The sequence below is a fragment of the Sphaerodactylus townsendi genome, linkage group LG01 (genome assembly GCF_021028975.2).
Source record: "Sphaerodactylus townsendi isolate TG3544 linkage group LG01, MPM_Stown_v2.3, whole genome shotgun sequence".
NCBI lineage: Eukaryota > Metazoa > Chordata > Lepidosauria > Squamata > Sphaerodactylidae > Sphaerodactylus > Sphaerodactylus townsendi.
Genome location: NC_059425.1, coordinates 142164952 through 142309130, shown reverse-complemented (window position 1 = coordinate 142309130; position 144179 = coordinate 142164952). Strand labels below are relative to the sequence as shown.

At 41.5% G+C, this 144179-nt stretch overlaps 1 protein-coding gene and 1 long non-coding RNA gene across 3 annotated transcripts; one reads left to right on the top strand and one right to left on the bottom strand.

Annotated features, from left to right (window-relative positions):
• Window positions 1-28054: 28054 nt before the first annotated feature.
• On the bottom strand, window positions 28055-140916 carry LOC125432554. The gene is made up of 3 exons (XR_007244492.1): window positions 140654-140916; window positions 139682-139763; window positions 28055-28693 (listed from the first exon to the last, which is right to left on the bottom strand). It is a non-coding gene; the product is annotated as an uncharacterized LOC125432554 (long non-coding RNA).
• OGFRL1 (opioid growth factor receptor like 1) lies at window positions 49705-64519 on the top strand. Of its 2 annotated transcripts, none has more exons than XM_048496193.1 (7): window positions 49705-50301; window positions 57931-58017; window positions 59357-59435; window positions 60449-60527; window positions 60627-60693; window positions 60794-60939; window positions 62236-64519. In XM_048496193.1, the coding sequence occupies exons 1-7, from the start codon at window positions 49927-49929 to the stop codon at window positions 62972-62974; spliced, it is 1572 nt and encodes a 523-aa protein (XP_048352150.1). In that variant the 5' UTR covers window positions 49705-49926; the 3' UTR covers window positions 62975-64519. The 2 variants fall into 2 exon arrangements, with proteins under 2 accessions (XP_048352150.1, XP_048352141.1); XM_048496184.1 differs by having other exon boundaries at window positions 49706-50301; window positions 59354-59435.
• Window positions 140917-144179: the final 3263 nt, after the last annotated feature.

Here is a 144179-nt window from a genome sequence, read left to right as displayed (position 1 = left end):
TACATGAAGTGTCTGTATGTACCTGCTCGAGCACTGAAAGCACAGGGGAAAGCACTCCTGGTGGTATCCCTGCTGAGGTGCAGGGGGTAGGGACATACTTTTTCTGTGATTGCCCCCAGGTTATGGAATAGTCTCCCCTCGGAGATTTGCCATGCACCTTCTTGAGTTTAGGTGCATGGTGGAGAGCTTTCTCTTCACCCAGGCATTTGGTTACTCTCCCTGGAAACCCCCTCTACGGCTGCTGGTCGGGGTGGTGTGGGTGGTAAGAGTTGTTGTTAGGGTTAGTTTAATTTGATTTTTATTTCTGTTTAATTGTTATATTTTATTCATGATGTTTTATTGTGGTTTTTATTGTTTTTTAACTTTTGTAAACCATGATGCTGGTATGAGGTAGGATATAAATATCATTTAAATAACAGGTTAGCAATTGAAGCACTGGTAGCTAGAGGCGTAAATGAAGGTTGCCAGTTGGCTGACTCTGGGTTTGGACAATAAGACTCTGACACAGCACTCTACATACCTATCTTGAAGGCTATACAGGGAGAGGAAATTTTAGAAGTAAGCAGTTCCCTGTTAACATTGTTTTATTATGAAGCTTGTTTTGAAGATTTACCAGTGTAATCACACTGGTCCATAAGGGCAGCATATAATGATGAAATATAATTGACAAAATGCATTTGGTTGAACCTGTCATTTACTGAGAAATGTCTGATATTTTCTAGTAGTTTCCTAAAACGTTAACATACCAGTAAATATGAACATTTGTTAACATGGAACATTTTCTCACAAACAGCAGATGAGGACGTAAACCTGTATTTGAATTGTGCCACCTCAAACTGCAGGTAGGACTTCATTTTGTAAAACATTCATCATGTAGAAAAATTCCCAGCACATACAATAATAGACATCAAAGACAACCGTTTTCACCTGGGTTTCTCTCTGACATTTTTTGCAGGTACATGGAACTTACCTCTGCAAGGAGAAACATTAAGTCATATGAATGGTGCAAGTCATGACACAGGTTTACCATCTTATCCACTATTCAAAAGAACTACGGTCGGTTAAAAAAATAAAATTATACAATAGCAAAGTTATAAATAAGATGGATCCTGAATAATCCCTGCTACATGTAGGTGAATAATGTCTTTAATTGGTCTTTCTGTTTGGATCTAACTTTTTAGAATGTATTCGTTTATAATTTTTCTTGCTTCCTGTAGTAAGAGCTAAATACCATCTTTCCCTGCGATTTTCACACTGAGAAATAGAAGGATTAGAAGGATGGAAGACTGGGAGGTTGAATGTGCCAACTTTCTGTCAGTCTTTCATGCTGAGTACAAGTCACACCATGCAGAGACCCCTCAGAGTATTTTACAAAAGCCCTGAAATCCATTTTAAAGTAAATGGAACTCATTCAGAGGGGGAAATGGAAAGAATTTTCTGACAGGCTTTGTTCTAATAAAATCAGGAATTACTGCTATATCATTTGCATTCATCCAACACATGAGAGCTTGCTGACATCTTAGAGGGACAAATTCAATGGCCGCTCAGAGTTGATATAGTCTTCCTGAAGCCAGTTCAACCTACTCAAGTGAAACTGGTCAATGAACATACCCCCTGGCTGATTTTGTACAGTGTTACACTATTATAGCTGCATGGATTTATTCAAATCGTTTCCTGCTCTTAGAAAGCCTGATTTCTAAAAGTGGCATAAAAACATAGTAAATACCATTGTCAGATTGTTTCGCCTTTATCTACAGAAAGTGTTATGTATTCCATGCTTTTATTAAAGTAACCATAGGAATTTAAACTTCTCAACAGAAGCAATTTTCCTTTCACAATTGTTTAACATAGCACCAGGAAGAGGTGGGAATATTGGTATAAATACTGCCTATGTAACCAGAATCAGGGAAACATGTTGATGAAAAATATATTACTTAAGAGAGCTAGGGATAGTGTGTCTCCATCCTTATGTCCTCTGAGCACATTAGGCTCAGGGGTCCTCTGGGGATGCTCTGTTTGGATCACAAATTGTTCATAAATTGTGAAAACCCAGTGGAACAATTGAAAAACTGTTTGTTTAATTTTGAATGTTTTGAAAATGTACCATGAATGCTCAGAGTATGTGTTTTACACAGTTTCTCTTTGAATTTTAAAAAAACGAGGACTTTTTTTAAAAAAATGTTTAAAATCCTGTTTCAAGTATCATGGGACACTTGCATGACTCAGTGGTTATCAGGTCTGAATTACATGAGGACAATTCAGTTCCTTTAAGATGATGCTTAAAACAGGAAAAAAACATTAAGAGAAATGACATTGTATAAAATATAATACAATGGGACTTAATCCCAGTGGGGCTAAGGTGACCAAGGGAAATACCTCTTTCATAAATTGGTTTTTTTCCTGTTGGATGCATTGGGGGCACTAATATTAGTTTATGAAAGAGGTATTTCCCTTGGTCATCTTAGTCCTATGGGGTAGGTGAGGTTGGGGTGTTGAAAGCATGTTCATGTGCACTGATCATACATCTAACTACACATGTCCTTAAACACACTGTTCAGGCTCTTTGCGCGCGCACACACACACACACACACACAGAATATCACCTAATATTGTGTATAGTTTTGTTTCTCTTAGTGGTTTATTTTTCTCTCTGCTATTAACAAATGGCATGATCTGAAAAGATTTGGGCTCTCAATTTTCTTTTTCTTTCACATTCTCTTGCTTTTTAGTTGGCATTTTAATAGTACTTTATGTTAATTAGCTGAAAAGCAATGGTTCCTGTACCTGATTAAACTCTCATATTGATTCTCTGAGTCATGTGGCTGTTGGTGCATCCTGATGAAGTGCCTCCCCCTTCCACACCCCCACGAGTATAAGTGTTATCATATCACTGCTTCCTATTAGAAAATGGGCAATCTCCCTTCTTAGGAAACCCAAAAGAAGCCATGCATAAAGGAATCAACAGAATTAGAGTGTGACCTTTCCCAAGGGCAACATTGAAACATTATTAGCAGAACAACAGAGATGGAGGAAGAAAAATATACTATAACGAGCTGAAGGCAATACTTTGATCATTTGGAAATGTTCTACAACCAGCTTACATGTAATGTTGTCTAACTATTTTCTCTTTTGTTTCTGAATCCTGTGACACAGATCTGGAGACATGCAGTGGCTACATCTACCAATCCATTTTGATTGATTGAGAAGAGCACTTCCCGTTTCAATAAGTTGCCAACCTCATAGAATTAGAACTGATCTCCAGGTGACAGAGATCAGTTCTCCTGGAAGAAATGGCTGCCTTGAAAGGTGGACTTTTTGATATTATACCCCACTGAAGTCCTGCCCCTCCCCAAACCTCCTCAGGCTTCTTCCCCAAATTCTGCAGATATTTCCAAACCCAGAGCTGGCAACTCTACATTCAGTGCTATATGCAGATTCTCTCGCACACAGACAGACAGACAGACAGACAGACAGACAGACAGACAGACAGACAGACAGACAGACAGACAGACAGACAGACAGACTTCTCTCTTTCTGGAAAAGATCTATCATTGTTAGGGTTACCAACCTAAAGATAGAGACTGGAGATCTTCTGAAATTACAACTGCTCTCCAGTCAAATAAATCACTTGTTTATTTACTATCTACCTGCTTAAAACATTTATTCTACTTCCCCTGGAGAAAGTGCTATTAGTAGTGTCACCATAAACTATTCTAAGTGAAACTGTAAAGGGAGGGCTATGCTTAAACTGAACTAGGACTTTGTATTGTTGAAGCTTTCACGGCCGGATTCAACTGGTTGTGGGGGGTTTTCTGGGTTCTGTGGCTGTGGTCTGGTAAATCTTGTTCCTAATGTTTTGCCTGCTTCTGTGGCTGGCATCTTCAGAGGTGTATCACAGGGAAAAGTCTGTTACACACTGTGTCTAGTGAAACTGTAAACTGAACTAAGACTTGCTTAAGATTTGGTCATGGGACATATCATTACAGCTGGGACTAGCCCCAGATACAGAAAATAAATGTTGCTGAGCACATACTCATTGGGTTCATTGCTGTGAGATAGGTTTTGTGGAGAGAAAAAGAACACAGAGATCACTGAGGCAGTTGTTGTATGTAAATAACAAAGAAGGTTGTTTTTAAGGAACTGATTAGCAGCACAGATGTCCATACTGTCAAAGGAGAACCCTGGCTGCTGCACTTAAATTAGAGCTACTTACAGCTTCAGAATGTGGTTTGAATTCTTTGTAGTGCTTGCTGGTGCAAACAACCTAAAGAATTAGCCATTAGATTAGATCCTTTCACACACAAGATTCCACCAACATTATCCTGCCCTTTCCCAAGAGAATCAATGGTACAAAGTCTGCTCATCAGCAGAGACAGAACTCACAAGTGGGTGAGTTCTCTCCCAGAAGTCCTCTCCCAGAAGTAGAGTTAAACCACTCCGCCTGGATAACAGATAGAGCTACCCTTCAAACTGCTTTCTTGCTAAGGCAGACCCAAAATATCTCTGCATTTTCCCTGCTGCCGATCTGAACCATATCCTTTCCTTCCCAGATTTCATCTTACCTCTGAAAGGTGATTGAATGCTGGAGTAGCACTCCTATAGTCTCAGCGATGAAACAAAAGTGCAGCTCTTTTTCCATTCAGGAGCAAGACAGCTTCCCATCCATGACACCATCCCACAACATTGGGCCAGCACCAGAAAAGTTCCAAGGCCAAGCCACAACGGGATGTATTGTCAAGAATGAGAGTGCTGCTATGAGATGTTGTCAGGGGTGCAATTGCCACAGGGATTCATATTGGAAGATCTGGGCCCAGGTGGGCTTTGAAAGTAAGCACCACCAGTGTAAATTGGTTCAAGAAACAATTATGTCAGTGAAGAGACTGAAGGACTGGTATACTATGCTATCAAAAACTAGGCTACCACATTTTGCACCAGCTGAATTCTCTTCAAAGGCAGCCCCCTGGAGAATGTGTTACAGTTATCTTGCCTCAACATTATGACAGCATGGATCATTGTAGCCAGGCTTATTGCACAATATGTAACGGGTGCTACTATTAACAACCCTAAAACAGTCACTGATTTGTTTCACTGCATTACTCTAATGAATAAGTAAGTGGGTCACTGTACCACCATCACCTCATGCTCTTAGCTTTCATTTAAAAATTTTATGACTGCTAGCCATAAATGTTGGGTTGCCTGCTCCTAGACCAGGGGTAGGGAACCTTTAACACTCAAAGAGCCATTTGGACCCGTTTTCCATGGGAAAAGAAAACACTTGGAGCCGCAAATAATTTTTGACATTTAAAATAAAGATAACACTGTATAGATAGGGGTTGTTTTTTTTACCTTTTACTCCGCTCCTTCTGAGAAGCGCATGGATGGGTCCGCCTTGCTGCCTGCCCAACGGGACAGGCGAGAAGGCTTCCAACGGCTTGCAGTAGTGAACTACAAGTTAGTGCTGGGAATAGGAGCTGGTGGACAGTGCAAGGGCAGAAGAGCCGTAAATTCAGACCATTCTCTTGTTTTTTCAATCTTACAGTGCCATACTAAGCAGAGCTACACCCTTCTAATGGGCTTAGAAGGTGTAACTTTGGTTAGGATGGCACTGTTAAGCAAGCAACAGAACCATGAAGTCAATCAAGCTCATGGTGTGCTGCCATATGTGTTATGGGCTCTTTCAGCTCGGTGGATCACAAGCTACAGAGGCCTTATTTATTTGAATTTTGTTGTACTTTGAACTTAACTAAAGTCATGGACTTAAAGTTTGTCTTGGGGGAAGACTGAACAGCCTTATCATATAAGGATGATATATTAAAATGGAAATACCTTGAAATGGGTAGCTGGAAGAAACAGGACTTGCTGTTTATGAAATGATATACTCCACAAACTCATTCAAAACATCTTCAGTATAAAAGATGACCTAATTTTACAGTGGAAAAATTGCTAATGTGTTTAATTGGAAACTGAAACAAAGGGAGAGCTTTGGGGCATAATAACAGTGTCTGATCTGAGAAGAATCTCTAAAGGCACTTTCATTCCACAAAAACACTCCTATGGCAATATAGATCCAGAGATTTAATTTCTCTGGACATCTCCAGACATGAAAACAGCATTACTATGATTGATGATAGAGAACTTCATATTACAGGAATTCTATTTTCCTTTAAGTTCAGTGTTGCATATAATGAGCCTGATCTAGCAAAAACGAGAGATTGAAATGAGCTTAAGGTAAATATGTTTTGATGCTAATGTCTGCTTAGTCATTATGCAGGAGAGATAACCTATGAACACATGTCAGATCCATAAAACTGCTGCTACTGTTTGTGGGTTCCAGCCTGGAAGGGTTAAAATGACAATTAGAGTTTGTCAACTCTGAGTTTGGACATTTTGGGACATTTGGAGCCTGGGGAAGGCAGAGTTTGTGGAGGCATGGGATGCCAATATAGAGTCCATTCTCTGAAATCCCCATTTTCTCCAGGGGAACTGATTTCTGTCATCTGTAGATCAGCTGTAATTCTGGCACATCTTCAGAACCTACCTGGAGGTTGGTAACTTCAGTCATGAGATAGAAGAACAGAAGGTTCTATTAGGTTACACATACATGTATTGCCTTTGATGATAAAAATCTTCACACTCTAGGGCTGTGTCAGACAAAAGATCTTAGTGATGGGTGTTAACTATGTGTGGAAGATACGGTTCATTAACTTTTTATCTTTTGAAGTAGGTTAGCAAATAGAAAGGCTCTGGTTCCCCTTTGTTCTCATGGTGTTGGTCATTAGATACTAGGAGGCAGTCTGTCATAACTTATCTCTTTATCCTTCTTATCCAGAGAGCATCTCATTATTTTAGTCAATTAGCTGTAATACCCAGTAAAAGCTGTGAAGTCTCTGAAAAAGGAAGATTTTTTTTCATGATATGGCCATGTTTTCATTTTTCTTCAAAGTAAAGAAATCAGAGTTTGGATTCAGCACTCTGCGTGCAGATTAACAGTTTGGCTAACAATATGGACCACTGAAGGAGTCAAACTTATGCCAGCCTTTCAGGTGACGTAATTCTGTTTAAGGCTATGAGGGATTCTCTGGCAACTGTTTTTTTCCCTCTTTCTGCCACCATCCCGCCCCACCTGAATGTCTCATTGAACTCCACTTGGAGCTGTGGAGAGGGCTGTTAGTAAAGTTTTCAGAAGTTGCAAATGAGCTGCAAAGCCATCCCTAAAAATAAACCATCTCTGCTTTGGTGCACCGGCTCACCGCATATAGATTTTCTGTCTGAAGAGCATTTAAATTAGTATCTCCCTTATTCTATTTCTCAGTAATACTGTTCATTAAATGAACTTTTCACACTCCAGATTTTATTTTAAACAAATATATTTTACACCAGAAATTAACACTTGCAGATTCCTTGCAAATGTATTAATCTTGCTAATAAGTTTGTGTTAAAACCATTTCTTCCCCAAGGATGGAATCTGTTGGCACTGAGCCAATTAATATTTGGTTTGTATCTAAAAAGAGATCAAGAAGGAAACACTGGTTTTAATTGTTATTATTAGACGTGATCTGGTGAATCACCTTGTGTTCGCAATGTTAAGTTAGGCCAAGAAACAGCAAATTCACTTGAACAAAAAGTTGAGCACTTTAATATATTTTTAAAGTTTCCTTTATAAATCCAGCAGTGATCAATAAGCTTTTTCTTTAGAAATAAATGAAAGGGACAGAAAAACAGATGATATAGTTTGGGGGAAGTAAAGACTTGCAAACAGGGCAGGAATCAAGGTTAAAAATATATAAAGAACTAGAAGTAGGTTTTTAGACTCCAGGTTTGGAAGTTCCTGGAGGTCTGGAGATGGAACCTGGGAGGGCAATGTTTGGAGAGGGAGCAAAGTTCAGCAAGGATGTGTCCACCCACAGAGTTCACTATATGTCTGGGCACGAGCCCCAGCACGGCGCCCAGACTTATCACAGAGCCAAAAGAGGCTGCGTCAACACCCGCTTCCGGAGCAGAGGCGGTGCTGCACCAGCTGGCCGCAGCGAGTGGCCTCGTCGATCTGCTGCCTCCCTGTCCCAGTGAGACGCCGCCTCCCTGCCACGGCGACTCACCACCTCGAGATCTGGACGGGCTGCCGATTCACCGGCCCGTTGATCCTCCGACCAATCAGCCAGCCGATCTGTCGGCACAGAAATGCAACGCCGAGGGAGTGAAGGGGCGGGGCTCTGAGCCTGGCCGGGCTCACCCAGCCCCAGCTGAAGACGATGGAAGGGATCAAGAAGGACGACAGCTGGGACGTGGCAGGGCAATGGGAGGGGAAAAGGATATAAGGGGGGTGGGAAAGGAAGGACTGGGGCGTTGGCTCAGGGAAGAGGGTGTAAGGGAGACCTGTAAGGAGGCAGGGAAAGGAGAGTGCTTAGGCAAAGAGGGCAGAGAGAGGAAGGGTCCTGCAGACCACCTGTGCTGTAAAACAAGCTGGGGAACTTGTGTAGAGCCCCATCCCTGTGAGGGTACAACAGTAGAGGGGGAGTGGTGGGACACCTAGCAGGCGGACCAACCCCTGCTCAGTGAAGTAACAGAGCGAGGGGAAGGGTGCGGGAAAGGTGTCAGGGCATGCCCGAACCTGAGGCACCCTGTGGGCGAGGCTGTTTAGAACATTGGCTGGGGAGGACAACCCCCAGGTCAGGGAAGGTGGGACAGCACACTCACCCCAGGGAGACGGGCGGCCAGGGGAGACGCCACACTATATGAAGCTGCCATTTTCTCTAGAGGAATTGGTTTCTCTTGTAGTACATTAGCTGTAATTCTGGAAGAACTGAAGGCTTCACATGGTGGTTGAAAACCCTAATTGCAAGTGACACCATAGAGGAATAGCAGAAATTTAGTTCAATTATGCTTTAGAAGCAGAGTATCATGCTATTTTAAATCACGATTACATATCTGAGGTCTATCATCCAAAAGTGGCTCACTGGTCATGCACTGAGGCCTGTCAAGGTGCTTTACAACTCCTAATTTCTGTTCCAGGGAACAGGGAAAACCAGAGAGGGTTTTTTTAATCCTTTGATTTAAATCCTTTGCTTATGCATGACTAGTAAGTACATTTGGTTTAGTGTATCATAAAGTGTACAGCCTTACCTTTGAGACACTAGTAGAGATGTACATTTGGATATTTACAGTCCAAATATATATCCAACAATTATCTTACTGGTATTTTTGTATATGTTCAGATATGCAGATGGTATTTAGGATTTTCAGGACACTAGGAAGTAGGTCATAAAAATTCTGGAAATATTTGGGAATATACAGGAATATTCAAGGGCAGCTTTTCAAGGTTCCCAGAACTGTTTTTCTTCAATTTTACAGTGTGCTTCTGTTGGGATCTTTATTTTTTGCCCCTAGGAAAAATGGAGACAAGTAAGATGGTTGGGGCACCTTGTTCAAACATCTTGAAACATGGTGAGGTGGGGGATCTTTAGTGGACAGGTAGGACTAGATTCCCTGCAATTTTGTTGTCAAGGAGGAGGAGGAGGAGGAGGAGGAGGAGGAGGAGGAGGAGGAGGAGAGGAAGAAGAAGGAAGAAGGAAGAGAGTAGTAGTAGTAGTAGTAGTAGTAGTAGTAGTAGTAGTAGTAGTAGTTTGGATTTATATCCTCCCTTTCTCTCCTATAGGAGACTCAAAGGAGCTTACACTCTCCTTGCCCTTCCCCCCTCACAACAAACACCCTGTGAGATGGGTGGGGCTGAGAGAGCTCCGAAAAGCTGTGACTAGCCCAAGGTCACCCAGCTGGCATGTGTGGGAGTGCACAGGCTAATCTGAATTCCCCAGATAAGCCTCCACAACTCAAGCGGCAGAGCGGGGAATCAAACCCGGTTCCTCCAGATCAGAGTGTACCTGCTCTTAACCACCTATGCCACTGCTGCTCGAAAAACAGCCAATCCAGTCCCATTGAAAGATTCCTCATAGGGGATAATGGACCCCTAAAAATGAAGAATTCCAAAAACAACAAGAATGGAATATGAATACCACAACAGTATTATGGAAGCTGAATAAACTGAAATGCTAGTATTTACGCCCTTTCCAAAATCTACCTCTGAAAAAAATTATTCTTTTCCCTGTACACAAACCTAAACTTCAGTCTTTGCTATCTGAAGGAACTTCTACATTTCTTCCTGTGCTGAACCAGAATCACAAAATTTGAGGCGGAACAAAAAGATCCACCTGACAAAAGTTTAAGCCCCTCAATGAATTTTTAAGGTGCAATGACACGGTCTGTTCTTCTGTTTTCGCTCTGAAACTGCTGCCTCACTGAAAACTGAGGAAGGCTACTGTCATGATCAATCTCTGATCCTGCCATGTTTCAACTCCTGGGCAGAATATAGGAACCAGTCTATGCTCATTTCCACCCCCACCCCCCCGCCGCCTAGTTTCATCTACTCCGCTTTGATTTTTCTCAGACCTGTTATCAGCTCATTAACCACCTGTTATTGTAGTGCTGTCAGTAGTGTGGAATGTAGCTCTTCTTCCAACAGACTGTGGGATTAGAGGGGTGCTATCCCCCCTTGGGAACTGGTCAGCTGGGGTGGGGTGACATGACGTAGGGAATGACTTGTGGTATAATGGTGACTTCAATATTAGCTATGCTTAGTTCTGGCAATAGAAGTCCAAATGCTTATTCGTGACGCTGTTTCACAATAAAGAAATCAACTGAAAACAGAGTATTGTGATTGAACAGTCTGGGGGTGTGACAGCTACCCCTAACACTTTAAAATATTATTGCGTTGAAGTAAGTAGACCCATATGTAGATGTTCCTGTTTAAGAGTGCAATCCTAAACAGAGTTATATCATCCTAACCGATTGATTTCTTATCCTATTGAGTTATATCCTTCTAAACCCATTGACTTCAATGGAATGAGAAGATGTAACTGCTTTGGATTGCACTATACAGGATCTGTTATTTTAGGATAACCCCTAAATTCACTTCAACACATTTCAAAAGTGAAAAGTGATCGGAAAGAGCATCAACAACTTCTGAGAAGATTGAAGCTTCTGATTAGTTTTTCTTTCATCAGAGTAAATTATTTTGTAAATATTGACAAGGTTTTTATCTCATGTAGACAAAGTTCAAAGTTCCATAGAAAAACACATATCTGGATGACATAAGTAGTGATGTAAAATTGCTGAAAATTCTGAATCCATGGAAAATAAACTTTTTTCTTGGTTTTTTTTTAAGAGACTGAAATTTTGTGGAAAATTGAAATATGTGTAATACTTATTGTCCTACCAAGTCCAAACTAATTTTATTCATTTATTTATTGGATTTATATACCGCCCTCCCCCAAGGGGCTCAGGGCAGTTAACAACAAGTCATTAAAACACAATAAATGATTAAAACAATCAACCCTTCCAACAGATTAAGAACCATTCACTTTCGATGGTGTCAGATGTCTTCTCTCCCCCTTGTCTTGTGCCCACAGGAGGCTAGATGTTATTATAGCGATATAGCTCTCCATTAGATGTTACCCTGGCTGGCCAAAAGCCTGGCGGAACAGGTCCGTTTTGCAGGCCCTGTGGAAACTCTGCATATCCCGCAGGGCCCTGATCTCACCTGGGAGCCTGTTCCACCAGGTAGGGGCCAGGGCTGTAAAAGCCCTGGCCCTTGTAGAGGCCAGCTGGATCGCTTTGGGACCAGGGATCATTACAGGTTCGCCTCTGAGGAGTGAAGGGGCCTGGCGGGGCGATATAAGGAGAGACAACATAAATGACAGTTGCCCTGTCAAACGCTGCAGCCACACTAATGCAATAATATTGCTTTAACAACATAAATACATCATTTAAAACTTATATAAAATTGCAAAATTTTACATATTCATGGTATTTGAAAGTTATAAATGCCTTGGTTTTGTACAAGCAAATTTCGAATATTTCCAGTACTTGAGAGAAAACTGCAAGTTGATGCACATTACTGTGTCTCAGCACATCTACCTTAATCTGATTAGTGCAATTAGTGACATAACTTTCCCACTACTGCAAGATAGGACATTAAGCTACCTAGTCTGTGGGTAAATGTGTCACAATGGTTTGAGGGAAGGTCAAAAGGTCAACCACATCAGGTCAAAAGGAGGCATACAGCTATTGGAAAGCAGCAAAAGCATGTTCCTCTCATGAAGATCTAGTATTCTTGTAAGTGCAGAAATACATTATAAGTAGTATTGCATTATAGTATACCATTACAATTTTTTTAATGTGTATTATATGTTAGAGGTCATTTGTATCTTTAAAAAATCTTAATAAAAATTAATATAAAAAAAGAAATACATCTTGGATTTAAGAGCTGTATATGTCTACAGCATGCCCACTGTGTCTTTAAAAGCATTTAACTCATTCTAGAAGAGAAAATATATCTCAGGTTGTTTTTTCAGTACTCCCCATTATTTAAAAAAACACCTCAGGAAAAAAATTCCCCAATGTTTCCATTTCTTCCCCAGCTTTTCATATCTGTACACAAGAGTAGTAAAGACAACAGCAAAATATCCTGAACCAGTACATGCTGGGGGGGGGAGGGGAGGAAGCCAACACCCCACGTACCACATGCGAGCATTATGTAGGGGCACATTCAGCCATCCTCCCCCCCCCACGAGAGCTGATTTGCACGGTCTACTGCCACTGCCTTCTCTTCTACCTGAGACCCCACCCACTAGCTGCCCACCTGCCAGATGGGTAGGAAACAGGGCACCCTTTCCCTCTGCCTCTCCCCAGGGTGCAATTTTGGGGGAAGGGCACAATGTGGGGGGCAATTTCAGTACTTGCCCTGAGTCCCATTGCCTCCAAGGTATATCACTGTCCTGAACCTCCTTGATTATGTAATGTAGATCATTAATAGCCTGTGAATCTGGATTTTGGGGACAAGTTTTAATTAGAAGAAGAAGAGAACAGTTTGGATTTATATCCCCCCTTTCTCTCCCGTAGGAGACTCAAAAGGGGCTTACAATCTCCTTGCCCTTCCCCCCTCACAACAAACACACTATGAGGTGGGTGGGGCTGAGAGAGCTCCGAAAAGCTGTGACTAGCCCAAGGTCACCCAGCTGGGTGGGAGTGCACAGGCTAATCTGAATTCCCCAGGTAAGCCTCCACAGCTCAAGTGGCAGAGTGGGGAATCAAACCCAGTTCCTCCAGATTAGAATGCACCTGCTCTTAACCACTATGCCACTGCCGCTTGTGGAGGCTTATCTGGGGAATTCAGATTTGCCTGTGAACTCCCAAAAATTAGGTTTTGTTGACTGCATCTTTTTCAGGTATTTGTTCACAAATAGCAAACAAGCCTCTTGAATCCCCAAAAACATTTGATTGTTTTTCAAAAATTTAAAATAAGATCAATAGCCTTTCTGTGCATGCACTTTCTCACACTGGTTTCCCCATCCCTGTTCCTCATCCATCATCTTTGTTACATGTTGAAAAGATTTTGAAAGGAAATATTTAAATATGCTGGCTTCTTTTGAGAGAGTCAGGCCAAATGAGCGAAGCTAGCACAAAGTTCATCAGCTGTGGATTGCTTACATTTAGCTATAGCTGCCCTGTTTCTCAACCTGGACTTGATATTAAGGAAATGTCAACTTACCAAACAGGGTGTTACGTTGTTTGCATTCATTTTGCTGGGATAGGCTATTTGGTTTGTCTGTCATGTTCCAGCCTTGTTCAATGTGTCTCCCTGTCAGGTTGTCAGAGAGGAGCATAACTGTGTTTATTTATTTGTAATAATTGAATTCATGCTGCCACAGGGGAACTATGGCTTGAGCCAGTCAGTTCCAAGCATGTGCCAGCACTATGAATGATGCCAACTGATGAATGCTGCTAACTCTGCAGAAGCAGCTGTAGTAGTAGTTGACTTTAAATGCTACATGACCTTCCCTTGAAAACACTGGTGTACACACAAGCCAAATGATCCAGTAAATTGCAGAGTGGGTATCAGCTGTGGCTCGCCAGCCAACTGCCCTGTCAAGCACTGCAGCTTCACTGATGCAAAACTACTTGAAAGGCTCTTTGCTTTGAATAATCAAAGCAATCACATGAGGAGTTTGACTCAACATACAGCAGACATTGAGAATGACGGAAGTTGAAACGTTTGGGTGCACAGTAAAACCATTGACTTTCAATGCACTTCGCAACTGGATCATACTGTTATGAAATGACAAAACCCACTTGCAAACAATCGCTAAAGTACATTGAAAGTGAACTGAAGGTGCATTATTCATTGTGTGTGGAAGCACCTTCAATTGCATTTTTTACAATGTTCTAACTCACTTGAGGCTAAACTTCTATAGAAGCAACACACCCCAATGAAACACAGGGAAGCATATTTCTGAATGCACACAGATAAGAAGAGGCTGAACATATTGCATATGGTATATTCTCATAATCTAAAATCAAGGTATTTAATTTGTTTGTTTTTTTGCACCACAGAAATGTATGTCCAAATGTACTCTCTAGAAAATGTACTACTTGATGTACAACTCTGAGATCGAGTTAAATGGATTAAAATTTCAGGTTACTGACTAATGTGATTAAAATTGGCAGAATTTGATCATTGTTTTATTATTATTATTTTATTATTATTTATTAGTCTTGATAGACCGCCCAACCCCCGGAGGGCTCTGGGCAGTGAACAATAAACGTAAAAGGCAATTACAATGTAAAATATCATAAAATAGTGTACCAATAAAAACATTAAAATACATTATAGCAGCAGTTCATATATCAATCCAAATACAAGTACTGATGGCGCTTGGACCAAAGGCCAGGAGGGTCAGCATTGCCCCAAAATAGATGGAATCAGTAACCAGGCAATGCTGGAGATGGCAAGCTATTGTGGGGGCTTCTGAGGGGGGCAGGCAAACTGTGGCTGGCATTCCCAAAGGTTCGGTGGAATAACTCGGTCTTGCAGGCCCTGCGGAACTCACCAAGGGCCCGCAGGGCCCGGACAGCAAATGGTAGAGCATTCCACCAGGATGGGGCCAAGGCTGTAAAGGCCCTGGCCCGGGTAGAAGCCAGCCGCATCGATGAGGGGCGGGGGACTACCAGCAGATTGGCCTTCGCTGAACCCAGAGGCCTATTCGGGACATATGGGGTAGCATTACAACTGGTAAGATGTATCCCTCAGAGCTGTTAATGACTCAGAAATAGTCTTCATAACAATAGTATCTTTCCTCCCTTAATTTTCTTTGTGGCAAAGGATGAAGCTGTCTAAAGAAAATACTGTATTTGCATCAGAGAATTCATCCTTAATTATTCCACATGGAACACAAATATTCCATAATGAATAGAAATTAAAGTATCATCCAGATATCCCCATTACATAACAGTGTAATTTAAATCTGCATTTTTCTGACAATTGAAAATTCCTCCCTTTGCCTTTCTCTCCCTGTTAATAATTCTCAGAAATCTGTGTTCCACCTTCAGATTTTGAGACAGAAATAGATTTCAAAAAATTAACAAATTTGAATCTCCTGTGACATAATAATTTCATACATTCACAGGAAGTTCTTTGTTTCCTTTGTTTGACATGTGTATCTTCTCATCTGAGCGACCAGGCTTCGCCATCAGGGTCCATGATAAACTTGTTGTGTTATTTCTCGTATGAATAATTGATCACCTGTCCATTTGTTGGCTTTCAGCTGACCAGATGGCAGATGGAGGGGCTTGCTGGCTACTCTTCCTGTCCATGACTACGATAATCTTTGTGGAGGCAATCTTGACCATTCTTATTATCACTGAAGTGAATGTATATTCCATCCTCCAACCTAATGTAGAAGTATCTTGACTGATTTGTGAGATTTTCAGCACAGACCTCAAAGGGGTGTGTGTGAAATGCTGTGGTAATAGAGTGACCCCAGCACCAGCTGAAATGCCACTTCCAGCAGTGCAAATGATATTAATGCTAGCACAGGGGTGGGGGCCAGGCCACCATTTTGCACCGGGTGCCATTTTCTCCCCCTACACCCTTGGTCCCTGGCTTGGGAACTTAGAGTATGAGGTGGCACTCAGGACAGTGGCATGTGCACAGGGAGAGTACCTTGCACAACAGGGGTTACACATGCCACAAAAACCCATCTGGGAGAGTGAAGTTCACAGACCTTAGGGCTGAGCCCTCCAACCAAGGCTTCATTGCAGGTACAACAGATCACAACAAGGCAGCTGCACCTTCTCAGGTAAGCTGGGCAATGCTCCCTTGAAACCACCTTCCTGGCCCCACTACCCCACTATATTTCTGCTTTGCTTCAGATTCTAGGGGATTCATGGACATCCAGTACCAGCCATACCTGAGATCAGTGGCAGACTGAATGTGGATGGGATTTCCAGTGAGTTCTAGACAAGATTTCAGTCCTCCCTTAAGAATCAGGTCACAGCTTAGCAGTGCTCTTGGATCCAGTGTAGTTTCTTTGTAATCAAGGTTGCAATTAGAGGCAGCTTTGTTCAGCTTAGGCTATGGTTACCTGCTGTGCCACTTCTAGGAGAAATCAGAGCCTTCACTGTATGTTTCCTTTATTTATGTTTTAATTTTTAAAATATTTTAGCTGTTATGTTAATAATATAATGATACTTTTTAAGCATAATTGTTAGCTACTTTGAGTATAGAAAAAGAAGGTAGAAAAAAGTGTTGTAATTTATGATAAAGTAAGAAAAAAGTATTTGTAACCAATGATAACTGAGATAGGACCAATCTGTCTTCTTATTTATGGCCATTTCCACAAAAGTGGTTTACAACAAATTTTGCTCCCAATAATTTTTTCTTAGAATTCTGCATATTTTTTCTTCCATTTGATTCCAGAAATGTTTCCCTTTACTTTTTCTTCTGTTGTTTTCGCAAGCACTTTTACTGCAACTTTTTTTCTATCCATTTCCCAGCCAGTTTCCCTTGACTGTGCAACTGTGCAATCATGCTGAAATGGTCTTTATTTCTACACAGCAACTAACACCTGGCTCTTACATATTTCGATTTCGAATACCTTTAATGGCATATAAATTGTTTAAGATTAACTTAGCAAGATAATAACAGCCTTTACAACTTTACAATTTCTGACGAGTTAAAATAACACCATTTAAAAATTTAGCCACCGCTTCCAACAGCTCGTAGTTGTGGCTGTTTAAAAGATATATAACCTTCTGTTTATCTGTAATGCCTTCACTTCCATGCAGGAAGGGGATTATGTGCTTCTTCCTACCTATCTCATAAAAAGGACAATTCAACAGCATATGAGATACTGTTTCCACAGAACCCATGCCACACGGGCATTTCCTTTCTTTATGCGGGATTCCAAGGTGGCGTCCAAGGCTAAAGGAAGAAGGCAGGGCATTACACCTAGCTAAGGTGATTGCTCTACGCCACCGGGCCTCAACCAGGAGATAAAGGTACTGGGCTACAATTAATCTATCCACAGGTATTCCCAGAGAGATCGGGGAACAGGTTTTATTAGCTTCCTCTAGCATCTGTTGAAACTCTCTGTCAAAAAGTCTCTTCTTGATAGCCCCATAGATCTCCTGCTCTGTTAGCATTAGCAGGTCCTCCAAGGAAATGCCCAACTCATTAAGTTTGGCTTCGATTTTAACCCACCACTGGGTTGTGTGGAGGATGGAGCGTCCCTGGGATGTATAGTCCAGTTCATCTCGATTAAAACAAATCCTGGCCCAAAACTTGAATGTACGGCACCAGGCCAGAGTTTCCAGCCGATGCTGGCCTGTTTCTAAGCACAGGGCCGCATAGGGAATAGAATGGGGCAAGCCAAGGATTTTATACAGAAAGTATGACTGGACCCTTGGCTCTTATCCATACTCCCATGTACTAGTCACCCAAGCCCCACTTTCATCCCTTTTCTCCTCCTCCTTGCTCTTAATTTTCAAAAGGAATTTTAATATATCTTTTCCTTTGTCATATCAAACTAGTGATGTAACATTGAGGCAGAGATAAGAAACAGGGGTCAGCTTTGTCAATTTCACCTAGAGCTTGTGATCTTTACATTTGGGCACAGATACAAAAGCAGGGGTGATTGGATCAGTTTTGTCAGTTTCACCTAAAGCTTAAGATGTCAACTTCAGTCAAAGAAAGAAGCAGAGGCAATTGGACCAACTTTGTCAATTTCATATTGAACTAGCAATGTAATGTTAAGGTAAAAATAAACTGTGTCCACAGTTAGGAGTGCATGAAACTAACAAGGGAACTGTACTGTACTGTAGCAGTTGTGTGCTACTGCAGCTCTAATTTTGTTGAGGGTGGGGTGAACTATGTGTTTCTGTTCCTTCAGGTAATGGTGATAGCTCTCATGGGGGGGGAAGGGATGGCCAAATGAGCCCCTACGTCATGATCGCAAGTGGTACATGGGGCATTGGCTTACACACACACACACCCGTATGCTCCAGTAAGTTTTTTTCCTTCCATTTTGTGTGGGTAGTACTCAATGGTAAAAATGGAGGCTGAAACATTTTCAATTGCCTCTGTTTCAATATAACCGTGAAGTAACGCTAGAGCACCTGTGCAAAAAGAAAGGGGGGGCATGTTCTTCTGCATCACAAATAATATCCCACCACCACTAGGAATAATATGTATTCAGCAGTGGTGTGTGGAATAAATACAACTGAAGAGACAAGGAGGGAAATGGCAGGGTGGAATGGAGGTGTACAGAATGATTTCACAGAAAACCTGTCCAAAAGAACAAAGTTTGACCAATGGAAAAATCTGTGGTAAGCTGTCCATGCGGAAAAGGCCAGAGATTTGGTCCCTCTCTGATACCACCTTTCTCATTCAGCCAGCTCCTGTGTTCTACACACACAGCTCAGGAGACAAACTAGCTCTATTTTTAGAATCTTGGGCTAGGAATTCTCACCCAACCTTCCCTTCAGCCATTTGTTTCCTCCTCCTTGTACTACATTTTCAAAAGGATTTTTTTTTAAAAATTCTGTCATATTGAACTGGCAACATAACATTGAAGCAGATACAAATTATGGTCAATTGAATCAGTTTTATCAATTTCACATAGATCTTATGATCTTAATGTTGAGGCAGAGATAAAAACTAGCATGGTAGATTGAATTAGCATTGTGAATTTCATATCAAACTACTAATATAACAGGGAAGAGAATGATTTTGTAACTGAGGTGATTGAAAAGAGTACTAGGAGTAATTACAGTATGTCATCAAGGACGGTTGCAGTAACTGGTTTTCCAGGCTGTGTGGCTGTGGTCTGGTAGATCTTGTTAAGAACATAAGAAAAAGCTGCTGGATCAGACCAGAGTCCATCTAGTCCAGCACTCTGCTACTCGCAGTGGCCCACCAGGTACCTTTGGGAGCTCACATTGTTCCTAATGTTTCGCCTGCATCTGTGGCTGACATCTTCAGAAATGTATCACAGAGAAAAGTCTGTTTCACACTTTTCTCTGTGATACACCTTTGAAGATGCCAGCCATAGATGCAAGCGAAACATTAGGAGCAAGATCTACCAGACCATGGCCACACAGCCCGGAAAACCCACCACAACCAGTTGAATCCGGCCATGAAAGCCTTTGGCAATACATTGTTGCAGTAATAATTGCGCATTACTAAAGATCAAATTTGGCTGAAAAATGTGGGCAATTTACTCAGTCAGACAATATTACCTTTAGCAACTGAATTATGTTATACCTTCAGATTATAAAATGGCATGGCTATCTTGTATTCCCAAGATTCAAACAATGTTTATCAACCCAGTCCCCAGTCTGGTAGATTTAGATGGCTTCTACATAGAGGTATGGAAATGCCACAGCAGAGGTAGCAACCAGAATGGGAAGGCGGGGAACAGTGACCAAGATACCCATTTCCAGGCTGCTCACTGCTGTGATTTTCCTGCACACTACTCTAACCCCTTTCCCTATTCCACCTGTGCAAAAGTATGCCAGAACCCTGCTGCCCGTGTCTGTACTGCTATAGCACATGCTCAGAATGAGCATGATGCTGTGTTTATGTTCTGCTTCAACTCCAGGGCTTCCCATTTTCCATAACAGGGAAAAAACCCAGTTGAAATCAGAGATTAATATTTCACATCCATTATATTAAGACAAAGAGGAACAATTTCTTTTTATTATTAACTTGTTTCAACTTCAAATCTCCTTGACTGAATAGATAAATGTCAAGCAAGAGAAGAATATATGATGTAATGAAAACCTGCTACTTATGACCAGTTTTATAAAGGATCCTCAATTAGCATTTGTTTCTAACCCAAAAGGCTTTGCTAGTGATGTTAAGAACTGTTCCCACCACACAGCTCTAAACCTTATCACTTCTTGACAGCTGCTGCAATTTACAATACTTCAGTGTCAAACCAAACCAAAAGTTTGTGCCAGAGTTGGAAGTTAGATTGTACATGGGAGTTTAGCTTTCTTAAAGTATGATTAAATGACAAACCCTATAGCAGATGACTGAGGATTGCTGTCAGCATTTAAATAGTTGCATAGATGAGTAAATTTAGGCAGGTGCAGTATCCCTCTGCACTTTAAGGTTAAGATAACAACACAGGACAAATTCCATACCTGTAATTCTTGAGATCAGTTTTTATGAGACAGAAATCATAAGGTGGAAGCCACAGACCCACCTCATGAACAGTCTCACAGGTATACATAATTTAAAATGTTCTCTATTGTTGTATTTGTTGTTTCTGCTCCAGATCAAGACAGTGGAGGCATGCAGAAAGAATTTTTGCCTTACCCGTTGCAGTTGCACAGTTACCCACAACAGTAATGGTCTGGAGAAGGAACTACATTGCACACTGCGGAAGGCCACAGTGCCTGTGGTATTCTGCAGCAGTTCAAAAACTATCCCTACAGATTGACTCAATTGGGCAGAAGTTCCTCCTGCATGCCACCATGGTCCTAGTTGTCCAGATTAGAGTCTGCTGCTCTTAACCACTATACCATGCTGGCTGCTTGGGGGGAAGGATATGTCTTTCACAAATTGGTTGGGCTACAGCCAAACAGGGTCTATGTAGAGTTGCCAACTCCAAGTTGGGAAATTCTTGGAGATTTCCAGATGGAGTCTGGGGAGGGTGTGGAATTTAAAAGAAGCTCCTTCCCTTCCTCTCCCCACAACAGACACCTTGAGAGGTAGCTGGGGCTGAGAGGATTCTGAGAGAACTGTAACTTGCCCAGGGTCACCAAGCAGGCTTCATGTGTTGGAGGAGGAAAACAAACCTGGTTCATCAGATTAGAGTGGGCCACTCATGTGGAAGAATGGGGAATCAAACCCTGTTCTCCAGAATAGATTCCACTAGATTCCACTGGAAGCAGGAAATAGGAAGAAGTTATGGGGGTTTTCAGGGTACAGAAAGGGGAAATAGTGGAGAAGAAGAAAGTGAGATGCCCCCTGGAAATGTTGCAGGTTCCCCACTTGCTGTCCTCTAATTTTATATTCCAATCTTATTACTCTTTTTTTGCATGTAATATTAAGTTGACCTCCAATCTTGTAGTGCTGCCAATTGTCTGTATTATTTGTCCTCTGAACTACACTGCCCGCATGCTATTAATTCTAGTTGTAATCTGCCTTGAATCTCAACAAGAAAGGAGCACCATATATGAAGTAAATAAATAAATGTAAGCTGTTTTATATTAATAAATATTGTTCTCCTCCCCTAGTTTGTCTCACAGCCACCTTTTGAGGTTGATTAAGCTGAGAGAGAGACTAACTAGTCTAAAGTAACCCAATGAGCTTGATGGCTGAGTGGGACTTTGAATTCAGTTCTTCATAGTCCAAATCTGACGCTTGAACTGCTATGTCACATGAACTTTGAAATCTAAATTCAAAATATACTTGATGGGACTCCTCTAAAGCTCAACATCCATATGGTGCACAAGATAAAGTTGCCAGAATATTAAAGAAGTTTTCCTGCTCTTAGTTTGTATCTAAGAAATTCATGTTCAGAGCTGCTGGCAGCCTTGGTACCCAAATTACATTGCAGTAAGACTTGAGTAATGCCAGGTGTAAGTGTTGATAAACATTGTGCTCAAATACATGTCATGAAATCCTGCCACATGCTGCCAGTGGCTTTCTCTCCATAGGGTTTCACATTTATTCTTGAACATACATTTAGAGTCCCACCGGGGGGGAAGTTGGAATTGGTATGTGCAATTTGGTGCAGAGAACTGACTAGAAGGAAAAGTGTTAAACACTCCCACCTACAAAGCTTCTCTACTTTAATTGCCCTTTCCCAAGGGTTTATTATATGCAAACACCTGGGGGGGGGGATAGTTTTTTTTAATATAAGGCAGTGGTTCTCAGAGTATGGGGCTGAGACACAGAAGAGGACTTCAGCTTTCTTGCAGGTGGGTTGTGAGTCCTAGAGGAAGGACATTGAACAGGTCAAGTTGACAGCAAATTTGGGCTTATCTCTATATATAATTGCAAAAAGGTAATGAAATATTTATTTAAAAACTTGTTCAATGTTAACTGCTGTAAGATTGTTGCATTTTATGTTTGATTAATTTAAAAATTTAGAAGTAATTTAAAAGTAAAAGATTTGAAAACCAAAGGTATAAGGTACATGTTTTACCACAGGCTGTTCAGCACCTCACCAGTGATAGATACTCATATTTTTCCTGATTCTTTCTCCTGTTAAATTCGACCCTCTAGTAGTGAAACTACAAGATTTGCAGTATCCTCCAATTCACAGTTACACCAACACCCACTGGCTCAATGAACTTAGAAGGACAAAACTCTGCTCTGGACAGTACCATCAATTTTTTTTTTTTGCAGGAAGGTGCACCAGTGGCTTGCCATTTTAATTTGTTTCATAAGTATACAAACAGAGTTTCTTGGAAGACAGACTCATAAAAGAGGCAGCAGATCTACTAAACCAGTATCAGGGAGAGCCTTCATCTCAAGCCATTTCACTTTCAGCCAATTCATTGTGCTCCCTCCCTCTAGGCACTTGCCAACACAACCCAAAGACACCCACCATAAATATTATAGCATTCCCTTCATACATTAAAAGCTTCTAAGGAAGTAATGTTTCCTCATCTTTCTGTGTACCTTGATATTTAAGGAAAACATTTTGTGTCTCACAGTCAGGTACCCTGAATGTGTGTCTGTGGAAGACAGATTCACAGTCCCTATCTGAAAACTTTGGGCATTCAGCTAAAGGTATAAACACAGCCCATAAGTACAAATGTATGTATGGGTAACACCAACCAGATGGGAGGTGGTGGGCTTTTCAGTGGTGTGGGGAGGCCCGCAAAATGCAAAAGTCTCCCTACTGCCGAGAAGCTGCCATTGGAGCGCCATTGGGTAGATGTGTCAGTGGGATGGGCAAACTGAGAGGCAGATGGTTCCATGGGTCTCAATGGCCTGGGGCAGGTGCATTCCATGGACCTCAGTGATCTGGGGCAAACTGGGAGGCAGGTGGGTTCCATGAGCCTCAAGGCCTGGGACCTTGGAGTTATGCCCCCCAAAAGGATGGCATAACTCCATTCCATTCAATGTAGGGCTTTCAGGTGGCCATGGAATTTTTCTTTTCCCTGCCTCCCCATGCCACCTGAAAGCCCTCATGAGGCAGTGTGGCAGTGGAACTGTCCCCAGCTATCTTGAGCTTTGAATGGAGCAGCCCAGGCACGTATCCTCCATTCAGAATGTCAAATGAATACATGGAAGCTAGGAATGGTAACAGGTCTAATGGCATGGCTGAGCCACTGCTCCACTTTAGCTTGTAGATTATTAGATTTCAATTTTGAATGTTTCTTTCCAATAAAAATACTCCACACAAACTTACTAGAACAAGGGGGAGGAAAAATACTCTTTTCTCTTGCATTGTTGGTTTTTGGTTGGTAGTGAGCTTTTAAAATTGGCAGCTTTACAAAACATGATCATCTGTCTGAAGCCTGAAGTGGCACTGTTAATAATACCGTTTCATCTTCTTTTGCTATCTCAGTCTTCAGCGTGTGGGATCTGGGCTTGAAACCTGTCTCACATATTCACTGATTCTGTGAAAAGGTCGAATTCTTCACTCCCTTCAAACCGCACTTGAGGCAAACCCGCAGTGATAGACCTCACAGCAATCAAGACAGCCAACCTCAGAGCTGCTCCCTCTCAAAGCAACAAACATTCATTGACGTAAAGGTCCTTTGCCTCCTTGACTGAAAACTGACAGCTGTTCTATGAGGTTGTCCAGGACAATGAAGTGACAATTTAGTGCTGCACTTGGACAGCTGGTGTGAGTATGCTAAACTCCTGCCAAGGTTCCTCACAGGACTCTCACGACTGCAAATCCAATGGGTTTCTACTGACAGCCAACTTTGTTCCTCTCAGAGGTTAGTCACAATAAATATAATATCACTAGGTTCCAGATGGGTCCAGTTTATGCTTGCCAGACTCTCTACAGTCTCTGTTCTAGTTCTTTCCATCTATTTCTCCAAAAGTTACAGGGCCATACAACAGCTCATGAGCAGTGGTATATGGAAATGGTTCTGTTAAAACAAATAGGACTGCTGTATTTTAAAGATACAGTTTTTGGTTGTTAAAGTCAGGCATTGAAAAATGTGCTGCATCGCAGGAGGTTTCTTAGCTTAGCAGTACAGCTGTTGCCCCATCTACCTGTTAATTACTTTATTTATACTGCACCTTTCTCCCCAACAGGGATTCAAAGCCGCTTACACTGTTCACCTTTTCTCCATTTTGTCTTCACAACCTTGTGAGGTAGGTTAGGTAGCATGTGTGACTGGGCCAAGGTCACCTTCCATGGCAGACTGGAGATTTGAACTTTGATCTCCCAAATCCCTGTACACCATTCTAACCACTACACAACACCACATCTAGGGGTGATTTGCCATGAACCCCTGTCTTGCAATAACAGCATTTGCAACAACAGCCTTAGTCTAAGTTGGGATTTTGAAGAGTGATTTACTCGTTCATCTTAACCTGGCAATATGGACATTCGACCAAGAGACCTTGTATGTTTCTAGTAGCTATATTTACCACTACAAGCAAGCACAGTGCTCTCTCACTTGGGATACAAAGCTATATTTCCTTTGGGGTAGTGTATTTCATTGATTTATTCCTTAGGTTTAACTGAGTTCAAAGATTGGGGCGGGGATTTGTGTGTCTGTGTGTGTATGATGCACAAAATGGCATTAAACATAATAAACCTAAAGAATCCTTAGTCTCTACCAAGTGGGTACACAAGGTGGTAAAACAAGCCAGGTAAGATGAGGCAAAAGGGATGTGATATGAGATTTCTGCCCTTTAAACTCCTATACCTGCAGGGGCGGAGCTTTAAAAACCAGCGGCCCTCCTCACAGCTGCATGCCCCTACCAGCCCTACCCAAAAACCCCATGATACCTTTAAAATGCACCTAACTTTCCTTCCATCCAAGCTTGCTGAGGCCAGGAAGATACTGGGGTCAGGGAAAATATCAGGGAAGGAGCACACCCTCCCTGTCATTATCCCTGGCCCCAGTGTCTTCCTGGCCTCGGCGCTCCTTTGTAGGGAAAGTTAGCTGCATTTTAAAGGAATTGTTCCTTTAAAACTGTTCCTTTAAAATGCATCTAACTTTCCTCCATCTAAGGGGTGCTGAGGCTGGGAAGACACTGGGGCCAGGGACAAGGCCACGGAAGGAGTGCCCGTTCTTTGGTCTTGTCCCTACCCCAGTGTATTCCTGGCCTTGGCATGCTCAGATAGAAGGGAAACTATATGCATTTTTAAGGCACCATAGTGGGTTTTTTTGAGGGGGTGGCAGCCAGGGCACCCCAGGCACCTGGAGCCCAGGGCAAGAGCCCCTTTTGTCCCCTTCACTATGCCCTATTTACCTGAACGGAATTCATGCAGTGCCCAGTCACTGAATCAGCACATTCAGAACCCTGTAAACAGTCGCAATTACCCTTGCACACATATCTAAGATAGTATTTGCAATAGCACAAGCCCAGTGATCAGATGCACATCTGCTTACTCAATCTGGTGTGCAGGAATGTGTCTGTGGTCTTTGGCCCTCAGTTTATCATGAAGTGGTTTATTTCCAAATGAATCATTACTATCACAACATCATTACTACCACAGGTGAGCTCCATCATCTCTTATTTTATGCCAGCCAATCGAGTATAGGCCTTATTGAATGTATGTACATATCATTCATTATTATCTATACAACTTCAGCAGTGTTTGTGTGTGTGTGTGATGCACAAAATAGTAAACATAATAATACATTCTTTTCCAAGCAGTATACCTCCGTGCCATTTGCACCCACATGGCAGTACAATGTAACAGTTTCCCTAGCCTACCAAAACATAAGGCAAAAACAAACAGACAAGGAATCATTGGCTCATAATTCCTACAGTGTAAGTCAAATTGTGAAACTATGTATGTGGAGAGAATAATTTCATGTTCAAAGAATGATCCTGTCCTGAGATGAAAATAAGGCTAAGAGGTGACCTTGCTGTTGAAGCTGCATTGAATTTCTAATTTTAATATATGAGTGAATAGCTCGAATTGGTAATCTTCCAAAACTAATTTAGAAATCACATAGCATGTAAATGATACAGCCATATGTATTACAATAGATTCATCTGGATGTCAGTAATAAAACCTCATGTTAATTGATCACATTGTAAATTAAATACTGTTTAATCCATTGGATTTGGGTAATAAATTGGTAACAATTGCTGAATCTTGTGAAAAGAATTATCTGTAAGCAGTATATCTAATGGTGATTGCACCAACCCTCTGTAGTGTATTTTGTTTCTCACATGATAAAGTATTCCCAATTTCATGATTACTGACCATTCCTGGATCCAGATCCAGCTGAGAGTCCCTCCTTCCTTTCCCATTCAACAGTCATCAATGGGGCCATCAAGAGAGGTAGGAAACATTTTCCCTGGATCTACCACAAGTGAATAATTCTCTCCCCCAAGGAACATTTTAGATGTAATAGTCATGGGAAGTACTTTAGTAATGTCTGAAGTCACTTGACTCCATAGCTTCAGTTCCTAAGAAGGTTACCACTCCCAAGGGAAAGAGTCAGAGAATGGGTGCTACTCATTCAGCCTTGGACTTCTGATGGTTCTGGATGGAGCCAGGATGAAACAGCCTCCATGTTTCCAAAAAAGGAAAACCAAGTTGGCAGAGTCAACTTAGAGTCAACTTAGAATGGATACTACCCAACTTCTACCACTCTGAGCAAAGTTTGAAGCCTTCCTCCAGCCTATGGAACCCTCTTCCAATTTAAATGGCTCTTTCTCTAAGAAAACAGCTACTTAAATTGGAGGAAGTCTCCTTAAAAGATGGTTGTATCCATCCCAGAGATTAGTAACAGGGACAGTCCAAGTACCTCTCTGTGGAGACATAACTCATGGTGCTCAGTGGTCAGTGCACTAGACTTCCATCTGACCATGCCTTTCAAATCCCACCTCTGCAACATGAGGCATGTCACATATTGTTTCTTTGTCTAGCACTCCCTTTCGTGTATGAACAGAAGATGGGAATTATATTGGTGAACCACAATGGATTGCTGAGATAATGATAAAATTTGGAAATTTCCAGGGCAGTAAAACTAAGCTAAAACAGGTGCAAGTGGAGGGGGGAAGAGGAGCTTATGGTGAATTATGGAAGGCAAGCAAAGTACATTCAGGCATAGGGCCAAATATGTAAATGTTTTCTATTGCTAGTTATATTATGTAGCTGATGATGTTTAAGGCCTCTGCTCTGACCAAAATATTTTTAATATTCACCAAAGATGCAATGCAGGAAAACAAATCACAGCCCAAATATCTAGTGATCTGTGCATTTCATCCATATGCTCCTGGATTTTTCAAATTCTTGGTAGGAAAAAAAAGAAGAAGAATGGCAGTAATGCTCTGTGAAGTTTCCAGGTCTGTATAGTTCCAAATGTGCTTTTTGATGCTAAATGGCCATGTAATATAAGCTTTTACAAATAAGGCTTACAAAGGATGGAGAAAATAGCAGGGAACATCATTTACTAGCTTGGTTCAGAACTACATGCAAAACATACTAGTTTTACCTCCCATAATTTGACCAAATTACACCTTTTAAGAAACAACAACATTTTGTGCCATAATAAACTGTCAGCTTGCTGACTGATGAAATCACTGGGACTGATAGTTCTGGTGACAGAATGGCCTTATGTGGGGAATCAAATATGAGGGTTTTTGTTTTGTCTTTTAAAGTACTACTGCCTAAAGAACAAATGCAAACCCCTGTTTCCATGGAGACTCTATAAATATCCCATTATTGTAGAAAATAATAATCATAATACTCTTATAAGAACCTTAATCAAAATAAAATGTTTGCCGCAATAAACACAAAAAGCCACAGCCACCTGTCAGATATTCATATAAAAAGTCTCATGATTTTCTCAGGCAGTGAGGTAGAAAAGTTATATAAAGACCAGAATTCATGTACACCAAGGCATTTACAGCTGCAAGGGTGGGCAAAAAGTCAGATGTAGGATTTTAAGAAATAAGAGGGGAGGAACATACATTTATACAAGTGATGAACCAGGTCAGTCACAGAGAGATACTGCATACAGAGAGGTAACACTGCTCCTCTTCCTCCCAAGATACCTCACATGGGCATCAAATGGCTAGAAGACAAGGACAGCATTTTTAATTCAGCAACATGGAATTATATTTGCTTGCTCCCTATCCCTTTGTGTGCATCAGTCAAGTAAAGGAGGCCAACTGGAGATTCGCTACCTGGAGGAAAAAGGAGACAAACAGGAAGGTTACTATGTCGGACTGCACAGGGAGGCCATTGAAATTCACAAACACCAAGACAACTTCAACAAGAAAGAAGAGACTCTGAAAATTAGCAAATCTTCGCTACCAGTACTTAAAAAATGATCTGATAACACCACCCGCAATACAATGCACTCAACCACACCTTTGCATAGCAAATTCCACCTAAACACTTACTGATTGGTTCCCCACCCACCCACCCCCACCCCCCCAGGACATGGACGATATACCCCACTAAATTTTCCCTTCTCACTAGACACAGTGTGTAACAGACTTCCCTTTGTGATACACCTCTGAAGATGCCAGCCACAGATGCAGGCGAAACGTTAGGAACAAGATCTACCAGACCACAGCCACACAGCCCGGAAAACCCACCACAACCAGTTGAATCCGGCCGTGAAAGCCTTCGACAATACAAGCAAGGTTACTACCTCATTTGCCAATAAAAAGGCAAATGTGGCATGTTGGTGGCATCGTTGGCAATGGGATCTGCCAGCAGCTTTCTGTCTCTTAAGTGCAAGTTATTCTGTGTGAAGCGTGGAATGTTTACATGTGCTCTCCGCACTTGCCATCTGAAATGCCACCATCCCTGGAATTCTGTAGTTTTCCTTTAGCCCCATGGATAGATTAACTCTGATTATGATGATATCTAGTTCAAACACCACTTGGCTTTCCAAGTATGTTGTCTTTTCATCCTTTCCTGTTTGTACTGTTTATAATGTACACACTCAGCTTGCAACAAGTGATGTGATAATTATTCTTGAAGTGTTGTTCTGATGCAATGCTTGACATGTGGGATACAGGATTTTTTTTCAAATGGCTCTGAAAGCCTCCTTGAGATACTGCTAGAGCTTCCTGTTTGTTACCATAGATACTGCCCTTTCATTCGCACGAGCTGCCACCTCAGAGATTCACACGTCTAGAATGATTGGACATAGTTAGCTTACAAATACAAATACTAATTCAATTTTTAAAAACAAATCTGACACTTGTTTGTTTATCTCAGAGAGTTTCCAGTCTCTGCACGGTCCGCCTGTGAATGTGAAGTTCTACATGGGTTTTTGTCCTTTCTCATCACTGTTATTGATTTACCTTTGCAAAATTGCAGCTGCTGGGAATCTAAAGGAACATCAACTTTATGCACAGCTTACCAATTACGTCAAAGGCTGTGAGCAGGGGAAATGAGTCAGGCTTTGCTGGCAGAAAGCTAGCAGCTGGGTAACATCTTGGCTGTGCTTTACTTTCTTCCTGTGGGCACTACAAAGCCTGGGTATGGCTAGCAGTGGTGGCGAACCTTTGGCACTCCAGATGTTATGGACTGCAATTCCCATCAGCCCCTTCCAGCATGGCCAATTGGCCATGCTGGAAGGGGCTGATGGGAATTGCAGTCCATAACATCTGGAGTGCCAAAGGTTCGCCACCACGGGGCTAGAGGCTGAAGCCAAAAGGCCAGAGATGGATTTATGCTTAAGATAATTAAACTACAGCTTCAGGCTTCAGATTACAACGGGCCTTGAAATTCCAAACTATCAATTACTAATTGGGGGTAATGCTATGAGAGTCTTAAACTCAACATAGCCTGTGACTTGTAGATGATGCCTGTAAATGAACCAGCAAGCGATCACCAGAATCCCAACCTGTTCAAGGGATACTGTGTAGTTTATTTGCTTCCTGTTATCTTGCATTGCAGTTTTTGCTGCTACTTTTGATGGATTATGTTCTTTTTTAAACTGGTTGCAAATTATCCTCAAAGTTTGCAAAACAACCACAGATACAAGGTTTTCACTATGAAGTACCAGAGGTGCAGGCAATAAATCACACATGCCTAAACACAGACTTCAGACCTCCCACACTACATACCAGACTCTGGTACTTCTCAGTTGTACAATGAACAATGTATAGCCTATATTTCACTGAATGACAGCTATAATAGAATACACTAGACAGAAAGGAGGCCTCTCATAAGTGTCCAAGAAGCGATGATGATAATAATAATAATAGTGAAATACACTTAAAGGATGATGTACCATTCTTTATCAATGAGATTATACAAGCATTCAAAGCCCAAAAGGAAGGTTTTTACAAAAGACTCTAGAGAAGTGGCCAAGTACATAAAGTTTCCCATCAGCTAAACAGAGTATCTCCATTGTTGATCCTGCTTGTTCTTAAAATGCCCCTGTGACATAGGTAGTCAAGGTATCATTCTCATAAATAAGGAGGCTAAGTGCCTGCCAAGGCCAAAGGGAAGGAAATTATTAGCTCTGCAACTTGGTACAGAATTGTAAATCCCCACATACAGACAGAGAATGAAGGAAGTGAGTGTTTTAATAATAGGAACACCAACAAAAAGCATAGGTAAATGATAGCAAAAGGACCCAGAAAATGGGTTGATGAGAGCAGAAAGCACCACAAAAAAAAGGGCTGGGGGATTATGGGAAGGGTAACCTAGGCAAGGACAATCAGATACAAGTTAGGCACAGTTCCACTGGGGCAAATAAACGAAGTGTACAGTGGCTTATCATCCAAACTGAATGAGTTAATTTATCATTCTATTATAATGTAAGTCTCTCTTCCCTGGTACATGAACACACTGCCAGAATTGATAGCTGCTAACAACTAGGCAAAGACTCTCTCTCTCACTCTCTCTCTCTCTCTCTCTCTCTCTCTCTGTGTGTGTGTGTGTGTGTGTGTGTGTGTGTGTGTGTGTGTGTGTGTGTAGGGCAGTTCGCAAACTCTTGTGAGGGTTTGTGTTAACCCTGAACCATGCAGATTATTTGATACTGTAAATGGGCAATCTTGCTTTGTTTCCTTAGTTTATACAATATAAAGCCATCCCCTTAGCTGTCAGCAGCACTAATGCAATAGCCTCTCTGACTGTCAGTGTGCACTTTGCGTACAAAGGAATGCCCACTGCTTTCAGCCATTGCATGCTATTGCTTACATTATTTTACACAATATGTCACTTCAATGTGCACCTCTTTGCATTCTTTGCTGAACAAATGCTCCCCTGGTTGAGATGGCAACTTTAGTAGCTATGCAGCATCTGTTCTTTTAACAAAGTGCTACTGTTTGTCACTTGCTGGAACATTTTCTATTCCTTTTTCTCCCCTCCCTGCCCCAAACAGATGACCCAGTAAATTGTGTTGCCAGAGTTCTGACTGACAAACTACTTGGACAGCTTTCTCCATTACTATCATTTTTGACCCTGCCTGCAAATCTTGTTGGCACCTTTTCATGGCATTACTTCTCACAATAATTTCAGAAGTTCTTCTGACAAATGTTTTTGAAGGATCTGTTGATCTTCTAAGACGACTTAAGGGATAGAGACCCAACTTCTCAGGATCCATATATTTTCCAGTCTACTGTGCAGGGGAGCTTGAGAGTGTACTTTGTCACATAAACTGTCTTCCTCCCCTCTGGCCAGGCTTTGCAATAAAACTGGACCTATCTAGAAGTAAAAGCTATGCGCAGTACACGTGTTCAGATATAACTGTGGCATTGTATGTAAACTTCAGAGAGAGAAATAATCTTAAGATATGGGCTGTATCTATTCTTTAGACTAGAAAAGTCTAAGAAAGGTTTTGGTTCCAGTGAAATTGCAGAGAAATGTCAAAATTTGATAGTGACCAAGGGCTGAAATTGACAAATTAGTTTGAACTAACATCTCAGATCTGCTACAGATAGAGGAATAAAACTGATGTCAACTCTTTGTTGACCCTGACCAGACCAACACCAAGATGTGAAAGATTGACAGGACCTGTTTAGTGATGAAACTCTGATGGCAATAGCAGCATTTCATGAGTGCCAAGCAAGAAGAACACTGAAGTTGTCCAAATAGTCCTCAGCCCATCTTACTCCTCTCAGAATTATATTATTTAAACCCTACTTCCACTTTGCCCCCCAAAAGTTCTGTTCAGAGCAATTTACAGCTCAAATCAATATAGCTAACATTATGGAACTATGTATGTATGTATGTATGTATGTATGTATGTATGTATGTATGTATGTATGTATGTATGTATGTATGTATGTATGTATGTATGTATGTATGTATGTATGGGACAATCCTCATCCGAGATTCTTTCTCCATCCAAGAGATTCCTGCACCAATTGTCCCCTGCATTGACCTAGCATGGGGTGCTAGGGAGAGGGTGGATATCTTGCTGGTTTATTGTCTGCCTAGCTTGCCAGCTGACACTCTATTCAGGGACGTAGGTATAGATTTTTTATGGGGGGGTTCAGGGGGGCCACCCCCCCCACCCCTAGGGCATGCCCACACCTCCCCAAGCCCTGCCCCCAGCCTAGCGCTTATAAAAGCAGCTCTCCAAGGCCAGGGACGGCAGACTCCCCCGCCCTGCCCTCCCCTGCCCCCCCACCAGCTGATTCCCTGCTCTGCCATTTGAGCTGTGGAGGCTTATCTGGGGAATTCAGATTAGCCTGTGCACTCCCATACATGCCAGCTGGGTGACCTTGGGCTAGTCACAGCTTCTCGGAGCTCTCTCAGCCCCACCTACCTCACAGGGTGTTTGTTGTGAGGGGGAAGGTCAAGGAGATTGTAAACTTCTTTGAGTCTCCTACAGGAGAGAAAGGGGGGATATAGATCCAAACTCTTCTTCTTCTTCTAAACTGAGGACCTCAGATTCTCCCTTTAAATCCATGCCGAAGGGGGTGGATTTAAAAGGAGAATCTGGGGAAATTTGGGGGGTACCCGCTGTCAGGGGTGCAATTGTTAAGCTAGCAGTGCCAAACTTTTAGGGTATCTTTAGGAGACTCTCCTAATGATACCACCCAGGTTTGGTGAAGTTTGGTTCAGGGGGTCCAAAGTTATGGACCCTCAAAGGTGTAGCCCTATTTTCTATTAGCTCCCATTGGAAACAATGGAGGATGGGGCACCCCCTTTGGGAGTCCATAACTTTGGACTCCCTGAACCAAACCTCACCAAACCTGGGTAATATCATCAGGAGAGTCCCCCAAACAATTCCTGAAAGTTTGGTGGTGCTAGCCTAAACAATGCGCCCCCTGCAGGCCAAAAACCAAAAAACACTAAAATGTTTTTAAAACCCACAAACGGGGGGCTGGACCTTTGGACATGAATGGGGGGGGGGTTGAACCCAAGAAACCCCCCCCCCTTTACCTATGTCCTTGACTCTACTGAGGCTTTCAGCAGCAGAGTGCGCATTTCTCTTTTCCAGGCCATTAGTCTTGCGGAATTCCAATGTCCATGTGGAATTTACTTCTTCAGGGACTGCCTCAGACTTCATGGCTGCCATGGCAACATTGGGACTTTCCTAGACTGTTTTTGGTCCCAAGCATGAAGCAGGCCACACACTGGATTTGATCTTTTGTGCAAGGGTTGATATGAGTTCTTCAATTCTATGGGAACCTCTTGGTGCCAATGGCTGGATCATTTCCTTGTGAAGGCCAGTTTGAGTTTTGCCCCTCCCTCCTGAAGGGTTGATGAACTTATTTACACTCATCTGTGAATACTTACAGATTCAACTGGCTTCCAGAATGTCCTGTGGGATTTGTCTGGACCTGACAGAAGTTCTCTCAGTGAGCTTACTGAGGCCTGGAACTCAGGGCTGAAGGAAGCCATCAACCAAACCTCCTTTGCCCTTTGCTGAGGGATGCTAAATGCTGAGGGATGCTAAATGAGCAATTAGACAGCTAGAACAATACTGGTGGCAGATTTATGATGAAGAACATTTGAAGGTCTATGAAGTGATGGTAAAGGCAGCAAAGTGATCTTACTTTTTTGTCTCCATTGCAACCATTAGTTCATGTCCAGTGCAATTATTTAGACTAATTTGGCAGTTGACCACTCCTGCAGCAGTTCCTAAAATGGATACCAATCTGGTTATCAGCTGTGACTCTTCTGTAACATTTTTTTGCAGATAAGGTCTCTTCCATCCTCCAGGACCTAGCTGCCAGGTTTGGAATTAGTGCCAGATATGTAGGGTCCTGTTTTGTCCTCCTTTAACCTGAGAACATAAGAACATAAGAACAAGCCAGCTGGATCAGACCAAAGTCCATCTAGTCCAGCTCTCTGCTACTCGCAGTGGCCCACCAGGTGCCTTTGGGAGCTTACATGTAGGATGTGAACGCAATGGCCTTCTGCGGCTGTTGCTCCCGATCACCTGGTCTGTTAAGGCATTTGCAATCTAAGATCAAAGAGGATCAAGATTGGTAGCCATAAATCGACTTCTCCTCCATAAATCTGTCCAAGCCCCTTTTAAAGCTATAAAGGTTTGTGGCCATCACCACCTCCTGTGGCAGCATATTCCAAACACCAATCACACGTTGCGTGAAGAAGTGTTTCCTTTTATTAGTCCTAATTCTTCCCCCCAGCATTTTCAATGAATGCCCCCTGGTTCTAGTATTGTGAGAAAGAGAGAAAAATTTATCTCTGTCAACATTTTCTACCCCATGCATAATTTTGTAGACTTCAATCATATCCCCCCTCAGCCGCCTCCTCTCCAAACTAAAGAGTCCCAAACGCTGCAGCCTCTCCTCATAGGGAAGGTGCTCCAGTCCCTCAATCATCCTTGTTGCCCTTCTCTGCACTTTTTTCTATCTCCTCAATATCCTTTTGAGATGCGCGTGACCAGAACTGGACACAGTACTCCAAGTGCGGTCGCACCACTGCTTTATATAAGGGCATGACAATCTTTGCAGTTTTATTATCAATTCCTTTTCTAATGATCCCCAGCATAGAGTTTGCCTTTTTCACAGCTGCCATGCATTGAGTTGACATTCCCATGGAACTATCAACTAAGACGCCTAAATCCCTTTCCTGGTCTGTGACTGATAGCACTGACCCCTGTAGCGTGTATGTGAAGTTTGGATTTTTTGCCCCTATGTGCATCACTTTACATTTTGCTACATTGAACTGCACTTGCCATTTCTGAGCCCACTCACCTAATTTATCAAGGTCTGCTTGGAGCTCTTCGCAATCCTTTGTGGTTCTCACCACCGTACATAATTTGGTATCATCTGCAAACTTGGCCACCACGCTACCCACCCCTACTTCCAGGTCATTTATGAATAGGTTAAAGAGCACTGGTCCCAAAACGGATCCTTGGGGGACACCACTCCCGACATCTCTCCATTGTGAGAACTTCCCATTTACACCCACTCTTTGTTTCCTGTTTCTCAACCAGTTTTTAATCCATAGGAGGACTTCCCCTCTTATTCCTTCATTGCTGAGTTTTCTCAACAGTCTCTGGTGAGGAACTTTGTCAAAAGCCTTTTGGAAATCCAAGTAGACAATGTCCACCGGTTCACCCCTGTCCACATGCCTGTTTACACCCTCAAAGAACTCTAGTAAGTTTGTAAGACAGGATTTGCCTCTGCAAAAGCCATGCTGACTCTTTCTCAGCAGGTCTTGCTTTTCTACATGTTTAATAATTTTATCTTTAATGATAGATTCTACTAATTTACCAGGAACAGATGTCAAACTGACTGGCCTGTAATTTCCCGGTTCCCCCCTAGATCCTTTCTTAAAGATTGGTGTGACATTGGCCATCTTCCAGTCTTCAGGGATGGAGCCTGATTTCAGGGATAAGTTGCATATTAAAGTGAGAAGATCAGCAATTTCAAATACAAATACAAAACCTTTAATGGCATATAAAGAGTGGTAAAATACAGATTATGTTAAAACCAATTGACTAAAATTTACACAAAGGTTTCACTCTTGATCCAAGTGCCTTTGTTAAAAACCTGGCAACTGATTCAGTAGTGTGGGGATGATGGTCACTAAGCAGGTGTGAAACTATTTCCTTGTCTGATCTCACTGAAAATTTCTTCAAGATGGCCTCGAGAAAAAGCAACTGATAGACTGCCAAATCTTTGCAATGAAGGAGCACGTGTTCAGTTAAGTTTCAGAGGTCTGCACAGGAACAAGTCCTGTTCTCCTGTGGGATGCCATGATATCTGCCTCTTGTTTGGGCAGCCGGTAACACATTTAGCCGGAGCAAGCATAAAATATCTACAGAGATGTGGATTGGTTAAATTACTCATATTTAGCCATAAAACCGGCAATGGTGGTGAAATGCCAGCAAAATGTGGGAGAGCAAGTTCTGCAGGTCCAGCTGTGAGAAGCTTCTTCAATGTCAAGAGTGCGTTGTTTCAAAACTCCGAAGCCTGTCTTCATCAGTAGGAGTTGGTCAAAAGATTCACCTGTGTTGTTCATTTGCTTGCTAATTTTGGTCTGCCAGGTGTAGTGGAAGTGGTCGCTTAACTGAAAATATGTGAGACTGCCCGGGACGGCTCTATAATGAAGGCGAAGCCAGTATTTAAACAAAGAGAGCCAAACCCGAAAAAATTGTCTTGGCTCCGTTTCTAAACAAAGAACTTGATACGTGACTGAGTTTGAAGACCCAATAAACTACTTAAGAAACAAAGATTGAACACTCTACCTCTCTCAGCCGTTTTGCTCCCCAGATTGGAGCCCGTGAAAGTAATTGTGGCAGTAGTTTTAACTCGAAAAACTTCCATTAAGTGCAGGAAAAAATTGACCGCCTCTGGTGTGAAAAAATCTGGATATTGCCAACACTTTGATTTTACTTGTATTGAGAGTCTGTGGATATGAGATAGTCCAGGTTAAGGAATGATGGAAGGTGATTCCAACATATCTGTATGAATGGACCTGTTCAATCAATGTACCGTTTATTTTCACGCGGTTGTTTTTTGACCTGGAAAAGATCAGCACTTGGGATTTGTTATAATTAATCGACAGGGCACTGTTTGTGCAGCACGCCGCAGCTGGGCTTGAAGTAGTCTTTGCAGGCCTACCTTGGACCAGACAGTAACACAGTGTCGCCTGCATAGAGAAGTGCACATGGTATTCCTTTGTCCCAAAATGGGTCGCGTGACTTTCAGTCTGAGATAAATGAGGAGCAAGGACAAGAATATAAAGATTGAACAGGAGGAGGAGCAAGAATACAACCTGCTTGACTCCTTTGTTAGAAACTATAGGTGAAGAAGTGCTCCAAGAGATCTATTAAATCTAACTTGACAGGTAGTTGAGGAATACAACTATAATAAGAAACAGTGATCTCTGGTCTATTCAACACTAGTCAATTTTTCCCATACAGCTGATTCCTGGGGATAGAGTTCGAATGCGATTTCAAATCTAGGAAAGTCAAGAAGGAGTTTCCCACCCTTGGGTGGCAATATTTCTCCGCCAAATGGTTTAAAACCAGACAATGGTCAAGGGTGGATTTACCTGTGGCATATCCTATCTGTTCCGGGCCTAGCACTGAAGAGGACCAGGCAGTGAGACGTATCATAAGGTACCTTGCGTAAAGCTTACTAGCCACTGAAAGCAAGCTTATGGGGCGATAGTTAGATGGATTTGATGGATGATCAGCAATTTCATGCTTGAGCTCTTTAAGAACTCTTGGGTGAATGCAATCTGGGCCAGGGGATTTGGTAACATTTAGTTTATCATGCCACCAATTTGGTAACATTTAGTTTATTTTAACCTGCCTTCCCAGGCAGATGTCAACAGGACTGAGGTTCAACTTACTATCTTTTCCTTCGACCCCTGTCCTTCCTGACTGGTGAAAGCTTGCAATGGATTGATAGATGGAGACCTGAGAGAAAATATTCATTTCTCTTTCTCTCAGGGCTTTTTCCCTAACTACCTTAAAGAGGGAATGGTGACACTTCTCCTGAAAAAAAAATCATTAGATGAGATGGACCTAGCCAATTAATGCCTAGTGTCAACCCTTCCATCCTGGGAAAGATGACTGAGTGAACAGTGGCTAAGTAACTTCAGCAATGAAGCTACTTTGGTTCTGGATCCTTTCCAATCTGGTTTCAAACTGGGGTTTGGTACTGAGACTGTCCTGGTAGCTTTGGTTGACACATACGATTATATCTTGATAAAGGTGGACAAGCACCCATGGATCTGTTAGCTGCTTTTGACACAGTTGACCATATGGTCCTGGTTGACTGCCTAGCCTCCCTGGGGGTGAGAAGGACTGAACTGAGGTGGTTCATCTCATTCCTCCAGGGACCTTCACAGAGGGTAGCTGTTGGTGGAGGAAGGCATGAACCTCTGGGGTGCTGTATAGTTCAATTCTCTCCCAACTGTTGGTTAGTATCTATTTGTGCCCTCTAGCAGAGATCATCAGGAGGTTTGGAGTTGCATGCCACCAATATGAGGCTTATATTTAGCTTTAACTCCTGCTTGAAAGCAGCTAACTGCCATGATCTCAGGCTCGGCCTCATGCCTGGTTGCCATGGTGGATTGGTTAGGAGAGAGCTGGCTGAAGTGAAAGCCTTCAAAATCATGTGGTTGAGAAAGTCCAGAGCCCAGGGGTGGCCAACCTTACTTGCACTTAACCACCAAGTCCAGTTCTCTGCAGTGGACTCTGATAGGAGCTTAGGAGTATGGCACAATTCTTTCCTTCCCCTGGACAAACTTTAGTCCAGGATGGCAGAGACTGCATTTTATCACTTATACCAAGCCCACCAGCTGGTCCTCTATCTGTCCCACTCTTAACCTTGCCACTGTAATTTATGTGACAGTCAACTCTAGATTAGACTACTGTAACATGGTCTATGTATGGACTACCTTTGAAAATACTTTGGAAATATCAGGATGTGGCTGCCAGAAGTATATTAAAAATTGTTTGCCAGGTCTGGAGGGTAGGGGGCAAAAGAATAGAAATCAAAATTTTGATGCTCCACCAGAAGTGATCTTTGCAAAAACAGGCAAACATCAAGGGGCTTCTGGTGATGATCTTGCAACATCCTTTCTGATATAGGAACTTTCCAAATTTTTATTTCTTATTAAGAAATCACACATTATATGGAATCAAATTAAGTGACAGTTGCCTTCACCCATGTTTCTTTTTATACATCACAGTTTATCGAACATGTCTTGATTCCGCTTTTGCACATTTTAGCACTTTATATGTAGTTCTTTACACAATTATGATTAAATCTCACGTTGACCATTTCAGTCCACAATGTATTCTAGTCTTTTCCCACTCTCCACAAGATCCATAACCTTCTACAGTTTTATAAATTTAATATTGGATTAGTGCAATTCTCTCCTTCACTTTACAAGTTGTTAGTGTATCAGTGATCCTTGCTACACCATTCGGAAACCCATTTGACATCTCTCAACTAGTCACTGCAAAATGCATAATTACTCTGTTTAATTTTAATCCCATTTTGTATCAGCTTGACAGCAGTTCTATCAAATATGCATTTCATTAGCTTTCTGGGGGGGAAAACCCACTTCTATGTCCAATATTAAGTGCACTGTGTGTCCTTTATGCTATATAAGCTTATCAAACAAAAATATTAATTGAGTCTGGTATAATCAATCACTGTCAAACCCCTTCTGCCAATTATCCACATTCCTACAGGTACTTCTGAACTAATAGTTTATTAATGATGCTATATCTTAAGTCAATACCAATGGTTTAGTTCCATTATAGTGTAATCTATTATACTAACTATTAGTTTATTATTCCCCAGATTCCTCAAAATTGTTCTCTAATCAATATTAATATGCTAAGATACCAGTTATTCTGACATTATTGTAAACTGTCATTTGTTCTAAGATCGTTCTTAACTAAGCTTGCCTGCTTTATGCATTCTGAAATTCCTCTTGAAAATAGTCATGATAGTAGCGTAACAGGTTTAATGGTGGCAACAAGAACATTCTACACTGTAGGAATTAGAAATAGTTTAGGAATTCCATCACAGTCCTTAGTTCATCAGATATATATAGGATATTACCAATACAGATTTCAAGTGATATATTTTAGAACTGAACCAATAAAGTTAATAAGTTGTGGTACCTCCAACCCCCACAATAATTTCCTTTACAGTAGTATTAAACCCAGGTTAGCCTGATCTCAGCAGGGTCGACCCTTGTTAGGACAGATGGCACATCATCAAAGAAGTCTAGGGTTCTAGAGCTGACTCTGGGGGGGGGGGACAACCTTTGAGAATTTAAAGAGGCAAGTGATAGCCTGCATTCGGAAAACAGACTCAATTGAGAGAGGAACTGAAGAAAGCTTTTCCTAGAAGCAAAGAGACTTATGTTGCTTTTATGGCCCGATTAAAGAGAATGGCCCAACAGTGGTTTAGGGCTGTCAGAGTGAAAGCAGCTGAAGAAGCATGTCAGCTAGTTGTAAAGGAACAGTCATACCAGAAGAGATTTCTGCCATGGTAAAGTCCAAGGAGGGCTTTGATTTGTTGGAGCTAGCAGTTTTTGCCGATCACATGGCCAGCATACAATGCAAAGAGTAGAGGATTGCCCTCAAGAAAGCATGAGTTTTTTAAAGCAATTCCCACCTACCTTCATCAATTACGTCCATGAACAATAAATCATTATTTAAATCTATTTTAACCTTCACCATTTTCTCTATATACAACAATGCCGTTTCCCAAAAAATTTTCACCTCTTTACATTCAATCTACATATGAATATAATATGCCTCCTGATCACCACAGTGCCAACATTTTGGGCTAAGTCCCCTAATCATATATGCTAATTGTTTTGGAGTTCTATACCATTTTAATATCACTTTCCTTTCCATCTCCACATATTTTTCAATTTTTATGGTATTCAAATTTTCCAATAATTTTTCTATTTTTTTCACTATCTAGAGAACCCCCCTTCTCCCATTTTTGTTTCATGAATTCCTTATCCTCTATCATGTATTTATATAACAGCCCTAAGATTGTCCCTTTCTCTTTTTCATATTTTTCCAAACACTTCGCCATTATACCTTCACCTTTTATTCTTGAAACCTTTATTCTTACCCATATACCTCTCAACACCAACCAATTCTCTTTACCTCCTATCTCTATAAAATTTTGCAACGGCATAATTTCTCCTCTTTCCTTAATCAAGTTTGTCACAATTTGAATTCCTTGTCTTTTCAAATTCTTTATCACTTTTATCCCTTCTTTTCCAGCCACGCTTGCCAAGGTGCCACGTCCAGAATAGAAGGCATCCATTTTCCCCTCTATTTCTCCCAAATTTCCAATGCCACCTTCCTTGATCCTATTGCTATTTGATTTCTTCTTTTTGTCTCGGTAAATATTCCATATCTACCAACTCCTCCATTAATTTCATTTTCTATCTTGACCCATTTCTCAGTATTATCTTCTTTTATTCCCATCACACTCTTTATCTGGCATGCATTGTAGCAGACTTGCATTTTCGGGATACCCCAGTCTAAAAGATTCTTTGTCATATATACAACTTTATTCAATACTCTTGTTTTTTTTTATTCAATACCTATGATTTTAACTTTCTATCCCATTCCTCAAATAGCTTCTTTTTAATTTCTACAGGAAGAGTTCTAAATAAATAAAACATCTTTGGCATTATACACATTTTAATGCTTTAATTTTCCTTGTTGTTGATAGGATCTTCTTTGCCCATTCTTTTATTTGTTTTAATATTTTTCCAGCTTTCTCCATAATTATATTTTAATATATTCTCCATTCTATGTGTAATTATAATACCCAAATATTTAATCTTCTTTTTTACTAACCTCTTATTTAACTGCTTTTTTTCAATATTCACGCCCAATATTTCTGCCTTTTCCATATTAACTTTTAACAGTAAGTACTTTTGGAAATTCTCCAAAATTATTTTCAACTCTTTCATAGTATCCACAGGGTTAACCGTTATTACTAAAATATCATCTGCAAATAAATTTAACAGTATTTCTTCCTGATTCACTCTATATCCTTTTATTCTGCCATTATTCCTAATTCTTTCTGCCAAAAATTCCATTGCCATTACAAATAGAGGCAGTGATAATGGACAACCTTGCTTCACTCCCCTTCCAACATGCACAACTCCTGTCCACCCATCGATTATCCTAATCTTTGCCTTTCCTCCTTTATATAGCTCTCTTAGTACCCCTATAAAGCCTTTTCCAAACCCAAAATTATTCAATGTTTGAAATAGAAATTCATGACCTATTGTATCAAACGCTTTATATACATCTAATTTTATAATTGCATATTTCTTATTCTTCCTGTGTTCTATTACATTTAAAATGTTCCTTGAAGGATAACTAATATATCTACCTCTAACAAACCCATATTGATCTTGTTCTATTATCTTTGGTAGGATATTTTTTATTCTATTTGAAAATATTTTTGCAAATATTTTATAATCCTGATTTAATAAACTTATTGGCCTATATGACTCTACCTGGTCTGGTTTTAATATTGTTATAATTTCCGCCACTTTCCATGACTCTGGAACTTTCTGCCTTTTAAAAATATTATTAAATAATATCTGCAATTCCGGTATCAATACCTCTGCCATTTCCTTATAATATTCAGCAGTAAACCCATCCATTTCCGGGGATTTATTATTTTTCAATTATTTAATTACTAATGCTATTTCTTCCTGTTTTGTTGACTCTTCCATATATTCTCTTTCTTCCTGGGAAATAATTTTATTTGGTTTTTCATCGTAGTTTGCGTTTTATACATGGCTAAATAATCCTTGGAAAAACTCTTCTGCCTAATTAATTTATTGTCTATTATACTCTTGTTCCTATCATCTTTAATCACTCTTATTCTCTGTTTCTCCTTTCTCATTTTTAAATAATTAGCCAAGCATTTCATTAAATTTATATTTGCCCTTTGGAATTGATTTTTCACCCAAATCTCTTTCTTCCACAATTCAGTCTTGTCTAGCTCCTCTAATTGTGCCTGTAATTTATTTATTTCGTTTTTAATATTTATTTATTTTGTTTTACTTATTTCATTTTATTTATTTTGTTTTTAATATTATAATTAGCCTAGAGTTTAAACCGTCTCAGCCTAATCTCTTAAACTAAATCTTTCCTTTCCTTATTAACTACTTTTTACCATCTAGCTGCTCTGACCATACAATAACCTCTGACTACTGCTTTAGATGCATCCCAGAGAATTTCATTTGTTACTGTTCCTTTATTTTCTAGAAAGTAATATCTTATAAAGCCTTTCTTTCTTTCTCACCCTTCCATATCATATTGTTGAACCTCCATCTATACTATTTTTCTTCTCCTTCCATTCTGAACATGGCCATCAATGGAGCGTGGTCTGAAATCCACTCTTTATAAGTTTCTATTTCTACACTGTGTAAGTTACTCAATTTTTTAAAAAATATATAGTCAATATATGTAATTTTTTATGTCTAGTAGAGAAATAAGTTGGCTATTGAGGTATATTCAAATCATTATACATATTGGAAATATTCCATTTCTATAACTGCTCATTCTCTCTTAAATCCATATTATAATCTCCCATAATTAAGGTTTCACCTGTAAATATTGCCTGAAGTCTTCCAAACTGTTTCGCCAGAAATCTTTTCTGCTTTTTATTAGGGGCATATAAATTCATTAGTGTCATCTGGAATCCATTAATTCTAGCTTTAGCTATCATCCATCTTCCATTCTGATCAGTAAATAGTTCCTGAACTGAAAAGCCAAACCCTCTTTTACCAATATTGCTAACCCATTCTTCTTTACTTTCGATCTGGATTCTCCAATAATTTCCCAACCTGGCACCTTTAATAAAACATTCCCATGTGATATTTTTATGTGCTTCTTGCAAGCATAAAATGTCCATCCGTTCTTTCTTTATAAGTTTATATTTCTTTATATTTCTTAGAATCAGAGTTTAAACCATTAATATTTACAGAGGCAATTTTCAACTTGATACATGCCATGTAATTACATCATTTTTATTTTGTCTGAACCCTGCTGCTTGTATCTATAAAGTTTCCCTTATCCTCCCTCCCCTTCTCCAACCATTCTCATGGAAACATATCGGATAAAAATAGAGGTGAAGTTTCAAATTTAATGAATACATGAACACTGTAAACTGTTTACTAATAATTTGTTCAGCATAGAAGTTTCAATTCTCCCTCAGATTAAGAGTTCAGAACTTCTCGGTAGACAACATTCTTGGTTTTTCTCTTTGGTTGGAGGATGACCAAGCTGTCAGGAGAGCTAACTCTGGAGCATGCCACATACAACTGACCGTGGGAGAAGCAGCCATGCCTTAGTTCTACACCAGCCACTTTCAAACTCTGCCCTTGTGCCTTATTAATAGTAGTGGCAAAACAGAGTTTTACGGGAAATTGCAGCCATTTAAATTCGAAGTGGTAAATACTCCACCCATAAGAAATGCACAGAACTGCACTTGTAAGACAGTTGCAGCCACTAACATCTTGGAGCATCCTATTTAGGCCCTTGATACCTCAAATGTGAGCCATGGTGCAGTCATGGCGCTGGGGTCCCACCATGAGGCTGAGGGAACCTTTCTTTCGCTATGTGCTGGTGATCACAGCGTCTGCATGAATTTGTTCAGTCCCCCGTAGCAGTTGCAGCAGAAGAAGCACGTTGCTGTGAGTTGAGGAACATGGTGTTGGATAGCAGGGCACCCGTGGTTTGCTACATGTCGGTGAGCACGGTGTCTCTGTGAATTTCAGGGTGACAGTCAGCATAGTTCTGTACAGTGTGTCTGTGAACTGAGGGGTGACACATAGCTGGTTTCCTCACAGCATGCCTGTGGAGCGGTGGAGTGGGTTGTGCATATGTGGCTGCAGCTTTATGGTGCTGTCTGTGTGTAATGCAATGTATAAGTTGCTGTGTGTATTTAAGGCATCGCATCAGTGGATCAAGCGTGCCTGTTGTTTGGTGGGCAGTACCGCAGCTGGTCGATGGGGATAGTGGAGTTAGAGCAGCAACATGCCCGTCACTGAAAAGTCCTATGACAGGAAGCTGTAGATGTAAATGCGGAGTACCAATCACTGTTAGAGTGAGTGACTCATCAGAGGAACTGGGAAGCCAGCTGAAGTGCCTTGGTGCTCAACTGTCACACACGGAATGTTTGGGCAGATGGGCAGAGATGAATAGGAAAAACAGAAAATAGCTAATAACTTGAGTTGACTTCAATATTTTTGGAAATCCTTTCTTATTGAGTGCCTCGGGCACATGAGGAACTGGCGTGCCAAATTTCAAGTGCGTAGCTTCAGCAGTTTCTGAGTTCTGTTGGCGAGTGAGTTAGTGAGTGGAATTTGCTTATATATATATATATATAGATAATACCAGCATAGAAATCCTTTCTCTACCTTTTTATTACTAAGACAGACCCAATACTACTACTACTACTACTACTACTACTACTACTACTACTACTACTACTACTACTACTTTCTCCTCATACAACTGGGATACCAGCACAGCCCTGCTGCAGCCCAGGCCTCCAGGTTTGGCAGTGGTAGGGCTGTGGGACAGGCAACTTGCTGCTGTTGGAACTTAAGGATTTCTATTCAGGTTTTAACCTAATAATATAGTTGTGGTATTTAATTATTCAACTCAAGTTATACACCCAACAGTCAGTAGTCCTTTCTACTGAACCATGAACAATAATAAGGGCTCATCTTTTTTCTTCTGATGTGAATCTGATTCCTTAATATCTACAAAGCAGGGACAGTTGGTCAAGATCAGTGCTTCCGAGACTAGGCATATTACAGGCCAAAATTAAACCTCAATAGAGATGCCACCAGGCCTGGAGAAACATACCAGTGAAAACATTCAAGTACCCATCTTCACCCACTAAACCGCTTTTAAAGGAACATGACATTTGGGTGCTGTGTGAAAGCCTTCGACAATACATTGAACATGACATTTTTGGCAATCATAAGCCCCAGATTTCAATGCATCGCACTAGCTGGCATCATATGATTGCTCATGATAGGAAAAATACAAAGTTAAGATCCAGCTCCTAGCTGCCATGAGCATACCCATTACACTAGAGTCTATAACAACCTCACTACAATTTACTAATCATGGAACGACATGACAATCATATATGTCAACTATACATGGAAGCAGTTGAACTAGCACATACCAATGCCAACACATCTTTCTCACATCAGGTTGTCACAGCCCTCGTGCATAACACCACAAGGGAGGGAACATAACTCTACTCACAATGTAGGTGGCACCATGGCACCTTGGCCATTAGGAACCTCTGGAGCAAACACAACCCAGGGAGCTCCTCAGTAAGTTTGAACCACCTTCTGCAATCATATTTTCTTTTGCCAGGTAGATACACAGGAAATGGCCAAGTGATCATGGCCATTTCTAGGACATTACCACATACTTCCAGAATTCTCTTGGCAAGCCCAAGACCTCTGTCATCTGAGGGATTCAATCCTGGGGAAGGCCAAGAGGGGGCGCTAAAGAGCACAGATGCTTTTGCCACATAAAAGGGAAGGGCAGAAGCTAATGAGGCAACAGGAGAACACATAACTGCACATTCACATAAAGCATTTCTGTAATCTCCCCAATAGTTCACTAAAGAAAAAGTACTCATGGGGCAAACAGGAGGCATGGGTTCAAATTCTACCAAGGGGTTTGTGAGTAATGCAAACAACCCAACCAGCAGGAAAATAGAAAGAAAAGTTTACCCCACTCATCAGCAGACTTTTTTCCTCTTATCCAACTCAGCACAAAACATGGGACACTAAGAATTCTTTAGGAGAGCTGGCATAAGCACAAGCCCTATATAGTGAAAGGCTGTGAAGACTACAGGGACAGTGGACAGGCTGGTACAGTATATTCAGTTTATCAATTCAAGCCCTAGCAACCAGGTTCCTAGGACTTTCAGACCGAGCTGAGGCTTTGCACTGCCAAACTCAATCACTGAGGTTGATCCCAGTGGACGTGTCCCATCCCTCAGTGCAGTGATATCTCCTTTCCTGCATCTCTAGCCTGCATTTACCCCTCTCTTTGGGCTGTAGTAGCATGGGCAAGGAGGGGGTGGGCACTGGTTTCTTAAAGTCCATTGGGGGGAGGACAAGCCATGGATGCACCCAGACTCTTTCCAGTGGCCTTAATAGTTAACCTGCCCATGCTGCTCTGACACACCGCTGTTTCTGCCCAATTCTACACAGGTGCCTAAAGTATGCCGGATGTTTCCCATTCCCTCAAGGTTTTGATGTGATTTATTTATCAGCTTTGAAATTGACTTCTGCTTTATATTCATACTAGCAGGGCACCCGTGTTTCGCTACGCATATTTCATCACAGGCTCTCTATGAATTTCGGGGTGACATTCAACATACTTCTTTACAGCCTGTTTGTGAACTTTGGGGTGACATGCAGCATATTTCCTCACAGCCTGTCTGTGGACTGATGGGTTTCGCATATTTTGCAGCAGCTTCCCGTAGTTGTCTTTTTCTAATGCAATGTGTTATTGCTCTCTTTCACCTGGTAGGCTCCAAAAGACATCATGAGGAACCAGCCGTTGTATTTTCAGGATGCAGAAAGGAAGTGTTCTGCCATTGGATGCTGATGAGTGAGAAGACTGTGAAGAGGTTCAGGGTAGGGTTGAAGGGCAGGGAGCTGGACTGAACCGCCACTGCAGCACATTCCTGGGGACTCATCCCGCCACTTCAGAGCACGACACCAAGCACAGGGTGATCGGAGGCCGAGAGCAGTAAACTTGTCTGCACAGTAATCAATCTGATGTCCATATGCAAAACCTACAAATGTTTAGTAGTCCAAGGTGATAGTGCGGTTTGTAATCTGTTTTGATTGTATTTGGCTATAGCGGTGTTGTTAACGTGAGGGTGGGGGGAGGAGTACTTTTTCACAGCCTGCCTGTTAACTTCGGGGTGACATTCAGCATGCTTTTTTGCAGCCTGTTCGTTGAAGCTGGTGGTGTTTAACTGTCACCCTTAGAATGTTTGTGCAGCATATCTGTGGACTGAGGGGCTGGTTTGCCCTTAGAATGTTCGCGCAGGTGGCCAGAGATGAGCAGTTAAAACAGTAAATGTGTAATAACTCGAGTAAAACTGAATATTTTGAAAAATCCTTTCTTAGTGAGCACCTAAACCACTTAATTGAACCAGTGTGCCAAATTTCAAGTTTGTAGGTTCGGTGGTTTTTGAGTTCTTTTGATGAGTCAGTCAGTGGTATTTCGCGTTTATAGATATAGATTAGCCTAACATTCTCTTTCTTTATTTTGATTACTCTTTGACAATATGATATAAGCAAAAGAAGAAGGATGTACAGGTAGGATATGTCTGATGGAAGGGTATATACTAAGATGGCAATTTATTGGGATGTCTACATATTGATTTTAAGGTCCTCGAATTTTTTAAAAGCAAATTAAATGTTCCTATAGTTCAAAAAGAAAACATGTTTTACAATTTTCCCCACTATTCTCTCTCCACTTCAAGAAATGCTTCTGAATACTTATGCTAGTAAATAACAGATATTTAATAGATGCTTGAAAATGCTGTACCTCTTGAATTTCTGATTGGCCAACAGGAGTTATGGCCAACAGGCCAACAAAAGTACAGACCTGCTGGCAGAAGAAGCATCAACCCTACTTGCGAATTACCCCTCTGAACTGGTGCACTTGCATACATATTCCACATCTATAGGATAAAGAGCTCCAATAGTCCTGTGCCGCTTCTTTGTGACTTTGACAGCTGCCTTAGTGTGAGCGCGACGCCTGTTGAATTTCCTCATGGCATGCAAATATGGGGGTGGGGGGCTCCCTTTGTTTAACTTGTCCTGCACACAGAGCCGCATCTCGTTCACTTTCTCAACATCACCCCTCTGAAGCCCACGTGGTTCTGGAGCCGATGTAAACGCCAGCCGTCAGGAGGCTCCAGAATCGCTGCCTCCTCCTTGCAGGCTTCTCAAAGGCCTAGCTCTCTGCCACGACCCTGGGGAGGCGAGGACCCCCACTCACTAAGCACGTGTCTGCACAGAAACTTCCGCGTCTCCAAACAGCAAGGGAGAAGCCCGTTAAACCCGAGGAAAGGCGACCTGCTGCAGCCCAAGGAGGAACTGGGCGTGCTTCACTGTTTCCTGTGGAAATCCCGAAGCCGTTCAGCTCCTCCTCCCCATGCGCGTTTTGGGGGCTGGGGACTGGCTGAGGAGGAACAGAGCTTGGCTGGGCTGGCTGTCGCTCCTGCCATCTGCGCCTGCCTCCGCCTCGTCGCCTTCTGCCTTCCCGCTGCCCGCGGCCTCCCAACGCCACCATGCCCCAGCAGCAGCAGCAGCAGCAGGGGAGGTGGCTTTCCTAGCCGGGCCGCCCGCGGACCCCCTTCCTTCCCTGGTTCCCCGCTCGCGCGCCCCTTTCCACCCTCCCGGCGGGGGAGGCTCCCGGGGTGTTTCTTCAATGGGCAGTTTGCTGAGCGGGGTCAGCTTCAAGGAGCCCACCACGGTGGAGGACTGCGACTCTACGTGGGAGACGGACTCGGAGCCGGAGCTCCAGGAGCCCGAGCATGGAGACGAAGGGCCGCCGCTGGAGGGACTGGGCGGCGGGGGCAGAGCAGAGGACCCCGCCGAGGAGGGACCCCAGCAGCAGCAGCAGCAGCAGCAACAAGAAGAGGACCCGCTCCCTGCGGCAAGTGCCCGGGCGGAAGACATCGCGCACCGGGAAGAGGCAGAGGAGGCGGCAGTGGAAGACGAGCTGGAAGGGGAGGATGATGAGGGCGAAGACTGTGAGGAAGGAGCGGGCCGCCAAGAAGGAGAAGCTATTAGCGTTGACCAGGTAATGGGGGACCCCGCAAACTTCTCGGGAGGGGAGACAGTTGGGGGCTTGAGCCCCCCGCTTCCCCTTTCTCATCGCCATGGCTTCTGCCGCGTTAGGAATGCAGCATGTGTGCGTGTGGGGGGGAGGGGTGTTAAAATGTGAAGATTGAACGGCACGTTTCCGTAGAACAGGTTTGTATTTTAGCTTTCCCCCTTTCTTCTCTCCCCTCCCCCCAGTTGAAATGCTTGCAGTCTGGGTGATTCAGTCGTAGTGGCTGCATCTTTTTTCCTTGCCAGGAAATCAAAAGTGGAATGGGAGGTGGAAGGATGAGGAATCAAAGGGGGCGGAGAAATCAGCCTGCCTTGCCTGTCTCTTGTGTCACCCTGCTCATAACTGTCTGGTGTTTTGGTGTGGTTTGTTTTCTTCTTGGTGACCTGTGTTGCAGGTGGTGAAAGAAGGAACTGTAGGATGGGGCCATGGTTTGTTTGTGGTCCCCACCCCCTTTACTCACCAGCTGGCTTCCCCCCCCTTCTAAAAGAGGCTCTGGTGGTTTTAAAATGCAGAAGGTCAAAGTAGTTTTAATTTGCTCTGTTTCCTTGGTGCCACTGCTTTTCTGGTGGAAGACTCTGATTCAGGGAACAAAAATATGTTAAGCTCCTGTGGTATTAGTGCAGTTCCAGAACCAGTTTTATTTGACATTCTTCTGACTGTGTAAAACTACTGCTGTGATCGTATCTACTGGAATTGTATTCACAACATAGGACTGAAAGACTGATTAACCTAGGTCTTCTGAATGTATATGAAACGCATCAACCCAGATGATTTGTCCTTTACTTTCCATTTGTTTTTAGATTATTTTGAGATCTACAGTTTTTTCTTTTAACATTCTTCTTCACAATTCAGAAATGCAAGCTGTGTTTTCAACGTGATTGATTTTCCTCCTAGAAATGATTTCCCTTTTCTATCAAAAGGTCTTTATCATATGTTCTTTAAGGATCTAGAGAGCAAGCAGCTGCAAATATTTGGCTTTATATTGTATGAGCTGGGTACATGGAAGTCAAAAGGTTTCAAGGAGTTTTGCCAGAGAAGTCTGAATTATAAATATATGTTTATATGTGGAGATTTTTTTTTAGCTGGTCCCCAACAGGTGTGTCAAAAAGTAACATGGGGAAAACCACTCAGAATTTTGCAACATAATCCAATGTTTACCCAACTTCAAGATTCTGGAGAAGTCTAAGATATGAAACAGTTTGTCTTTTTTGTGTGGGACAGTGGTAAAAATTGACATTTAAAAACTTTGAACTTGATTTCAAACTTAAGCTCTTGGCAAAAACCCTCACGTACAATTTGCTGTATTTTTGATGTAATATTTTGTTCAAACAACAGCTCGTTCCGGGCAACATAGACTACTGACTTCCAAGTCCCCAGGCCTTACAACTGCTTACTACTTTTTGCCTCCCTTCACTAGCATATTTCCACCACACACACCCATATACAATTTATCACCAAAATGTTACATTTTTCAGAATTATGGTAAAGGCTTAAATTTAGGAAACTGTACAGTTGAACTAGTGAATGCAAAGTAACACACATTGGCTGGTATAATAAGGGCTGAATTTACAAGAGGCTGAATGACTTCAGATAAGTTGCTTCTGGCTCTACAAACCTGCCACAATTTCCCTTGTTTCAGTGCGTCTCTTCCTTCATTCCAGTCACACAATATTTTCAACTGGTTCTGGTGGGTTTTCCGGGCTGTGTGGCCGTGGTTTGGTGGATTTTGTTCCTAACGTTTCGCCAGAAATCCACCAGACCACGGCCACACAGCCCGGAAAACCCACCAGAACCAGTTGAATCCGGCCGTGAAAGCCTTCGACAATACAATATTTTTAACTGTTTATTTTATTTATTTGATGTTTAGAGCTCTGCCACTTGCAGCGTCCCTATATAGTGATGCAAGGTTTATCCAACGCCAGGAAGCTCAAGGTAGTGAACTTAGTTCTTCCCCCACTCTCCATTTATTTTATTTTAAAAATTGCATTAGTTTTATAAGCTGTCTAGCATGCTCAGGGCAGCTTCCAACATTAGTTTGTTCAATAAATATAAATACAACTAGCGGTACCCGGCCACGCGTTGCTGTGGCTTATTGTGGTGAAATGGGAAAGGAGCAGTAGCAGCAAATCAACTGCAGAGGCCAGCAGTACGTGCTCATGGAAACGCGCAGGCTGATACTGTGCGATGTCATTGATGTGTGTGACCGCATTCCTTGTTGAGGAACGGAAAGGCACCCCTCCCACACATTTAGGCTGCCTGGTCACGATCCTTTACCTGGGAGTAAGTTGGGGTGGTGGCAATGGGTGTCGCTTCTGAGTAAACCCTCTGAGAGGCGCGACTCAGCCATTCAAAGTATGTCACGGTTGCTTTACCGAGCTTACTCCTGAGTAACGCGTGCCTTGGAGGCAACCTGGTTTTCTGAACTGTAACCTCAGTATTCAGGGAATCTAGGCTGGCTGGCCCCTCCCTCCCCTTCCTTGTATGCCACCCCTTCCTCTCTCCTCTCCCTCACTTCTCTTCCCTTGCATGGCACCCCTCCCCCTACCTCCCTTCCCTCTCCCTTCACTAGGGTGGGTGGGTCATATCCAGATGCTGAGCCCCCTACCTCCCCTCCCTTGCATGCCACCCCTCACTCTCTGTCCCCTCCCTCACTTCTCTTCCCTTGCATGCCTCCCCCTCTGTCCCTTCCCTCTCCCTCCGCTGAATGTGTATGAGAGTAGGTGTGTTGTGTGGTAGTAGTGGGTGAGGCACAGAGAATGAAAGGTACCTGCGTGTGTGGGGGAGAACCCCACCCAATGTTTCACACGGCAACGTGTGTATGTGTTTCACTTCCACTCGAGTTATTACCTATGTACTGTTTTTACTGCTCATATCTGTCTATCTGAGCGAACATTCTAAGGGTATGAACATTCTAAGGGTGACAGTTACACACAGGCAGCTTCATGTCCTTCACCATGGAGCACCAGGAAAAAAGAGTTTTACCTGGCTCAGGTGCATTACCTGAGGGAGGAGAGGTGTGGAAAACATGCTCACATACATGAGCGGCGGCGTGTGCAAGTTTGGGGGTGATCCGTCCAGCCATTTCGGCGTTACGGCGTGACTAACAAAGTCACTGTTAGCTTTTTATACATATATAGATAAAATACATTAAAACCTAATCAAAACCGAGTGGTGACTAAGACACAATTTACTGTCGAAGGCTTTCACGGCCGGAATCATTGGGGTGTTGTGTGGTTTCTGGGCTGTATGGCCGTGTTCTTGTAGCTTTTTCTCCTACACAATTTTTTTTCCATTTTATCATTACAAACAAGAAGAAGCTGAGAGTGGCTGGCTGTGCAAAATGTGAAATGGCATAGCAAAATGTGAAATGGAATTCAGTTCCTAGTTTGTGGAATTTTTAGTTCCTAGTCAGAAGTTCTAACCACAATACTGCAGTGGTCTTCACAGTTTTGTCACTTTGCTAGGTCATGCAAGCACTGGTCAAAAATGTTCAGTGAGGGAAAGATTGAGCCCACTGTGTCTCCTTGGGAAGAAAGGGGAGAATTAAGCCATAAGGCTCTACCAAATACCACAGCAAGGTTAGGGTTAGGGTTAGTAACATGGTAAAGTCTCACCAGTATGCCATGAAAATGCATCAGGCTCCAAAGAGTACTGCTCAGAATCTCCTAGGCAGAGATGAAGTTTCCACAGGGACATCTGGGGACAAATGCCCTGGACGGCTGCTGTTCAGTCATGTGTGGGGGAGGGCAGAAAATCAAGGCCCGGTGGCAGCCCCTTCCTTCATGTCTCCTTCCCTGTGGAGCGTCATGTGAAGCAGGTCCGAGGTGGGCCAGGCACAGCAGGAGCGCAATGGAGGGCGGCAGGCACACAGAGCCATGCACAAGGAGGGAAGGCAGCATGCTGGGTGTCTGGCTGTCTCCTGCATTTCCTTCAGGAGATGTAGGAAGCCGCCTCCTGCTGCCCTACTGAACCCCTCTGGTGGCTGCCTGCCCGTTTCCACAGGCGCTCAGGCACACAGGATGAGGATGTGGAGGGGGCTGAGCAGGGCAGCAGGAGCCGGGCGGCAATGGGGCGCCACTCTTCCCGCTGCTGGGCCGGACGATGAGGCCGGCGATGGCCTATGGGCTGGCTGAGGTAAGTGGGGCACAGGAAGGCGGGTGCAGGGAGGAGCACTCTTGGGCAGGTGTTGCTCCGGGCGCCATTTCTCCTCCCTACGGCTCTGCCTAGGACTTGATCTCAGTGTTTGGCTAACTTGATACTCATAGAATTGGGGTGACCAAGCATTTGTGCATGGTAGAAATGATGACAATACATGTCCCATTATGAATACATTGCGATGATTCTGCATTGATTAGTGTAAATAGTAAAATTCCTAGCAGGACAAAAATTACAAGAGTGTACTGTGCTGTAGATATATTGGTACTGCCCTAAATGATACATGTAAACAGGGAATAGACTGAATCACAAATGCAGTACATCTCATGGAAAATATTTTTTTGAATGGAGTTTGTTGGAAGCTTAAAATGATTAGTATTTTCTGTTGAAGTCTGGGATAGAATAGATCGGTAACTAATGGAATTATCAATGTTTGACAAACTAATGGTGTTTATTCTTTAATGTGGAAGTCTAAACCAAGCACCAGCTGAAATCTGTGGGAGTTCTATTATTCACTACAGCAAATAATCATCAGTTCTAAAAATTGTGTGCATGCATAGTCTTGGGGGAGGGTAACATTTCAGAAAAAGTAAGATTGTTCAATATTTTAAAGTTATTTCACTCAAAATTGTGCGGACCTCCTTGTAATTATCAGGTCTGTGTCAGAACAAAGGCATCATGAAACTACTAATGTAGTTTCTGAATTAGTTTGTTAAAAAGGGAAATTGTGCAAAAGCGGGAAAAGTTGACTTTGAAACTGTATATTTTGCTTTCTAGTCCATAGTCTCAGACCTGTACCTGCAATCCATTCATTAAAATCGTTTTCTTCATGGTGATCTGTTATAATAGAGATCAACATTCTGTTGTGTAAGCAAATCCTCGTGCGATGGTTCTGACCCTATTCTGACCTATATCTGGCATACTGTATGGCCTTTTACACTCTACTTTGCAGTTTTGTAAATTAGGTCACATGCCACAGATCCTTCTGTCACCAGAGTGTGTGAGACAACTGATCTTGAAGTATTCAAGAATCCTCTGTTACTCTTAATATTCAAGTGCATTTCCAGTGTATATTTTATATATTTGCAAGAGGCCTGTTGCACAGCTTTACACATGTGATCAGTTGTATGTTTCTTCTAGCTGCCTCTTAATTCAAAACACTGTAACATGATCAATGATGTAACAAGATCAATGAACCATCTGGAAACAGTTCTCATAACTGCAGTGATGGTTGGTGCAACTCATACTACTATGTATTTGTATTCTACTTTTCCAATATGAGCATAAAGTTAATGGTTTAAGATCCTTGCAGGATTAGACCTGTGTATTTTGTCCTGCGTCCTATTTCTATCAGTGCTGACCAGGTGCTGGCAGATAGCCTATAAGCTGTGGTGGGATTCAAATAATTTAACAACCGGTTTCAGTGGTGGAATTTAAATAATTTAACAACTGTTTACAAGCACCATTTTAACAACCAGTTCTGCCGAAGTGGTGAAACCTGCTGAATCCCACCACTGCTATAAGGAGAATAGATTGATGACTTGCAGTTAAATTTAAGACCAGGCTTTCTGCAAAAAGTTGTGCTTGAGCTAGTTAAATTATATGAGGGTTTTCTTTGCAATGGTTTGTGATGGCTCATCTGTTTATGCCAATTGCCACATGATACCATAATCTAGGTTGGTATTTGTCTAATGGAAAAGCTCTCAGGTATTTTTTAAACATGAATAAAAATTCTTTTTTTAAATTCATTTAGCCTTTATTTGGCATAAACAATATAAAATCACATCAAAATCACATCAAAATGCAAACTTGCAACATATAGCAAATGAAGTTGATTCATACAAGATGAATAAAAATAACAAAGCCTTAAATCATTAATCAAATACTATTTAGTTCAGGGGTAGGCAACCTTTACCACCCAAAGTGCCATTTGGACCTGTTTTCCACGGCCCTGAAAATCTACCGAGTCGGAGAGGCGGTTCCGACAAAGCCGCCTCCAGTTCAGTCCCTCCACTCACCTTTCCTTCCAGCGCTCGGTGGCGCCAGGCAGGGAAACCCCCTCTGCCCGATGGAGCAGGCAGCTGCTCTGTGGGGCAGAGGGGGGATGGTGTCTGCGGCCTGCTCGGTGCCGCCGCCTGTCGCGCTACGGGAGGCAGTGGCACCAGGTAGGGAAACCCCCTCTGCCCAACAGAGCAGGCAGCCGCCTGCTCCATGGGGCAGAGGGGGGATGGCGTCTGCGGCCTGCCCGGTACCACCGCCTCTTGCACTGCAGGAGGCAGTGGCGGCGGGCAGGGAAACCCCCTCTGTTCCGTGGGGCAGGGTGGGATGGCGGCTTCGGGGATGGCAGAGGGGGGATGGCAGCTGCTCTGGAGGGACACGCTATCCTCTGACCTCTAGGGGTTGGGCAGCGTGGGCATGTCCCTCCAACCCTCTAGAGCAGTGCTGGAAGGAGAGGTGAGTGGAGGGGAGGCGAAAAGCGGCACCCTCACGCACGGAGCTGCCTCCGGTTCGGCCCCTCCACTCACCTTTCCTTCCAGCGCTGCTCTGAAGGGCTGGAGGGACACGCCCACGCTACCCTCCGACCTCCAGGCCACGTGGAGCCACAGTATAAGACTGAAAGAGCTGCATGCGGCTCCAGAGCTGCGGGTTGCAGACCCCTGATTTAGTTGAATCATTTCTCAGTAACATTAAAAAGATTGCAATCCATTTAAATCTTCTTAATGAGCTTGCATGGGCTGTCCTGCTCTTTGCTTCAGATGACCATTCCTGTTTAGAGATGATATATAGTTATAGGAGACATCCTACCCTATAGGCAGATATCTACCCTATAGGAAAGGCTTTGATGCATTCCTAGGTTTGCTCTCGACTGCTGCAGAATTTGGGGGCAAGCAGTAATTGCTCCAGTCCTTCCAAACAGATGATTTAACAACGGAATTAAAAGGGTACGTTTCCATCTACAAAGTAATATTCTTGGATTTGTAGAACATTTTACTTTTGACAGTTAATTGACCAATGTGACAACTCCACAGCAGTTACTATGTGATGGATATGTGTGTGTGTGTTATTCACATCAGCCTCCTTTTCCAACAGATGTTTATTACTCTGTAATTTCAGCAACTGAGATTTAGTGAGGCCTTTGAATAAAGTGATTCCTCAAAGGAAGGTAGCCAGTTTTTCATTTCCAGCTGCGGCTCCTCTTAATTTTGAATGCTTCTTAGAAAATACCCTGACTTTCAAAGTGACTCTTTAGAAATAGATGTACGTGCAGGGGGCTGTGGTAAAAGAGCAGAAATATCTCAGTGTGTGAGTAGAATGGCATATGCGATCCTTCAGAACTCAGCCTTCATTTCTTATTGTCACAGTACTATATATGTTCATGACGCCAAAGTCTAGTTGTTATACTCACTCTACTTGCTACTGAATATGTCTGCTTTTTTTCAGGGGGATGATGCAATTGAAGTGACAGCTAAACCAAAGAGAAGCTTTTATGCTGCAAGAGATTTGTACAAATATCGGCACCAATATCCAGTAAGAGCATTTCATAGATTTTTGGGGGCATTTGTTAAGGCAGAATGATGGTGACATTTAAATCCCTGTCATTACTTAAGTCCAGTTAAGCCCTGCAAATGTCCACTGTGTAAACAAAATAATTTTAGGGTGATGTAATGGGTAGAAGAAGGTGTCTAGAAACTCTGAAGCTCTCTGTTGATTGATTGTGAGATTGCAGGGCAACTATTCATTGTATCTTTTCTTATTGACATCGTTTGTGCTAATGCAATGGTAAGAAACATCAAAGAGAGAATGGTCATAATTTCCTACAAAAGATCACTTTTGCCTTGAGGATTTTATGACAGGAATGCCTGACTTTATAGTTGGTTGCCACATTCACTGTCCTAAAAGCACATATAGGAGATTTCAGGAACCTTTGGTATATAGTCACCAAGAAAAAAAAAAAACTAGTGGAGCTAGGTAATAAATTGTTGCATTGTGAATTAATAAATGTTTGCCCAACTAAATCTGCCTTGAAATAGTATTTGGTTTTCTAGGAGCTGGAAGGCCAAACTACATATCGGTAGTGGGGTGGGGGGTGGGGATCCTCTTATTTTCTGTTTATCTCTTCTTGTTTTTTTTAACAACACCCTTCCTCCCAGGAGCACAGTGTGAAGTACATGCTTCTCAGTGCCATTTTAACCTTCTAACCACCCTATTCCACAGTCACTCAGGGAATATGAGCCTGTTTTCTCAGTCCTAGGCTGGTGTTTTTAGCCACTTAATCATGCTTGCCCTTTCCCCCCATAGCTGCTGGGTTAAACAGTAAAAATGTTAACTGTATAAAGCCATCCCAAGCTGTCCTGGTTTTTTTTTTACTTTTCTTCTTTAAATGACATTAAGCATGAGAAAGGCATAATAATATTAATTTCAAACACTTGTATATGGAAGCATTGCAGGCATTTTAACAAGAAATATCATAACAGATGCACACATTCTTTTAATTTTGGATTGTGGCTTGGTTTTCCTTTGGTCACTTCTTTCATCTGAATAAGCCACTACATTGCCCTGTGAAATCTGTTGCCCTATAATAAACAGATCGTTATTTACACTGCCAGCTTGTGAAGTGTTAGAAGCTTCTCTTGGCATGTAGGTCAGAATGAGGTTCCACAGTATTTTCCCAAATGATAAATTTGGTCAGCTTAAATAGCACCTTCACTTCACTGAGCTCCTTGGGGGAGGGGGAGGTATAAATACAAAAATAAATAAATAAACAAATAAATAAATAAATGTATGAGCATATTAGACATGATTTCAGCACCACTCTGTTTTCTGTTGATATTAAATTAGCTTTGTACTGTTAATCTTTGCTTAGCAGAACTTTAAAGATCTACGATATCAGAATGACTTGTGCAACCTTCGTTTTTACAAGAATAAAATTCCCTTTAAACCTGATGGTAAGTAAACCATAACAATGATTTCATCCTGTTAGTTACGTTCTGTAGTAATTGAAACGTTTTTTACTGATGAGAATTTGTATTATAATTTGTATAAATCAAAAGAACAAAGCCATCTATGCATCAGGGTGTTTCTTTTAAGATAGCCTTATCTTAAAGTTTATCTTGTTTTAATATCAAAAGTTCTTCTAAAAGGACATTCTCATGTATGGTGAAATTCCTGATGTGTTAATTAGTTTGTATGCTAGTATTCTGGATCATGTGCTTTAGTCCACAAGGCCTAGTGTTAAAAAAAGTGATTATACAATTTAAGGTCTTAAAGAAGGGGATATCTTTCTAGTAAAATATCTTGCAGATCTGTCTAGAAAACACTTCAACTTTAAAATTTACTCCAGCAGTTTTATTCCTGTTTAAACTAATGACACTAAGGCCCCTTCCGCACACGCCAAATAATGCATTTTCAAACCACTTTCACAACAGTTTGCAAGTGGATTTTGCTATTCCGCGCAGCTTCAAAGAGCACTGAAAGCAGTTTGAAAGTGCATTATTCTGCATGTGTGGAATGAGTTACTGATTTGAAATTCAGATATCCCACCATAAATTGTTTTGACTTCCTCCACAATTGACTTCATTTCCTAGTCTGATATCAAATGGTGACATCAGTTAAAGAGGGTTCTGTTAAAGAAGGTTCAGTTAAAGAGAGAAGGAACCAGTTATGGTTTGACATGAATATGAGTCATAACATTTACAAAAGAATTTCAGATTTATCAGAGATCTCTTTAGTGTTGAGGATTTTAAAAATATTTTTGGTCATTGAATTTTATGGCTCTTTCTGTTCTGGTTTTATTAAATCAGTGCTAGCAATTTATAGAAATGTATATCTTCATATAGATAATGTATACAAAAAGTGTGTTCTCATAATTTGTCACAGTTTTTTGCATGAACGTTTTGTTATGTAATTCCTAAGTAGAATATACTATACTGAAGGATTGTTTAACATTTTCTTGATATAGGTGTTTACATTGAAGAAGTCCTAAATAAGTGGAAAGGAGACTATGAAAAGTTGGAGCACAACCACACTTACATACAGTGGTTGGTAACATTTTACTTGGTCAGTTTTGTGTGTGTACACTTAGTTAAACTTGCTTAAATTATAAACCAATATTGTGTTTTGTTTTGTTTTTAATATAGGCTTTTTCCTTTAAGAGAACAAGGACTAAATTTTTATGCGAAGGAATTAACAACATATGAAATAGAGGTAAAGCAAATAGTTCACAGTATAAACTTATTATCTGAGGGGTTAGGGTAGAAGGGCTCTGCATTGTAATGTTTTCAATATGTCTTATAATGTGTTGCAGGAATTCAAAAAAACAAAAGAGGCAATTAGAAGATTTCTATTGGCTTACAAAATGATGTTAGAATTTTTTGGAATAAAATTACTGGATAAAACTGGGAATGTAACACGAGCATCTAACTGGCAAGAGAGATTCCAGCACTTGAATGAGTGAGTAACGAACGGTCTTCAGTAGATATTTCAGTGAGAAGCTTGGATCACACTATATTCAACCTAGGTGTGTTCCTAAACTTGCAACTGTTATATTTCTGAGATGCAGCCACACATAGATGTGATATTTGAATAGGATGTATTTGTGTGAAATCCAACACATGTATAACAAATCATAAAGCTGATTCCTAGAACATGACTGGCATATTCATTATCCTGTGCCGATCAATACACTGGATTTTTACGTGCACATATCTTTTCACATGTTATGTCTGTGTATAAATTCCAGTCATCCCAAAGAATGGGCAGGCATACCTAGTGAACAGGGAAGGAAGGAGCGATCTATCCCACCCCGTCTCCTGTACTGCTGAGAATGAAATTAGGCAGCCCAATTTGAGCACAGAAGCTTTGTCTACATTGGAGCCCCCAGTTTGGTGCCTGTGGGTGCCATGTCACTTGCAAATGCCTTTTTTGGAATTCACCAGGTGTCTTCAGAAAGTGGGGAGAGCCAGATGGGACTTTTGCCAGTGAGGCCTCTGATTAGCCACTGGAGATTTGATTGGTTGTGCAGATTTTAAATGGTGCTTTGACAGTAGTTGCCACTACAGCACAAGAATTCTCACTGTGACAGAAGGTATATTGCAGCAGCCATTTTGTGATTGCTCCCACTCCTGCAGCAACCATTTTTTTGGCTGCACCCACCACACTGCCTGAATTCCTTAAGGTCCCAGCAGGCTCAAAAAGGATGAGAACCCCAAACAGGAAATGCCTGATCTCACCCATCCACTGTTACCTTCAAGCAACAGCAACAACATCTAATGGTATATACATGTCCACAGTGCAGCCTCATCATATGCCCGAATGTCCAAATGTCCAGTATTTTAATGTACATAATATACTGTGCACATGGATAGGAATCAAATGCTAGTCAGTTGATGATAAAATATCTAAGTCAGTAGAGTTTTAATCCATAAAAATCTGTTCGTTCATTGTTTTTATGTATGAAGTGCAGCATAGTCTTTGGCAAGTGCATTTCAATGTAAGAATTTAGACTGAGTCCTTAATTGCTCCTATCTGGTACAATTTGAATAGTGTGGACAGGCTATTTTAACTCAGCAAGTTTGAAGAGGTTTTTCACTTGATACTTGCAGTCCCATCTGAATTGCCTATGAAGGCTCAGCAGTTGAGTAATAATTACCCTTTTGTCAAAGTAACAGGAACTGGCATTTTCTATGACTGGCACAACTTTTTAATTTGTTTTCTGTCATTTTGAGTTCATTTACTCTTTTGTTGCAGGTCTCAGCATAACTACTTGAGAATCACCCGTATTCTCAAGAGTCTTGGGGAACTTGGATATGAGAGTTTCAAACCTCCCCTGGTAAAATTTATTCTCCATGAAGCTCTTGTGGAAGATACCATCCCCAACATTAAGCAAAGTGCTTTGGAATATTTTGTGTATACCATCAGAGACCGGAGAGAAAGAAGGAAGCTTCTGCGATTTGCCCAGCAACACTATACACCCTCTGATCATTTCATATGGGGTCCACCAAGAAAACAGAAAAGTGAAGGAAGCAAACCGAGCAAGAAGCTGGCATCTCCCGTTTCTCTTCGCAACAGCTGTACTTCTCGACATAAGAAAAGAGACTCCAAGAATGCTCCTGCATTTTGCAACTCAAGTGGCAAATCGACTGATGAGAAAAGGGCAGGAGCCGCACCTGTTGAAACTGAGGAGGATCTCACTAGGAAACGTAGCAGCTCTGAGACTGCTAAGCAGAGTAGTGGTGAAAAGGACAGTGACCTTGAATGTCAGAACTCCAAACAGGAAGGAACAGTCAGTCCTTTGCACCAAAAGGAAAATATTTCCCATTTCAAAAAACATAAAGGTAAAAATGATGAAAATCTGAACCAAGACAGTAGAAATCCCGGAGATGTAGAAAAAGATTCTTGCAGTAGTTATTGTGGTCCAGCTGACACATCAACTGATCTGCAGGACAGTGTAGGTAAGGATAAAAATCCAGTGGGATCAAACTCTTAAAGCAAAGAGGAGACTCCAGGATTCAGACATCCCAGTAAACCCAGTCTCCTGCTGAGAATTACAAAATGGTGGATTCTTTTCACTTCTATGAAACTGAATATCTTAGTTCTGGGCCTGATGCCAAATCTGTCAGTATAGGCTTTATGGAGTTGTATGGCTTATTTCATTTGACTTGGTTTGCATTTTTGAAAGGGGTGTGTATTGTTGCTTAAAAACAACATCATATTCTGAATTCAGAAACTTTTGAGAAGTTTGCTCTCCCTTGGTTTTGTTTATTTGTTCTGTCTCTTAAGCTACAGTTTATGTTTTTGTAAACCTCATGGTCCAGTTAGATTTTTGAGGAGCTAGGGACTGGAATGTCTCTAGTATGTAATCACTTGGCATGCTGCTCTTTCCCAGTGTTTCTGCCATTGCCTGAAAATCAAAGTAGATCTAGGCTGCACCCCCATTTGAACAGCAGTATTTGGCTTGAGTTCAAGTCCCACCTCTTGTGAATCTCACTGTGATACTGGGAAGAAAAACTACATTCTCCCAACCTTGTTTCCACTTCTGTGAAATGGGAATAATTTTTTTCTTGAGGTGGTGGTTGAAAACAAATGCTAGATGGTAAATTGCTTTTTAAATTGGAGAAATTAATGGTGATATTCACACCAGCACCCACTGTACTCAAAGTTTTTCACTGCTTCTTTCCCTATCATTTCTTTCAATTCCCCCTTCCCCGGTGTAGTGTATTTTCATGGATATAAGGTTGGTTTGGTCAGGTCTGAAGTTGACTAGCTGACTTCTGGCATGTTACTTGCTTTTCCTCTCCTTTCAGTAGGGTTGTTCTGAGGATAAAATGGGATGTTGCCATGTACACTGCTATGAATAAGTTTTGGTTCTTGGAAGAATGTTGCATTCATATTTCCTGTTCCTTTCTCTGTCCCCATACTGTTTCTTCCCTATTTGTGGGGTTTAATCAGGCCATGCTGATGAAGGAGGAATGCTGCTTTCTCTTCTGTTCTATGCCATTGTTTGTCATTCTGGAATATACAGGGAACAGCCTAAGATGAAAAAAGTTCCACTGAGAGCTGCACACCAGATCCAGATCTCTCTCTCTCATCTTGTATGAATCCTTTTTTTTAGTTGCCCCTTCTCAAAAACTCAAATGTTTCTTCCCAATAGAAAATGCTCAGGAAACATTATAGATTTGTAGAGGAGAAACAGAGAACTTTGAGAAAGGATATGACTCACAGGACTCCAGAAGAATGAGGGACTACTCTTTTAGAGGCAGAACACCTCTCCTTGCAAGTAAGCCCTTAGTTAGTTATCCATATCATTCTGCCAAGTAGCAAAGAGTATTTTATCACAATGGTGTGATGAGATGGTTATCTGTATGGGTTCTCAATTGGCTCCTTAGGTAATACAATCCTGTTTTGATTGAAGTAGGCCTGTAAAGATTTGTTATGAAACTTTCTCCTGTCCAGAGCTGGATTTACACATCAGCTAAGGTATATCTTTGGCCCTGTAAATATGGAAAAGTATTAAAATTGCTATTTTGGGTGATGCTGTGATGTCTTGAATTTTATGCTGCTTAAGGCAAGGTTCCCTAACCTTTTTGAGCGTGTGAGCACCTTTGGAATTCTGACACAGTGTGGTGAGTACAGCCACAAATTGACTGCTGCAGCTTATCTTCAGTTGGAGTCTTCGTGCAGTGATGGCAGCTGCTGTCTAAGTAACATTTTTGAAAGAATATTCACAGCCAATCCAAAGCCTTTTTGGGCAAAAGCCTCACTTTCTAAAAACACTTAGTGGGTGCCAGGAAAGATGATAGCAGGCACCATGGTGACCCCAGGTACAATGTTAGGGACCTCTTGCATAAGACCTCAGCATGTCTGAATCTAGCTGTTCCCCAAAGCCCCTTCCCCCAGAGTTAAAGTAGTTAATGTATGTGACGAAATGGGACTCATCCCCCAAAAGAATATGGTATTGAAAATGCAATAGTCTTTAAGGTGGCGAAATGGTGGCTTAGTAATAGAACAGATACAGAAATTACCAAGATCTCTGGGAAAGACTTTTTCCTACCCCAGAGATCTGATGCCTGCAAGAGTGATGGTTACTTAGAAGAACAGGTGGCTTGATACAGTGCAAGAATAATGCTTCATTTATTGGTCAAGGACGTAGGTAAGGGGGGGTTCTTGGGTTCACCCCCCCATTCATGTCTGAAGCTCTGACCCCCCCCCCCCGTTTGTGGGTTTTTAAAACATTTTTACTGTTTTTTGGGGTTTTGGCCTGCAGGGGATACATTTTTAAGGCTAGCAGCACCAAACTTTCCGGGATTGTTTGGGGGACCCTCCTAATAATACTACCCAGGTTTGGTGAGGTTTGGTTTAGGGGGTCCAAAGTTATGGACTCCCAAAGGGGATGCCCCCATCCTCCATCGTTTCCAATGGGAGCTAATAGAAGATGAGGCTTCACTTTTGAGGGTCCATAACTTTGGACACCCAGAACAAAACTTCACCAAACCTGGGTGGTATCACCAGGAGAGTCTCTTACTGATACCACCCAGGTATTGTGAAGTTTGGTCCAGCGGGTCCAAAGCTATGGACTCCCAAAGGGGGTGCCCCCATCCTCCATTGTTTCCAACGGGAGCTAATACAAGATGGGGGCTACACCTTTGAGGATCCATAACTTTGGACCCCCTGAACCAAACTTCACCAAACCTGGGTGGTATCATTATAAGAGTCTCCTAAAGATACCCTGAAAGTTTGGTGCTTCTAGCTTAACAATTGCACCCCTGACAGCAGGCACTCCCAAAATTTCCCCAGATTCTCCTTTTAAATCCACCCCCTTCGGCATGGATTTAAAGAGAGAATCTGAGGTCCTCAGTTTAGAAGAAGAAGAAGAGTTTGGATCTATATCCCACTTTTCTCTCCTGTAGGAGACTCAAAGGAGCTTACAATCTCCTTGCCCTTCCCCCCTCACAACAAACACCCTCTGAGGTAGGTGGGGCTGAGAGAGCTCCAAAAAGCTGTGACTAGTCCAAGGTCACCCAGCTGGCGTGTGTGTGGGAGTGCATAGGCTAATCTGAATTCCCCAGATAAGCCTCCACAGCTCAAGCGGCAGAGCAGGGAATCAAACCCGGTTCCTCCAGATTAGAATGCACCTGCATAACCTAACTACGCCACATTGAAAGTGATGCTGTTTCAGGGTGAGGGATAATCCACCCCAACACAGCATCACTTTCAATGTTGTTTAGGTGGGGACCCCAGATTCTCCCTTTAAGGTGGATTTAAAAGGAGAATTTGGGCTCTCTAGTTGAAACACCATTGAAAGTGATGCTGTTTGGGGGTGGATTCCAGCATCACAGTGGCTGCCCGGGGGGGGGGGGGGGGCTCAGATTTTACACCGGGCTCCATTTTCCCTCTATGCCCCTGCCCAGAGGGGAGGGCAGAAGGAACTGCCGGCTGGGAGCCCAGCTGGTGGGCAGGAGAGAGTAGGGCAGGGGAGTCTGCCGTCCCTGGCCACGGAGAGCTGCTTTTATAAGCGCTAGGCCAGGGGCGGGGCTTGGGGAGGCGTGGCCATGCCCTGGGGCGGGGGGGGGCGGGTGACCCCACCCCCGAACCCCACCCCCATAAAAAATTTATACCTACATCCCTGATGTTGGTATAAGGTGCCACAGGACTCTGTGCTATTTTTGCTGCATCAGAGTAACATGGTTACTCTTTTGGACTAATGTGAAAAATGAGCAGTATTGCACATAATAGAGAGATGCTCCCCTTCTTTGGAAAACTTTAATTCTAGTCCATTCCCCTCATGTGAATGTGTGGAAGGAGCGCCAAGGAAGCAGTTGCTGTAGCCAGACAAACCAATCCCATGCTTTCTACAAAGCTTTTACATGAGGCTGTTTGCAGCAATCTCTTCTTTTGGCTGTGTTGCTCACACAAACAAAATGTGGCTGAGCAAAATGCTGCCGAAGACTTTATCCTCTTCCTGCCAGCACAGATCTTATAGATGCCAGTTACAGCAGGACAGCTGCACTTCAGCAGGTTTGCATAAAGATGTATTCAATTTGACTGTCTACATGGTGGTTGTTCCTGGATATAATTAGTTTTCTAGCATGTTGCAGGCTGCTTTTTCTTGCTGATGACGTCAAATGTATATTTTAAAATGCCAATTTTGTTCTTAGATTCATTGTAGCAGATGTCTCCCAGACATATGGAATTGAGGTAGGAAGAGAAGTAGCATAAGTTCTGCAATTTTAGAGGCTATTCTTGCTGATGTGAGATTAGACAATTCACTGCACATGTGTTAGGGCATTTCTAAGAATGCGGCTGGAAAGCAGTTTCTATTCTTTCCTTAATCGGTTCATGCTTGGATGGAGTGAGTGACTTCATAAAATGTCATTGTCTCATCTAGGACACATCCAGGCCACGGCACTAACTGTTAGGGCATTTCTGAAAATGGGCCTGGAAAGCAGCCTCTGTATTTTCCCTACAGAGTTCTTGCCCAAAATCAGATTTGCAAGGGAAGAGAGAGACATAAACTACTTAAACACTATATAACTATTTATTAGATCACAGAGAAAACTGAAAGGAAACATGCATAAAAGATACCACCTGAGAAATACACTAATGCAAATATATAAAGTACTAATAAGGAATGTATTCTACCTCCATGTTAAGCATGAACATGTAACTTTGGCATGGAACCCCAAGTAAAGGGATCCGTTAGTTTATATACCCCTTTGAGCCCAAAGGAGAAATAACAAATGTCAATCAAAAATGTACATTATCCAGACTGCCAAAGAGAATGTAATATTGGCATTCACATGTCACACATGAATTATGAGCAAGCCCCCTGTTCAGTTGGTGGGAACATGTGGCCTGGTCAGGTTACCATCAAGGTTAATCTCTGATACCAGAGTCTCATGGATTTTTAGCCTTTAAGGATAGTTTAACTAGGCTCTGGAATGTCTACAATAACTTAACCAAAGGGCAACTGCAAAGAACACAGCAATATATTTGCAAAGGCTTATGGGAAGGAGAGCCAAATATTTATTTATTTTATTTATTATTATTTATTGAGTGGTTTTATATGCTGCCTTTTTCCTCATAGGCTCAGGGCGGCTTTCAACACATATCACAATAAATACAGTAAAACCAATTAAAACCCAGTCTAAACTGATGATGATAAAACTCAGTATATACAACAATATTCCAGGAGGAAAACAGGTGGAAAAAAGGGAAGGAAGGCCAAAATGATGGAAAACCATAGCTCCTTCAACCATATGCGTGCAGAACTGCATCAGATCCTGCAAAGCCCAGGCCTCACTAAACAGAGCGTCCCACCAGGTTAAAGCCAGAGCAGAAAAAACCTGGCCCTGGTTGAGGCTAGCCAGATGTCTTTTGAGCCAGGGATCACCAGTAGATTTTCATTTGCTGAACACAGCAATCTTCAAGGAAAATACTGGGAGAGACTATCACATTGGCCAATGGTGGCAAACATTTGGCAGTCCAGATGTTATGGACTACAATTCCCATCAGCCCCTGCCAGCATGGCCATAGTCCATAACATCTGGAGTGCCAAAGGTTCGCCACCATGGACATAGGCCCTTGACTGCTTTAGGGCTTTAAAGGTTAGTACCAGAACATTGAACCTAATCCAGAGCGAATGCAGTTGGCGGAACCCCAGTTGAATGTGTGCTCATCATGGGGTTCCATTAAGGACCTGAATTGCTGCCTTCTGCACCTGTTTGAGTTTTTGGAGCAGGCCCAGGGGTAGCTCTGTGTAAAGCAAGCTGCAGTAGTCTAATCTAGAGATGACCATTGCATGGATCACTGTTGGTTGGTTTGGAACAGGAGAATGCCAACTGTCTCACTCACCAGGCACATATGATAAAAAGCCAGGCAAGTAACTTGTGTGACATGAGTTTCCATTAATAGGCATCAAGGAGCATATCAAGGCTCTTGATGGTCAATGTAGGGGTCAGCTGCATGCCATTGAGAGCTGGCAATTGGCCTTTCACTCATGCCATTGAGAGCTGGCTTAGCCACAGGACCTCTGTCTTAGCTGGATTTAGCTTCATCATACTCTCTTTCAACCATTCTACCACAGCCTTCAACAACTGGTTGGTGCATCTGGGGCAACATCGAAATGGCCATCATCAACAGAGATAGCTGGGTGTTATCAGCATATTGATGGCAGCCCAGCCCAAACCTCCAGACTTGGCAAGAGGGTGCATACAGAAAGAGAATAACCCTTTGTGGGACTCCACATACCAATGAATGACATGTGGAGGTGCTTGCTTTGATTGCTATTCTCTGTCCCTGACCCATGTGAAATGAACACAGCCACTGTAAGGCTTACCCATGAATCCCAGCTTAATGTGTGTGTGACAAGCTGTTTTTCAAATACAGGAATTATTAAACAAAGTTTTGATTTTTTTGACCTCTGAAGCATAAAGCCACTGAAGCTAAGAAACGAACACAAGAAATGTTTTTCAACAGTTAATGAGCTGCAGCAAGAATTATCTTGGGTGGAGAGGGTTCTAAGTCTCATATTTTTGTAAGCAGGCAGAATCCATGTTAATGGTATCTAAAATGGTCATGTATTCATTAATACTTTACCTTAAGCAGTTTAAGAAAAAATTGCTATTTTGACTTGTCATTTTGATCTTCCAGTGGTTTTATTATTTGGTAGTGGTGATAGTACAGTGATGTAGTTCTCTACCATGCTTTGTTTAATATGTTCTTCCAATTTATTCATTACTAGCGTGCCCAGCCACGCGTTGCTGTGGCTTCAGTCTAGTGAAGTGGAAAAGAAAGAAAAGGGAAAGCGAATGGTTTGAACATGTGTCATTGAACAATGCTTGCAAGGGAGGGGAGGGGCAAGGGGCCCCTCGCTCCCCTCCCTCTCTCCCATTCCCTTGCATGGCACCCCACCCCCTCCCTTCCTAATGTCCCCCTTCCTCTGTTAGGGTGGGTGGCCCATGTCCAGATGGCGGACCCTGTTCCTTTCATTCTGTTCCCTTGCAGGCAAAGTGTGTTGCTTTTGACGTCCATCAGATGGCGCTGTTGTGGAACCATGGTCACAGGTGTGGCAGGTACACAATACCTCTCACAGTTCGACTGAAATGCACCCCTAAGAGATGTGTGTATGAAAGGTTATCTGTTTCTACTTGGCTTTCGGTTCCTGTGTGTGTGTGTGAGGGGGAGAACTGTAGCTTGTTATCATGGTTTACCTTGGCCAGTGTGGTACATGAGCTAGGTAAGTAGCTTAAAACACACTGGGAGGCATGAGGTACGTTGTGTTCAAATTTCAGAGCGTTTGGTCCAGCAAAACCCCAGACCCTCCCTCACCTTCCCTTTCTTCTGCTGGGGTGGGTGGGCCATGTCCAGATGGCGAGACCATCCCTTTCACTCCAGATGGCAGCGGTTTTCAAAGAAGGCATGGTTTCCTTGTATCAGAGGGTGTTGCTTTGACGGCCAGCAGATGGCGCTGTTGTGGAACAGAACTGTGGTTCCAACTGTCACAGGTGTGGCATGTGCACAATGACTGGCACAGTTGTGACATGTACACAACAGGAGGTGTGGAAACAGTATGGAAACCTGGCCGCACGCGAATGCGACGTGTGAAAATTTCAAAGCAATCGGTCCAGTAGTTTGGGAGATTACCTGTCAGCAGAAAATGCACTGATAGATTTTTATCTATATAGATTTTGCACAGTGATATGTATCACACTCCCAGTAACACAACCAGGGCTTGGGGCAGGCGGGGGGGGGAGGGGTTGGCAAAGTTTACACAAACAAGATAACATTTTTTGTTCCCCTATGGCTTTGGAAGGCTACAGGCTTGCAACATCTGTGTTATTTATATAAATGGTAGTCTATTTAACCTGGTCGAGATCAATCTTTAACACCATTTATGCTCAATTATGCTTCCAAATTTGACAGAGAGTTGAATATTGCAGTGTTCCTGTCTAGTCACTATTTTTTATCGATGCCTTTTCACCAGCCTGAGAAATCAACAGATGGTAACTGTTCTGCAGCCTAACAAAGATAGGTTTCATCTGTAATAATTAATTCAGTATTAGATTAGTACATAAATATATTGGTAATAGAAAATGTATACATAAAAACCGATATCTATCTATCAGACAAGGCAGCTTTGCATGTCTGTTGCCCTAAGAGTAACACTTGCATTTGTATCTTTCAAGACTGGATGAAGATAGGTTTTTTTTAATTGTTCAGGTATAGGATCTCACTGGTCAGTGGCTAAACAATGAATGTGCAAAACCAATTTGCATATTCTATTTCCCAGTGGCCCACCTTAAAGCATACTAATGTGTGGGAAAATGTCAGGTTTGATCAGACCAAATATTACAGTGGGCCAATGTAGATCTGCATGCTCTTTGTTTCCAAATCTAAACCTTTGAATTACACTTGGATAATTCTAATAATCTTTGTATGGTATCTTTAGTTATGTAGTGAAATAGTTGCAATTCACTTTACAATTCATTTTACAATTCAATTCATTATTTAAAGCTTATTTCAAAAGTTATCAGGTGCTGTGTGGTTTCCGGGCTGTATGGCCATGTTCTAGCTGCATTCTCTCGTGACATTTCACCTGCATCTGTGGCTGGCATCTTCAGAGGATCTAAAGGCCATATAGCCCGGAAACCACACAGCACCCCAGTGATTCCGGCCGTGAAAGCCTTCGACAATACATCAAAAGTTATCATTTAGTTGTAAAACATAATGCAGTTAGACAAGTGTAACAAATATAAATTAAAAATGAGATTTTGCTACCTACAAATAAAATTACCTTTTGTATCCCTTTGTCTATTAAGGCTAATATTGGTTTGTTGAGGATTAAGTAGCTCTGTTGATTTACCTTTATTGCATGGAAATATTTCAGTTGAGTTAAAAAACATTTTAACTTGACTGTTTATTAATGGGTGGATTCTGTGTTTGAACTTTTTTCTTCCAAAAAAAAAAGTCCTGATTGTTGATTAACTATTTTTAAAAAATGCTTTTATTTTAAGCAGTTTCCGAAAAAAATTTCAGTAAATTACCTTTATACCACAAAAACATGTTCTATTATAAAAGGGACTGCTGTCTATAATTAAAATATATCTCAATTGTCATAAATTAGAGGTAAAACACAAGTATACAAATGCATGTTTTTGGGAGGGGAGTTTCAACTAGATAGTGGACAAAGCAATGACAAAAAGCAACTTGCACAACTATTTCACAACCTGTAGTGTAGAAATAGGAAACTTAACTCCCAGGAACTCTTCCCTATCACCATTTCTGTTTGTGTGTGTGTGTTTATGTCTTCCACTGCTCATTAGTTTAAGTGGTCCAGTGGAATACACAACTAAAGAAAATGGCAAGATGTTGCATTCTGAAAATATCTTTTCTAGTGACCTTCAGCACATGGTATCCTGAGATCTTAGTCTGTAGGTGTCTACACAATACCTTTTAAAATGATAAATATTGAGAGAGGAACCACCTGGTGATAATTTCTGACCTTCAGTCATTATGAATGGCACTTTCATTCATCTTCAAAACATTTACTAGTGATCTAGCAGTTTCACCAAACCACAAGCTGCTCTTGGAACTCTTGGGAGGGAGTGCTTACACATTTGTATAGATTAGTCATGCATGGGCAATGTATGGAAATCCTGCTGGGCTTATTTTCCAAATGTCATCATGCTCGTTACTAAGAACTAACTAATAATTTTAGTAGTGTAACTTCTAAGTTGAGTCACTGAGACAAATCCCGAGAGCCAATTCATTTATTACTGTACCTGAGCATGTGATTGGCTCTCATAAGACTTGAACAACAATTGTAAGGAAGAATTGTTTAAGGCAAATGGCACAGTTTCATTTCATACTAAGGAAGTACAGCTGCCCTGTTCTCCCCTTTTGCATCTCTCTTGCTTAATAATCAGGTTTAATCCATGCTGTATTGATAAAGACTGAGCATTTAAATCAAATTTAAAATTAATTGTCTGGGTCCTGTCTTAACCTTCATTCTTATTTACCTGTATGCAAACTTTCATAATGTACTTAAATATGAGATGCTCCAACATACTTGCAGGAGCACAAAAAGAGAATTATGATGTTGCTATAAGTATTCTATGTAATACAAACCTTTTACTGTGAATTCTGTGTTAATTTTTTAAGCTTTGGTTGTCCCAAAACTACGTTTCTTGTGCAATAAGGCAAAATTGTATAATATGTGTAACTTTTGAACACATTTCTTGTCAAATGTTAGCTATGCTCTGGGAAAATATTTCTACATGAATAAGAACAGTAAACACCAGCAGTTCTATTTTATAAAAATGGCTTGTGTAATGGAGTTTGCAAATAATCTGGCTTCTTTCCTTATTATAACAGAGAGGACACCTTTCATACTTCATGTTGCAGCTAGAGAAATTCAAATGTAAGAATAGCATAAGTGTGATTCTTATTGTTTAATTATATCGACTATATCAGCCCTACTCTGACCTGGATGGCCCAAGATGGGCCAACCTCATCAGATCTCAGAAACTAACCCTGGTTAGTATTTGGGTGGGAGACAAGCAAGGAAACCCAGAGTTGCTATGCAGAAACAGGCTTTGGCAAACCACCTGTGTTGACCTCTTGCCTTGAAAGCCCTATGGGGTTGCCATAGATGGGCTACAACTTTGGGGTCGCCATAGGTTGGCTGCACTTTCCACCATCGTGTCAGCCCTAACTGAGATGTCCTCTTTCATAGCAGAAAGCTATGCAGCTACTAGTATGCATGAGGATCTGTCTCCTCCCGCACCATATAGGTGAGTGGCCCTGACAGGAGTCATGCTGACCAGCTATTCAGTAGGATGAGGCTGTACGACAGATTTGTCTGGCACATGCACTTCTGGATGAGGAACTCCCCCCCCCCAACTTGCAGCAGTTTCATGTGCACAAGGGGGCTAATCCATGCAAATAAATCTGCATCTATGCATTGTTCACCCCTTGCTGTATCATTTCAAAATGAGGATTTTGTATTTTCTTTCTTCCTTTTTCCTGTGACTGTGTAACTTCATAGTTCTCAGTCATTCTGGAGATGTGAGTTCAGATGGATAGATGAGTCTTGGAAGAACATTCATGATTTATTTTTTATCAAATTTAACGAAAAAAATCACAGTAGCTAGAAGGAGGGGAAACCTTATTTCCAATGTGAAAATATCAGTGTTATGTCAAATGTGTGGGCCTGCTCTGAACTTGGTGTTTTTCTGCAATACTTAAATTGCAGGATGCGTGCATGCTTATTAGAACTGGAACCATATGTATGTGGTAAAAGTTGTAACCAGTTTCTGGATTTGTAAGTTATTGTAAAATATGTATTTTATAATAATGTGACTGTATGGCAGAGTTCTGCCAAGATATGTGACATCAAAAAAAATAGTTTATGTTACTTATTGCTGTACCATGAAGTAAATATTAAAAAACCTTTTCAAGCGGCACTTTTAGCTTGCACCAAAGCTTATAATAAAGCACCTTTTGTGTTAACTGTGTCATTCATGAAAAGTATGAATTTTTTTGTTAAATATCTGAATATGTGTAATCAGCAAACATTAGGGCTGTGGTCTTTGCTCAAGCTGCTAGAAGAAAAAGAATATGCATTAAAACACAACGTTTGTTACTAAAAACAGAGAACTGGTAGAAACAGGGTAAAAGGACATGGCCCCTGCCTCAGATACATCTGCAACTCCTACATCTGTTAAGTAGAGCAGAAAAGGAAATTTCGTTTATTGTTCCTCCTTGAAGAACAATTGATTTTCAGGTTATGCATTAGCAGAAAAATGTACTAGAGTGAAACCCATAATGTCAACATTCAGGGTTCTTCTGAAATGATGTTTCCATTCTGTATTCACTAATATTAAAATACACTCTTTTAAAATTAATTCCCTTTTGTACTCTTTTTTATAATATTGTAATACTGCTGAAGATTACCAGCTGAACTGTTTGTCAGCACAGAAAAGCCCTGTCAAAATGTTTGTGTACCTTATAATTGGTACACAAGGGGTTAATTTAATGGTGTTTTAGGTAAACCATGCTTGGAGTGAGAAGGTGGTATTGCAAGAAGTTTCTAACAACTGCACTGAAAAGGTATTCTGAGTCTGGTATCCAAAGCATTTCATACTAGAATTGCAATAACTAATTGTTTGTACAAATAGCTGAAATTCTACTAGGCCATCGTTATCTGACAGCACTTTTGCTTACTGAAAACTATCAGTGTTGTGGTTTGATAGCTGTCCTAAGATCTGCTTTTCCAGCACCTGTGGCGATGGTGAAATGCTGATAGCAGTCCTTGTACAGCATAATTAAGAGACCTGTGTGACTTCTTGTGTATTGTGACCATGGACTTTTAAAAAAAATCTTTCCTATTAATCTGTAACAATATTCTTTCTTTGGCGTGTAAATGCCAAAAGAGCACACTTCTGCTTTAGGACAAAATGAAGAAAGAACTGCAAATGATTAAGAGTTGGATGAATTAATCAATGACCTTGATAAGTAGGGATGCTTGAGCACCTACTGGTTGGGCTCATGTTCTGCTTGTTGCAGGTGAGTAGGGAATAAAGCTAATAGGGTAGATTACCCTACTAGAGCTTATAGCGTTGATTACTTTTGGTATTATTCAAAAATGCAGTTGACTGCGTTTCATGGGTGTATGTTCTCACAAAATCTCATAGGAGTCCTGGTCCCTCTCTCCCCCTCCCCCACCTGTCATAGTCATAGATCATTACCTGACTTAAACATCACAAATCTGGGGAGAATTGATTTCACCTGTTTTAAAGATGCAAAAGCATCCACAATGCAGGAGGAAATGAAACTTGTGCACAGCTATTACACCAGAGGCGTAGCTGGAGAAAATGGAGCCCGGGGTATAATCTGAGTTTTGCAGCGCCCCCATGGGCAGCCACCCTCCCCCACCATGACCAAAGGCCACCCTCCCCTACTACAACCAAAGAATGATTTTTGCACCAGCTCATCTCAAAGCCACCATCACATAGAACATGTCTCAACTCACAAATCTGAACACAGCAATGTGTCATGGCACACAACCGAGATTAAAAATTTTGACAACATTTTCAAAATGCTTTCAAAATGTTTTGTTACTGCTGTGAATAATGTTTTATTACCCTTCACTCATTCCTTTGCATTTCTCTGGTGGTTACAAGAAAACAATATATATTGTGTAGATGATAGTACCAGTATTTGGCACACATGAATTGTTCACATGTTTGTAATACACATAAAGTATTATTTCAGTGCTGTATTGTTTATTATAACAACCACCTTATATATAAATTCAGAGAGGGTTGGATTAAAGCTTTCTGCAAACTATCTCAGTTCACTTTGAATGGAGCAAGTTTGTACAAAAGTTATTTGCTAATTTTTTCTCTTTGCAGTTTGGCCTCTGCTCCCCCCTGCTACTCCAGAAGGTCAAAGGAAAGCCAGGAATAGAATGAGATGTGGCATGGGGGATTGCTTCCACAAGGAAAAATCAGCAGTAATCTCCTTACATGAGCTTTCCCTTTGCTCATGTAATGGGTGCTCAAGGTGGGGGAGGATTTCTGCCAACTCCCCCTCTTCATACAGGAAGTTGCTACAAGATTGCTTCTGGAACTGAAGCATCCCACAAAGCACACAAAAGATTTTAGTTTTTACTTTCATGGAGGGAAGAAGGTCATCTTTTAAAACTTACCAGGGCAATTTTGAGAAGGGCATGCTGCATGCAAGATCTGTTCTCCCAACTAGCTCCATCCCAGCCCTTTCGTCAGTATTCTAGCCCATCCCCTTCATGAGACAAAACTGAAACTAAAAGGAGCCAATGAGAATTTGCATACAGGCTCTGATGATGCTGGGGGACAGTTTGGAGGAAAATCCTTTTGGGGGGCAGAAAGGGATGAGGGCAAATGATAGATAAAAGAGTGATTTTCAGATGCCCTGAGAATACTTGAAAACTATAAAATGAAAGTAGAACTCACCATATCTGGGAAGGTTCACTGCTAGTGGAGACTTAAATACCCAGCTAAGCAAGTTTTTAAAAAAATATACAGAGAAAAGGAGAGCTTGCTAGAGCAGGCAAGGAGGACAACGACAGGACAAGCAGTCAACAGGGGGGCGCAATCGGATAGAGGGATGGGGCGGGGCAGAGGGGGTGATCTGTTGATTGTGCGCCCCCCACGTTACTCCCACAGGGAGCACCCGGGACACTTAGCCCTAGATGTCCCCGTGGGAGCTCCGCCACTGTATTACACTGTCAAAAAACAGATTGGTAGCTGCCTAAGTAAAAAGTGGCTGTGGTATATTTATCATTTGTATTCCAGTGGAATACTTTGTCCCCACCCGCTCTGATATTTGTGTGTGTTGGTTTAGTCTCATGGGGTGGAGTTCCTGTTCATTAGTTCTGTTTGTTAGTAAATCTACCATTCTTCTTGAGTTACCTGGGCCTGAAACCAGTTGATCCCACCTGTATCTCCTTGTTGAATACTTAGATGCCATTTAGAACACACATGTCTCTGCTACCAGAACCTTATTTCTGACTTTTAAGTGAAAGGGAATGTCACAGTGGCAAAAGAAGAGAATCTGAATCTCTGCTCATGATTGTCTGCAGCTGTTGAAAATCATCTTCCCTGAAAGTGGGGATGCTAGCCTCCAGGTGGGGCCTGGGAATCCCTTGGATTTAACACCTTATCTTTAAACTACAGAGATCAGTTCTGAAGAAAACGGATGCTTTGGAGAGTGGACCCCATAACATTTTGCCCCAGTGAGGTCCCTGTCCTCTCCAGGCTCCATCCTCAAATCTCTAGGAGTTTCCCAATCTGGACATGGCAGCCCTACCCTCTCATCTCCCACTGGTGAACCTGGAAACCCTACCTGCAAAGTTTACAGTACTTCTAATGATAACGAACATTGGTTGACCATACACAATGTGCTTGCTGCATGATGGGGGCCAATGTCTGTCACAGCAAGATTTCTTGCATAAACCTGTTTCCTCAAGCCCAGTTTTTACTTTCCATTCTCTCTGCAGCAAGTGAGACCACTTTTAGCGCAACTTTTAATTTGCTTCATTGCCAGAGCAGGGGGATTTGCCAGCTTTGCCCCAGAGATCTTCCCTCCACCCACAGCCAGCCTTCCCTCTCCCTTGTGCCACTTTGCACACCTTCACCCCCGCCCCCCTTCCTTCCATGTTGTCTGCTGCTTCAAGTAACAGAAAAGAAACTTACTCACACAACACTGACCTGTAATTCTCTTGATATTTTGAGATGTCGATATAAAGAGAGCTTGGAAATAACAAGACTCTGTCGTCCAGCGGCAGCAGCACCAGCAGCAGGAAGTTTTGTGGGGAGGGAGAGGGAGAGAATATCTGCTCCAGGACAGTTCCCTCCTTTAGAAGCTGTGGTCCAGGGAACTGCTTTGCCTCTTTCATTTGGAGTTGGGGGGGGGGGATTACTTTTAGAACAATCATATCAACCTAAGTGCAGTGTAAAGGGCTAAGCCAGCAGACTTGACTACTGGGTATAATGATCTGTGCCTCTAAGAATTACTTGATGGGTGGAGTTAAGAGAATCAGGCCTGGAGAATTCTCTGCAGAAGAACTCTATGAACGGATGGAGTGCCTCCTTTTGAGTAAACAGAAACGCTAGGAGAGCCCTCTGCAAGCCCACAATGCAGAGAAGAGTCCCAAGGTAAGCTTTCCATGTATAATGGGCCACTGTTAACTTCTTTTAGGGGCAAATTGATCTTTTGTGTTTATAACGCATGTGATGCAGTAAGATAGTACTGCACCACTCCTAGTATGGAGTCATCTTTAAATAAAAATCAACTCTTAGAAAATAATTTGAGCCTTGTTGGGTCATACCAGGAAGTATTCCATACCATACATAGCCTAGCATTCTGGTAACAGCAAACAACCAGATGCTTCTGGGAGAATTACAAGAGCCTGAAGGCAACACCATTTCCCAATTGTTAAAACTACCTTTTGCTTCTCAGATCTATGGGCTAAACTAGATAAGACCCTGCAAGGTCAAAAAGTGGATATATTCACATGACCTTTATTGGTAAATAGTCATGGGGTGAAGGTGCTTTCTTTGCTGTTCTCCTAACCTCAGAGAGCCCTGAACAGATGCTGGGGATAACATATAATAAACTATCAGCCTGTATGCTTCCTCCAATAGACTGTGGGGAGCCACATTCACAATTATTCATCAAAAGAACCACATTTACTTCCAGCCCTAGTGTGAGACTTGCTGTTCATAAAGGCTCTTAGTTTTCCTGTTCATCTGCTAGCAGCTGTTTCATGGTGAGAACCACCTGTCACCCACGCCCCACTGGGTAAGGGCCTTACTCAGTTTCCTGAAACATGGATTAGATGCAACATTAGAGAACAATAAAAAAAAAGCACAGATAGCTCCTAAGCATCTGAGTATCAGTGCTCTACAGGATCATTTGAAGTAGAGAAAACAGCATGGGAGGAAAGGGATTAACTCCACTGGCTCTACTCCAGTGATGGCGAACCTATGGCACAGGTGCCAGAGGTGGCACTTGGAGCCCAGAAAATCACCCCCCCACACACACACACACCTAGGCTGGCCTGGGCCACTGAGCACAACATGTGCGCACCTTGGTGAGCAGAGAGGACTTGGATGGCGGGCCTGGTGCCTGTGTTCCAGGTGGCTGCTGCCCAAGGGGGGGGGGGGCAGAGGAGGCAGAGATGCTAGAGCGGCACAGAGTGGTTCACGTGGGACTTACTGGAGGTTAGAGCAGGCTGGCCCCTGCTTGAGCGGTTGGGGCAGAGGAAGAGGGAGCCAACCATTTTTTTATAAACTAAAACCTCAGTATTCAGGTTAAATTGCTGGGTTGGCACTTTGCAATAAATAAGTGGGGTTTGGGCTACAAATTGGGCACTCAGTCTCAAAAAGCCATCATCCCACACTATTCAGGATATTCATTCACAGATCTTCCAGGGTCTATCTTGGATTTAGTAAATCAGTTCTACAGGAATGACTAAATTAATATGTTACAGCAAAAAAATGACAATTCTTGTGCCACCCTTGATGACCAAGAAATTTATTGTGGTATGAGTTTTCATGGACTGAAGATGATTACTTCATCAACTGCACTTTGTCTACAAAAGCTGGTCCCACAATTCTGTTAGGGTTTAAGATGGCACAAGGCTTTTTGTTCACACCAACAATTTGCTCTTTCCTGAGAGTGAAGCAGTCAAGAAATGTAGCTAATCTAGATTTGAATTCATTCATTTTTAAAAACAGCAAGTGAAAATTGTATTGGAATAGTTGGTTCAGAGGATAACGTACCATTGACTGTGAGTGTATTCAGTGCTGGCAAGTCACTTCTGACTCATGGCAACCCTATGAATCAATGTCTTCCCAAATGCCTTACTGTTTACAGCCTTGCTCAGATCTTGCAAAATGTGGAGTGTGGCTTCTAGAGTCAAGTAATCTCATAAGAACATAAGAAAGAACATGCTGGATCAGACTAGAGTCCATCTAGTCCAGCACTCTACTACTCACAGTGGCCCACCAGATGCCTTTGGGAGCTCACATGCAGGATATGAAAGCAATGGCCTTCTGCTGCTGCTGCTCCTGAACACCTGGTCTGCTAAGGCATATGCAATCTGAGATCAAGGAGGATCAAGATTGGTAGCTATAGGTAGACTTCTCCTCCATAAATCTGTCCAAGTCCCTTTTAAAGCTATCCAGGTTAGTGGCCATCACCACCTCCTTTGGCAGCATATTCCAAATACCAATCACGCCTTGTGTGAAGAAATGTTTCCTTTTATTAGTCCTAATTCTTCCCCCCAGCATTTTCAATGTATGCCCCCTGGATTGTGAGAAAGAGAGAAAAATTTCTCTCTGTCAACATTTTCTACCCCATGCATAATTTTATAGACTTCAATCATATCCCCCCTCAGACGTCTCCTCTCCAAACTAAAGAGCCCCAAACGCTGCAGCCTCTCCTCATAAGGAAGGTGCTCCAATCCTTCAATCATCCTTGTTGCCCTTCTCTGCACTTTTTCTATCTCTTCGATATCCTTTTTGAGATGTGGTGACCAGAACTGAACACAGTACTCCAAGTGCGGTCGCACCACTGCTTTATATAAGGGCATGACAATCTTTGCAGTTTTATTATCAATTCCTTTCCTAATTATCCCCAGCATAGAGTTTGCCTTTTTCACAGCTGCCATGCATTGAGTTGACATTCCCATGGAACTATCAACTAAAATTGATTCCCCACTTCAAAAAAAGAAGGAAATACACACTGGTCTGCTGCGGGACCTTTTGGGCGCGGGTTCATGTTCCCCACCACAGCTTCTGCCCCTCAAAGGATGCTCAGGCAGCAGCCACCAAGATTCCCCACTCTGAGACTGTGGAACACGCGTTTAGCTCAGGAGCCATCCTGATTGGTGGCTGCTGCTGGGCGGGGATTTTTTTATTTTTTTCCTGTGGAATCCACGTCTGTGCAAGCATGCGAAGGCAAAACAGCAAAGACACGAGGAGATGAACTTTTACTTTTTATGTATTTCCACTACTTGAAAACAGGGAACTTCAGGCTATGGGCACATTGTTTGCTCGAGCAGGGCTGTGCAATGAGCACACTTCCCCACGACCGACTTATTCCAGCCTGCCCGCGCACTTCCCTCTTTGTGCTTTTTTCCCTCCCCGCTCCCTCCCTGCCCCCCTCCCAGCTGGTGCGCTCATCCCACCCCGCTCCTGGTGGGTAGCAGCACCCTAATTCTCTGAATGTCTTGGGAGACACCCTGGAGGCGGTGGGCTAGGAGAGGCTTTTCGTCCATCCCATGAGTGGTTTTCCTCGTGGCGACCATTCAGCCAAACGCAGGAGTCTTTCTCCAAGATTTAAATTTCGCAGATGAATTACCATACACAGGTTGCTTAGTAACTAAATTGAAGCCGGGCTAACAATATGCATGCTTTCCTTTTTGTATTCTCATTAATAAAAGAGCCAACACAACACAACAACCTGACTTTGGATCATTGCAATTTCTGTAAAAGCCACCGGAAAATAGGAGCTGGCTCCTCCATATAATTATAGAGCAGAGTGGCTTGAAAGTGTGTATGTGCGGGGGGGGGGGGTACTGATCTTCCTAAAAAGCTCCGGTGCTGGGATATGGGCACCTCCCTGTGCATGAGGATCTCCTCCCCCCTACAAAAAAAGCACTGAATCTATTTTGTGAAAGAGAATAGGATCTTCCTGCATATAAGCTCCAAGGGGGAGGGGGGGAGCCAGGCCCTCCGAAAGGGAAGGGAAACAGGAGCTGCTTCATCAGCACGCTCAGCTGCCATAAACTGCCCAAGCCGGCAACAGGTCAAGTGACTGCTGGTTCTATTCTGGGAGCCTGCCGGGGGGTGAGAGGAGAGGAGAGGAGAGGAGAGAGGAGTGGGAGAGACAGGGGGTTCGGGAAGGGGTGCAGCCTGCCTGGTGCTTGCCAGAGGAAGGGGGGTGGCCAAGTTTCCAGCAAAAACTTTACCAAGTATGCGGATGCGCTCCCCGGGCCGATTGGGCATCTTTCCCTGACCCTTTTTTCAATCAAGCCCTTCTGCCTTTCTTGTCCCGGCTGACTCCAGGGTTGAGGGGGGTTTGGGCCAGGAGTCTTGCCGGTCCCTCTCCTGCCTAGTGAAGGCGCATGAAAATGGCTCAGTCCCTCCCCCTCCCCCCGATCCATAGAGGTTGCCTTTCTCCTGAACTGCCCTGGAGAGGCTTCCGTACCAGACTCGACATTTTTTTTTAAAGGGCTGCCCACGAACAGCCCAGTGCATCCTGATTGGGCAAAAGGCTCCACGTCACTGCCAGGGGCGGGAGACTCAAGCCTGGAGTCACCCCTGGCTTCCCCACTGCCCTGCACTCTGCCCAGGGTTTTCAAAAAGGCGCTGATCCATCCAGAATCAGAAATGACGTGGGCTGAGGGGGCAGGGGAGCAGCAGAATCGGGATGGCTGCATTGTCGCCTCTAGTGCAGTGGGGAGTGCTGCTGGACCCCGCGTTACTTGCCGCGAGTAGTGCGCATCAAAAGATGAGTGGGGAAACGGCCTAAGACACCCAAATCCCTTTCCTGGTCTGTGACTGATAGCACTGACCCCTGTAGTGTGTATATGAAGTTTGGATTTTTTGCCCCTATGTGCATCACTTTACATTTTGCTACATTGAACTGCATTTGCCATTTCTTGGCCCACTCACCTAATTTATCAAGGTCCGCTTGGAGCTCTTCGCAATCTTTTGCGGTTCTCACCACCCTATATAATTTGGTATCATCTGCAAACTTGGCCACCACGCTACCCACCCCTACTTCCAGGTCATTTATGAATAGGTTAAAGAGCACTGGTTCCAAAACGGATCCTTGGGAGACGCCACTCCCTACATCTCTCCATTGTGAGAACTTCCCATTTATACCCACCCTTTGCTTCCTGTTTCTCAACCAGTTTTTAATCCATAGGAGGACTTCCCCTCTTATTCTTCGATTGCTGAGTTTTCTCAATAGTCTCTGGTGAGGAACTTTGTCAAAAGCCTTTTGGAAATCGAAGTAGACAATGTCCAATGGTTCACTCTTATCCACATGCCTATTTACACCTCAAAGAACTCTAGTAAGTTTGTAAGGCATCTCATGTTGGATCTTTCATTTTTCCTCATGTCAAAACCCATTTAGTCCGCAGAACTCCTATAAGTTCATGAAAATGCTATATGCCAAGAGTTTAATTTGCTTCCTAGGCTCAACATATTCAGTAAATGGAAACTGCGTCCAATTGAATTTAGCAGGATTCATTTCCAGTTGGCTTGTTAGAATGATCCCGTGGGTTTCTTAAGACTGGAAACCTGAACAGGTGTTCTAGATTATGTTAAATTGTATTATGCCTAGGATCTTGTTACATGGCCCTATGTGACTTTCTATTCCTACAGGCTCTCAGTATATTATCTTGGCAACACCTGGGTTTTGTAAATCTGTTGTTCTCTTTGTTTACCACGTTTTCCAACAACACCTGGAAATGTTCTCAAATTTGTTGATTTATTTGATTTTTGCCTTGCCCTTTCGTAACCAAGTCAGGCTCAGGGTAGCTTATTTAATTTAAAATTGCACATATAAATAATTAAAACTATCCTTACATAATTTTTATTTATTTGATTTGATTTAATTTTCTGCCAAGGCCAGGCTCAGGGTGGCTAACACATATGTCTAAATTACATAATGAAAAACTCTATCAATAATTCAATAATTAAAACATACTACAAACATTCAATACATCATAATTCTCAGATGGCTATTTAGTAACTCATCACCCACATATCAGACTAATTCTTGCTCAAGTTTAGAGTCTATGAGCGAGAAAGAAGTGGGAGTAGTCTCAAGCGGGCCGGGTATAACATAATTTGGATCCAGGGCTTCAGGCATAGGCACTGTGGAACATTTCAGTCTTACAGGCTCCGTGGAATTGATTTATGTTCTGCAGAGTACTGATTTCCACCAGGAGGGAATTCCACCAGGTAGAAACCAGGGCTGAAAAAGCCCTGGTTCTGATGGAAGTCAGATTAATGTCCTTGGGACTGGGAGCCACCAGCAAATTACTGTCAGAGGATCTAAGGGTCCTCCATAGGTGGTATGGGGAGATGCAGTCTCGAAAATAAGACAATCCCAAACTGTTCAAGACCTTAAGGGTTAAATTCAAAACCTCAAAGACAATCTGGAATACAATTGGTAACCAGTGCAGCCGATAGAGCACAGATCTCATATGCTGCCTCACTGAGGTCCCAGTGAGTACTCTCGCAGCTGCATTCTGAACCAGTTAGTTTTCAGAGCAGTCTCAAGGGCAGGTCAGTGTAGAGTGAGTGACAATAGTCTAATCTGAAGGTGATGATCGCATAGATTGCTGTGGCAGGACAGATAGGGGGCCAACTGTCTAGCCTGAACAAAGTAGAAAAAAGCACCCCTGACAGCAGGCACCCTCCAAATTTCCTCAGATTCTCCTTTTAAATCCATCCCCTTCGGCATGGATTTAAAGGGAGACTCTGAGGTCCCCAGTTTAAACATTGAAATGGATGCTGTTTCAGGGTGGGGGAGAATCCACCCCAACACAGCATCACTTTCAATGTTGTTTTAACTGGGGACCCCAGATTCTCCCTTTAAGGTGGATTTAAAAGGAGAATTTGGGCTCTCTAGTTGAAACACCATTGAAAGTGATGCTGTTTGGGGGTGGATTCCAGCATCACAGTGGCCACCCATGGGGGGGGGGGGGGGTTGGCGCAAAACTCAGATTTTGCACCGGGCTCCATTTTCCCTAGCTATACCTCAGCCCAGAGGGGAGGGCAGAAGGGGTTGCTGGCTGCAGGCTGGGAGCCCAGTTGGTGGGGGGGGGGGCGGGGGAGGGGGGCAGGGGAGTCTACTGTCCCTGGCCTTGGAGAGATGCCTTTATAAGCACTGAGGCCAGGGGTGGGGCTTGGGGAGGCGTGACCACATCCCCAGGGGGAGGCCTGGCCCCACCCCCTGAACCCCCCCCCATAAAAATCTATACCTACGTCCCTGCCTTAGTCTCACTTGATAGAGAGTTCCATGAGGCTGGAGCCAGAGCCAAAAAGGCCCTGGCTCTGGTCAAGGATAGTCAAATGGTCTTTGGACCAGGAACTACCAATAGATAATTTCCAGCTGAGTGTGGCACTCTTTGAGGGATATATCGGGAGAGGCGGTCTAAAATATATGAAGGTCCCAGACCGTCCCTTTGTTAAAACAATATAATGCTGGAAACCAGGAAAGAATTCCCATCATCACATTCAGACTAATTCAGGAAGAACCTTCAAGACTTCAAGAGCAGTAGTGGCGTAGGGGGTTAAGAGCTCGTGTATCTAATCTGGAGGAACCGGGTTTGATTCCCAGCTCTGCCGCCTGAGCTGTGGAGGCTTATCTGGGGAATTCAGATTAGCCTGTGCACTCCCACACACGCCAGCTGGGTGACCTTGGGCTAGTCACAGCTTCTCGGAGCTCTCTCAGCCCCACCTACCTCACAGGGTGTTTGTTGTGAGGGAGGAATGGCAAGGAGATTGTAAGCCCCTTTGAGTCTCCTACAGGAGAGAAAAGGGGGATATAAATCCAAACTCTTCTTCTTCTTCCTATACTAGAGAGAAATGTCTTAATCATAATATAGTTACACAGCCCTCGAGCTAAGACTTTAGCTGACATATCTATGCATAAAACATCTCCCACACAATATTCCCATGCTGTATCTCACCTATCTTTTCTTTTTATTGCAGGATTCCAAGATGCAATTTACTATTCTGTTCTTTCTCATACCACCCTCCCATCTCTCTCCTTCCTTCAATTCTGCTTAGCAAGACTTCCTGAACAACACTGAAAATAAGAGGAACCTCTCCACTAAAAATGAAACAGCCTGTAAGAGTCTTGAGATGAAGTACATCTTAACTGATGTAAGCTAACAAGCCCCTTTCCAGTGAGTTGGCCCTGAATATAGCCTAATTTGATAAAGTCAATAGAACTTGATCTGCAACACATTTGACTAAGGACAGGGTGAACAAATTGCAAAATGAAAATGTGCCTCACTGTTAGATTCATTTGACAATTTAATTAAATGCATTTTCATTTGGTGTGGTTCAAAATGGCTTATCAGTGCAAAATTCCAAGGAGTAGAGCAGGTGGCCCTTTGAAACTCAGTCACTGAGTTAAGCAAAGTCACAAATAATTTGACACTGTAACTTAAAAGTACAACTGCACATGGCTGGTTAATCAGAACTGAATCTAAGTTGGTGAAAGATGGTGCTTTGAAGCCTTGATAATTTTTAAAGATTTCTTTAGATATTGTTCTCCTTCTATTTTATCTACCAACACAAACAGCTCAGAATAATGTATGCCAGCTGCACATGTTGAATAGGTAATTCAGAAGAAAAAGTGATCCAACGCGTTAGTTATAATTCTATTGTGGCAGTAACTGAGTATTCAGACAAATACATTGGAAGAGAAAGAAACTGATATTAACAGCTACCTGTGGCACACAGTGAACAAAGTTTCATGTGCTAATGCTCATCAAGGCATTCTTCTTTGGGGCAAGAATTTTTACTCAACAAAGATGTTTGTTAAGAGTATAACTTTAATGGTAACCTGATTTTGAGGACATAATTCATGATTTGACAATGAAAAGGTCAGAAAAATAAAGCTCTAAAATGAAGTGCTTATAGCCATATTGGTGTATTCGATTTTAAAAAAGCAACATATCAACAGAGTAATATCTTAGGGCCCATCAAATTTTTACCAGTTATTCAGCAAATTTTGCCAAATTTTTCTTCAAGCAGAAATGTTACGTTAAAGGTCATCATAGAGGAAGCAGTAGGGAAACTCAGCAGGTAGAAAACCTGAACTGCCAAGAGAGGAGCCAGTTCATTTCAGCTTGCCTGAGCCACCTGCACAATATGATGCCTCTCCCCACCAGGTGTGCAGCAGCAGGAGGACAAAGGGCACAAACACCTGGGCAGCTTCAGAGGAGCAAACTTCTGGGGTTCCTTTTACTTCTTCTGGCCAAAGCCTTTGTCTGTGCCACAAGCTTGCACCATGGCTGATGCTGTAAAGGTAACGCCAGAAGAGTGCAGCCCTCTGGCTCAGCCCTCAAGCATGGACTGAAGACTAGACTAGACTATTATTCTATAATAGAATAAGAATAAAAATGTTCTTCATCTGCTCAGTGTAGGCACCTCTCAGCCAGGCAGAGATATACGCTTAGGAAATACAAAATAAATCTTTATCCTTCTGTCAGAAACAAAAAAACTTAGGACCCAGAGGCTTTATAACTTTAAAAGGATGAAAAATGCAGTTTTTATTTACAAGAACCGAAATAGTTTTGGCAAAACACTAAATTTCAGGAGACATAAAGTATAAGTATTGATGTTAATAAAGACAATCTGTTACTAAATCTCACTTCATATTTGGTTATAATTTAATTCAGTTCTCTAGCTTAGTTCCTTTCAGCTGTTACAATCAGGCTGTTATATACAGATAATATATACTTCAGTAGTTGTGAAAACACTATTCTCTTCTCCTTTGTTAGGACCTTCAGTTTACACTTAGGTAAATATCCCAAAACCTTCTCTCCTTATACAAACTGTAACACAAACCATTATCTAGATCTGTGTTGCCCACACATTTCTTTCCAGAACAGGATTTACTTCTATACCTCAGAAAGTAAATTTCCTCTCTTTTCTCTTTAAAATCCTACAACTTTCATAAGCTTTCCTGTTTAGTATCTGAGTGTGGATTCCTTTCAGGGAACACAGACTAGCAACCTGTGTGTATCTTTACTGTGACTGTTTTGTTTACACCAGGGACTCATACAGATTCCTTTGATCTCACTATCCTGTCCCTCAATCAGAGTAATCTTTCAACTACCTGAGAACAGAGCTCATCTCACACATCTCTTCACTAGCTCATTCTGAACCAAAATCCCTTCAAAATCCCTTCACCCAGTCTCCAGAGCTCCCCTTCAAGAAGACAGCCAATCACAAGCATTCCTTACTTTTCTAACCCTGTGGGCAGCATTCCAGCTGCAGTAAATATGGCTAAGTGAGAAATTCATCAAGCTCTCCCCCAAAGCCTCTAAAATTCGAGCCAGCTTCAGAGGTGGGGAACCAGCCAGGAGAGTTGTTTGTGGGGGTTGAACAAACCCAATCCTTGCCACCAGCCCTCCCCCTGCCCAGCCTCTGAAGATAGAGCTAGCTTCAGAGGTAGGGAGCCAGCTGGGAGAGCTGTCTGCAAGGATTGGTAACCTGATTCCTGCAAACAGTTCCCCCCTCCGCCCCCGCCTATGAAGCCAGAGACGGCAGGGAGCCTACTCTGTGGTGGTGATGGCATAGAAGTAAGCTCACTCTTCAGCCATCATCGTGTTTGCACAAGGCTATCCAGCAGAGCTTTTCAGGATTGTGAAGAGGCCCCGGAGGATGTTGACACAAAAAACATACAAGCCTGGTATGATTCTAATGCAATGCATTTTGCAGCTAAAGTTGCTAGCATCCACCATTACATTGCTACTGGACCTACCTGAGTGAAGTTGTGATTGCTACTGTCCTGAATGAGTGAAACATCAACCGCCACTTCCCAGTTGAAGGAACTGAGTGGATGGCAAGTCACAGAGTAGCTGCTGCAGGGCTGGAGAAGTCATGAGGTGGCCAGTGTTGCCAGCCCCACCAAGTCCTCTTCCATCAGGGCACATGACATGAAAGGAGGGATGATGGGATCCCTTTTAGGGTTATTTTGGCCTTTCAGTCCACTCCAAAGCAGGTCTATTAAGATACAAGTCCCATTCTATTCAATGAGCTTATTCCCAGGAACAAGGATTGTAGCCTTATTCTCCTTGAAAAGGCCATACTTCATTCCCTTGTTTTTCATGATCCATTCCTTGTTTTTTAGGAAGCTACAGCCCTTAAGCTGTTTTGCAAACTATACAGACACAAATACCATACATTACTGAGCCATATTGGTAGCTATACTTGGAAACATTAAGGAAAGCAGTGAAAGGTAAAAGCAACTTTGAAGCTAATTTATTTTGGAAGAATTAGAATTTTAAATTTCCTTGCAGGGAAAAGAATTATGCCTGTGCATCAGAGCCATTGTTAGAGATAACTTGCATGCATGAAAGCCCAGTATATATGCATGTGGTTGTCCAGCCACCCAGCAAACTCTGACAAATTGCTCAGCAATTAGTTGATCCAATCATCAATAAATTGGTGGCATATTCACAACTGGTGACGGAAGGCAATCTGAACCCACATGAGTTCAGGCATCCTTAGAATTAAGAAGTCAGTAATTCAAGACAACACTTTGAGGCACAGAAACAAACATAATGCGAATAAATTTAGGCTCTGAGGATCATGGAATTCAGGACAGTCATTACTTTAAAACATTACTGATAGTAAATTCACTTTAACACATCTGAGATGTCCTGCATGATGAATGCTTGATCTAATTCTTCTTAAATTGCACCCTGAGATAAGAGTGTCTGAGATTGTGGTTTTTATTTTTCTGCCTTCAACTGAAGTAAAAATTGGCATGTAATGGTTAAAATGCCATTGGGCTTAACAAGGATGTGAGAGTATTTACTTGGATGGTGGGTCTTACTTACATTGGGATTCACTCAGCATTGTAGCTTTTGTCTAAAACAGAATGCCTCCAGCTACATTTGTTTGGCTTTAAATTGGCATGTTCCTGTGTGGTTTCTTTGTGTTTAATATTAACCATTTTTTAAAAAATGAATTCTCCATAGTATATGAGCCTCCCTACCAGTTATGATCTTCTGCAGAGGTTTTACTCTGTTTGCCTCTAGCTCCTGAAGTAGGGTAGTTAACCACAAAAGAGGGCCTTTTGTGGCCCCACACTTTTAAAATTCCTTCCCTGCAACCATTTGCCTGGTGCTGGGTCTTCTGAACTTTTACCATAGGGAACTAGGTACACTAAAAACTACTGGGAGTTTCCAAGCCAAGCATCCTCCCGCGATGGAAGCAGCTGTTTCTGAATTGGAGCTCCCTGAAGACAACAAGATGACCCTAGACACATCCTTCGCCTTTCCTCACCTTTTTAGTCAGCTCCTACGCTGTTAGCTCACCCCCTTCCACTTCCTCACCACATGGAAGGAGAAATGAAGAATATGCATAAATGCGACCTAGCAAAAGACAAGAGTGGTTGAGACATTATTTTCACCCTTGGCCAAAATGTTGGGCCCCAGTGCATGGAGGAACTCATCCTCCAGAAGATCTCATTCTCTACCATTTGTCCTATGCAGACCCTATTGGTGAGCACACACAGCAACCATGAAGAACTAGAATGATTTGCTGAGATGTAACAGTCTACTTGTTGTGACTTCTTTTTGAGGTTGCTGGCTCAACTATAACCCTAATAGATGAGATACTGTTATGAAAAAAATATCAGTTTATTTTGGGTCTTACCATTCCACTATAAAATTCTAGACTCATCAGGCCCTCTGCAAAGCTCTGCCTTTAAGAGTTTATTGAAAATGGACTGCAACCATTTTCCAAATCTGATCAACAATGCAGTGACGTTCTTCAATGCATCTGTTAGCAGCAGCAGCAGCAGCAGTAGCTAAATTGCTATTATTCCCAAGGCAAGGTTAACATTAATGCTGAACAAAGACATTTGATGAAGAGTTGATATGTGGAGGCTGTATTGTTAACTGAAATGAGCACATTTATTTCAGCTCCATTTAACACAGACACTGAGAAAGAAAAGCATTTATAAGGACTCAGTCTTGTCTTGTTTGAAACATCGGTAAACCCTAAAACAATAGAAGAAATACATTTTTTTCCTTGTATAAAATGTCTGCTATGATCTTATACAAGGTAAAATATGGTCAGACTTTTAGACATGTTTGTAACAACTCTGCATTCTACCAAAGTACTACTATTCAAACCATCTAATCAAATCAAGGCCTTTTGTGAAAAGAACTTTACTCTGTATCTGCCTAATTTGGCTTGTGTAATACCACTCATTGAGGACAACCATATTTTCAAATGATCTGTCTTAACTCTGAAATTGTCATTCCCAAATGAAGAGAGCAAGTGATTTAAAATCAGTACTATACTGAACCTGAACTTTTAATGGGGAAGATTTTAAAAAAAAACCTAAGGAAAAAAAAGGCTAAGAGTGAGTGTTAATAAAGAATGCAAATAGGAAGCAAGAATGCAAACAAAAATTGCCCTTTAGACTTCAGCACTTTAGTTTGAACCTCACAAGTTTAGTTTAGAAGAACTGTCTGCATAGACAATGGCTGGGATGTACTTTGAGAGAAGGAATCAGCAGGCAATACCAGCTGTTCCCAAGAAATTGTCTGTCAGCAGGCTCAGAAAGTTTGCGTCAGCATCTGTAAATGCTAGTCTGTCCCCATTTCTATCCTATTCCATACACAAAAATGTGCATTACTTACCCATTATGCCAAAGGCTAAGAAAGATCTTTTGATAACTGAACCTGGAAGTAAGGCTTTCTTCTTTGAGTGATTACTGTCTGACACAACTGAAATTAGGGTATTCCCTATGAACTCTATGAGGCCTTCCCTGGAAACAAGCGACACTTTATGTTGCAAAAAAGCACAGTGTGCACTTGACAAAAAAAATGTTATATTGAGCAGTTTGGGGAACAAGAGTTAAATAATTGTTAACGCAATTTAGTGAAGTGTCTCAGTTTTGTTCACTAGTAAAGGCACTAGGGTTCAGTGTCTTGTACAAAGTCAGCAAAACCATTCTGTGACATCTTAAACGTCAACCCCACTTAAAGACCAACCCAACCACCATTTGCTCTTTGCATCTCCCACCTCAAATGATTTTTCCATTGTGGTACTTTATAAAAGGTTGTCTGTATAGGTTTTTATTTATGGTCTTTGCAAAAAGCGCTACTAAAGAACCAAAAGTTTTGCTTAGCTTTTTGGTGTTTTGCCACTGTGTGGAATCTGTTTCTGGGACTGCATTTGTTACCTAGGCAACTTCAGTTAAGTAAGAACTGAACAGGATGTGCTGTTACAATTAGATTGCTTGGAAGTAGTCAGGGTTGTTGATAAGCACAGGTGATGCAAATATTAAGACTGACAGCATCTATTCATTATTTTTGCAATTACTGGTGGAAGCAGTTATTTCACACTTCTTACCAGCAGAAGGGCATGCTTTAAATTGCTTGCTTAATATACATTTATGTGCACATTATTTTTCCTAATGAATTGTATTAGGATAAACATCTACGTTAGTAATTGTAACATATAGCTGGCACATATATACACAAACAGCTTTCCTCCCTCTCAAACAGAGCCCAGGCCGGATCTCAAGTGAGGGAGATTCCTCATTGGTAATGTGTGTGTAAAGTGCCATCAAATTGCAGCTGACTTACGGCAACCCCAACATGGGGCTTTCAAGGCAAGTGAGAAGCACAGTTGGTTTGCCATTGCCTTCCTCTGCAGAGTCTTCCTTGGTGGTCTCTCTTCCAAGCAGTGACCCTGCTTAGGTTCCAAGATCTGATTATACCATGCCACCTCCCCTCCCCCACAGGTAATATGGAGAATTAAATAATTACAGACTGTCATTAATTTTAATGTAAGTGAAAAAATTACTAAGAATTGACTTTCACAATCAGATGAAATAGTACTGTGCAGTCACAGTCTTCCACTCACCCTGAATATGGAGACATGCATTTCCCTTTAATGGGAAAAATATTGCTATTAGTGTTTTCAAGGAAAATGTTTGGGACAGCAGTGCAGAAATGGTTGCCATCTGAAGCCTCTGACAAGGTGCTAGAAGCTCTGCTGACACTCTTTGTGAAGGAGACTGAACTTGGCCTAGAGGGAGTGGAGTGGTGGTGAGAGAACTGCATTATAGGTTGCACACAGCTTCTCAGGAGGTCTTTCTTCCCTGTCTATGAATATCATCAGAATGGCCAGAGCTTTGTGCTTGGGATAGCAGCATTAAGATCAGAAACAGCGGCTATCTGAAGCCTTCATCAGTCCCAATGATACCCTCCACAGAACAGACAAAACCCTATCACAGAGAGTGGGGGTGAGAGGACTGCATTATCTTCCCTTGCTATAAATTTCATCAAAGCAGCCAGATGTTGTGCCTCTGGTGCACACCATAGAGACACAAAGGCCAGCACTAAGGAGCATACTTAAGAGTCCCAGATAGATTCCCCATAGGCTATAATGGAGTCAATCCCCCCCCCAATATTCCCATACCTATATCCTGTTCAGATTTATGAATTCATCCACCATTTCCTGGACTGTCTTGTTCTAGAATGTTATGCTTGGGTCCTTGTGTCTCCAAGGCTCAAGAACCCAAGCAGTTCTGTCCCCAAGGCTCTAGAACCCAAGCAAAGCATTCTAGAACAAAGATGGTCCAGGAAATAGCAGATGAATTCACAAATCTCCTGTCATCTTTTTCTGAACAGTCTCCTTCTTTGGAGGTTTTTAAACAGAGGCTGGATGATTATATGTTAGGAGTGCTTTGACTGTGTGTCCCTGCATGAAAGGGGGTTGGACTGATGGCCCTTGTGGTCTCTTCCAATTCTATAAATAGGGTATACTGTGGAAATTTGGGACTATTCAGAAATATTGAAATTTTTCATCTCCAACATATCAAACCCTGAATTTTCCCAATTTTGCAGTCCCCTAATAAGAGCTACTGGGGAGGGAAACCAGTATGGCAATAGCCCTATTTCATCAGACCTTGAAAGTTAAATAGGATTAGTACTTGGACAGGATATTTGTGTTCCTTAATCTAGATGTCAATGTTTTTGTGACAAGATGAGAAAAGGCCTCACCAGTCATTTAGGTAATGGTTGGAGGCGTGGGGCTCTTAAAGCAGATTTAATAATATTTATTGGAGCTGTCAACTGATCCAGATATTCTGGGCTTAATTATCAGAAAAAATCATAATATATTTGCTTCCATTTAGTACTGATATAATATTACCAGTGGCAAAGCCCGTTCTATGAACAAATACAACAGGCTGTAGAAAACTGTTGATGGGTTAACAGCACCCTCCAAGAAGGCTAACCCCCTCCTACTCGGCCTCTCCTCCTCCTCCAACTGTTCCCAGGTGCCTAATTCTCTTCCCAGAGGCCTGTATCTCCACGTAACAGTTAATGGAGTAGTTGTGGCCGGCAGCAGTCATAAACCTCCCACGCGGAGCAGCCAACGCCTACCCTTCCTCAGGCAGATGCAGATGATACAATGACTGTAATTATTCAGCAGTTGGGGAGAAGAGCGAGTAACTGCCACATTCTGCTGTTTTGTGTTTGTTTTTACCAATTCTGTATATGCCCCACCCTCAAGCTGTATGTGCAATTGGCTGGAAGTGAGTCACTGTCACCATGGTTCACTTTTGATTTAACCGGATTGTGCTATTATTTGGAACAAATCTTTGCATTATCAGCATGGAAGATGAAGCTGCTGCAAAATCTTCATTTCTTTTTCTCAGTTGTAAAATTTTCCTCTTCATTCCAGAAACTTTATTCAATTATACTATTTGAAAGTGAATCAAGTGAGGTCACTCAGATGGATTATTCAAATTCTAGTGCCATATATTTAATCAAAGCAACTTTACCAATGGAAACCAAAAGACCAATGGAATCTCTTATCTATATACATAAAAATCTAACTGTGTGTTTGTCCCTGATGGTCTCCCTCAGAAGCTACTGGACGGATCCCCCCCAAATTTTCACAGGACATCCCTCCCTGTTGCGGGCAGGTAATCAGACCTTCAAATTGCCAAAAGTCCATAGCTGAGCCAGGTAAAACTTCTTTTTCCTGGCGCACCAGGCCATGAAGCTGGCTGTGTTTAACTGTCACCCTTAGAATGTTCGTGCAGCATGTCTGTGGCCTGAGGGCTTGGTATGAGGGGCTAGAATGTTCGTGCAGATGGCCACAGATAAGCAGTGAAAACAGTAAATAGGTAATACTGGTAGGTAATATGAGTGGAAGTGAAACACATACACACTTTGCCGTGTGAGACGTCAGGTGGGGTTCCCCACTCACACACAGGTAACTTTCACTCTCTGTGCCTCGCCCACTGCTACCACACAATACACATCCAGCTCATCCTCACACACCTCACTCTGCCCTCCCTCACATCCAACTACCACTTACCCACTTCCTCACCCATATTCATCACAGCTCTCTTTTACTAAAAGCGAGCTGGAGTTTGCCTTTTTCTTCTAAGAAAATCCACAGGGTAGGGGCGAACCAACACTACTGGCTCCACTTCTTTTGCACATGGCCCTTTAAGAACCCTGCCTCTGCTGCTTGACTGGGATAGCCTACTTGCCCCAGTTCTGCCTTCCCCAAGCCAGGACTGTGCGTGTCAACCAGCCTCATGGACAGCGGGATTCACACTCTGGACAGTTCCATTGTGGAATGGGAAGGGTTACCTTATACTAAAAAAACAAGACAGCACCATATAACAATGTGCATTTAAAAGGGAAAGAGGGATTCCATTTGACCACCCCAAAAGGCTATGTTGGGGATCATTGGACCTGCATGGACATCTGTGTGGGTTGTGGACTGTGATGAGAAGGACAATTGCCACAGCAAAACATGGCCGGGCCCGCTAGTGTTTTATAAATGAGCAAAGCAGCATTTACTAGGTTGCAGGACAAAAATACAGAAATGTCTTTATTTCACTGTCAGATCATACCAGATTTATTGTGACCCTGTAGGGGTTTCAAGGCAAGAGACATTCAAAGGTAGTTTGCTATCGCCTACATCTGCATAACATTCCTGGTATTCCTTGATGGTCTTCCATCCAAATACTGACCAGGTATGACCCTGTAGCTTTCAAAAGCTGATGAGACTCGGCTAGCCTGGGCCCTCCCATTAAAACGTCTAGATAGTTTCTGGAACAAAACATATTTAGAAATATTTGACATTTGGTGCTGTTACGACATGGATGAGCACATGTACACATTTTATTCAACTCTTCACTGATTGCATTCTAAAATGTAATTCAGCTTTACTAAATCATAATTGTATTATATTGTTATTTTAAAAAAATATGTCAGCTCTTGTCTAAGTCGCCACATTCATAAATATTTTGCTTTCATTCTGGTATTTACTGGTTTTTAAAAAATCTTTTAATTCCTTTTCTTTTTTATTATATATTCTTTGAGAAACAGCATAAAAGATATTGGAAAACCTGAATGGGATAAGGAAGCATTATAATTTTATTTATTTTAAAAATTCATTACACAATGCATTTTATGTTTAGCCTAAGAACCTCTGTGGGCCATAGCTGGGAACAGGATGCTGAACCGGATGCACCTTTATTCTGATCCAGCAAGATTCTAATATATTTAATAGCATAGTTGTTCACTGCTGGAATCTCCTAGATAATAGCTAAAGTGAAATAAATAGCTTCTCAAATCACTGGGCAGCACTGTAACAGTCTGTTTCGAATGTTTAAGTTGTAGCATAGTAACCACAAAGAACCCTAATGTCAAGACTACTTGTTGGTCTTCTGCAGCCAACACAATAAACCATCTTAAAATATCTTAGGTGTGGTGAGATGACTTTTTGAACTATTAACTGTGTAAAAGTACACCATTTTGTCAATTAATTTGTACCATGAATACTCAGAAGTGAAGTTAAAACTACTTTTTCGAGTCATCAGAAAGTCACAGAACCAGTTTTCCTTCTACATTTCCCAAATTCCAGTGGCCAAAAGCCACAGGATGTAAATTCATATCATAATAGATGCAGGCCAGAAAACAACTGGCCCGCTAGTTCAACTCCTGAAGAAGGAATAGATAGCAGGCAGCAGGGGGAAAGGTCTCCAGGTGTACAGAAACTTCTGTCATTCAGTGAGGATCATATGAGAACACAGGATGTGATGAGAAGAGAGAATGGGGGGTTTGTTTGGGTAAAGAGAGAGGTCTGAGATTTCAGGGGAGAAGGCCAACAAGATGTAAGTGAACGTTAGACATGTGAACAGAGTCTGGGGGAAAAAACTGGGAGCTTTCAGTGGCGTAACTAGGCAAACTGGAGCCCTGGGCAAAACCTGAGTTTGATGCCCCCCAAGGCGCGTGCCCGGTGCAACGTGCACCCCCCCAGCCCCCTTGTAGCTACGCCCAATGGCGTATCTAGGCAAACTGGAATTTGGCGCCCCCCCCCATGGGCAGCCGCCCTCCCCCACCGTGACCAAGCAATGGTTTTTAATACCAGGACGTTTCAAAGTCACCATCAAATTATAGAACATGTCCCAACTCACAAATCTGAACACAGCAATAGCCATGCCACACAGCAGAAATGATTTTTGAAAACATTTTCAAAATGCTTTCAAAATGTTTTATTACTGCTACGAAAACATTTTATGGTGTTGTATCCAGTCCCCCCGATTGGGGGAAACAGCATCACTTTCAATGTTATTTAAACTGGGAACCCCAGATTCACTCATTAAAGTGTACTGAAAAGGAGAATCTAGGCTCCCTAGTTTAAACAAGTGATGCTGGAATCCACCCCCAAACAGCATCATTTTCAATGGTGTTTAAACAACATTGAAAGTGATGCTATTTTGGGGTGGATACCCTGAAACAGCATCACTTTTAATGTTTGAACTGGGGACCTCACGTTCTCCCTTTAAATCCATGCCAAAGGGGGGATTTAAAAAGAAAATCTGGGGAAATTTTGGGGGTGCCTGCTGTAAGGGGTGCAATTGGTAAGCTAGCAGCACCAAACTTTCATGGTATCTTTAGGAGACTCTCCTAATGATACCACCCAGGTTTGGTGAAGTTTGGTTCAGGGGGGGCCAAAGTTATGGACCCTCAAAGGTGTAGCCCCCATCTCCTATTAGCTCCCATTGAAAACAATGGGGGATGGGGCACCCCCTTTGGGAGTCCATAGCTGTAGACCCCCTGGATCAAACTTCACAAAACCTGGATGATATCAGTAAGAGACTCTCCTGATGTTACCTCCCAGATTTGGTGAAGTTTGGTTCAGGGGGGTCCAAAGTTATCGACCCTCAAAGGTGTAGCCTAACAGTCTTTCTGGCTGTGAAAAACAAGACGACACAAATACAGCTTATTGGCTATTTGTCTCAGCAAGAATCCAAAAGACTTCTTGTCAGACAAAGACCAAGTCCCCTTGCACCTTGAGAACCTAGCTCCAACAGCCCAGTGTTATCTGGTAATCTGACTAAAGGGCCAGACTACCAGAGTATAGGCACCCAGTGGTATTTTCCCTGTCTGGCTTCAGAGCCAGACAAGGAATAGACATTGCCTGAACTGAAATTCCTGCTTTTATACAATTTTCAGTATTAGTCATTGCCACCTGATTTACAGTGAGATCATTCTAAACCAATTCTCTGCATTAGCTGTCTCTCATTCTAGACAACTCTAGGTCATTCTGCTAACAAACAAAACTCACAGGATCTGCCTTATTATGAAATCACATAAACTTGCTATAGCTTTGAAGTATATAATGTCACTCTTGTAGAATGACACAATCTGCCCTGTAATAACCTCTACATTCAAAGACAAACCAGAGTCACATCATTACGCTCCACTGAATGCTGTTAGTTAGAATACTGACTTTCTTATACAAAAGAACATTTCTGAACATAGCTTCTCAATTTAGACACTAAACTCCAGATTTTGCATTCTGCTAGCTCTTATCTTTTCTTGAACATTTATATTTAAACACTTATGTTTTTTCTGCTGCTATATCAGCATGACACATTAAATGATGCAAAAATTACATAAGATCCTGCTTACAACTATACAAAGTAGAAAAGACCAGAGTCACTAATAATTGAGCCAAATAACTTTGTGAATCATTTTGCACAGTGCTACCTTGTTGTCTGCATAAAGAACCGTCTTGGATAATTCAAATTTTGTGTAGTTTACAGAAAACCCAAAGACTGGGAGTCTTCCTGGCTTCCTCAGGCAGGCCATTTCTGAAGGTGGGGACCAGAATGGAAAAGGCATACTGCTTCTCTAGCAATCAGTGCTGGGTCCAGTATAACCACAAGGCTCTTAACTAAGTTGGCAAGGGTCAACAGAAGTGGGGAGTTGGGTGCCCTTCACCCTCCCAACCAGCATTACTTCCTTCACCTTTGAAGGGATGTCATGATGGTGAGGGAGCAGGCTTGTTTTCTGCTGCTCAAGAGACTAGGACCAGGAGTAATGAGTTAAGGTGAAAAAAAGAGAGATTCCACCTAACCATCAGGAAAAACCTCCTGACAGTAACAGCTGTTCAAATGTGGAATGCACTATCTCGGAGTCTGGTGGAGTCTACTTCCTTGAAGGTTTTTAAAGAAAGGCTTGATGGCCATCTGTGAGGAGTGCTTTGTGTGTTCCTGCATTGCAGGCAGTTGGACTTGATGGTCCTTGGGGTCTCTTCCAACTCTATGACTGTTTTTCCAGGGTTTAGTTTTACTTTTTTCCCTCTTAGCCATTTAAGCACAGCAGTTAGGCAGTGATTTAGGACCTCTACTGCATCACCAGGGGATTTGCATATATAGCTGTGTATGGTCAGTACATTGTTGACGGTCAACACCCAACTACAAATCATTTGGCAGGATTGTGCCCTGTGGAACCCCACAATGACGATAGTTGGTCTCCAATGGCAATCCTTTGGGTCAGGTCTTTGAGGAATAATTTGAGATAGGCCAAAGCACAATTCCTGGCTCCAGAACAAGATGAAATAATCCACTGTATCAAAGGCAACAGATAAATCCAGCAGGAGCTACTACAAGGAGACTTGATCTGTCTACATTTAGGTGGGATTACCAATGGATCCCAGCAGCTTGTCATCATCAGTCATGGTAACAGAGTTAAAGTGGTCCATAAACCAAACAGGCAGTGTACTGGCCAGTGAAGTTGCACTCTATGGGCAATTTTTTTAAAAAATGCCCAAGGAAATATGCGCAGGTTTTTCTTTTTCTGAAATTGATCTCATGTGGTCAGTCTGAACATAATCAAAGCCTATGCTGACATAGTTAAAAAACATGTTGCAAAGGATGGTGCATTATACAATGGGTTCTGTATGGATTTTTCCGGCTTAGCTATTGTGCTACAAATGTCTGAAATGGGCTTTAGTAAGCTTACATAATGATATATTTAATATCCATGTATGTAACGACTCATAAGGAGAGATCCAAAGCAAGTCTATTCAGAACAAAGTCCCATTTTGTTCCCTGGGTCTAATTCCCAGGAGAGTGTCCTTAGAACTGCAGCTGAAGATATTTATACTTGGGAAGCAGACATGTGAAAGTCATCCTTAACTCTTTTCTGAAAAGGAACGTGATAGTACTTTGCTACTGGGTAATGCTTCAATTATGTCAAAAGTGGTTGAAGTAATACACTTGCTAATGATGAATCATTACAAGAAAAGGGAGACATATCCATTCAGCCTCCACACCACTACTCTTTTACCATCATTAATAATGCAGGCAAAATAGAGAGCACATTATTCCAGTTCCATGACAAGAGTGTGCACCTGTTAAGAACAGGGGAAAAGTCAAGATGGAAAAATCTTGGGGAAAGACCCTCCTAGGAAGCAAGTGGTCTGCTACTATTGACAGTTGCCACCAGCAATTTTTGAAGAGTCAGGACTCATGAATAAGGCTGTGCCAATTTCTACCAATCCCCCATCCCTGCCTCAGACTTGGGACAGCCCAAGAAAGCACTCAGCACTGGTAAGTACCATCACAAAAATAATCCCTGATTTTAGTCACAAACTACAAAAGGTCCATTCATAATACTGGTAATAGTAAATAATGAGTCTTCAAATAAGACATTAAGATATTATCAGGGTTTGGGTTTTTTTTTTTAAAAAAAGGAATTTAAACAAAAGGATTTAAAAATAGTTAAATAGTTGCCAACCTCTGTAGAAGGTAGTCTCTTCCTACTTGAGAAGGGATAGTTGTTGCAGCTAAGGTTATGCTCCTATAAGCATATAAAGCAACAAACAGTGGTCTCACTGTATACTATTATTGTACAACTTGCCACTTAAAGTGAAATCAGAGTTTTCTCTAACATCAACTGTGGAAAAATGTGGTCCTCAAAATCAAGTCCACCGCAAGATTTCTTAAAATGTAATTCCAGCTCAGTCTATTTTAAACTTATAAGTTTACACGTCTCATTTGTGCATTCCAAATATATACAATCCAGCGGCATTATGTTTCTAAAAAGTAGTGCCTCTAGAAGGGTTCATTCTGTAGGATTTGGGTTAAGAACCATAAAGTCCTGTGAAAGGTCTATAGCACCCTCTGGTGGTATAAATAGTGTAGAAAACAGAATACCTACTTAGGCAGAAGAATCATGCAGTTCAAATTCATAGCCATTGCTTTCAATTAATACAATTTTACAATTCAATTTTAGTTGAAGCTTTTACATAGTCACTTACTAATGAATAAAAAGTTACAACGGAGTAGTCATTGATTGCCAGCAGTTAAATCACATTTGAAAAGCATGTTATCACGCATATAATGGGCATAATGGACAAGACAAAGGCAGATGACATATTGAAACATGAGCTGTTTTGGTACAGGAATTAAAACACCTTGGATGTTTTTCATGAGCATATTGAACTCAGTTGACTAGGGGATAATGAAAGATAAAGTGTGCTGTCAAGTCGCCACTAACTCACAGCAACCCCATAAAGTTCCACCACGTGGTATTTTCAAGGCAAGAGAGGAGGGAATGTGCCATTGTCTTGCTCTGCAAAGCAGCCCCAGTTCTTCCTTAGTAGTCTTCCATCTAAGTACCAACTCTGCTTCGCTTCTAAGCTCTGATTAGTCTGGGCTGCTAGGAATGCCTAACTGCACAAAATCAGGCTTGAAGCAGAACAAAAGACCCTCTTCTTTGCCATGAGACACACACATAGACAGTCCTACAATTTGGAACAAGATATGAGATGTGGAAAATATTACAGGAAGTATAAGCTAAAATGTGTAACTGTTTTTTCCCCCATTAAGATTTTATCCTTAAATCCCATTAAAAAGGCAGTGTAATTTTTTTGGTGTAACTTTTTTTCTGAGTTGTAGCTTGTACAGTTACAATTATTAGATTTTTTTCCTAGTCTATATGAATTTTCCTTTTTAACTGTTGTAAGCTCCCTTATGAATGTCACTTCAGTACAATAAAGCAAAATCAGTCCTCTTGCACAGTGGTTGGTTCTTCAGAACAAATAGGTAGAATTGCCCTAACCGCTGCCTATGTTATTCTGTTCTTTCATCCAAGAATACCCAATGAAATACACTTACACATCACACCAAAGGAAATGTCCTTTTTGTTTTTGAAGTTTTAGACCACACATTTTGAAGTTTTAGTCTACATGTTGAAAACATACATAAAAGCAAAACTACCTCTGAATCTTTTTGAAGTAGAATATACTTGAGCTATGCAACTTACCATTCAAAGTAATATGGTTTGCTGTGCCACAATACTGCATACTTAGATCAGAGGTAGGGAACCTTATCAGTCTACCAGCATGGCCAATTGGCCATGCTGACAGAGGCTGATGGGAATTGTAGTTCCTGAACATCTGGAGAGCCGCAGGTTCCCTACCCCTGCCCTAGACAATACACAAGTACATGATACTTGCATACACACTAAAGAGTTCTTACAGATAAACATCAGTGTTATCAAGGTAAAGTTTAAATGTATTTAACAAAAAAATTCCAAACCAGCAATTCATGTGGCATTTCTTTAAGAGGTGCCTATTGACACAATATGGTCAGCAGATGGAATAATCATTGTCCACAACGGTCTACAGAACTCTTTGGGGAAGATGAAAAAAACAGACATAAAAGACAGAATATGAGCTGGCCTTATTTCACCCACTCTGGCCAAACTGAATTAAACTAAATTATTAATCTTTTTCCTTAAACTGAAGGACATGTTAGATTTCAACAAAAGATACTGGCATTATTGTCTATAAGGCTCATTCTAAAATTGCTTAAAGACTATTTTCTTTGGCATACTCCCATTAACTATTATTGGCCCTCCTCCCTGGTTGTTTTATGGGTACTTGTATGTTTTTATTAATTTGTTTGAAATATTTTCTATAGTCTCTTATTTTAAATGCTGCTTAAATGAGTCACTGTCATAATGTTTGTTGCCTTGGATACCTTATAATGGGCAGGGAGGCAGCATATAAGTGTTTCATATACAAAAAATAAATATGGGAAGGCAAGAGTCATGCAAAAGTAGTCATGTATAATTTGCATTGAAGTGTGGCAGACTTTGCCATGACAAGGACAACTGTAAACAATTCCCGGGAGCACATAAGACCTAGAATAGTCAAATCACTTATTAGCACTGGTGCAATCACTCTATAACATGCTATGATAATTACAATAAGACTAGAAGAAAAAGAACAAGGCGAAAGGCAGAGCAGCTTATAGACCTTTCAGATCTCAACATGCTTCACGATAGGCTTTGTCAGGACATCTAATGAAAAGTTAAAATAGGGGTGGGTAGCGTGGTGGCCAAGTTTGCAGATGATACCAAATTATGTAGGGTGGTGAGAACCACAAAGGATTGCGAAGAGCTCCAAGCGGACCTTGATAGATTAGGTGAGTGGGCTAAGAAATGGCAAATGCAGTTCAATGTAGCAAAATGTAAAGTGATGCACATAGGGGCAAAAAATCCAAACTTCACATACACTATCAGTCACAGACCAGGAAAGGGATTTAGGCATCTTAGTTGATAGTTCCATGGGAATGTCAACTCAATGCATGGCAGCTGTGAAATAGGCAAACTCTATGCTGGGGATCATTAGAAAAGGAATTGATAATAAAACTGCAAAGATTGTCATGCCCTTATATAAAGCAGTGGTGCGACCGCACTTGAAGTACTGTAAGTCCAGTTCTGGTCACAAGATCTCAAAAGGATATTGAGGAGATAGAAAAAAGCAGAGAAGGGCAACAAGGATGATTGAGGGACTGGAGCACCTTCCCTATGAGGAGAGGCTGCAGCCGCTTGGGGACTCTTTAGTTTGGAGAGGAGGCGCTGAGGGGGGATATGATTGAAGTTCACAAAATTATGGGGTAGAAAATGTTGACAGAGATAAATTTCTCACAATACTAGAACCAGGGGGCATTCATTGAAAATGCTGGGGGGAAGAATTAGGACTAATAAAAGGAAACACTTCTTCACGCAACGTGTGATTGGTGTTTGGAATATGCTGCCACAGGAAGTGGTCATGGCCACTAACCTGGATAGCTTTAAAAGGGGCTTGGACAGATTTATGGAGGAGAAGTCGATTTATGGCTACCAATCTTGATCCTCCTTGATCTGAGATTGCAAATGCCTTAACAGACCAGGTGATCGGGAGCAACAGCCTAGAAGGCCATTGCGTTCACATCCTACATGTGAGCTCCCAAAGGCACCTGGTGGGCCACTGCGAGTAGCAGAGAGCTGGACTAGATGGACTTTGGTCTGATCCAGCTGGCTTGTTCTTATGTTCTTATATAATTAATCATATTATGTTAATTAGAATGAACATACAGATTAATATATTTTAAAAGTTAAAATTACTTTTCGAACTATATTTAAAAATAAAGTGTTAAAGCATTTTCAATTATTCTGTATGTTAATGTATATTTCTGTATATTAATGTAACTATAACTATTATAACTTTTTATTAGGGCCCCTGATGAAGCTTCTGCACGGGTCAATAAAAGGGGGCTAATCATGGTATAAAACCCGTGGGGGTGGGTGGGAACTTTGCACGGATCCCGCTCCTAATGCTAGTTTGCTCCACGTTCCTCCCCCGCACTTGGGTTTTTCAAGAATCACACTATCCGTGATTCTTTCGTTTTAATGCGGATTGCAGCCGCAGCCGAGCAAATGGCTGCCCCAGGAAGCGCGTTACTTGGCCACGCTCCTTTTTTTCAGTCCCCACCTCTCTGCTTTGTAGCTATGGAGGGGCATTGGGACAGCAGCATGACTGTGGAGGGAGGTGAATGGGGGGAAACCGCGCCTCCAAGCAAAGGCACGTACCCTAGCCAATACACTCACTGACCATGGGACGTCCAGCCATGCGAACAGCCCGGGGCTTCAACAGGTTCATTTATCCTGCTTGCAACCCCACTTTACATTTGCTGTGCGGAAAGGGCCTTAGATACCCAAAAGGTCTAAGACACTGCTCTCCCTTGCACTGTTCTTTTTTCTCCTACCTACTTCTACAGCCTGATTTTTTTCCTGATTACAATTAGACTAGAACAGTCCTTTCAGGAAGTGTTCCAAGTTGAATGAACTATACTTTCTTTTCCAGGAGCAGCGTTTCAACAGTATTGCAAGGAACGGTAACTACACTAGTCACAAGCAACACACAAGGTTGGAGGCAAAACTAGGAAAAAATTACTAGGACTGTACGGAAAACATTGGGTTTCACTCGTGGTCGACCCCATTTAGAAGAAAATTTAGCTATTTAAAAATTGCTAGGATCAGACCCATGCTGAGATGGCTTCAGGTGATCTTGTCCCTTCTCCCTGCCACCCCACATCCTTTCAGGTGCCAAACCTGCTCAAGGAAGCACATGTAGTTTGGCCTTCTGTCAGCTATGGAATTGTCAGAAAAATCATTTACTTGGACTTCTGGACACAGCACAGAGAAGCAACTTAAGAGTTCGACAACTGCTCAGTACTAACGGGCACAATCATTGCTCAGAACTTAAATGTAACAGTAATATACATTTTTTTAAGAGAGAAGAATTTCCTGTCAACTGTTTACCATTTAATGTGCTATTCTACTTAGTACAGTATCAAGGGAGGTTCATTTCCTAACTTCGTTCTGGATTGGAGCAGAATGGTGTGGTCGCCTTTACCTAGCAGCTTTTCATTAACTAACAATTAATTAACAAGAGCCACAACTACTCTCTAAAATGACTTTAGCTGCTGGCAAAACTTTGAAACTGGTATTAACTGGACATGGCTGAAAATTTACCTTCGGCACCATATACAGTGACCTTAAAATGAACTCCCCAGTGGCAGCAGTGAAGGTAAATGGTTCAGAATATAGCTATCCCAAATGCCTGCGCATGAATCAAATGGACTGGGGAACAGTTTCCAAAATAAATAAATAAATGAGGGAGTCAAAATGGGCTGGGAATTGCACCACAGAAGGAGGTCCAGCCCCTGCCCTAGCAGCTCTTGCACAAAAGCTCTAAGATCTCAGCAAAAGAGTTCTTGTGTACACAATTCCTTTTACTCAGAGGAACATGGTTTGAGTCCAGTAGCACCTTAAAGACTACCAAGTTTTCCAGGGTGTATGTTTTCACAGGCAGAAGCTCCCTTCATCAGATCTTAGTGTGACAAAGAGAGCTTTGAGTCTCAAGAACTTATACCCTGAAAACCTTGGTGGTTTTAAAACCACCAGCACAGCTACCCACCTTTTACTCAGAGAATTGCTGATCCCCACACAACCATTTTAACAACCTTGAAAAGAAAAGTGAACATTGTTTATACTTCTATTTCAACACAACATTTCATACAAATATTAGAATTGTTTCTGACAGGGGAAAACAGACACACTTTAAACTTTTATTGTGCTTACAATTAAGCCAATTTGTGTGCCAAATTGATACATATACCTTTTGTTATCTACTGTACTTCTACTCCAAAGTTGTCTTAAAAGGAGTCACAGTAAAAGGCCTGTCCTGTGACCTGGACCATTCTCTCTTTCTGTTGCCAAGATTCCTCAGGAACTAAACAATCACCACCAAGCCAGGAATAGAGTTGGACACAAGGATGTAAATCCTCAGAGTTATCCATTCAGATTCTTTTAGGAATTTCTTCGGGGGCTTGCAACTGAAAACATTCAGACTACTCAGGAAACTCCAGAGACTGACAAGTCAAGCATCAACTTTAATTTGTCTTAAACATTATTCACTTTTAATCCTCTCTCTCAACTACTTGAAAGGATTTGGTAGTTTAAAAGGGAAAAAAATCCTGCCAGATATGCTCCCCCCACCCGTAAGTGCACTGGAGTTTAAAACTCCTATTTCCTTTCCAATGGAGATGAAGTTTACAACAAAGGCTCCAGGAAACAGTAAGTTCAGGCACCTGTAAGAGACCCACATCTCAAACAAAACATTTAGACTGCTTTCCTCCACTTCCCCAGGAAAGAATTATGGCAGTAAATATTTAATAAAATCACTCAAGGAATAACTGCCACAATTCTGCCATAAATAACACAAAGAGAGAAAAACAGGTATGCTGTTCTATACAAGAAAGTGTTGAGAAACTTTCAGTTTACTTTTCGGAACTTGACAGAAAAAGTCAAACACTGTAATAGCCAGCCTGTTCTTCAATGGCTCCTGTACTTCGCAGTTGTGGAATCCATGCCATATGGAAAGTCTCTGATGCAGTTTTGATTAACAGAGGAAGTGCCAGCAATACAGAAATACAGCATACATAAATGACTCATATAAACGGAACTTCAGGTTACTGGCAATACTAGTCTAGAGAGGGGACAGTTCAAGTCCTGGTGATTGTAATGCAGATTATTAAAGTAAAATACCCTTTTACCAACCTTACATATTTTAAGAAGACATTTTAACCAACAGGCATGTATTACATTTTTATTTAACGCAAATCCTGCATTTTCATACTAAATCACCAGAAGAGTATACAGATTGTATTTTTCAGGAATACAAAGCTCTCTATTTTACTAACGAACAAAATTCAGAAACTGATACTAGGTGACTGTTGCTTTGTCCCTAGATCAACATAATGCTCAATGAACTCCCGCACTTTTCAACTTCTGTACTGATCTGCTGGAAGAGATTATGCAGAGATCTGGTGTGCAGTGTCATTTTACGCAGATAACAGAATTCTTTTTTCCTGTATAATTCTAGGAAGCCGGTAGAAACTGTTAATTAGTTTCTGTCATTAGTGTAGGGCTGGAGTGTAGTAAAATAAAATTGTTCCATCTGCAGTTTTACCTGTTGCCTAATTTGTCGTAGTTGTGATTTTATTGCTGTTTTATACTTGCTGCAATTACTCTAATCATTTTACCTGTTCCAATCCTAGAGTGTCAGTGATGTCACTTTCCAGTTGTAGCAGGAAGTGATGTTGATGTTTTCTCCCATTCCCCCAACATTCATTCAACCAGGGGAAGGGGCAGCATCAGGAGACTCCTACTGTAGCTGGTAGCTTTGGTCATCCCCAGGGTCTGAGACTATTGTAAAAAAGTCACAATACTTCTTATACTTAAGCATGTTCTGGAGATGTCAGAGTTATGATTCATTGCACTTGGGTGTGCCAGCCAAGAAAGTCTGTGACACCAGATGTTCCTATGGATTGCCAACATTTTAGATTCACTGATGCCAGTTTCATTAAAGTCTACAAATGTCAATATATTGGACTTTTTCTATGCCACAGAAAATCCAGGATTTATACCCACAATGCATATTCCTAGTACACAGAGCAGATTATGAAATAATGGACTATAAAATTGATTTCATTCTAATTAACCTCCATCATCAAGCCATCAATTATACAATTTTAGCAGCTACTGTCATGAGAGCACAAAACATGAATTGCTTGTTTTAGAGATAGACACCAGCACAGAGATGTCTTCCAGTTTAAAGAATGTCTTATGAAGCAACCCTGTACACAGTTCATTTAATGTCAAGTTTCTCCATTTTGGGTAATAAACACACACACACACGTAGTTGGCTCTCTCACCTGTGGATATATTTAGTTTACTTGTGTAATATAATATGCATAGGTACACGATTTCCACATTCTGAAGCCCTGTGTCCGAGGATTGTACTACATTAGTATTCAGATGAAGGAGATGCTACAGTGTAATGGTGCTGAGAGATCATATGATCTCTCTTTACTAGTTAAGAGGCAATGCCACTAATTCATCATCTGATATCGGAGAAACTTAACTTTGCTTCTGAAACCCTTAACTATCAAAATCTATTGAATCTTCATCCAAAGTATTGTTGCCTTTGGAATACAGTAGAATCAAGAAGCTTTACATATTAAATGATTGAAGATTAAACACGAACTTTACAAAATGGACCATTGCCTATAACGCTGCATACCAACCTTTTTTGCCCCTGTGTAGTTGATGAGGAATTTTTTATTTCTTTGTATTATTTCTTTGAAGATCTGAGCTATAGTGAGAGGAGGCCCTGTAATTTTCTTGTCCAGTACATATTCAATGGTATCCAAAGAAAGTAATGCTTTAAGCCAGTGGTTCTCAACCTTCCTAATGCCGCAACCCTTTAATACAGTTCCTCACGTTGTGGTGACCCCTAACCATAAAATTGGTATATAAAAAATATAAAAAGACCGTTTTCTGATGGTCTTAGGCAACCCCTGTGAAAGGGACTTTCGACACCCAGGTTGAGATGTAGGGGTGAGCCCGCGAACCCGGCAGAACCGTAGAAGGAGCGCTAGGCATGCCGGTGCTGGCTACGGCCTTCCGGGCGCACACGCTCCCCCAACCCCCGTTCCCCCGTGAGTCACAGGTCATGAGATGCCTGACTCACGGTCACCAGATGTCCCAGACAAAGGGACAAAGAGGCTTCTGCCCTCAGGTGTGGATTAGACCCAGACGCGGATGCTTCCTCCTGCACGTAGTAGCCCGATGAGATCATGCATCACATGATGATCTCCCCGCCTCTCCTGCCTCCGGGTCCGCCCACACGCTCTTGTAAACCCTAATAAAAGAAGGCAGAGCCCAGCACACGCAGAGTTGCCAGGATCACGGGATCCCGCGACTTCCTGCTCGCTGGCTTCCTTTCCACCAGATGGAATCGCCACAGGTCGCTCTCTTTCCCCTGGGACCTCGTGGGTACTTAATTACATTGAGAACCACTGCTTTAAGCAGTCGAACAGTGGTGGCGGGCCCCAGCACTTCCAGATGTTATCAGCCCCTGCCAGCATGGCCAATTGGCCATGCTGGCAGGGGCTGATGGGAATTGTAGTCCATGAACATCTGGAGTGCCATAGGTTCGCCACCACGGGTCTAGAACCATCCCTTATTATTTGCATTCTTTTAACCCAATTCTAGTTTTGTGCAGGTTTAGATCAGCAATTCCCAGCAACAAAAGTAGACTATAAGTCCACCATCTTCTGGCTTACTCAGGAGATAGCTCTTTCGAGGAATTGCTGAACTGCATCCATATTAAAAGAGGGAATATTGTTTTCTAATTGAAACTTCTCCCCAATATCTCTTTCACCTGGCATTAAAATATAAACACAGGGAACATACATTGAAAATATAAACAAACTATGAGAATATGCTTACAGAAAATTCGCAAGATCTTCCTGCTTTGTCTGCTTCAGCAGTTTTCCAAGGCAGAGAGAGTAAACAGCCTTCTCCCAGCCTTTTTTTCCCCACAGCTGAGAGTGTAGGATGTTTACACTACCTGTCACTTAGAATTGTCCTGGGTCATTTGGGGACCAAGAATCAAGATCATAGCAACTGTAAGAGGAAAAAAAATTACAGCATTACGGAGAGATTAGGCAAACTTGCTTCAGAAAACCACTATTTTATTTGTAGGTGGAAAGGGTGGCAATTGAACTTAAGAGAAAATTCTCATACCCCCCCCCCGCCACCCAAAAGCTTACATTTCCAGAGAAATAACACATGAAGCATGCTTACATCTGAATGTTGTTCCTGTATTTCAGTCCATTTTAGTTCAAAGTATTTCCCAATGTCCTTTTGTGCCTGGAAATCAAGGAAAATTAACCATTATTCACACAATCTATAAGCCAATTCTGATTTCTGTCTCTCAATATGCAATGAATTACACCGTTTGAGTCCACTGAACTTAAAAGGGGGCATCTCTGCTTAGGTTTGTACTGTTGTTGTTCAGCTTGACCAAAACAGATAGAAAGGATCCTACTCCACCTAGAAATAGCCATTAACAGGATACGCAGAAAGGCGATGCTTGCATGTCTTCAGTAGAAGTTTAGCATCTGGTCACTGCCTTAAACAATATTAGCCAAAGGACTATTTTCCCATCCTCGCTCCAGGCAGCCCCTCCCATTGAGGCTTACTATAGCTTGGTAGATGAACGAAATCCTGATCCTACATTCATTCATTCATCAACCTTTTATTGGCATGAGTTTAAAATACAACAGAGAGGTTGAGCCTGATCCTACACTAACCCTCACAGCTTTCACTGGGAGTTGCCCCTTCACAGTAATATGAAAGCTATGCAGTGTAAAAAGAGGAGACAGTTGGAACCATTACCCTCTGCTTGAACATGCACCACTTTGTTTAATTAACTGTTCCACATACTATTCAAGGGAGAAAGAGGATTGATGCAGGTACCTAAGAAATTCATGATTTGACATTACTGTGACCAACACAGAGGCTTAGCAATGAGTCTAAATGAAAGACTGAACAGGGTCAAGTACATAATAGCCCCCGAGATCTTCCACTGATCATAACAGGCAGATTATCTTTTAAAGTATAGCAACATTTAGTCCCACGATATGTCAGACTCTAAATGCTGTTGCAAGCAGCTGTTTCTATTCATTATGAATAGGTGGGAGTTCTGACAAGGGTCACCACAAAACCTGACAACTTTTTCAAAAAGGTTGCACTTTGTTCTAATTCTTAAAAGTTTCCATGGGAAGTGTCTTCTCAGCACTTGCAGACTGATCATACAACCCCTCCTTTTCTCATCCTCATTTGAAGCACTATATTATTAAAAAGTAATACAAAGTGACGATTCTTTGAGGTTTGTAATATGAACTGCTCCCATAACATGAGAGTAAGGCTTTGTGACTATGTTTTGCATTGAACTGAGGCCCTTTTCCTACAGAAGGAAAGAAACCTCAAATCCAACTGGTCAGCAGAATTGAGGGGGCTTTTTGTGTGTGTGTAGCATGAGGATTGGCTTCATGCCAGAGATTTTCCACTAGGGATATTTTTGTTAATAAAGCAACAATTTAAATCATTTTAAAAAGCATTTAAACATTAACAAATATATAGCCTAGTCCACCCACATATCAGGTCTGCTATCGATTTATGTTAAGTTATCACATTAACAAGCTCCAGTGTCTGTCTTGTACACAGATAACTAATAATCAAGACCAGAAATAGAAAACCCGTTTGCTAGGTAGGGACAGTCCAGAAATGCAAAGGTAACTGTTGGTCAGCATTCCAATACCTGGATGACATTTAAACATTTACAGAAACAGTAAATGTAACCTTATTTAAATGTTCAATGTTTTATTTCCTTACTATGCATATTTGAACACTGAACTACTGGACCACATATGTGGTCTAGCATGAGGTAATTTAAGCTCCCTGATATGGTAACTATGAGGGTTAAACTCTAAACAAAATGCATGAATACATGTAAAGACAATCCTGACTTGGAAGCAAATGGATTCAGTTACTGACCTTTGGATTTTCTTCTTGCTGCAGGTAATAAGAAACCAACTAACTGCCCCAAGTCCCCAAAATCATACATTCTGTAACCTTAACTGCAGATATACATATGGATTTTAAAGCTGTATTTCAAGGTTATCCATTTATATAAGTCACTATAGATCTCTTCAGAACATACCTTGTTTTGTCAAGAAGCTGAGGTTTTTAATCACTATTTTATTACTTAAAATCTGAAGAGAACTGTGTGTGTGAGAGGGTAACAGGTCCAATTGGGAAGATCAGATACACTTTTACCATAGTTTTAATCTTTTACCATAGTTTTAATCTTACCAAAACAAATAGTGCCCTGATCTTGATAGCTGAGGCTAGTTCGATCTTGTTAGATCTCAGAAGCTAGGTTGGCCCTGGTTAGTACTTGGACGGGAGACCACCAAGGAAGTCCAGGGTCACTACGCAGAGGCAGACAATGGCAAACCACGACTAAATGTCTCTTGCTTTGAAAGCCTTACGAGATCACCGTTAAGTCAGTTGTGACTTGATGACAACCCCACCCCCCCACCCCCAATATACTGAAGCTATTTCCCATTTGCTACCTTACAAACTATTAATTTAGGCTAGATCTTATCTTTTCTGCAGGTTTCCATGTGTACCTTCGTTACCTCTTGCACTTAAGAGTATATTTTAAAAAAACAGTAAGCTGCAATCACATTCCACCTTTTAGTTTGCATCGTCTCCTGTTGAAGTAGGAAAGCAGCATGTGGCTTCTCCCACTCATTAAATACAAGAACTATGTTGTGGCAGAATTCCAAACCACCCCTCCCCCCAACCTTCCAGCTTAGAACACAGCCATTTTGGATATGCATACTCTTCAATAAGTTCATAGGTATCAACCCATTTCTTCCTCTGGAAGTTGTCTGAGCAAACAATTAAGTATCCAACAGCCCATTTGCTGTTTATGGAAACAGCAATTTCACACATGTGACAACTTCAAAGAATTCATAACTGAAAACAAGCCATACCAAAAAGAGGCACTGTATAGTGTATGCTAAAGATGTGTTTTAGTCACTACAGAAACATATGCAATATATATTCACTCAGTGTAATCCAAGTACTGTTGCAGGCTGCTTTAACCAAAGTATATATTCATCTGCCCTCTTTACCCTCACAATCATAAGCAATATTAGGCAGCATAATGTTTCTTTCAGAGATACACCCAGTCTTTGTAGACTTGATATCTGCTTTTCACAAATCTGTGCATACTTAAATATGGAGTATGGAGACATGAACAGGCAAGACCAATCTTTCTACATCTTGGGAAAAACCCCCAGAGGTAATACTGATGAGAAAAGCTGATGTTTTAGAGGGAATGAAATTAATCAACTTGCCTTGGATAGAGTATCAATACTATTTCATATCATACTGAACAATTAGACAAGTCTCAATACTAGACGGCCCCAAGCCAGGCTATGTATTCCCCATGAGAGAGAAATTATGCTTGCTATTCCCCCACAACGCCTTACTTTAGCACTTTTAAGGTAAAGGGTGATTGAGCAGCTGGCTCAGAATTTCCCCAGAAATTCTCTCTCTCTCAGACCAGATATTGGATGTTATATTTTATTTCTATAACAGAAAAATATTTTGGATAAATCAATAAACAGGTACATGACAGAGGGGGTTATTTTGAATATATCAGAAATATTTGGCATGTGAGACTTTTTTGTGGGATTTAAAAGTCAGGTTAGCAATTCTTCTTAACAGGAAATGTAGATTGCAACATAATAGAATTGAGGTCTGAGATAGTTAATAGTGATCTATCAAAACCCCTGGCCCTGACAACATTCCTCCGGAGATGCCTAGAAGTTTTTCTGAATGGTGGTCCCCTTACTAGCCACTCTTTTTTCTACAGAAAACAACTCGGGCCTCAGTCCACCTGCCTGGACCAATGCAATTCTTGTTCCGATCTTTAAGAAGGATGACTGGGTTTGCTCTCATTGCACCAATACTCCCAAGACGATGCTGCACATTTTATTTGACTGTCCTAAATATGCTGTTTTTAGACCTGATTTTCATTGTAGTATCCTTCCTTTGCTAAGGCATTCCATCCCTAATGTTTGGGCTTGTTTTCTGTTAAATAATAGCTCATCCATGATACTGGAGATGGTTGCAGATTTCTTGGGAGCGGTCCTGATAAGTTGATATGCTGTATTTCAGATCCCTGTGCTGATGCTTGTTTTCAATTTTCGTTGTTTTTATTGATGCGTATTAAAAGACAATTGTTATAGTGATATATTGTACTTCCAAATGTATTAAGGTGGTTCACATACACATGTTTAAACTTTATTTTATACTGAGAATGCTTTTCCTTGGAAATCATTCATTTGCTTCTTAAACATAAGCTGTGTTTACATTTAAGTTTCTTTTTACTGTGGTTCTTCAGTTGTAGGGGTTAGGAACATTAACACACTCCCTATTTTCTCTCTCAGACTTGGCCTGGGATCACTTAATTCACAAGATATATTTCCATTCAACTCCTGGGAACTACTCTATAAACATTAGAGCTATTTTCCCTATATAACTGGTAGTGGATTCTCTTCTGATTCAGAAACCTAAAATGTATTGTTTTAATTCCTGAGGAGAATGCTCCATCGGACAGGTTACAGCTCAGGCAGCTGTTTCCAATCTTCTTCACTTCTTCATAGTCAACTGTCAGTTCTTAATTGTCAGAGTTTTGTCACTCTCAGAATTCTATTGGAACTCAATGTCAATCAAAGGGGTTCTAAAACCAGGAAAACTATTTCTGTCTGTAACAAGATAGAACAACAAAATGCTACAAAATACAAGATTATTATTTTTTATGATTATTTCAACTTTAATTCTGATATTTCCAAACAAGTTCTGATCTTTCCAAATTCAGTCAAATTCAGAAAAGCTGACAATGTTCAATATCCTAAATAAAACGCTTAGACATCAAATGTCACAGCGACGAACCTTCAGCCATTGGTGGGAGTTCAGTACCCCGACATTCCTGCTGCTCTGCAGGCCCCAAGAAGCCCTCCCGCCTCCCCAAAACCTGAGCCAGGTGGCGAAGGAGCTGCTCTGCTGACGGGCACCCTCCTGCCCTGCAGCCCCAAAAGCTGAGCCTCCTGCTCCCCAATCCCCAAAAGTTTAGTTTAGATCATGCTTCTTAGGGCCCATTGCATCCCACCCCTGTCCCCCTGCCCCCTGAAATGGCCTTTTGCTGCTAGTCATTAAATTAAAAAATGACCATAAAACCTGAATTTAGCAACATATCTAAAACACTTAAAACATAGTGTTTTCAATTTCTCCCCTGAAAAAAACAGTGAACAAGCAGCAGTCAATTACAATAATGTAACAGGATACAGTGCAGAGACAAACAACAATGGATCACAACCCTAGAAAGATCCAGCAGAAAGATCCAACTGATATACAACTGTTACTGTCCACAACCAGGCCCTGTGGAACATCTCCATCTTACAGGCCCTTTGAAACAGAACCAAGTTTCACAGGGCCCAGGTCTCATTCAACAGTGAGTTCCACCAGCCTAGTGCCAGGATTGAAAAAACCTTGGTTCTGGTTGAGAATAGCCAGATATGTTTTCGGCCAGGGATCACCAGTAGGTTGGTTCCAGATGAGCACAGTGCTTTTTGAGGGATTTACTAGGAGAAGCATTCCTGCAGGTACAATATTCCCAGACTCTTTAGGGCTTTAAAAGTGCATATCAGAATCCTGAACCTGATACTGTACTCATTCTGGAGCCATTTTGCCCAAGTCCCCCAATACTTGTGGTTGCAAAAAAATAAGCCAATAGGACTTGAGTTTCTTTCCTTTTTTGTCAGTGGGAAATAGAGAACAGCATTGTCTTTTAAATCTTTAGGTTCTGATTGTCAAAGTTCTGTGAAATTCAGTTAAAGATTCCTAAAGCAAATCCACTGGATCAAAGAAGGAATGACTCCCTAAGCAGGCCAGAGCTACAGGAATCCACTCCTTTCTAATTTTTAGTTTGATATGACTAATTTGCATTCTAGTGTCTTTTACAGAATGCATTCAAGTGTTTTTTTTTAATGAAAATAGCACTTTTTAATAAAAAATAGCACTCTCATCAGCTACTTAGATCAAATGAGAAGTGTCGGAAATGAAGTATGCATTATGCCGCAAAATCTACCTCTCACCCAATGAATTTCTAAGCAGATCTAAATTCTTGGGTGAACATATATGTATATAGCTCGGCTCAATTTATGGTATTCTACAGTTTGAGACATCCAAAGAACAAACAGCAAAATATAACAAAACTCATTCTCCTCTTCTCCTATGGCAAGCAGCCAAGTATAAATTCAGCAGAAGGTTAAAAAAAGACTTCTATGACAAACTGTCAACGCAAATACTGAGGAAAAGCACAATGAGGAAATAGGACCTTGATCTTTCACTTGACTCTATAATTTGCTAGTAGGGCCAATGCACATGACTATTTGTGTCAGCCAACTCACTCCCCCTGAAAATACTAAGGCGGATTCTGCATGGGCCAAAAACAGCACTGTGAAAACGGTGTGAAAACGCTGTAAACCCTTTTACATCGTTTTAAACCATTTTCACACCACTGTTTTTGGCCCATGTGGAATCCACCTGAGACTGACATGTTAAGGGAAACCAGCCAAACTTAAACCCTGCTAGTAAACTAAGACTGAACACAGAAACATTTTAATAGATCACTAGGATGATGGTAATGAGAAGCTCAAGCTACTGAAAATTCAGCAAAATTCAACTATTCACTCACAGAAAACTTACATCTTTGCCCCAGGTCAACAAGAACTTATTCAACAGAACAGTCACCATACAGATTGATTTTATCACCTTTGGCTTTAAATTTACAGATTATTTACATAGGCCAAGCTTGTTATCAACTGTTTTTTGGATCACAAAAAATGCAGAAATGTTTTATGAGGAGGAAGGAGGTTCTTGCTCTGTTCCTCACAGCTTATACTGAGGAGACCCAGCGTTGTATATTAAACACAGGCTGTGTTCCATAGCGCAAGTTCTATAATTGGAACAACAATTTATAGAAGCAATTATGTACCATGCTAAATTCAGTTTCCGCTATAAGGAAAACTATACAATTGGGTTTAACTGGTGAATTTGGAACAGCATGTTAATATTTTTCTGTCATGACCTGAGAAAAATCTCAGATTAAAAAAATGTAGTTTGATTATATTTCACTATATGGTGAAATTCACAGTACAACTGACAGTACAACCTCCTTATGGTGAAATTCACAGTACAACTCACAGTACAGGGCACTTGGATATATATATGTTCTCTACAGTGCAGATATACTTCGTAAATAAGAGGAAACTGTTAAGCACAGCAGTTTCAAGAAGCAATAAGCATCTTTGGGAAAAAATAGTGACTCTGCTTGTTTAATATCTATTATTGCATTAGATACAGAACTACATAATCCCATTAACAGCTGTGATTCTTAAGGACACTAGAATCAAAGAGACTCTACAGACATCCAACAATCTATTTACAGATTCAGCTAGAATGCCTGCTTATTTTACAGCTTTTTTTGGGGGGGGGGGGTGCACGTCAACATTACCCTGCGATTCAACATATTTGAGTTCAGTGAGCCATCTGTTTTAGAAAGAGCCTCATTTTCCCAAAGCCCTCTTGAATTGTGTACTAAAATCATGGCGATACAACATTCCTAAGTGCTGTAAATTGCACATCAAGTTTCCATACAAGGAATTTGCTCACAAGACCTACTAAAATATTATTTTAATTTAGCTTAATCACTTAGTAAATTGTACAGGAATTCAATTGAACAGACACGGTGGCAGGAACTTTAGAGCCTGGTGCTTGGGAATTATCTGCAGTGTAATTTAAAATTGTTTCCCAAAATTTTGGTGACTGAAATAGCCTTGTAGTACCTGCATATTGCTGGTATGCCCAAGGATATATAGGCAATTGGTAGAACCCAAGAAGGCTGCAGACAAAATATAATTCCTATCTTTTTAAAATGAGATGTAAATGAGTACTGGAGTCTAACAAAACATGCCAGACACAAGCTTCCTTTTTCAATATATGATACTTAACTGTCAGCTAAGCTTTTCCCACAAACCCTTTTATAAAGAAAGTTGCCTTAGAAAAGGTACTGTTATTCCAAATGGTCTGGGTTTTTTTTAACTTAAATTTAAATTTTACATAATTACATCTCACCCTGTATTTCCTGGATTTCCCTTTGACCATGTTTACAACTTTTTCTTCCTCATAACTTCAAATACACAAGATGTATTACCTGCTTATGAAATAGGCTCTTGTTTATAGGAGGTTGTTGGGGAAAAAGGTTACTCTAAGGTGCCATAATGTTCTTGCTTATTTTTATTGCAAAATGGTTATACAATTTGTTGGAGTGTGAAGGACAAGTAACCAATAGATTCTCAATACTTTTAAGAGAAAGTTAAACATTCTCTGCAAAAGTCCAGGCTAGTTTGATGTGAGGAATTAGAAAACAGAATCCTCTTTACAACTTCCAGCAGTAAAACTGGGAGGGATTACAAACTCTCAAAATATACTCCTTGTTCAAAGTTCTGAAGTAGAACACTGTTCTAACAATTAACTGAAAGGTAAATGTTGATATGCTTGGAAAGCAACTGACTGCAGCTGTACAAGACAGAAGACCCTAAGAGGTAACATCTTAGGGACTGTCTAACAAAATAAGTAGGACATAGCCTCAAGGAACCAAATATATTTAGTCTACAAGACTGGCCACAGGAGTGAAAAAATAAAGGCGAATGAAATATTTGTAGAATGTCATGAACCACAACGAAAAGATGGTGATTCATAACTCTTCATTTTACCCTTATGTGAGACAACAGACTGATTTAAGCAACAATGAGGTAAATATTATTATTATTTAATTGGTAACTAAGGAAGCTGTGGGAGAGATATTCTTTCAACATTTCAGAAGTGACAACTGTAAGAGACTCAACAAGTACACAGCACCTTGTTTCAACATTAAAAACATGTATTTATAACAGAACATGGAGGTAACAAACTTGCCGTATTTGGCCACTTGGAAATATATTGGTTTTTTGTGTAGAGATTTCATTTAGTCCTCGTAATTAATAGCGTTTTGGAGCAGTGGCATAGTGGGGGTGGGGTCATGTGTCTTTCACCCCCACCCCTTGTCCTTCCTCACCCTTCCCCCCCAAGCCCATTGGCAGGAATTTTCAATGAGCCCTGCCGGATACCCTGCCAGGCACAGTGGGAAATTTTCTGTGCGGCCCTTCTCCAGAGGTGGGGGCCTGCCGATACTCAGGATATGCAGGAGACTTCTGATTCCCATCATTTCCTACCAGCATGGCCAATTGGCCATGCTGACAGAGGCTGATGGGAATTGTAGTTCCTGAACATCTGGAGAGCCGCAGGTTCCCTACCCCTGCCCTAGCCCCACTCCACCAGGCCCCACTGCTGGCTAAGGTAAGTGTGGCATGGGGGGGCGCACGGGGGCCATGGGGGAGTGGAAAACTTGCAGTCTGCCCCAGCCTCCATTTTCCCTAGCTACGCCCCAGATTTGGAGACTTATCTTCTATGAGCTTGTGAAATCTTTTTAAAAAGAACCTGTCGGTGACTATTACTGCCACATACAGAGGTATATTCCATGTTAAAAACAAATGTTGTGAAGTATTTTTATTTGTTCTGAAACCACTGTCAACTTACATACCAATTATAATGTTCTAAATACCTTTCATCTGCTTATCTATTCAATCTGTTTCTAAATTAGAGAGCTCCAACCTTCTTTTTTATTTTGGTTGGGGTTTTTTTCTCTGGTTTCCTGTTCAACCATATTAGATCAACCAGAATTGTCTTAGCTGATCAATTGGGTAGGATCAGCAAAAGGACTGCATATCTTCCCACCTTTCCATTTGCCTCAGCAACCCCTTCTGATCCTAAGAAAGTTTATTCCATGGATTGTAGTAGAGTAATAATAACAACATGTGTCAGGGCAAAACTGATCTCCTCTTGCTCTTGTGAGCTGCTGCACAGAAGACACAAGAGTGATTTCACTTCCACCCTCCAATGAATATTACTCCACAGATCCTGCAACTTCAGGAATAAACTTTCCCAAGTTAGAAAGGAGTGAAGGAGTAGGGAAAGGAGACTGACCATCAGCCACTGACAAATTGCTGATTGTATCTCCACTAATTCAGATTCTTAGTAAAGAAGAAGGTAAATAAAACAGAGTCATTATGGTAACCACTTCTGGGCCCACTATAAATGACATATTAAAGCCACAGGAAACTATGTAAAATTAGAATTCAGTCAGTCAGTTAACCTTTATTGGGCATACTTGTTAAAACGAATATAAAAACAACCACTTCTCTAAAACGAACACCAAAAAATTTGCAATATTTTGTAGAACTTGAAAATAATTACAATTAAGTTTCTGTACCATTCCTAACTTCATATTATTGATAGGTTTGGCTAATAAAAAACAGTCCTTCCTAAACACATCATACTTCAGACAATCAAATTAAATATGTTCCAAAGTTTCAACAGTTGTTTTGCATACATTAGAAACTCTATCAGAATATGGTGTTTTATTAAATGTACCACAGCGCAGAGCCAAAGGGAAAACATTGCACCAGGCCCTAGTAAAAACCCATCTCTGTTTAAGGTCAATCAATGAACTAAGATAATATGCTGTATGGCCCGGTTTAATAGTAATTCCATGATATAATGGTGAACAGGATGAGTTTGCATGACTATAGAGAAGTGACGAAGTGAGGGGAAACTGTGCCCGGGACATGAACTGCCCATGTGCCCCCTCCTGCCCCGCCCCCAAAATGCCCCTGACACGACCCACCCTCGACCTATGACTGCAATGGCGGCGTCCAGGGGAGCCGCCCCATATGTCCCCATTGCAGCTCCGCCTCTGCTATAGAGCCATTGCTGTTCCTGGTCCAAAGACATATTCTTATTTGGGTTGATATTTCCCTTGGTGTCATCATTAATAGTGTTTCAAAATTTAAACCCAACAAAGCAGTTTTTGAATGGTGGAATCCCACCACTTTGTTTTCTGCAGCTCAGGAATCATTATATAGGTTAAACTACTCTCAACAATATTATATGGGTTAAACTACTCTCAACCATATTAAAGGAAAGTTTGGTCCAATATTTAAAACTATGTAAAATTAGCCCCACACAACTATTACAATACTGGCCAGTCTCCAAAGAATTTATGCATTTAATTGTGTACTTTCAAGGAAACAATTGGTTCTCAAACAGCAGTCACCCATATAATCTTGTAATCTTTTCTGGAAGCTAAGAGGTATTTCAGAAGTTCAGTGTAGAGTGACATCAGATAATATAGTTAATTTTGCACAAAAAAATGGCATTCAATATTCAAGCTTCAATATGTTTTAAACTTTTAGAAAATCTTTTCATAAAGGATCACATAGAGGACACACACACACACACCGGAACAATAATAAAAATGCATGTACACAGCCAATGATTGGTTTTGGTGATCCTTCTAAGAATTTTATTGTGTGTGTGTGTGTGTGTGTATATTTTAGTTTTCTTTTGCCATGATTCCATGATGTGAAACAGGGATACAAATTTACTTTCTGCAACTTTTGAAATGAAGAAATTTATGTTATGTGCTTTGCACACTTCAAAGAATTTTTGCCAATTTGTTAATACAGAATGTATGGCACTTCCAGCATAATCCAGACTGAGCATGAATGAGAAAAACGAGTCACAACTATCTGAGAGAAGTCAGGGAACCCAGAAAACAGAATTCAGACTCTTAGAGGAGCTTTAACTACCCACTCACTTCTCTAAAGAAGGCTAAACTATTTGAGATTCAAATAACAGAAATTGTTCTTGTCTTCTTACAGCAAGACAGTGGAACAGCTAGCTACCATCATAAAGATACACCAAAATATATATTATTTTTTATTTAACCACTTTTCTCCAGATAACTTCTCCAGGAAGTTATATATTGTATTACTACAAAAGCAAATTGGGACAGCAAGAAGGTGTTATCACCTATTCCATATAAAGCTCATTTACAGCAGTGTAATAGAGGACTAGTCAGTCAGCTACCCAGAACTCAAACTTATCCTCAATCCAATTACATAAGCATCTCTGCATCTGAAACTGTGGGGGGAAAGGAGAAGAGATAGCACACAGAGGTAAAATAGTTTAGGATGTTACTAGTTAAAGGAATCTCTGCACACAGCAGTAACCCACCTACTAATATTAAGGTTCCCAACATCCCTAATGTGTCTCCCTTAGAACTGTGGATGAGATATCCAGCTCAAAATGAGAAGCTCATGGCTCCGTCCTTGCCATCCTGTGCAGAGCTAAAGCTTCTCTTTACTCTGAAAACTCCTTGTCCTTTCTTAGCCCTAAGAAGATGTTACAGTTCTCCATTTTAATTTTTAAAAGTTTACATTCCTTTGTAATATGAACCATGTATAGTTATAGTATCCTGAGCTTTTCACTTCAGGAATCCAATGCTAATCTGGGATGCTGGTCCCCCATCGGTAGCAATATGAACATTTACATTATGTTCAAAGGGTTGTCACAGAGTATATGAATGAATGATGCTTATCTAGTCTGCGATGTCTGCATGTAGTGCTTTTAAGTACTTGTATGAAACTCTCACTCTACAAGGGTGTCTATGTTTCATAGAGAACACAAACTTTATCTTCTTACTGTTAAGGCTCCAGGAAAAGATAATCATCAAGTCAGATAAGGGCCAGTCCTCTGAAAACAGGTTCAACGACAGCAACACCACAAAGAATTCACAAACATATATCTCCTTGAAAACACAGGAGAACTCCAACATAGCTGAAATGAAAATGGAATGCTTCTAGGGCAGTGGATAACATTTTTTCACTCACCCTTGGTAACTCATTTTCCTAAAAATGTACCCCTATATTTCCAGGCACTTTTGCCTCCGGCGCTCTGGTGTGGTAGCACCAGAGGATGCAGCTGGGCACAAGGCTGGGAACCACTGCTCTAGGGCAGGGGTGGTCAACCTATGGCTCTCCAGATGTTCATGGACTGATTTGCATCAAGCCCCTGCCGGCGTGGCCAATTGGGGGTAGCATTCCTCAGGGGCATCAAGGTCTGCCATAGGTTGGCCACCCCTGCTCCAGGGCAAGCCAAACTATCATCTTTCCAACCAGGTTTAGAATGTTTCCCTCCATATGGCTGCTTTAGTGGGTTCTCCGTTGGCACTGAAACCCAAAGTAGATGTTTGGCCCGTCCATGGCTGTTGAACTTACTGCTTACTAAGTTACACAGCACTTTCTGGTTTGCCGGGGTATGGTTTATGTGTTTAGGGTCAAATGCGTTAGAAGAAAGGCCAGGCAGAAGGCAGAGGGTAGCATGGATAACATGCAGCTGGAGCAGTCATGGTTTCTCTCGGCCTGTGCTTCCCTCTTTTCGTGTGGGAGGCTACCAAGGGATGGGGTTACTGAACTGGGATTTATGCATTTGAATGTAATAATAAACCATTATTAAGAAGCCAGGTACAAAGCATAGCTTACAATGTCAGTTTATCAACCATCAACAAACTAGCTTGCCAGGCAGCCTGAATTTAGGCAACGATTCAAAATGCAGTTTAATCAAACCATGGTTTGTTGTATCTGAACTTAGCCAATCAGAAAACCAGACATTTTGAACATTTAGAGTAAGCGACTTATTTTGTAACAAAGTGTAAAGATTTCTGAATGATTCTTGACGCCTGTGGCAGCTGGCAGCTGCAAACATCCGACTGAAAGCCCCATCTGGTGCTTCACAGCTTCCAGTCGAGGATGTTTACAGTCGCTCACTGTCAACAGCAATCTATGTTCCTTAGTTGTTTTACCTACAACTAAATCCAGACTGTCTAAATCTAGATTAAGGTGACTTTCAAACTTTACTCCTCCTGTTGGTACATCATAAGGAAGATTGCCAATGGTTTCTTTTAAGAACTGATAGTAATTCACAGGTTATTTAACAAATACATACACTGCCAGTAACTGACTGACACTAAAATTGTCACATTTTATGAAGTAGGAGCTGAATGTAAAATGCTTTCGTAAAGGTAAAGCAACCCCTGAAGACTTGTGTAACAGATGGCCATTTTTGAGGCAAAATGCAGCTCCTGGTTAAGATCGATTGGCTGGGAAGGTCGGTGTTTCCGAGAAGATCGGCGCACGGTTGTATACTAGAAGATCAGGGAGGGGTCAAAATGATATTTACTCAGCTCTTTCCAGGAAATTTGGGAAGAGGCCAGAAACAGAGCCTAAAAGTTTGTTCTAGGGCAGAAGCTTTTTGGCTTAGAATTCGTAAGAAACTTCCAGAAACTAAGGAGGATTTCCTTTTAAAAGTAAGAGGCAGAGGGAGAAAAAGTAGAAATAAAAATGTAGACTAAAAGAAGAACCTGCAAGATAACACTAAAAAAAAAGCTCAATGAATCCTGATGAATCTTGGAAGTGAAAACTGGAAGGAGAAATGTTCTGACATAACACTGGAAACAACTTCTAGTTAAGCAGTAGCTACCTAGACTCAGGACTATAAGATTTATTTTGAATTTAAAAAGTAAGGATAACTAAGGACCATAAGTCTAGCAACTTTTTAAAACTGCCTTTTTTAGGTTATAGACCCTGTGGGTTTGGCTTTTTATTGGAATTTGGGGGGCAGAGTTATTTGGTCACTGAGAGGGAGCCGTAGGAGAGGCCCGGGGATGGGGAGATGGTTCTGAGCAAGAAGGCATCTGGGTCTGAGGCAGAGTGATCCAAGGAGCCAAAGAGAGTTGCAGCCTCTGAAGATCTGCAACAACACAAAAAGCCTGAATGGCAGCACCACCACCAGCACAGCTAGCCTAGCTGCAGCAGACAGAATATAAGAGACCTGTAGAAAGCATCCAACACGGCAAATGACTTGAATTACCTCTTCGGTTAAAGGCATGGGGTCTTGCATTAAAGCTGGAGTATTATTATTGTGTGTGTGTGTGTGTGTGTGTGTAGGCGTAGGGTATTGCGTGTGTGAACATCTATGGTTTGTAACTCCAAATATGTGTATGAGTATGTTGCCTGACTAGTAAAAACCCACTTCATACTTCTTGTTGAAAGGTGCTCTAGACTGCAAGAGTTGTGCTGCTGGTAAAGCCTATCAATCGCACAGGTGGCCCTGGATCCTCGTTTTGAACAGTCACTATAGAACTCTACTATTGCTTTGCTGAAGTCCTCTGAACACCTGGCTGCCCGTTAATGAGAATGGTATTGGCTTGATCATGGATCTTCCCATTTTCTCTCATCACAGGTAAGAGTTCCTGCCTTGCCAGTTTATGGCCAGGCAATTAGTTACCATAAATCAATGGACTAAAATGAATCAGCAAGTAAGTGTGGACTGCCCCGTGTGAAATATTTTCAGTGAAACAATAAAGCTGGTTTGTAGGAGCAGTATGGCTATTTGGAATGGAGGAACTTGTCATGTAGTGGCTGCTTTCACCAGGCTGGTAAATGTGAAGAATCCCACATAAAATCACTTGGAAAACACTTGGTTTAGGTTCTGCGGGTTGAAAAAAAATGTCGTTCGGGCGACAGATGAAAACAAGCAAGTCATAACAGGGGCTAGTTCCTTTTATTCATTTTTAAAGATCAAGCTATTAAAACATATGAGAGAACTACATTTTCTCAATAGGTCAAGTCACTAAGGGAACAAAGCAAACATTCAGTGGTGTGCATTCCAGGAATTCTTAAAACTTGGCATCCCTATACCACTCCAGCCAAGGATCAACTTTCTCAGATTAGAATGGATTTCAAACCTAGTTTTGAGATTCTCCACATGGTGCCCAACTCCACGTTACAAACACACACACAACTTTAGGATCCATGTTTTGCATATTATTTCTTGCATTATATGCTAATCCAAAAAATGTGGATGTTTGCTGAGAACACCGTCAGAGGTAAGGGTACTGCAGTTCACATCTTTTAAGCATTTTATTTTACAGGGTCATTCGCCGGGCCGAAATGTTTGGAATTGAAATTCCGTAACATACGAGCTGGAGAGTGTCTATAATCTGCAGGTATGTTCGCGCAGAATTTGTTGAAGAATACAAGTCCTTAGTGATGTGTCTAGGGAACTTTTCATCAGTTATGTTCTCCTGAGCCCTGGCACAATTAGCATTCAAGAGGCGAGAGGTAGGGTAAAGTAAAAGGAATGGTTTATTGTTGCTGCAGCACCAATTTCCATTGAAGGCAGAAGCCCAGAGTACCATGGGTTTCCAGGTTTTATGCAATTTACAGAGTCATAAAGTCAGCATCATCACATCATTATCAGTGAGGTCAAATATACCCTCCCCTTTACATACCAGTACATGTGAAGGCCCCTTTATATGACCCATGATCCAAAAGTCGCATCTAGGTGGGTGGAGATTTTACAGTAAAATGAGGCAAGAAAGTCATTCAGGTGTCAGCTTGACCCATGTGATACCTTGTTTTTTCTGGAATCCAGGAGATGTTTGGACAATAGGATATATGGTTCTCATCCTTCAAGAGCTGATCAAAGCAACATTGGCATTATTATACCATGGGAAGAAATACACAGGGGACAAGATGTCTCTAAGTTACTCAGGAGGACTTGAGTGTGAATTCAACACCCATCTTTCCTGACATCTCTAACATAACAGTTATGTCAACCAAATGTTTTTTTGAAAACATCTTTACAACAAGGCCCAATGAGCCATTAGCTCTGGTGAAAACCAGAGCATCTATTTGTCAAGGGAATAACTTTGCGATTTGGGCATTTGTTGTTTTGGTGAATGGCACCACTTTCACCTATTAGCATTTCGTGGCAACAGAAAAAACGTTTGCAGCTTCACGTAGCATAGCGGGGCCGAAAGGATGTTTACAGGAAAGGGGGCTACTATTTATTCTGAGAAAAACTGAAATCCACATTCTGGAAAGAATAAAACAGTGCATTTGTAGTTGTCTTTTTCTTTGCTCAAAGAAGACACCACATTAGTTGTTTAAATTTAACATATGAAGGACATTATGTCAACACCACACCACTTTACTTTCCATATGCAAGGCTCCCCCTCAGACATCAAACAGATAATATCAGTAACAGTCAAATCAAGGTCACGTCTAAAGAGCTTCAGTTTTCACAGTACAGTTAGGAAGTCTGTTAGGCCAGACAGAACATTATGGTGTATGTACTGTTATATGTGCTGTTATATGCGCTGTGTAAGGTTCATATTATTTTTTGCATAGACTTTTTATTTTTATAGGTATAAATTAACAGAAGGAAACTGAATCAAATCAGTAGTTACAATTAGTTCTAAGGACTGAAAGAGAAAACAATAAATAAACAATATATATATGAATAAATAATGGCTATTTTGATATAAATTCTAGCAATCTAAAACAGTTAAAATACTAATGAATGGTTATTATAAATATCTAGACTTTTTCTCACATAATAAAATTTGAATTGGCACAACATTAACTTTCGCAGTGTGATTAATTGTCTATTCCTTATACCCCTTTCTAATGTATATCATGAAGATCACAGATAATTTGTGTAATGTTGTTTCAGAAATATCCTTCACAATTAAGCACTTTTTAAAATTATATAAATAATAGGCTTTTGATTTATCTTGAAATTGGATTGGTCACTTATTCACAAAGTTTGTTAATTTTGCCTTTAGCATATTCTACCAATTTATTTTTCTTAGTTGTCTTGGCTTGGGCATTCTTCTGCCTTCCATTTTGTTGCAAGTACTACTCTAACTGCCATTACCAAATATCAAAACAGTTCTTCTGAGATTTTTGAAATATTTTTGGCAATATGCCTAGTAACATAGTATTGGCGTGTGGTAAAATTGAGTTCACCGAAGTTTTCCCTGGGGTTCTGCGTGGGGTTCACCGAAAATTTTAGCTTTTGGTTTTGTATCCATCATGTTTGGGTAGGAACCTTTACGTTTAACGTTTCCAACCCAACTTCCCTGAGTGATTCCTCTTCTCAATGTCATGCAGGGATGATGGCAATCCATGAAAACATCAACTACCACTTAGTTTAAACAATGTTCCCAGCTAGCTGTAAGTTGTATGCCCTTGCCCTCTACCATAACGTTTCCCATTCTTGTAAAGATATTCCTTTCTCAAAGTTTTGCATCCATCTAACCATATATGTTTTCACTTGTTCTGTTTTTGTATCAAATTTAAGTAGTACTTTATACATTTGTCAGAGTAAAGTTTCTTTTAGGTGCATAATCACCTTTTCTGTCAGCTCCCATACTACCCCTCTTGATTTATTAATTTTAGTCTTGAAAATATGACCATTGTATTTTTTATCTTTGTCCATTATTTCATTTTGAGCATTTATCCTACTTCCATATATGATAAAATCAGTATTTTTCATCACATTCTTATCATGCCTCCTTCCCAACCCCACCCCTCAGCCTGGGCCTGTGCAGCCCAGCAAAGTCCTCCTGCCTCCCCCCACCAGAAACACCCAGCCTGGGCCTGCGGAGCAGCTGCTCTGCGGACGAGCAAAGCCCTCCTGCCTCTCCCCGATTCCACCCTACCCTAAAGCCTCACCTTCTAACCTTACCTCGTCCCAATCCTCACCTTGCCAGCCTCCCCATCCCAATACTAACCTTGCCACCCTCCCCCCACCCCAGTGATGAAAGGAGGGGAAACTGCGCCAGGGACATGAACTGTGCCCCCTCCCATTTTCGGAAACGCCCGCCACACCTTTTAACATGGGACTGCATGTTGGCGGAATTCTTGCCAGGAGCCAGCACTTCAGATGTTAATGAAACACTGCACCCGCCCTGAGCCGCATTTGGCAACTTTGCCACATCCCGAAGCCCGCAGGGTTTGCCTATTTCCTAAGCCACTACACTAACATATATTACGCCGTTTTTTGACTTTTGGGTTCGCACTGTTATTTGTTTGGGAGATTTGTGGTATCCTTTGTGCTGTATCTCTGCAGAGACCAGCATATGCCCGTTTTTGGCTCAGTGCATAAAAGATGAGCAGCTTCCTCACCTGCAATTAATATCCTCTCTTTAGAATTCATTTTTAAGAAAGAGGGAAAGAGAACAGAAAAATATAATGGATAGGCTGGTCCTATAAGCTATTAGTCAGCTTGCTATAACCTGTTTGCCAGTTTGCTTTTTTCCACCATTCTTGATGTAATCAGAAGTTCACTGTCCCCTTATGATTGAGTCTGCTCCAATCTACCCACCAACACAGGCCTTCGTCCTTCGGAAGAAGGGAGATGGAGGCATAAATAGTGCTTCTCACTAGTGTTCAACACCCCAAAGTGAGATTAGCTTTGGAGCACTTCAAAAGTGCTGCTGACTCAGACTGCCATTACCTCAGAAGTTGTGTAAGGCTCAAAGTATTTCAGCAGGAAAGTCATTAAAATATTTCAAACTAGCAGGTTGGAACAGTGATCAGAATCACAGTTGAAGAATTTATATGGAAACCTATTAATATTTTTTCCAGGAAAACAACAGATGAAGGAGATTGCATTATCAATGAAAAACAACTTGAGGTCAAGGCCATGTAATACTTTTGTACAAGTCAGTATTATTATGCATCAACAAAAATTAATCTCCATGTCTCTTAACTACTTTCCCGATTTCCATGCGTTTCATTTGAACCACAGAGGTGTTTTCCACACAGGTGGTTTCTCCGTTGCTGGCATGGCTCACAACAAAAACAGGAATTCCACATAGCAGCTTCCCCCACAGTTTCTCTGCTTCAGTCCCCTGGAAAAGACTACCCACTTCCCTCGCTCCAAAAGGGAATTTGCTTTTTTTTAAAAAAAAAAAATGGCATCGAAATACTGTTGCATCCATATACTGTTGTAGCAACAGGTATAGCAGGTTCTCTAAATTCCTGGCTTTCATTGACAAAAAGTAAGCCTCTAACATTTCCCATTTGAATATATGCTTTTTTTTTTCTTATTTCAATGCAAGGCGAAGTGATAGAGATTCTTCTTCCATAAAAGCTTGGAATCCAAAGCACCTGCTACAACCATTGTTACAATTGTCTATGGTTATAACAATATTCTAGTGCTCATTTTTTTTTTAAGTAAGAAGTCCTACATACAGACTAGCCTTTCTGGCTATACTTCAATCTTTCCCAAAACTATGAAGCAAAGAAGATTTCAGAAATGCTGGAGAAAATCCAGGAAAATCTCTGAAGATGGAAGAACATCCCATGATGATATGTGGAAGCAAGGGAAAAAATCAATTTCCCAAAAGCACTGAAATCAGAGTAGATAACTTGTGCAGAAGACACCAGACATATCTGACATTTTTGCTTCTTGATCCTATCATGCCAGGGGTGCAATCTCATGCTAGCTTCACCCTATGAAACATTCTTTCCAATGGGCGAATGAAATAACAGCTAGTAAGCAAAGGGACAGACTTTTTCTTGAACACTATACATGTCATTGCAAATCGCACTGAATCCAAATGTTACTTGGCTAGCACAAGCACTTCACATAAGGTAAAGGAGCAAGAAGCCTCTGCCAGCTACAGTAGCCTGCTTATTATTATTATTTTTATTGTAACTGCCTGAGGGCACCCAAGTTTGCTTCCTGGTGAGCTAGTATTTCCTATATCTAAACCTATTTAGATATTTGAGCACCTATTTCAGTTTTAAAGTTTCAAGAGAGCACTTCTCTTAATTCCATATATAAGTTTGCCCACACCACTGATGGAATCTTAACACGAAAGATATGACAAACGTTTGTTCTTTTCAATTTTGCTGGCAAAAATTAGAGGGGTTTTTTTTTGTGGTTAGACCTTATTTCTCGTTCCAGTGGTCTCATCCTATAAGGAATCACATAGTGAACATGACAACATTATGATGCTGTGTAGTAGATTGGATTTTGCATTGCCACTGAGTCAATCAAACCCAACTGAACAATAGGAGTTTATACCCCACTTTTCTCTATCTTAAGGAGTTTCAAAGTAACTTACAATTGCATTTCCTTCCTCTTCCCATAACTGGTACCTTAGGTGGTAGGTAGGAATCAAACCTGGTTATCCAGATTAGAGTCAGCCATTCTTAACAGCTATACTACGCTCGTTAAACCAATGCTTACTGAATCAGTCAGCTGGGTGATCTCACCAACCGGATCACCATCCAGCATCACCAAATATTTCTATGTGCTTTGATGCATGCCACCCCCCCCCCCAAAACACACACATAAATAGGCAAGAAGGAACAAGAACTCTGATATGTTCTTAAAAAGCACCCATTTCTCAGCTATATTGATTATTTTCTGTTGAACTAATTCAGGGGTCTGCAACCTGTGGCCCTCCAGATGTTCATGGACTACAAATCCCATCAGCCCCTGCCAGCATGGCCAAATGAACATCTGGAGAGCCACAGGTTGCAGACCCCTGAACTAATTCAACCTTCCTTGGGCTATACACCTTCAATCTAAAATGATTTCACTGCTCATCTACACTCAAATTCAAAAAGCATTTCCTAAAAACCATGTAATGATGCTCATCAACAGTGATGCTACATTGCTTATGACAGACAACACTGGAGCAAGGAGTGTGCACTCTTCCCTTGTGGTAAAGCAAATGCTTCCCAACTTCACTTTGAAAAGATGAAAGCAATGAGTAATTTTTATTAAAATCTACTCTCAGTTATGGACACATATTTACTTCGCTGTCTATATTATTCATTAGGGCGTTTTGGGGATTTCCTTTTCCTTGTAAATCGGTGACATTTACCTATGCTGAATTGCTATGTCGAATGCTTATGCGTTCTAGCAGCATTACATTGAATAATTAAATTCTTTTTTTAGTAATTAAATTCTTAAAAACAAATAGTGAATATTCCAGTACACACATTGAGCCATTAACTGAAGAAAGTTATGGAACAAAGTATTTCAGCACTACGAGATTAAGTTTTTTTTAAAAAAAAAACCCTATTAAAATAGAATTAACTAGGTAAGATTGATCACTAAACAAAGAGTAGTTGCTCCAGTAGCAGTCACAGTTGCTTTAGTTGAGGTTTGGAAAATTCCTCTGTAAGCATGGATACAATAAGGCTAAACTGGTTTATCAAGGTTATTATTGTTTCCTGCGTTTGTAGTTCTACTAGGAGAGAGGTCTTTCATATCACCTACTATGTGATCCAGTCACACCTGGTATCTTTCACACACAAAATATTCATTCTATCTCCGATTCATGTTCTTCATTCTGGTTAGATTTTACACAAGATTTATCATTAGGAACCAGTGTGAATACATGCTTTGGGGTGCATGTGGTGGAAGTGAATCAAATGGAAAGAATATATTTTATTGCCCTGCCCACCTAGTATGCTTTCTGTTCTTCTGGTGGTGCTTCATGAGGTGGGGTGTTATTTAGGGTTTTATTATTGTTTACATTTGAATTTATAAGCCATATTGAGCTAAAAAGGAAAGATGGGGTATCATGTATAAAAATCTACTCAAATCTGGGTTTTGGACTTGCATTTCTCAAATATCCATCACAATGCAATAATGTAAAAGTATTATTATTAATGCACTGCTTATAGGTTATACTTAGAAATATGAGAGTTCTTTCCTGAATCATGCTAGTTAAAGAAATGAAAACTTTCCAGTTATACTAGGGGAAGATACAGTGCTGACTCTTTGGAATGGTTTGACAAATCAGATACAGCTTCAGGGACACATACTTTTTCTGCTCATCTGTGTTCACTATAGTTCAGCACTTCCTGTGTACAATCACTAACCATGGTTAGCTCATAAGTGAGAATCTGAAAAAAATTAAGGACCAATTTGCGAGCCATCAACATTAAAGAAGAGCACAATTGCTTTAGCCCTGATTAAATGGCACTTGTCCTTGTGCATTTTCCTTTTCATCCGCAAAAGAAAAGAAGTTTCTTACAAGAGAGGGGAGGGAATGCTTGTTCCTAAAGACTGATTCAGGGCTTGCAGGCAATGCACCTAAGCACTCTGCTAAGGTAGAAAGGTAACGTTTGGGGCCACAGTGCCATATTTATAAACTGTCCAGAGAAAAGACGAATTTTCTTTACAAATCCTCTAAGAAATTCAGAATAAGATAAAGAAACCTCTACACTGCATGTCTTAAAAACTCCTCTTTTCCACATTAATTCAAGACTTGCTTTAATACCACTCCACTGTGAATTGTCCTGACCGGTAGGCCTTTTTGACCACAGTTATAATTTGCATCTCAATTCACCAAAACCATTCCAGCATCCCAAAACTCAACGTCCCAAACACAAGAGCCCCGAAAGATCATAGCAGAAACTTTCCTAGATTAATAATGTTATGCATACTCATTGATGAATATACCACCAATACACAGTTTTCAAACAAACATGCATATAATTGGGCTGCCACTCATATTTTGCATCATTTCTACTTGAGGGTCGTTAATATAGGAGTGTTTCCAGAGTACAGTAACCCAAAGAAATTCAGCAACTTCCTGAAGTTGCCCATATGATAGCCTTTTCCTGGACGCAAACAAATCACTCTTAAGTAGCAACCTGTTTCTAAGTAACTTAATTCAACTAAAGTTCCTGAATTTGAATTAAGATTCCTATTCTTATACCTCTGTAAAGATTATTAAACAGCAAAGCTCTGCTAATTTAAATGAACTATAATATATTAATATATGAAACGTAATTTTAAAGCTGTTTCATCTCGGAGTATGTTCCATGCTGTTTTAAGCACACCTAAAACTTCCATGATTTAACTAAAAATGTGATTGCATGGCTGGGTTGACATAATGTTGACATTATTATATTCTGAAGGTCATGTACATCAAGTTTGGTTAATATTACACCTTTACATCGCTCACCTCATTTTAGATCAGTGCAATTCCACATTAACTATTTTAAGTGGATTTTTTTAAGACAGAAAGAATGTCCACACGCAAAAAAACCTGTACAAGACAGAAAACACAACTGTGCATCCAACATCCAAAATTTTAATGGCTGATTCTTGCCAATCTCCACTGAAGTAAAAATGATTTTATCCTGGGTAACTGTTCACAGGTACACCTTTTTTCATGAATGTCAACACACTAGTCAGTAAAGGCAAGAGTGGGACTGGCACACTGAGAAGGATCTGATTTGAGATGGTGTGGCTGCAGGAACGATCATCATCATCTCCAACCAATGGAGCGTACCATGAATGGTGGGAATCTCATCACTTTATAAGAGGTTTCTATCAGGGATCTTGAAATATTATTACCGTATATACTCGTGTATAAGTCGACCCGCATGTAAGTCGAGGCACCTAATTTTACCACAAAAAACTGAGAAAACTTATTGACTTGCGTATAAGTCAAGGGTGGGAAATGCAGCAGCTACTGGTAAATTTCAAAAATAAAAATAGATACCAATAAAATTACATTAATTGAGGCATCAGTAGGTTAAATGTTTTTGAATATTTATTTCAAAGAAAAACAGTAAACTAGCTCTGTAAGTGGAAAAGAGGGTCAACAAAAACAATATGGTCTCAACAATAACTTTAAAAGGAGTGCAAAGGCATCAGCTCAACCGGCTGTATGAAGCTACCGACACAAGAGTTAAAAATCCTTCAAAACTGGATTTTTGGTCGGGGGAGGAATGTTTATGTTAGCAGTGCCAACATTTCACAGTATCTTTGGGGGATCCTGATGATACCACCCAGGTTTGGTGAAGTTTGGTTCAGAGTTGAGTTATGGACACTCAAAATGTAACCCCATCTACTTCTTCACTCCCATTGGAAACAATGGGGATGGAGCACTCCCTTTGCCACGGGGTCCATAAGCTTTGGACCTCTGGAACTAGGCTTTTGAAGCTTGGGTGGTATGTCGGGATAGTCTCTTGAAAAATCCCTGAAGAATTTTGAATTGCCATTAAGCTGACTAGGGGATGAGAACCTCACGGAAACTCGCCAGATGTTCGGGAACTACAATTCAATGGCCTCCTGTCAGCATGGCCCGGTGAAACTATTCTTTGGTAAAGAACTGATGGGAATTGTAGTTCCTGAACATCTGGAGAGCCGCAGGTTCCCTACCCCTGCAGCCTAACAACTGCGCCCCCCGGAGGCCGACAAAGTAAAAACCTTAAAATATTTTTTAAAATACACCTGACTCGCATATAAGTCGGGGGGGGGGGGGGGGTTTCAGCACAAAAAATGTACTGAAAAATTCGACTTATTTATTTATGGGTTTTATATACCGCTCTACCCCCGGAGGGCTCTGAGCGGTGTACAACATAACTTCCTCTACACGGTGTACAACAAACCATACAAACAACCCCATTAAAATTAAATTAAGCATAGCAATAAGATTAAAACACAGCGATAAGATTAACAAAGATGGCGTCACGCAGTAACCCCAATTAAAACCCTCCCAAATGCGATTATATACAGTACAACCCAAATGTGGGTTTGTTAGTAATCATAGCAAGAGCTTACTAAAGGTGAAGGGCAATAAAGATGACGTAATTGTACGCACTGGAAGCAGTCAAGGGTAATCTAATAGCAGAGCTTTTGAACGGGAATAGAAAACTGCCAACGCCGATGGGCGTTTGTAGGTTTGAAATCCCCATGTAAAGAAACTTCAGTTTTACTCTTCCCCTCACTTAGCCAAGAAGTAGGATTGACAAGACCTTCCATTTTGAGAGAAAGATGACAAAAATGGTAATAACTTATTGTACCAACCATTTCCACTGGTAGTGCAAGAATGAAGCAAATGCAATCTTTACAAAATTCTTCAAGGCCAATGGCCGAGCTGCAGGCGTGCAGCATCTCGTACTTCCCTAGACCTTATAACCAAGCCGGAACCATTTTATCCATCCACCTCAGTGTTGTCTGCTCACAGGTTTGCCAGCTCTCAAAGATCACAGGTAGAGAAGGCCTTTCTCAACTACCGCTGTCATACATACAACTACTGCTGTCAGAAATTGAATTTCACACTTCTTGCCTAAAAAAACGGGAGCAGGTTCGACAATGGCGTATCAACCCAAAGGCCTAACTGCAAGCTGAGGGACACTGAACTGGGGGATGCTCACACTAGAGAAAGCCCAGACCCTTAAACTTCCTTGCTTAAGAACAGACACATGATCTCTCCCAAACATTTAAGTGCTAGAACATTAAACTGCAAGAACAGAAGAAAGCTTTTCAGAACATTATCATGTTGATACTCTAAGCCTGTATCTCTGCCCAGGCATGCTTCCATTGTTTATCCTGGAGCCTGGGTAGATCCATGATCATGTCAAACTGAATTATGCTTTGGAAAACTGTGTCCACCTTTGCCTGGTTATTTAGGAGATTTTGTATGCCACTTCCCCAGTCCCCTCCCTCCAGGTTTAGTTTGCTTGAGGAACATTATTTAATCCAACCATCTTTCCAAATGAATCATTAACCTATTAATATAAAGCTGGTCTATTTATGTTTACAGCAGCAGCAGCTACCTAAAAAGAAATTGGATCTACAAACATTACCACAGCCACTAACTCGCCAGTATTTGTAAAAAGTCCACTAAAAACAAGAACACATTCAAAACAGATACACAGGAAACAGGCTTAGTTCTAAAACATGAAAAACGTGAACAGTAGATATGCTGAAGGATACAGAAAATACTTCAGTCTCAGAAAAAAGTCCTACCATTACAACAGAAGTACCACTATGTGTATTGGTTCAGCAGTTAACGTACAGAAAAAGTGATCCATCATTATGTTTTGACAAGTCTGATTCTCACACACAGAGGGCCCTCATTCTGCAAGCAGGTGTTGTAAATCTAATGTATTAGTTGAGATTTTTTAAAAATTGCATCCTTTTGTACAAATAAACTGTATTTTGTACAGTAGAATGAGCATTCAATGTAAATGCACACTATCTGTACAATGTTAATTATTTTACATAACTGAAATGTGTTTTCAAGGAAGATTTCCATCAATAGCCGTTTCTTGTGATGAACCTAGTACCATACTTCAAAATAGTTTACTCATAAAAAAAGACCATGGGTGAAAATGTTACTTTTATAGGTTTCAATTAAATAGAACAATTATCACACCAACTACTGCAAACTGCTTTAGAAAGTATAAAAAACAGTCTGAGCAGAGAAGAATTTCCATTGCTTTTCTAACTAGAAGACACACCCTACAACAACTAATGACAGGAAAGCATTTTGACTCAGAAGTCTACAAGTGCCCGGCCTGAGGCAAATAAAGTCTTGTTTTGAGGAAAGTAAAGAAACTCTTACTCAATTTTGGCATGGACTTTATATGCTGAACACGACTATATGGAAGAACTCCAGATCAGTCGACCATAGCATTAGTACTTTGAGTATGATTAACAGAATGAGCCTTCAAAGGTCAATTAAATGTCAACACGTTTGAGGGGGAGGAATTCTTCTAAAATTTGATCAGCGTGTAATAATGCCCTTAAACTCTGTATTGTATTTCTTTAAACTTGCACAAGTGCGTGTGTATGAACTGAACACATAGCAGAATAGGCAGTTACTGTTTTCTCCCACAATAATTAGTATTTATACCACCGTTTATAATGTTGCTGCTAAGCCATCTTATTAGCTGTGCTTAGCCAAATACACCAAGGCACTTTCTGTTTCATTATATTCTTGGGAAGGATACCTTTCACTGGGCTTTTTGGCAAATATTCTAATACTTCAGAGCAAAAAAGTGCCAACTGTACATTTTGTTGAATCCTCTTAGCCAGTATCTTGGGGAAGCACTGTGGAACTTGTCTGATTTTTTTTAAATTAACATATGGAATTTTGGTCTTAAACTGGAAATACTTTTTAAGAAGTGCTTAATACCCACACTTCCAGATTAGTTTTTTTACATCTTGGGCCATGATGAACCATGCACTACAGGTGCACTACATGCACATGATGAACAGGTGCACTACAGGTGTCTTCTGATTATTATTCCAAGAAGTTAAATATTATTAACTTACATTTGTGTTCCACTGACAAAAACCTTTAGAAGATAATGTTAAATTCTCACAGAAAGTAAAAAGTTAGAGACAAGACTTAACATTTAAAGATAAATATGAATGATCTGTTCTGCAACAGTTCCTTGTCAAGAGAGATAAATGGTTTAGAAGACCATTTCTGTGCTCTGCCAAGGACAGAATTTAAGTTCTCAATGTGAATAATGAATATGAGTGGTCTCTGAGGGCTGGAAAACCATTAACACAGATGTCCAAGGTCAAACAAAACATGAAGTTCTCCCTAGGGGACAAGACACCCTTGGCCGCTGCATGGTCTAAACGTAAAGTGAAATAAGCCTTACACAAATTCACGTTTTAGATTTCAGGAAGTTTTTATTAAGGCGTCATATGTGTAGGTGCGCTGACCCTGTTACAGACATTCTAAAATGTAGAAATTATTAAAACACTACCATACCGGGTGGTTTAAACAAAACTGCTTCAAATACTTCAGAACATCTTAACACTTTTCAATACAACAGGCTTTCAAAGTATAGCGTTTACATTTTTGTTTAAAGTTGTACATTCTAGTTAATTATTTTAAACCCACCTCCTCTCCCCATGAAAAAGGCTTCTAGTACCGGAAACTGTAGTCTCGGAAACTCCTTATTTGGAAGTAAACTCCGGTGAACTTAGCAAGCCTTGACAACCAACAAACAAGCACAGGATCAGGCTGAAGGGCAGCCTTTACAGCACAACTGGGTCTGGGCATCCGTCCCAGAAAAGGAAGGGTGACAGCAAGAAACCCATTAACCCCACTCCGCCTTAAACTGAAAGTACCTGTTGCTGCACCTGCACTCCACTTGGGCTACCAGTTCCGGAATCTGTGAAGAGATTTGGGAGAGGGAACCGGAATGACGACCTGAAACAACACAACCAAGCACAGCCGTTAGGCGGTCCAATTTAGGCAATTTGTCGATCTCTGCTGGCTTTCCCTTCCCCTGATATACGCTGCTATTTTCGACACAGCGAACGGAGGAAAGCAAAAGAGGAAGAACGCGAGGATCACCCCAAGCAGAAGTTACGATTTAAAGGGCAAACCAGAGGGCTCCTCCACGCCACTTCCCGCCGCCTCTCCCAGTCACCCACTCCCGCGAAATCTTGTGGAAAAAAACCTTTCCGGATCTCGCTGCTGCCGCTGCTCGTCCAGTTGCAAGGCGTGGGCGATGAGCAGCCCCGCTCCACGGAGAGGCGGTCGGCAGTCTCCACTTTCCCAGGCTATTTCCAAGAGCCCCCGGGGCCGGGCCAAGTAGGGTGAGACATCCCGCGACTGCAACGAAGACTCGGGCGGCGGCAGCAGCAACAGACCCGCATCCTCTCCGCCTGCCTTCCACCTGCGGCCAAGTTATTGGCGCGCGCGTCTAGCTAGTTGCGAGCAAGCACAGCAAGTCAGGGAGCGGCTTTCAACCAGCGGCCCGACTTGCGCTGCAGTGGAGACACCTTCCAAAGTGGCCAGCAAGTCCACTGTGCCGGGCCGCCCACCAGGGCTACTTGCCGCGATTGCAACAAGCCCCCCCGCCGCGTTGGATCGAGCCTTTTTTTTTTTGCATACAGCCGTGCAGAAGACTGAACTGAAGCGCGGGCCGAGAATAAACTACACAAACGAAACTCTTCTGCTGTTACTGCTGCCGCCTCTTTCCCGAGCGCAGCATTGTCCTCCCCTCAAGTGCCCTTTCCTTTCTTTCCTCCTCTCCCTGGGGGCGGGAAGGGACTCCGTTCCCGTCACCTCAGACTCCACCTCTTTCCACTTACTGCTTGCAAAGACTCGCCATGTTCTTTGTTTCTCTTGCTTTTTTCTCCCGGTTGACAGCTGCCGCTCGCTCCGTTTCGGCTGCAAAACCGCCTCCACAGCAGGGCAAAGGGGGAAAAGTAAAGGAGTCCCCCTTCCTCCGGCTCCCCCGCGCATGCACTCGCTCGCTGTGGAGCCGCCCCACCTGCAGGTGACCGGCGAAGAATGAACCCTCCTCATCCCCGGAGCAGCTCCTGCCTCCCCCGGGATTCCATCCCCTCCATGCTTGGACTCCTCCAATTAGCGTAAAGGGAAGGGGAATTGTTCAGCCAATGACGTGCCAGAATCCCAGAGAGTCCCGTAGACACGAGCCAATAGGAAAGGAAAGAGAAGCTTCGCACCCCACCCCGTTCCCCCTTCCTGCATTCGGAACTGTTCCAGCTGCGGCGGTCTAATGTGGTTGAACAGCTGGGAAGAGCCGCGCAGAAATTCAGCCGCCGCCGCCGCCGCCGCCACCACCGCTGTACTCACAGGAAATGGGCGTGCGCCCGCCAATAATAAAAGCATCGGACAGAAACTTGATTGGAATGTACACAGGAATAGAGAGCTGTAGCGAACGACCTGTTCCTAACTATGGGGTTCCTTGATCTTTTTATATTTGAAACATGAGTTAACTCTCATGAGACTAGGAACAAAGTGCTTTTCTCTGGTGTTTATTTAACCCCCTTAGTACAGCTTGTTTTAAAGCAGCTTACTAATATCCTATAGTCCTAATTTTTTGCTCATTTTGAAATTACCCCAAATTTTTTCATTCACGTTTGTCAAAGCCCAGAAGCGTGTTAACAATGTTCAGGATGGGCTGAAGCGGACGCATGAGTTTGTTCTTCATGCCGTCACCGCCGGTAGCTGTCTATTCTATCCCTAAACTCTAATCTGTTTACAATGTACGTTATACCTTTGCATCCTTTATATACATTCTTTACAACAGACCTATCCCACCTTCTGACTGGGACAAACCGACTCAGACCTCCATTTCTACTTGTGTCTAATGAAAGGAGCTTTGACTCTCAAAACATTATACTCTGAAAATCTTGCTGATTTCTAAGGCACTACTGTGTCTGAATCTATCTGTTTAGGACAGCAATCTAAATTCTACAAATTGATTAAAAGGCTGAGAATCGGACTTTCATAATGCTTTTTTGCGGGAAAGAACTGGGGTTTCTGTTTCGCATAGCACTTTCCTGCCATTCTAATTTTTTTCAAACCGCCTAATGTTTGCAAATGGCAATGGCTATTGCGCCAGATTTACCGGAATTTTATTTATAACAATATAACTACAACTCAGGATTCTGCCCCTCCCTCCAACAACACGTTCTTTCCTGAAATCATAATAAAAAATTTGGTCTGGAAAAAAATGTCATACATATATTAAGTGCCTTATCTATCATATTAGGTAGACTGGTAACTCTGCTAGGATATCTAGGATTTCCATTGAAGCATGTGGTTGTAATATTTTCCCCAGCGGGTTGAGAAGAACTGTAGGCCCTGCAAAAAGTACATCTGAATTGTTAACTTCAGTTTGCTCTGTCATTTATGCATTGGGGTCAGACCTTGCTCACAACTATGTCTAATATAGCAGTAGTATTTAACCTACAGCCCCATCTACCAAAACTCCATCTGTTGGGTCATGAGCCCTTTTTGCATTCAAAGCAATGACACCATGCTTCCTGCATCTCTACACACATAGTGAGAAGCGCAGTATGAAAACAAAGCAAAGTCACTTCGAGGGTCAGTTAAGGACAAAAGGGGGAGAAATCAGCCTTCTCGACAGCTTACAGAATCACGACTCTAGATTTTTAGGAATTCTGTTTGTTATCCAAGAGGTCCATCCTTCCAAATTGAAACTTGATAATTCAATAGGCAATTCAAGGTTTCATTTGTAGGAGAAAATATAGGAATTTTCCTTTCCTTTCTCAAGATTCTTAGGTGCGTCTCGGCTCATTTGTTTCATGAGGACATAGGGCTGTGCAAATGTGCGGTGGGTTTGCATCCTGGGATAAAATAAAGTAACCTGTTTTCTTGTTTTCACATTTCCATCCATCCATCCATCCATCCATCCATCCATCCATCCATCCATCCATCCATCCATCCAGACTCAACATGAGATGGATTGACTCTAAAAAGGAAGCCATGGCCCTCAAGACCTGAGCAAGTTTGTTCATGATACCACATTTTGGAGGTCATTGATTCATAGGGCTGCCATGAGTCAGAAGTGATTTGACAGCATTTAACGCATACACACCTTTCTTATGACAATCTTGTAAAATTTAGTCCCTGAAATCTTTATTCATCAATAAATTGACATAATACATGTAAATCGATTCTAAATAGAATAATTAAATTATTCTGTTAAGATTGTCAAGCCTTGATAAAAGAATGCTTCAACTTTAGAGAGAGAGAATGAAATAATGTTACACGTATTGAAGTCTTTCATGGCTGGAATCAACTGGCTGCTGTATATTTTTGAGACTGTATGGCCGTGATTTGGTGGTTTTTGCTCCTAATGTTTCACCTGCATCTGTGGCTAGCATTTTCAGAGGCATGTCATGGTATCGGGAGAAACACATCTTACTGTGACATGGTATCAGGGGACATGGTATCAGAAGAAACATGACATGGTATCAGGAGAAACAAATCTTACTGTGACATGAAGATGCCAGCCAAAGATGCACATGAAATGTTAGGAACTAAAACCACCAGACCACATTCTGGAAAACCCACAATAGCCAGTTATGTTATATGGTTCGTAATCATGGTACAGTGGTGCAGAAACTGAAATGCAGTCTAACATGTTAAGTTAGTAAAGGACTTTCCATGTCATGTGGGCACCTGGAGAACAGTGATTGGTCATTGTTTTCTTAATACACCAAACAAAGGCCTTGTTTCCCTCTTGATTAATGTGTTATTTTTATTGCATCAGTACAATACCAACCAAGTTGTTAACCTGGCCTAAATATATAAACTGTGGATAAAACTGGCCAACTATAGTGTTTCAGGTTCATGGCAGAGTTGGAAATAACTGGAACAGAAGGAAAGGAGGTGATTAAACATGACTTTCAGAAAACTGGGCATACAAGTTGCATCAGAGCTGCTGTGTGGGAGGCTAAGGAAAGAAAATGCACTCTTGTTCTGATTCAGTACACAGACTTGAATAGATTTAATTAAGGCAGCATACATTACATTGCTAATGGGCAAAAGACATTGGAATGTGAATAGTATCAGTTTCCTCATTTTAACAAGACGATTCTCAAAGCATTTGTACTCTAAGCTACTCTATTGTCACCTCACAATGAATTTTTGCACATAAAAGTGTAGACACTTGACTGTACACTTTCATACTTACCAGTCAGTCCATAATTGCAGTAGAATGTTTACATCTGTGCACCTAAAAGGATTTTCTGGAGATGAATTTAATTCAAACACCCGAGGCACACATTTGAACACCCAATCCCCAAATTTACCAATGAATTATACCACTCACAAAAGTAG

Bases quoted from the DNA above. Each gene is read 5' to 3' on its own strand.
- OGFRL1 (XM_048496184.1), top strand. From the start codon at position 49,927: ATGGGCAGTTTGCTGAGCGGGGTCAGCTTCAAGGAGCCCACCACGGTG. The intron at 58,018-59,353 runs GTAAGAGCATTT...ATCTTTGCTTAG, and splicing joins AATATCGGCACCAATATCCA to CAGAACTTTAAAGATCTACG. The intron at 60,940-62,235 runs GTGAGTAACGAA...CTTTTGTTGCAG, and splicing joins AGATTCCAGCACTTGAATGA to GTCTCAGCATAACTACTTGA.